We start from the raw sequence: 144,179 nt of genomic DNA on the forward strand, positions 1-144,179 counted from the left end.
TTCTGTGAATTTGGTTCTCAGCTGTTCACTACACAGCTGAGAGAAGGAGTGTCCTCTGGGTTCTCTATTTTTCTTCTTTCTTTAAAGTAACGAAATCTGTTGTGAACATCATCTTCACTCACAGCGCGTATCCGAGAGCTCACTCAACAGTCATTACAAAGCGACTGGAATTGTTAGATTGTGACTTGCTTATACACTGTGGTACCTTCTCTAAGACGGCCTCTGCTGCCAGGAAGAGGCTCCCTGTTGCAAATGCCGAGACTGGTGACTGGGCTGGACGGCCAAACCCGTGCTGGCTCTTACAGCCCAACAGCTTCAGCTGAAGGGGCGGCAGCTGGTCTTTGAAAAGTGAAGAAATATGACAGCACTCCCCGTCTTTTGTGACGGCAACGCTGCAACAAACCAAATCCAAGCAGTAACACGGGTTTTAACAAAAAGCTTCTCACTGCAAAGTCTGCCTGAACGTCTGTCTTCTCCCTGGATTGCTGACTGGCCTACGCACGATAGCACCGAAATACCAAACTGCACAAAGGCTGTACTTGTGCTGCACGCACCACGCTGGCTTCAGTTGGACTTTGGTGAAAGAACTCCGTAAATCATACATGGATTGCTGCTGCTGCCTAGAGGGAGCTGTGGAAACAACAGATCGATTCTTTTTTAGCCAGCTACAGATTTCCAGTTAAACCCAGCAATGTCAGTATCAAGCAGCAAGAATATCTTGATAAAAGCCAGTTAGGAAGGGTGGCTGACACACTGGCAGATGCATCTTCCCATAAAAAGTCCAGGGGAAAAAAAGAAGGTTTTTGTATTCCTTACATACACTTCTGACAACTGAGTATGTTTGCACTCATCTTTATGGATTTTTTAAAGGTCAGCTACCTTCTTTTATCTTTATTCTCTGTTTCCTCTTTCCAGATTCTCTTTACATCTCTCTTCTCTACTACAGAAGAAACTCCATGCTCTATTTGGTGAAGTACTTTACATTTTCCACCTATTACCTATAGTTATTTAAGCTACATGGCAACACATACACAGCAACCTCAGTGAGAAATTACAAAGCTGTTTAAGGACAGGACAATGATTTAGGACAGAAAACGGAAGCCAAAAGATATTCTGAATAAACACCAACAGTGACTTGATCTGCTAAAATTAAGAACTGCTACTCTTTCCCTCTGCCCCCTCCCAAAACCAACTTCAGTGTTATGTGCAGGAGCATCTGCTATGAGAATATATTTCTTCTTTAGCTAACCAATTTTTAACATCAGTATCATCGCATTTATCAAGCCATTTGTCAACTCTCTACACATACATGGAATTTTACTAGATGCTGCTTTAATGTTTTAAAATTAGAACTACTTACTAAAACCAGACAAATTCAGCCCACAAAAATCAGTATGTCAGAAATGCTATTCCCAGCACTAATGCTTTGCCTTCGTTAAAAGCTCGAACAAGGTTAAGCTCAGATGGAAAGAGCTTCCATCCCGCAAAAATTCAAATTTTCTGAAAAAAAAAGGCAACCCGAGACAGAACAAAACCTACAAGCCGAATTTCCACAGGGTGAATTCTGGGAGACATCCTTTTTAGAAACGCTGTACTCCCCACAACACTGTTTCCTATAATATATTACCTGTTGAATCCAGACAGCCTACCTGGAGTCAGCCAGCTGCTCCTCTGAGGGGACAGGTCTGTACAAAATCTTTGCACATTGGTACAGCAGAACGCACAAGGAGCCCCTATCTGCAGGGACCTTGCAGCAAGATTCCTAGAAGAAATGGGAATAAGGCTTTGGAAAAATCAGGAAGAAAAATCAGAAAAGACTGCCTGCCTTATTTTGCTAGTCCAAACCGTTTTCTCTGTCACCAGCTAGAAAGGGTTTTTCTTTACCTTGGCATTAAATCCTGCCAGCTCCAGAAGTTGTAAAGCAGCAGCATCCCAATTCTCTTGGGATTCAAACATGTCTTCTGTTCCAGGCATATAGAGGGCTTGTCCGCAGCGCACTTCTGCTTCACTTGGCACCTCCAGCAAAGCAGAATCATTTCTACCTTGACAGAATCGCACATCCACACGTAACACATTTTTTGTGTTACAAGAGTATTTTTTTTTTAAACAATTTAATAAGTCTTTGTTTTCGATTTGTTACTGAAATATACTTATCCGAATGAAACACTTGGTCTTTTCACTTCCAGTAACTTTTTGTTTACAAAACTGAACTGAAAATGAAAACAGAAACTAGAAAAGTGTAAACCAAATACACCTGGCTATGTATTTTTAAAAACAGTTATCACTAAAAGGCATTTTAAAACACCAGCTCACCAATACCCATCTTCAGAGAGGGGTTTTTGACCTACAGAAACAAATGGGCAACTCAGTATCATTTGTAATGCAAAGTGCTATTTTCAATTATTTATTCTCTCTGCACACGGCCTCATTATTTCGGATAACCCTCTTTCTGTTCACGCAAGGACATGCGCATTTACACTATGTAAAAAGATGTAGTTGTGCTGGCGTTTCACACTAAAATAATTGGGAAAGAAAAAAGTCATAAAAACAATTTTCTGAATGTTATATATCCACGTGGAAGGTCAAAAGTAGTTCAGCTGCAGTTCATCTGACCGTACTAGAGATGTCATTACATCTAAAAGGATTAGAACGGTTTTGGCATAATCTCATTAGTGGTGAAAAAAATAGTTCAAAAAAAGAGTGGCAAGTGTCTACTCTGAAAACAAGCAGCAAGACCTTCAGTCTTTTAACAGAGTATTTACAAATAAAAGTCTGGGTTAGAAAAATAAACAAAAAAACCCAAACCAAAACACAAACTCCAAAGCTGATACGGTTTAAAGACAAGCTGTAAGGAACAATGTGTAGTTGAAACTAAACAGAGATATACTGAAAGCTGCGCGAATGTCTCAAGATTCTTACCCTCTCATACTTCTGCAATTAAAGCAATAAAGCCATAAAGAAATCAAACTGATAGGAAGAAAATCCAGTATTTTTAAATATACTTGACTTTACATAAAAAAATCCTTGAAATACTTTGCACGCACGCAGCTGGGAGAGCACAATTAACATTCACAATTATAATGTTCTTATCTTTCCTTACAGGGATGAAATCCAGCTGCTTTTGTGTTTTAACTTGAGTTTGCTACTAATTTGTCAGCATTTTGCTTTCCCTCCTCTTTTCAGGAGTCATTTTGAGAATATTTTGGCTAGAACAACAGGCGATTTTTCCAAGTTGTTTTTTCCTTACATAGTATTCAAGCTCAGACAGCAATGATCTTTCACAATTTCTGATAGATAGTTAGTCACACTGAATTATCTCCAAATCCTTTTCAAGATGACGAGCAAGGCAAATTTTATGGGAAAAGCCGTACTGTTTTTTTAGATTTGCTCAGGTGTTGAGGGCTTGAGGGCAAGAAAAAAACCCTTGATTACTACCAAAAAAAATACTACTCCTTATGATTCTTTGTTTGCTATACCTTTACAACACTACAGCTAAAATATTACTTCAAAATCACTGCATTCCGAAGTACGACCCCACACACAGGCAATACAACCTATAGCTTACATTCTTTCTAATTATATTTAGAATTTCAGGTTCAAAATTTAGGTTTAAAAATAAAGCAGAATCATGTCTCAAGACACTGCATTTAGCCAGGAACTAAAAAGATGTCACCTGCTTACACCAGAAAGCAATTCTGTCTAACCAGTTTCACTGATGAACACAAAACCTTTATGATCAGCCAGCTACCACCCGAGAACTCTGTATTTTACTTCTCCATACTGTCTTGCATTTCCATTTGCAGGACTAAGATCCAGATGGCACACCAAGTCATTCAACCACTCTTGTCCCGAGACCTAAGTCTCAAGTTACCATAGGGAGAAAAGTCTTAAATAAATATGCAAGTTTGGCCTCAAAATTCAAATGTGAATTTTTTTATACCACTGCGATGACATTAAATGGAAACTCTGCGAGGCAAACTCAACAAGCAGGTGAGAGTGAAGCTACCCGCACGTGATGAAAAGAAATTCACAATCTTCAGTGCCATAATAGTCATTAAGCCTCATACATTAAACAAACGCACATGCAAGATAGTAAATGAAGTGACAAACGTTTTTAAATAACATCTTTAATTAAAGTTTTTGCAAAGGCAAAATATTAAACTTAAAATAGGTCTTAGTACATCAAAATACTAAGTTCTCTAATCGTATTCCAAGCATGGCCTTTGAAACATAATATCCTGTATATCACAGAGGAGCAACCTTGATCTGCAATTGTACAGAATGAATTTTACAAACATAATAAATATATTTACCCCCTTACACATAACAGTATATGTACAACAGCAGTTGACAATAGTAGCTCAGAACAGCAAAAAAGGATATTCCCCCACTCCTTAATCTATTGGTACCCTGTGCACTCTGGAACATGTCTCATTGGATGACTGTACATATAGCTAACCCAAGGTAGTTCTTCCTGTTATAAAAAGCTCCTTTTGTTCCACAATGTCTAATCCAACAAATAATAATTAAAAGACACACTGCATGAACTGCCTGAAAAAAGTAGACAACAGGGAAACCAATGGACTGGATTTTACACATTTCCCAACCAATCACAGCAACGGGAAAAGAAGACTTTAAATGCCAGACACCATTACGTGACAATATGCAAGTTTCTTCATCTTGTATAGTCACTAATCTCCAAGTCTGAAAGAACTCTAATTCCAGCTGGGGGTGTGTGGTTGGGGTGGCGCACAGCAGACCCACGATGCTGTGTAAGGCAGCCCAGAATCAATCCAGTGTGCGTTACCCCAAAACCACTGTTCACTCCCTGGACATCTTATTGCATTCTGTTAGGAAGCTTTTGCTTTGGGGGAAATTTGGGGGGGGCTTCATTGTTTTTAAAGGAGCTTTTACAAATCGAAGAGATTGAATCAAAATGAACTTTCGTTAACAAGGTCTCTAACTCCACTGGAATGATGAAATTTTACTCTGGTAGCGTTACGTGGTGACATAATTACTGCTAACTCAAGCGATGGAATTATTTTCACAGATTCAATGAAGTTTACTTTAACACTACTAATTGTGCAGCAGAAATAGAAAAAACATTTATAAAAAAATCTGTTACATGACACAAGATGTTCTTTGCTCTTTTCTAGGAACTGTGCTTCAGGATCACGTATCATATTCTTGGAAATAAACTCGGACCACAATTATCACTTTAAATCATGTTTAGGAAACTGAATGGTGTTCAAATGCAACTTGTAAGTACAATGCAGGAACAAGGAGTATGAAGCCTCAAAGAAATCTTGTTGCTAACCACCAGCTGAGGGGGAATAAAAACGTATTTTATTTAAATAGTCCAATATAAAGTTCATTATGTGACTAAATTCTCTATTATCTCCTTAACAGAAAACATATTTCAATTTGTTTTCAACTTAGATGTTTTAAAATGATTGCACGCACTAAAACCCAACAGAATTAGAGCAAAAAGGTTGCTTTTCTGATTGAAGCACTGCAGGAAATTTACTATCTCAGGAATCAAAAAAAAATTATTGTCATACTGGCAAAACAGGTATTCTGCAAACTGAAAAGGCACAAGATTCCCAATTTTGCCCAGTTCCTCTACAAGTTTCCATCAGCCATCATGGCTATAATTATGAAGTTATCTTTCTCCACTTTCTCCATTTTTTCCATCATAAAAAGGTGCTCCATTATCTGTGCAAATTTTAACATAAGCCCTCTTGAAATCATTAATTGTTTCCATAATACTGAACTATTTAAATGGGGGGGGAGGAGGGAGGGGACCAAAACAAACCACCACGAAAATCTATTTCCAAGGGGCGGAAAAAAAAAAATCATTTATGAACTATGAACATGGGAATCCCTTGCCTTCTGAAAGGAATGGTTTCTTTGGAACCTAATGAAATGGTCTGTTTAGTTACATTTGTTAAAACCATGATTAAAAATTCAAGTACAATAATAAAATTAAGCAAACTACATTCTTACAGCAAGCTGCTACAATAAAATGAAATTAAAACATGCTTTTTGATTTAAAAAAAAGGAACACTTGATGTAGCAATAAGAGCACAGCTTGGTATGTTCATGTTTGACTGGCTTTCTGAAAACTTCACAGGTATTTGTATTTGAAGACAAAACTTCTTAACTGAAAAGCATACCATACAATTAGCTTGCAAAAGACCGTGCACGTTCAGAAAGCTTCTAACATCCTTCAGAACAGGCTAAGCTTAAGTTACCTTTAAAGTTCTGCTATCCCTTAAAAATAAATAAAAAGGCTATGCAGCTTCTAGTATATGTATGTGGGTGAAAAGAAAAAAAAAATCACTAAGATGTATGAAAATAAAAGTGTCGTACAAGTAATCTGGGTTCCAGTAGTACAAACAGGAATCTACAGCTAAAGGGATTTTTCTCCTTTTATTGGTTTGGTTGTGCAGCGTTACGGGAATTTTTCTGAAGTCCACTAAGGATTCACTGGTAACATATGGAAAAGGTGAGGGAAGGAATCGGTTAGTACATGACTGATTTCATTGCAGTTGTACATAGAAGTGTCAACAGCGGTAAAAAAATAAAAACATCTGCTTTGTTCAGAAGAAAGCAAACACCAATCAGTTTGAGACGCCCTGAAGTCCCAAGCCAAAAATGCACTCTACATGACGATTCCATCACTTAAGAATGAATTAGAAGAAACATCAATTAACTTTTCATAAAGCTTATGCATGTAGATGGCTTACTAACAACCATATGGCTCTAGACGTAGCCTACAGGCAGTTTTAGTCTGTACCAGTGAGAGCACAGGTGCACAGAATCACAGCAAAGAAAAAACTCCTCTTTACAACATGTTTTGAGTTTGCTATCTGCTACTGAGAATATGAATGCACTTGGTTGAGGCAAGTAAATCAGAGAGAATGAAAATTAGAGCAGCCGTTACATACTGCTAAAATACACTTGTGACTTTGTTAAATAACATTTTAGAAGTTTCATTCTCAAGCAAAAAAAGGTCAGAAATCATGGTTCAAATGTCTGCTTCTGAAAGTCTACCCCAATTTAGTTACAATTATTTTCGCTGTGTCCTTTTTTCATCATCTTTCCAAGCACCCAATGAATCCTACAATTTTTTTGATACAGTGAGCCACATGAACATTCCTTCCTCAACAGTTTCTGAAGTATAATGCCCATTTCCTCTCCTCGTTCAAAAGTAACGGCATTTCCAAAAGCAAGGTTTGCAAGAATAACCTATGCATGAAGAAAATGTGTTCACGTCTCAGGAGAGGAACGGAAGGAGGGGGGAGCAACCTTGTTGCTTTTCACAAAAAAAAAACAAAGAAAACAAAAAACCACCACAAAACCACACCTCTGGAAAAGGCAAGTGAAAAAGTGACTACACAAGGTTTAGTGCACCCGACTGCTTGATTTTCTGGCACCAAGACAGTCTAAAGATACTCTGACAAAATTTGCGTTCTTAAAGCTGTGCAGCTCTCTTCATGAAATTACACGCCACCTGGAAACTTTAGAGAGATTAACTGCTGCAGGTTAACTTATGGCTATACTTTTTAGTTAAGCAGATCTTTGATTAACAGAGTTGCAGCCAGGATGTTAGAATTTTTATGTGATTTTTCTGTATTAAAAATTTAGTCATTCTTATGGTCTGTTGAATTATTTGTGGATGTCTGGACTACATACGTAGTAAGCAGATGAAGGAATGCATCTATTATGCCATTACCTACACATGAGGTTCAAAAGGTCTCCAAAGCCTTTTTTTAAAAAAAAAAAAAAACAAACAAACAAAACAATGGAAACTATATTATTCGTTTCAGTTCAGTGATGCTGAGCCACCACCAAATAGCAAGAATATAATAAACAAGTTAAGCAATCTGACTTTTGTGGGGTGAGCTACAGGTGCTTAGTATTTAAAAAATACAGCCCTAATTAAAAGGTATCACATGAAATTAAAATAATTTTGAAATATAAAGGATCATTTTACCATTTTGTAACTGCTAGGAACAACAACCTGCTTATGGGGAACTGAATTGAAAACAACAAATAGATATAATAATTAATGAGCATATCAGAATTAAAAATATTTTCCTTATACAAGTTATTTAAAATTTAACACCTTAATTCTTACCCTTCTGTACAAAGCTTGCACGCAGTTTAAGTAACATTCTGACCATCCTCACTACCAAATGGAAGTGTTCAAAGCAAAGATTTGTACACACAATAAGCATTTTCAGATTAATAATCTATCAAAGGGAAGAATTCCTTCAATCAGTGGAAGAAGTATTTTAAAATCTTAAATCAAGGGGGGTGGGGAGGGAACAAAGCCTTACATGCTAAATACCAGCTGTAGGTACCTGTATGTAGAATTGATAATTAAGGTATTCCTAACACACAAAACCAGCTCCCAGACAATGCTATAGCTGCTACAGTCCATGGCTTGCTCGTCTGAAGTAGTGTCTTTGTTGCCACATTTTACCTTTGTTCCAATACTTTTGTTTATTGTTTATTTCTGATGTGCAGATACACACTTTGATTGGAGTATACGTCCAAGTCTCAACCTTTCCTGCTTTTGATTTCATTTTTCCTTTTACAGGGAGTTTTTTTGTTTTGTTTTGTCTTTTAAAACTTCACCATTCTGCATCCCCAATGGCTTTGGAAAATACATAATCTCTTCCGTTAAGATTCATGATGCCATCTTTGAGATGAAATTTCCATTTGTTTTTACTTCTGTGAATCTAAAACCAGGGAAAAATGTTGAACTGTTACTCTGCATCAGAAATAGGTAATAATGCATAAAGTAAATTATAACAGTAAGAAAAATGAAAATAACTATTAGATATACATTACTAAATTACTACAAATATCTCAAAAATCAATTCTGCGTTTAGCTAAGGAAGAAAACTAATTATGCATATAGCAGTATTTTCTGTTTTCATTTTTCAAACCAGGGACAGCAACTGATACAAGGACGAGGAATAAGTGTAGTATTGTAAGACTCCATTATTTTATGCCTCCTGAGTAAACACCTATGTGCAGCACTGAGGCTCTTTTAGATACTACACAGTCAAGTCCTACTTCATGAAAAAGCTAAGTCAAGAACTCATAAAACACACAACCCTTTTCTTGGTTCAAGACAGTGTGCAGAGCTTAAGTTAGAAAATATCACCAGAATTAACAGCAACTACATAAGACAAACGTTTTTCCAGGGGTAGTAAGGAGTCAATATACCCACTAGAAGAGTGTTTAATTAAATTTATGTTCTTATGTTTAATACTACACTAAAGGAAACCGAACAAAATTCAGTCTAAATGTAGAAGGGTATATTTTATTTTAAAAAAATTAACAAAACAAAAAACATATACTGCTAGCACAGAGCAGATAAATACCTGCCACCTATCAAAAAGGACATCAGAAAGACAAAAAGACCATCAGTACAATTAAGCGGCAGGTCAACAAGACAGTCAAAGAAAGCAAAGGTCTTTCAGACCACTGAAGTGCTGTCCAAAAGATAAAAGATTTTCATAAACTTTTGCAGATAAAACATAAAAATGTAATTAAGCTCTCTAAAAAAAGTGAAGAAAATTTTACAAAAGGTATAAAAACAAGGAAACCCCATTGCAATTTTTCAATTTCCATTAAAGACAGGAAGTCTCATCATCTACTGTTTGTGCTGTAGAAACAAGCAGTAAAGTAACACCAGAACAGACATGACCATAGCACTCAATCAATTATTAATACTGTTGTTTTGTCTGTGCTCGCTTCAAGCTAAAAAGTCAGTGGCAACAGCAAATAAGTGAACAAGGAAAGGTCTGACTTATATATATTCTACTTGTCCTTTCAAATAGCATTCAATGAAAATCCCTCATCGGAAGCATATGAGCTGCCATGAGGTAAGGAGGAAGGTTCTCAGATGAATAAATAACAGAATAAAGATGGGAAAACAAGGGTAAGAACACTGGTTTTACAGTGAGATCATTCCAGAGAGATTTGTGCTGGCTGGAGTCTGCATGGTTTAAGAATTCACTAATCATCTGGAAAATGACAAAACGTCACTGATGATACAAAAGAACAGTTACTGAAGAGCTGCAGAACGACGTTACTGCCCTAACTCATTGTGTAATAAAACAATGATGGCATTTAACATATATGAAGGCAGTAACAATGGAAAAAACAATTCCAACTTACGTGGATAGAAAAAATGATGGGTTTGAGTTGACAATTACAAGTCAGGAATGAGCTCCCAATGCTCTAAGACTTTTCCATGAGAACATCAGCTCTGTGTTCAGGGGGGTCAAAAGCACACACAAGTACTGCTGAACACTGCTAAACAATAAAATGAAGATTCACCTGTGCCATAAATAGCTCTGATCCTCCCTCAACCTTATCTACCTGTATCAAATAAGATACAGAAGAATAAAACAGATACGGAGAATGAAAGTAAGAATAATCAAATGTTTGGACAGTTGTACAAATAACAACCAAGCAAAGCATAGCTCTGACTTCCAAGAGATGACTGAGAAGGGTTATGACAGTCTGCAATATCATAAAAGGCACCAGGAAAGCAAAGAGGAAACACTCTTCTAAACAAAGAACTAGGAGGGTATCATATGAAACTAATGGGTTAAAAACTAAGTAATTCTCTACACATCACATAATCCATTTATGAAACCTCTTGTCATAAGAAAAAGTTTACAAGGATTCAAAAAATTATCAAATTAATTTCTGACGAATTAAGGAAAAAATCCTGTGCTGCCCATTTGACACAAAGCCAGCATGCCTCTCAAGAATCAGCTCACAGAAGGACAGTAGAACGCTCTGTATGAGTAATGCTACCTGCTTGCCCTTGTGTCTCCTTGTTCCAGAGGCACCCACCATCAGCTGATGTAAGACACTGTGCAAGAGGGAACTCTGCTCAGAACAACTGAGCTGATCCTGTGTGTTTTATAGAGACAAACTGAAACAATGGCTGCTTGGTAAGTGAAGCCCTTTCAGAGCACATGGCATTAGAGGTTAACAACGGACGCAGCTCCCTACTGGGTTCACATTCTTAACTCTGAATTGGGTGAGGATTTCAGAGTAGTTCCTGTTGCCTGGCTTTAGCAGCTCCCAAAAAGCTTTTCTGACTGCTATTTGGAGGCCCCTCACTATCCTCACAAACTGCCTCGAAACTAGCAGTTTTGGATTACAGACTAAAGGAGAGGGATGGCTGGGATGTAGATACTGATACCACTTTATCTTAAATTCTCTGTTGAATCTGACGACAAGTCTAAGCAGAGTCTAGGCATAACTGAAGATTTTCTAACCAAGCCATTCTTTGCAATGTAGGAGTTTTTATTCAACAAGCTTACAGCTTTTTTCTGCTTTAAAAAGGATCCTTATTCATTGTAGTCCAATTAATCTAGCATAGGAAAAGAAAGAATCCACATTGAATAATCTTTCTGCATACCACCTCAGTAAAAAGGTGTCTGATACCCTCTAGACACATCTGAAACAATTCCAGACATGGGCGAATCCTTGCATATTCCAAGGCAAATATGCAAGAAATGAGTTATTATAGTGGAGGCAAGAAAGTTCAGCGGAATTTAAAGCAAAATAAGCGAAAACAATCCACATTGCTATTTCAGTAAAGAATGCATAGCACAGAAAGAACCTCCTCCACTGATAACTATTCTATCACGAAAAGGAGATGTTTTTAGTGATCAAGGAACAGTTTTCCACAAGTCTAAATCGCAACAACTACTTCTTCCATTCACAGTCACAGCAAATGTATGAATTACTTAACAACAGCTCACTTCCTGAGCCCAGAAGACTGACCTTTTGTTAAAGGTCACAAAAAGAAATGATGAAGAAAAAGAAAATGCAGCTGAATTTTTCTAAGCTTTACTCATTATCAAGTTTAGTACAAACATGTTACACAAGCCTGCTTTACAAACAAACAATAGTTAATTTCTGTATTACCATTCATGTTAGCATCTTTACAGATCTACCTGTACTTAAAAGTCATAAAGACATTACTTAAAAATTATGACTTGATAGGAAGAAGAAAAAGTAGAATTCTTGGATTCTGTTCTGCAGAGATTACCTTATCATACTGGCACACAACAACATTTTCCGTATCAAACAGTTCTTGTCCTTCCTCATCACTCACATCATCTTCACTGTTAAGAGGCTCCTGGAAGAAACACATGCAAAAAGTTATGCTGTTTAGTAAGATCAGGCCTGTTGCTTTGATTGCTCACGAGGCTACAGTCTTGTCTATGAATTACATGACCTAAAATGCATTTGAGGTGGGGAATATAATGTTTCCCAGTGCAGGGCTGATGTACATATGCTTCCTCCCTTCCCTCCATCCTAAGGAGATGTCCTTATCAATTTTAGCTTGGAACTGCAGTGTTCAGGTACTGCAGCCTTTTGTCGCCACAACCATTCTTGCTCCTTTACTGTACAAATTTATCATTATGCAGATTTTCATTTTTCTAAAGCATCTAAGGAGTGGAAAGGTGGTATTAGTCTCACCACTCCCTACGGGCCATTAAAAATAGAAACTGTGACTTTCAGAGGGTTTTTTTTCATCTCATGTAAATAACAAACATTTCCAAAGCTAAAACAACGTCCAATAAACGCAAAACAACTTTTCTAGAGTTTTCTGTATAATCCTCATCTTCCCATCTACTCCCAAATACATCAGCTAAACAGGGGAGATGCTAGTGAGATAAGGGGAGATGCTAGTGAGATAAGGTCCCAGACCTACTAGAGGTCCCAGTTCCTCCCAAAGTAATGCTATAGTTAAGCGACTGCAGAGAACTGTGGAAGTGATCCGGCAGTTCTAAATGCATATTAGGAAGAGATTTATGGAGTACGAAGTTTCCTGTCAGAGACAGAAACAACAGTACTTTTAGCTTAGTAGTAGCCTTTCCCCTCTTTTTTTTTTTTTAATTTCTTATTCTTGTGGGGCTTTGTGGTGCAATACACCAAAACCTAATAAGAACCACTGGCTCAAGTCCGAAACCAAGCAAATTCAAGGTCTAAATTAAGCACATGTTTTTAAGATTGCAACAAGTTACAAAGAATATTTACTCCTGGTCCTATCTCCTGATTTCCTTAAACTGAGGTCAGATGTGTTTCTAGAAGGTGATTTATAATCAAATTTAAGTTCTCAGCTTTTTTCCAGTGTAACAGAAAGCAACAGAATATTAAGTGAGATACAGGTCAGACCACACCTATTGGTCTCCTGAGCGAACTAAACACATGCTCTCCTTTTTGTCAATCTTCTTAACGCCTCGCTTTTGCATGCACTCAGTCCCAAGTGGAGTTGACTATTTCTGTTTGAATATGAAGGTTTCAAAATTTCCATGGCTGACCTCTCCATAACATCAAAAATACTATTGCTGAAGTTTTTAAAAGGGCATTCATGACAACTAACAGTTTTTGCTGTCACACACCTTCCCCAGTTGCATTTCAAGGTGCTTTGCTAATACAGACAGTTTCCACAACTTCAGCATGGGAAATAAATAACTTGGAGCACAAGGATAAAAGCTATATTCTCAAAATTACTGGAATATAGTATTATTTGAAGCGTATAGTTTTCTTTCAAATATTGCAAAAAAAATAAAATTAAACATAAGCGTGCTCCAGTCTTCTGAAATATATGTAAAGTTTACCTCTTCAACTTGGCCATCTTCACCCCCATCTTTTTCTTTGTCTTCCTCTTCATCATCATCATAGTCTTCTTCCTCATCTTCTTCTTCTTCAGACGATGTGTCCCCTGCTCCATCAACTTGGAGAACAAGTGGTGCTTGTGGTTGTGCCTGTTGTTGCTGTGGTTGCTGCTGACCAGCTGCAGGAATCTGTGCTTGAGCTGGTGTAGGGGCAGCCACTGTTGTAGGTATGACTTGTGTCTTATTTCCTGTAAACAGGATCTGCTGAGGCTGAATAATCACTCCTGTCTGCTGAGGAATCCCTCCAGGGATAGGAGCCAAAACCTGATGGAATATCATTTCAAGTACTGTGGCTGCTGACATAACAGACTACCGCAGCACTTACAGAAAACAATTAAAGCATATCAATCTGACTTACACTAATTAGAGAAACAAAAGTTACAAATATTCCACCTATATCAGATACATAATTTAATCTTCAATAACATACCTTCTTTCACTACGCGGTGTTCATTTCCTGCATTTTGCATTGCTGAATCTAAGAAAACCTATTGTCTTTCCATTCTAAAACACTAGCACTATTGCCACACCTGAGCTCCAAGCACAGCAGAGGAGGACTGTTTAAATTCAAGTAAAAGATTATTTTATAACCTTCCCTATAAAACATCTAATTTTAAACTCTCTACAAGTTGTTATTCATGCTTGAACTGCAGAACTACGACACAATGCTAAACCCAATGCTTACGCAGTCTGGACACACAGGTGACTTTGTAGCTGAACAAAAATCCTCATAAACCGTACCGTATTCTCTACTAACATAACGAAGGCGGGGGGGTGGGGTGGCGTTTGTTTCAGATATTTTCTTCTATATGTTATGTGACAAAGAATCATTTTAACCAATAAACACCTTTTTAAAAGGACACAGACTAGGATTATGCACATAATATAATTGACATCAGGGGATGCACGAAAGAAATTTTAGACTGCAGTCAGAATTTGGCAACAATAAATGTGACACTGAAAACATTTCAAAATTGTTCATTTTTAAAAAACACATTTAACACAATTCTCTCTTCTTTTCAAAATACACCATTTCTGACTTTGTGTTCTGTTTCAATTTGCCCGCAAAAACGCAAGCCTCTTTAGTAATTGCTACACTGTTTTTTCTTTCAAGGGTACCTATTCAAAAATTTTTCTTTACCTGCTGTATAACAGGTGCTTGTACTCCACCGGGCTGCATTTGTGGTATGACCTGCTGCTGTAGAACAACTGACTGCTGTGGTTGAATGATATACTGAGCTCCATTTGCAGTTCTAACTACTTGGAGGATCTGGCCTGTAATAAAATAAATGTCAAATTAATAAAATTTAGAAATTCACTTTTAAAATTATCTCAGTTTAGAATCTTGTTTCCTAGAAGAATACCAATGACAATTAAAGAAGAGTACGTTTCACTTTCACCAGTGAAAAGATACTATGCTATAACAGCTGTATCAGAAACAAAGAACTAATGGGGTTGGTTACCATCTAAATACCATCCTGAGGTATGCAACCCAAAAATAAATTCTAATCCTTTAACATCCAAAGTCTAATCTTTAACACAGCACAGTATTTTAAATATTAGCTCCCACTTATGAACATACCTTACGTTTCAAAAGATAGATTTTACAGATAGAAAGACAAATGATCATACACCAAAATAGGAACACAGGTATTCAAAGCACAAAAATTCTATCCACTGCTAACACTGTGGTGTTTCCAGGGTCTTGTCAGATTATGTCCTTTGCTCACATTCTTTTCCCTCTATCACATTACAAGAAATTTCTTTATGCATATCTTTCTTTTCAAGATTATTGTGCAGTTCCTTTTTTGAAAAATCTATCTTTACACTTATTATCCACCTCTCCTCTCTGTTCCCATAATGCCTGTACTCAATTTTATTTTATTATCCTATAGCTTTATAACTTTATACCTTTCCTCACTTCATAAAATACGTCTAAGACTCACACACCTTTGGAGATGGCCTCCAACTCCAAAAAGTAAGAGCTAAGATATATTCCAACATTAGTTTTTCACATTTCTAACCAGAAAGATGGAGGAGGAGAAAAAATTAAATTAGATAATCCTGAACTTCATACATTTCCCTCAAAGGCTGATTTTATTTCCTGTTCTCCCTCCACAGCAAAATGCAAAATCCTATTTAATGAAATAACTCCGTGTATGTGGAAGAAGTCACTAGCCCCTTGTTTAAGAAAACATATTATAAATATTCTTATCATGAAGAAAAAAAAAAATTAGGACCGTAACAAAAGTAACAAATCTGAATATTCCATGCTATGACAAACATAGATGTACTTCCTTAAAAATTGGAAAAACTTGAATTTCTAGAACAGTACACATTTAAATTTTATTTCAACTGTATATCCATTAAACATTCAAATATTTAAATCAGGGAGGTTAAGTCCCAGGTGATTGTGAGCAGGCTAGATGAGTTACTCTGGCAAAAGCAGCAACTGATTCTAGAAAATGAGCTTTCTCCACACAGAATAGATCCAGAATCAAGCTTATAAAAATCAGCATAATACAAAAGTACATGAAGCATCAGATATGCTGCTCATAAATGTAACATTTAATTATATTCTAAATGTAGAGAATGACAGGACTTAAAAATGATAAATCTAAAGTAAAATCAGCATTGCCAGCAAAATTAGAAATTCCACTGTGTGTGCTTAGCAGGTATGAGAAACCTTCAGACATTCCCCATCCGGAGTCACAGATGAACTGATCTTGCTCTTTTATAACCAGTGTAGTATCTGTGCTCAGCTCGTGCATCACAAAGCTCAGAAATATGCAAAGAGGACAGACAGCAACACCTGTCTTCTTGCTTCATGTGCTTCTCTAAAAAGCAGGGAAAACTTGCACAGAATCTAATGCACACCACTGTTAGGTCAGCACCACAAGGTTTGTAAGACCAGCAAAGACAGTGAGCAAAAGAGTCCAGGAGTCTAGTGAAGAGATTGTGCTACCTTGTAAGGGTAGATTCCCAGGTTCTGCTTCTTAACAGTATAGAGCAGGGAGAGAATTTCTCCCTCCCAAGCACCCTCAAAACCACTGTTCAATCTGAATTTTAACAGAGTTACCTGAATTTGTAAGTATCTGCTGAACAGGAGTAACGCCAGCAGGAAGAGCCAACGTAGCTGCAGTGGCTGCAGCACTCTGAAATACAAGAAAAACTTTTTAACCACAGATGTTATTACCAGTGTTTGATCTCACAACATACTACCTGAAAATATGCAACTTTTTATTGCTGTTTACAACGTTTGCACATAAGTTTCTGCAGCTATTGAAATGCAGGAATTAATCAACTGTACATTATACTACACACAAAAATTCTTCTCCTTTCTTCCTTCATAGGAAGTAGTCTGAAGCAATAATCACTAAGCATCACACCTTAACACAGCTCCATGTCGTCTCTTGCTTTATCTGCAAGTCCAGCAGATTTCTTTTCTTTCACTACCTTCTCTGCTGATCTACTAATAGAGTACAACATCGCATTGCTCATGTGGCAATTTTACTTACGCTTTTTCAAAGCAGCTAAAGATATAGGCCTACAAATCTGAAGAAACATAAGGTACTGAAGCAATGATCACGTTCGCTTGTCTTGTTTTCACAAGGAGTAGTAATCAGGTTTGCACTTTTCTTCATTCTGGAAATGATCTTCATTTCAAGCCCAGTATAACACAGCTCTTGAGTGAACACACCATACAGTGTACTGACTGTTAACAAAATGACTAATTTCTTCTCTCGAGACAGCTGGTTCGGAGAGAAAATCAAAGACTCTCAATGGCTCGTAATTTCAATTTACAAGGAAACTAAATTCCAAGATAATTATGGGAGCTCCAAACAAAAATCCGCATTAAGTCCTTAACTCACAGAGGGAGAGATGGACTTCTCCAGAGGCGTCTCCATTTCAAGGGTCTAACTTCAGCTGCCTATGGAAAAGCCTCCCTTTCTCCACTATAAAAGAACCATGTCCGATTACTCTTTGCTACTTAAAGGATTTAAACTTTATCACTGGGTGGAGTACATAGTTCCTGTTTATAAGAAATATGATCGCCTCATATTGGCTAGTCGATGTAGTAGTTACAACTGCCAAAATTAGAGATCACCATGAAAACTGAAAAGTGCTTGTCTGCATCCTCACGTCCCAGACAATGGCAGAAGGATAAACTTTCATTACTCTCTGCCTTCCAAGATATTTAAAGTCTGTCAGATTCATTCTTTAATACCAACTTAAATGTTTAAAGTAAACACACACAGTAATTCCAAATCAATTCTGTAACTATTTCCTGAACAGCAGTCTTCTGCAGCGTACAATGCATATACATTTTGACAGCAGAAGAATTTTAAAAGCATGGCAAACTCGTTTTTGCAATACTCATCAAGAAAATCTAACTGAATGAGACAAAAAAAAAAATAAACGTTTAACTGTTGGACTTGCGAAGTTACAAATCACATTGAAATGGCTGTAAAACATGTAACAAGAAGGTAGATGTTAATGTGCTCTCGGCCTCTTGGTAAATCACGCTATTTGAGTAATGAAGTTCGTGTTCCTTCCTCTAATAAGGTCAGCAGATAATGGAGAAGTGAAGGCTAAGCAAGCCGCTGCGCTTTGACTAATCATGAAACTTTGTTTCATTTGCCTTTACCCTAGAAGTGGTAAGACTGTAATGAATTCTGGTCTTAATACACATATTTAACTTGTATTGACTGTTGCTTTCATTGCTTTGCAAGCCTTTTTTTTTTTTTTTTTTTTTAATTAGGCCAGGGTGTTTAAAGCAAGATAAGACCACCAAAACTAACCTATAGAGATAAAAACTGCAAGAAAAGGGTAAATGACCACACTCAGTTTTATATGCTATTATAAAATTAGTGAATCAAATTAATGTGACCAGAAAAAGATTGCTGTGAATTGCTAAATAATATCTCATTATTAAGTTTCAGAGTGGTTGATGTTTTTTCCTGCATCTAGCAAATACAGTATGCTTGCATCAGTTAATAATGCTGTGTTGGTATATAACAAGCACATCGTCATGCAGATTCGTACCAACAGGACTCCAATTTCAGATTAAAAAACGGTTTTGGTTAAACACATTTAGAGCAGAGGATCAAGGTAAGTCCTAGATTTGTTATCAAAACTGAAGTCCTAGATCACTGTTCCTAGACTGTCAGTGCGCAGCAACAAAACTCAGAAAGATGGCAGACAGCTTTACTACTGTGTCCTAAATTACTTTTAAGCATCTGATGACTAATACCAGATTTGTGTTTACAAACAAATCAAAACAACTTACACAATGACAGTGTACGCATGTATAAACTTCTGCATTTCTTACCATGCCCGACGCATTCATGTGCGGTATCAGCTTGGAATCTGGCACAATAACCTGCTGCTGAGGTGCTAGAAACAAAACAATAGCATTTCATGAAAACTATGCAGTCTGCTCAAAATAACATCCAAGCCAGAACAGCTTAGAAAGAACATCACCCAAACGTCAGCTGAGCTTCAAAACAAAACCATACAGTGAGCAGTCTCTGATCTTACTAAGCTGTTCTCTCTGTACGATGTACCAACAGCAGCTCTGTGAGGTGATACGGCTATTTGGGCTTCACGGATCTTATCTCAAGGGCTTCAGTTACCTGTTCTGACCCTAGGTAAAGCAAGATTTAAAATACATTTCTGAAACTAAAGGTATTAGTAAAGTGTTGATAAACTTAATGTCCAGTATCAGAGTTTTCCAAAACCATCAACTGACAGCAGTTAACTCTTAAAACAGATTTAAGCAAGGATTGTTGCAAGATGACAAGTATGTTAATGGAATGCAGCAGTTCGCTTCAGTTACGTCTAGTCAGCATGGCTGTTAGCATAAGCTCATGATCTTCACTGTCTTTCTAATGTAGCAAAAGCAAATGAAATACGATCAATCACCTGTCCCAAACAACAACATAGTTTTGGTGTGCTAAAGGAAATAGATGGCTAAACTACACAAACAACCTGTTGATCATCTAGAAGTGCAGAAGTGTCCAAGTCTATGGAACACACAGGTTGCCAGCGCTAATATTGGTGACAGTATATCGGAAAACGACAAAGCAAACTGAACAAACTAATAATCAACAAAGTACTCTCCATCCAATCCTACAACCAAGGACACTTAAGAATACTGGGGATAACTGAGAGTTTCTGGAAAAGATTCTGGGGAGGAAAGCCCCACAACCTTGCACAAAGATCTCAGGCTATCACTCCAACTTTCAGGGAACCCAGGGAGGGCAAAAGAGCTCAAAAAATCTTGTGACCCTGTGCCACAACCACAAACAGAACAGCAGGAATCACCATGCTGATCGTCCTGATCGCTCTCTGGGGCTGTACCAGGTTGTGCAAGGAACTACTACCTCATCTCCCCCACAGAACAGGGAAATAAAGTACTTCATAAAACTGCATGTCTGTGATTTAAGTGCTTTCATATCCTAATTTCATTTAGCCTCCACACTGTCATTTGGACATAAGCCACAACATTAGGCAACAATAAATCAGTTTTAAGTGTATTACTATAGGCAGGATCTTATTGTACCCTAAGACGCAAACGGGAGGAGAGGGACTTCCATATTAGTGGAAGGAAACCTGGTCAGCAGAGTCACAGCTATTCAGCTAAGAAGCCACTAGAGGTCTTGGTGAGTAGACATTCCAGGTTCTGCTGACTGTAGCTTAAGCTGAGACACCCGGATCATTTGAAGCCATGTGTATTTAGAGGTCTTAATCTCAAAATGAATTTTATCCCAACAGTTGAAACTGACTTATGTCCAGCCAAAATACAAAGTACTATAAGAAGGAAAAAAAAAAAAAAAGAAATAATACCACCAAAAAATGAAATACAACCCCACAGCAAGGAAAAAAAGCCCCAGCAACAGGTTGTCACACTAGTTCTCTTCTGTTTTGAATATATGGTGGTTGCACCTCAACAACAGGTTCTTGTCACACTAGTTCTCTCCTGGTTTGAGCATATGGTGGTTGAGTTTGGGTTTTTTTTTGGGGGGGGGAGGGGATGTGGTGGAAATCAACTCACAGCTATCTTTCGTGCCTATGACAACATAGGTTCTGATCTATGAAATCTGATAAAAAGACTGAAGTCTGTGACTAACTACCACAGATAAATATTTTATGTCACAACTTTAACAGAACACTGAAAACTCAACTCAAGCATTTCACAGGCGACAGATTTCTTTACATAGCATATATGCAGTAAAATCCAGTAGTATTTATCTTAGTTTTCAAATGAAATTGTAATTGGTGAAAATATTTCCCTGAAGTTATTAATGGAGAACACACAAGACAACAATTACAAGAAACAAAACTGTATGGCTAGCTAAAATATACCTTGAACATCCATACCTATACAAATTCTTTTAAGACCACAAAAATACCCGGCCATTATGCTTTTCACTTGAAACTTGTTCTAACATGAAAACCCATTTCCTACATAGACTGTTATACAAGTATTTTTCATGTCCTAGAATCCACCTAAGCTAAACAATACTATATCTTTAAATTAATTTGCTCCTAATGACATTACTACCTCATGACTACTGTATATTTATATTGGCTTGAAATTACAGAGCTGCTGATGGATTTTTGACAGACTCTGAAAGTCAGGTTTCTTTTTTCTATTCTGAAAACATAAGTTACGTAGTCCAAGACCAAGAGAATAATTCAGCTTTTCCAAAATCTTCTGAAAAATATGACTAACACAAATACCAAGATATTTTTTTGCTAAGACAGCTCTCTTGAACCATTACAGAGAGGCAAGTAGACACAAAGTGTAACAGAAAGACAAAAAGTTATCCATCAGATAAACATCCTGCCCTAGATTTAGAATATGCTGAGGAGTTGGTCTAACTTGAGTCTTCTGCCAGAGAGATTAGAGACTAAGTCTGACCTTGCTGAGACGCTGGAATAAGGACCTGTTGTGGCTGAGACTGCTGCTGCACAGTCTGCTGCGGCTGTGGTTGTGTGTGATGGTGATGGTGGTGATGCTGCTGTTGCTGCTGCTGCTGTTGCTGCTGTTGCACCTGCAACAAAAGTTGCTGCTCTTCTGAATGGAAGCCATCTACAGCCTTGGACTGCATCAGCTTGTTCTCCCACAGCTAGTTTGAAAAAGGAAAGAGAAATCTCTGTGTACGATTTTTACTCAACAGGATTTATAACAATATAAAGACAGTACTCCAAAATGGTATTTATTTTCACTGTTTATCTTACAGAGTCTACTTAGCCAAAAAGCCCTTAGGCAAATACAAACTGAAGAGATAACTCCACAGAGGTAATGTTTTAAGAAGAGTAATTAAATATCCCTTAAGAATTGTCAGTCTAAGCTTAAGCTTTAATAATTTTCTTTCTTCCAAGTGTGGAAGATTCGTAACAACCCTAATAGAAGCATAAATAGAGATAAACTGATAACTTTAAACTAGCCTTCAAGTTTTCACTTCTCTACTTTCTTTCCTTCTTACCTCTTTAATCACAAAATAATTCTTTATTATAGCTTTTCTCAAGTCATTTCTTCTTGGAACTCCTCAACAAGAGTTGCTTGAAGACTCCTGCCTCATAACACTTCAACAGAAACTATCAGTATACCTAAGATAATGCCTCTGTACAAGCATTTAAACAGTTTCTACCACAATATCATATTCAGCTTCTCCAGCCCTTCAGTTCTTGATGTCAGCCTGACATGTCTCTCAAGAAAAGTCACAAATGCAAAACAAGAAGCTCTTGCAAAACAACAGCAGCACAAGTATTCTGTAATACATCAGAGTCAAAAAGACTACAGGCACCCAGGACTCTTGATTTCAAACCCTGCTTAGGGCTCACTAAGCCTTCCTCTTCAATGCTTCATTTTCCCTCTTGTATCTCCCCTCATTCAATCTTTTCTGATATCATTTGCAGAACACATCTGTGACACAAACACCAAGGTGCTTTTCTTACAGTGCTCAGTCTAATGGTTTCACGGAAAAGTCTTCACCTGTTTCTGTCTAGCCAAACTCAAAATTCCTTTCCCACTCCACCCATTTTTTAATACTTCGAAATTATTGAGTGTGGGACACCTTGCTTTCTGAAGAAGTCCTTATTCAACAGTTAAGGTAAACAGGCACCTACTTTCCCAGTTTCCTTTTACTTTATTTCTTCCCCACCTCTTCTTTTTTCTTTGCTTTTAAAGGGCTGCTTTTACTCAGGAAGAATTCAAATAAAGCCATAGGAGACCCATTAGAGCTCGGGTCAATATCCTGCCTTTCCTTCAGACGGTTGGTAACAGTTCAAACCCACTGTATGTAAAACAACTCTGAATCTGAGAGCCTCAGAAAAGGGTGATGCACAGTGTAATTTCTTACTTAACACTCCCCCAAAACAATACTTCTGCAAACCACAACCATGCATATAAAAATCTGACAATGTATCCAACAATGCAACCTCCCTTCTTCAGAAGGACACAAGCATTAAGCAGAGCAAACGTCTTATTTTTCCTGCAGAGAAACCTTAAAAATTGTCTGCCTCAAACAAATACATTCTCGCTCTTTTTTAAAAAGAGAAAATGTTTTGGGGACTGAAATAACACTGTGAATTTGGATGCCTGCTGTTAGTTTATGGCAAGTTTGACGTGAGATTAGGGAAATTAAACAAGGTGAGCAGATCTCTCTATACAGCAGTGTAATTCAAATGATATGGGGCTACAGATGTGCAGATTAATGTGATGTTTAGCTAATTAAATATTAGTACTTTCCTGTGTACAACAGTAAGCAGATCCAAAACTCAACTGCTGTTATCGATCTACCAAAAAAAAAAATTTTAAAAGTTGCAACTTACTGTTTTGAGTTCCATAAGCACTTGTTCATCCACTCCTTCATCCAGAAAAACTTCTCTGACATCATTGATGACATCTTCAATTACAGACCTGTACAATTTAGGCTTTAAAAAAAAAAACAACTAGTCAGCGTTGTTCTGAAATAAATTTATCACTTCAACATCAAAATAAGATGTCCCCCACAAAAAACCTCTGAAAACTGCATTATAGAATACACTGCATGTTTCCAAGTGACTAAAATAGCCAAGGAGGTACAAATCAGCAAGAACAGCTCAAAAGAGGTGGAAAAGGAACCGTTCACTACCTTTTGTGACTTAACTAAGGCACAAGAGCTTTCAAGTCATGAGGAGTGTAAATCAAAACAGAGAAAAGGAGATTGTTCATTCAGTAAATTTGTCTCCTGCTTGCCAACGTACATATTGAATATGCAAAATTATTTGCATGTGTGCAAATATTCATGTCAAAGAACACTAAAAGTTCAAAAGGACATTAGATAAATACGGAGAAACTTCTTAGTGCTTGCTAGTTCAACAGGAACCAAATATGGCTCAGAGTGACCTCGAGCTGAAAAACACTGAGGGCTCAGAAAACTGGATGCATTCATGTGAATGTCCTGTTCTTCCTTATACATCTGTTTACAGAAACTTTTGAAGACAGGATATCAGGCTAGACAGACTTCTGTTTTCAATCAGTACTTATGTTTTTACATTATAAATATTTCAAGGGGAAATACTACAAATACATTATTATTCTATTATGCTGATTTCATGCCTAAACTGTCACTGATAAAGTGAATTGACAATTCACTTTAGGTTGCCAAAAGAAGTTGTGGAGTTTCCATCCCTGGAGATACTCAAAAGCCATCTGGACGTGGTCCTGGGCAACCAGCCCTAGGTGGCCCTGCTTGTGCAGGGGGGTTGCAAGATGACCTCCCAGAGGCCCCTTCCAACCTCAACCATTTTGTGAATTTTAAAATGCAAGTACAATTTTAAAATGAGAATATAAATACTTAACCTTATCAATTAAGGCACAAAATTTAATTCATAGGACCACAGGATAATCGTACTATGCACGTGCTATGCCTTTTAAACAGTACAGCTTGGACCTCTCTACATACGTGTGAACTCAGTGGTGTTTTGGTTGGGTTTAGATATCTGCTATCTAATTGCAAGATAGCACTACGAGCGCTAAATTAGGATTGATCAATCTGCAGCCTGTGAACTGTATCCACGTCATTGATGATGGCTGTTCCTTGCGCTGAGGGTAGATCATTTTTAAACTGATCTGAAAGTAGCTACAACTTTCTGTAAGCTGACATCTTCCTCTACCTGGTTCTGCAACTTCCTTAAGCAACAAATCCCAAATGACGCTACACACATCAGATATGTTGCATATATGCAAAATAATCATTCTGTGCTCGTGCAGTGGGTTTGGCACCCCAGGAGGACTGTGCCTCCACTACAAATGCAGAAAACCTGCACCAAGCACATGCAGCTAGTCCAGCAGTGCTGGAACTACACAAATTTACTGCATGCACTTGAAATAGTTATTTTATGCATATGCAGTTGCTTAATGCATCTCAGAAGTGCTGAATTTGTTACAGATATGCTAAAGATTATATTGCACATGTGTTATGGAATTGTTATGCCTATGTTATGGAAAAATGGAGGAGGAATAGTAGCACATGATTTACTAGCCCAGGAAAAAGCTGAGTGGCCAATAAGCACAAAAAGAACTTGAATATCTTTGGTTTTAAATGTTTAGAAAAACAAAACCAAACCAAACCAAACCCACAACAAACCTTACAGAAATGCATTGCTGTTAAAAGGTGGGAAAAGAACCTATTTGGAAGCCTGGAACTAAGAACTAAGCTGTCTGATGACTGCTTAGTGCATTGCATCCTTAGTGTTTAAAAAAAGCTCCGCATTGGGGCATATTCAATTAATTTTGCTTCATTGTTTTCTTGGTAAGAAAACAACAACAACAAAAAGGGGAAAAAAGAAGAAAAAAAAAAGCAAGAAAAACCCCAACAAAAACCAACATACCAATCTGTGTTATTGACCACACGTCAATATTTTGGCAAATGGCATGCTATCTGCACCCTATTTTTAATTCATTTTACATTTCATCAATTTGCCACTTTTCAGCTTTAAAACATGCTGCTGTAAATCAAGTAGCTGAAATGTTAAGATTCATCCTCTTGTTACTCGTGTCTCAATAAAAAATAATTTCTAGCCTCAAGTATCAGGATAAGTTTGCCGTCCTTGAAAACTACGGGTTTATAGCACCTATTGTCCAAAACTTAACTTCTCCAAAAGAATCAAAACAGTCCAGACTACTTGCAGATTTTTTTCTTTCAAAACAATACTGCATGCTCACATATCCAAGATTCAAGCAGAGCATTAATTGTGCTTATAGAGACATCCAAAACAGGCTTTCAGAGCCACACTACTCTTGAGCACTAGTATTTTAAATCTGCGTAGCGAGTTACTTAGAAATACCAAGCATCATTAATAGGATTGCTCTTCCACTTAGATTTAATTCATAGCAGATGCGACAAGACATTCTACTTAATAACATTAAGTCCTAATATTTCCATAATTAAACAAATTGCATAAAGCTTATACGATTCAACTAGCACAGAAATGCTACTTAACCTATTCCGTATATTGTTCCTTATTGTATTAAAAGCATCTGGGTTTTAACGCCAAAACCACATTCTGCAAATAAACATACTTAACCTCAGGCATGTGAGTTACTTTACTTAGAGAACTACCTGTATGTCTGAAATTGAAATCAAAATTCCTGCAGGAAGGAGACTGCATTTTCTCCTTAAACTCTCCTCCTCTTAAATCATCTATTAGGTCCACTTTTCTAATAAAACAGATTTTACACAAACAGGCCCTAATATTTTCCACCACCAGTTAACTCCTTCTATCTCCAGTCAGGCATTTTTGCCTTCTCAGTCTATAAAGTCCTGAGAAAAAATATCAACATTCAGGTACAACAAACTGACCCTACAGCCCAACAGTCTGCTTGGAAATGTTTCATTTTTTCCTCTGTGTAGTACGGGAAAAAATTTCCAAGAGCAGGATACTGGTTTCCAGTGTCCAGCATTAGCTTAGCAAGAGAGCAGGAAGGCAGGTTAAAAGCACAGACATTCACTCTGCCATTGACACAGCATCCTTCTGCACAACATTCCACAGCCCAAGCAAGCAGGCTAAGCCCCCCAAAAGCCAAGAGCACCACAGGGGTGCAGTGAGCCTAGTGCAATGCAGGTTAACAAACCCACGAGCAGTTTGTACGTTTGCATCTATCCCTCTGCATAAGCCGCACAGTGCACTCGATCTAGAGATACGTCAGAATTTTTGGACGCTGTTCTAATCGTGCGGTATCACAATGTACGATACCCTGATGGCTGTATGATTGGAAGAGAAGAAACAGAAAGTATTTGCACGCTTATACTGAAAGAGTGTCTGATTTCACCCATGTTTACATATACTCAGAAAAATTCTGTCCGGTTCAAAACATTCTCTTGTGTTCACTCCTACTGAACATGCAGCCCAAGCAGATGCTACGCCTTCCACTGAGGGAGCAACAATGCCTTCAAGAGTGACCCATAGTGGAATTTTGAAGAATATCATAGAACACTTTTCCTACCCCAACAGAGGCAAATCCAGCAAGTAAAATTACAAAGTAGCCTTCAGCCTTAGTCTTTAAAAGGAAGTACACTGCATTGTTTTAGATATACACTAAGTGTTGGCTTTAAGTGTTATTTATATGATGCTCAAGTTGTTTATACAAACTACCTAAGACCCTGGAGTTGAATGACAAAATTATTTTCATACACTGCTTACTCAGAAAATAAACATGAGAATACAATTACTGAACAAGTCTAAAGATGGGATAGCAGGTGAGTTAAGCTTTCCAATAAATTTCCGCATTCAGTCAGAGAAAGCAATGAGAACATAATGGAAGCTTTAAAGATTGCTATTAAAATAATCATGCTTTCATCTGGTTTATATTAAAGTGCTTCCCTCATAAAGAGTACATTGCTATAAACTTCAAGTTCTTTTAAGAGCAAAATACTCAAATCACTCTTCAATAAACACTATTTCAAACACTTACTATAGATTAAAGACAACAATTAAAATTCCTGATTTATTAGATACAACCACAAACACATAGAAAAGATTTGGAATCTAGTACTTCCCCCTCTGGGAACATAAGGAAACTATTATATTTCACTTTCTCTGTGCATCTTGTAAAGAAAACTCCGAGTATGGTGAGACTGCTACACACACATGCAAACACACTTCAAATCTAAGGAGCAACCAGCAAGCTATTTTAAGAAACACCACATGCCTTTGGGGGCTTACACTTCTTACATTCCTTCAGTTTCAAGGACACAAAAACTGCACCTCTTTGTAATTATTATCACAACCAACACTTGGAATTTCAGCAGTTTGGGTTTCCAATAACCAACACATTATGGAGAGATATACCCCGACACACTTTGCGCATTTGACAGAAGTTTATTCCTGGTTGTTTTCACAGTTATCCCTGAAATGTTGCTAATCTCTCTCCTGTCTGTGCAGTTACAGCTGGAAGCTAGCTATACGACAGCTAGAGAGCACACTGGGAAGATAGCTAGTTTCAGTCACAATTGCATCAAAGGTGTGTTAAAAGAAGTAACATATAATCTACATTGTAAGCACTAAAATTTGAGTTTTTGTCATGGACTTTTACAGATAAATTACCTTTGTCACCCACAAAAATCTTATACAGCATATAACTAAAGTCTTACATTTGTCCTTTATTAGGAAGAACACATTTGTAGCGATTCAGATTTGATCAGATGCTGACGTGATACTATTGACACATTAGGCTCAAAGTCTAACTTCCTGAAGTTATCACCTGGTTGCAGCTATTCCAAAATGCTCCCATTCCTCTTTGGTAACCCTAGGGTAAGCATCACAATCCTTGCTACTGAACGGGACCTGACTGACAAAGTTGACCATACGCTATTGCAAGGTTTTACTTCACTGAAAATTAGCCTAAAGCATACCTATTTGAAACAGGCTCATTTTAAGTTTGGCTTGTTATTCTAAACACAATATTCAAACACAAACACCTTCCAAAAGAACTTTACAGAAGTCACGCTGGTACAGAAACACAGCCAAGTGAAAGCAAGTCTTAGTAAACTGTTGAATCAAAGACATTTGCAAGTACTCTGGAGATTATTCTCTCTATATACATATTTTGCTCTTCAGTACTAACTTAGTTGAAAAAGAGAAGTAAAACCTCTAATTTACTATACAGAAATAGATCCTTCTCTTGCAATCAAAATATAAAGCCAGAAGTTCATAAACTGAAAGACAACTAATGGATTCAGATCACACACATTCGATACGCATCCTACATACCCTGCATATAATGGCTGACTACTTTCGTAAAATTTTCTGATACAAAACCTGACAAAACATCAAAGCAAAGACCAGGCGGGTCTGAAAAATTTCAGATTTGGGAAGGAAAGTTTGGACACTTTACATTCGCTTTTGCGTACTGCTTTGCAGTATACCAATACGGTAATTAAACCAAATATTAGTGAAAATTCAGAAACCTTTGCTCCGCCTGGACGGTAGTAAAATATTTGTATATTTTAGTGACCAGAAACGCACAAAAATCATTGAGTAGTATCTGCGGCCCATTACTCGTAGACAAAGCTTTAATATTAACTTTTAGAGCAACAGCTGTAGTAAGACCTTGGCAAAGCGCCGTGAAGTAAGTACATCTCTTCTTGATGTACCGGGTAAGAACCATTCAAACTCTGCTTTCCCCACCCAGCAGAAAAACTACTCCGAAGAGCTTATGGGAACACAGGAACACGCGTTTGCTGCATGCGATGGGCAAAAAAAAAAAAAAAAAAAAAAAAAAAAAAAAAAAAAAAAAAGAGGGGGGGGCAAAAAAAAAGGAAGAAAAAGGTAAACCGTTTCAAAGGCAGGAAAGGATGAAAACCGTCTTTGTGCAATGCGTAAAAGCAAGGGAAAGCGCATTTACCCCGGCGAGGAGACACCCCCCCGCCCCCGCCGGCGGAAAGCACCACCGCTCCGCAGGCCGGTGGCGACGGGGACGGGCGGCGCGGAGGGCCGGGAAAGCCGGCGAAAGCCCCGTTACGATCCGAGGGACAAGCCGCCCTTCTCCCCGCCGCGGCCGCACGCACCTCCCAGCCCGCGCTCCGCGGCTCGCTCCCTATTTAAAGGCTGATGTGGTGTTTAAATGGAGAGGCGGTGACGTGGGGCTGGAAAGCACCTTCCCATCCTCGCAGAGTCTATATTAGAGAGCGGCAATAGCTCTATATAAACAGGGCAGCCACAGGGAGGAGGAACACAAGGAGCAGGGAGGCAGAAAGGCAGGGGAAGCCATGATGGATCTGAGAACCACAAACAAGGGGGCCGAGCCCGCCGCCGGGACGCCGGGTTTGTCTCCGCCAGCGTTTCGGGGCGGGGGTCGCGGCCGGGGGGCGCGCCAGGGGGAGCGGAGCGGAGAGCGGCGGCCGGGGGGGCTCGGTGGCTGCGCAGATTTGTGTGACTGCTTGTGGCAAACCTCCGTGAGTACAAGTGCAGCAGCGAACCACCCGCCACGGTGCAGAAAGCGCGAGAAGGGGACAGCGGGGAGACGCTGGGGGGTTTTTTGTGGGTTTTTTTTTTTTTTTCCGCTCTCTCTTTTTAAAATAAATACTGCCTTGCTCGCCGGAGAGAAGTTGAGGGCTTTGGCCCGGCGGGGCTGGGATAAGTGCTTTTCAACCATCGTCTCCTTCGTATAAAGCAACATAAAATGGCTCCAGCAGAGCCCGGGCGGGCTTCGCCGCCACCGACACCACAAACCGAAACCTGGCTCGGGCGCCGCTTCCCCTCGCCCCGGGACAGCAGCGGCGGGGCGGGCGGCAGCGCCCGCGCTCCCCCGCCGCTCGCTCCGGCTCTCGCCCCTTCCCCGGGCGGCTCCCTCCGGCGGCGCCCCCCGCCCGCCAGCCCTTCCCTTCCCCTCCCCGCCAGACCCCTAGCCCGCGGGCGGCTGCGCGGCCCCGGCCTCCCCCGCCGGGCTCCGCCGCCCGCCGGGCAGACCCGCCGCCCCCGGGCCGCCGCCCCGCGCCCCCGCCGCCCCGCTCCCGCCGCCCCGGCTCCGCTCTCTTCCCCGCCGCCGAGGAGGCCAGCGCCGGGCGCCACAAGTTGGCTCCCCGCCGCGGGGGCGAGGCTGCCCCGCGCCCCCCGCCGCCCCTTCCCGCCGGCGGGAGGGGGCCGGGGCCGGGACCGCTCGAGGCGGGCGGCGGGAGGGAAGGGAGTGCGGGGGAGGGGGCGGCGGGCCCCGCCGGCCCCCTCCGCCCGCGCTGCCCCCGGGGCCCCCCTCGCCCCCCGACCCGGTCCTTACCACGGGGTTTGTGTTAGTCGAGCTCGCCATGTCCCGAGCCCCCCGGGACGCCCCCAACCGCGGGGGCGGGGGGAGTCGCCCCTAAAACAATAAACCTGCCCGGCTGCGTCCCCCCAGAGCCCGCGCGTCCCGCCCCGGCTCACGGGCAGCCCCGCGGCCTGGCCCGGCCTGGTTCGGCGGCCCTGGGGCTGCAGCCGCCGCCGCCAGCCGCCCGCTCTGCCCGCTTCGCCCCTTTATATAGCGAGAGCCGAGCAGCTGCGCGAGCGGCCAGGGCGCGAGGGGGACGCGGGCGGGGGGGGAGGAGGGAGGAAGGGGCGGCGCGGCACCGCGAGAGCTGCGCGCGAGACCGCGCCTCGTCACGTGAGGCGCCCGCCCCGCCGCCATGACACCTACCGAGGCGGAAGTAGCTGCGCAAGGTTGGGCTCTACCTCCCTCGCGGCCGGGCCTACCGAGGCGGAAGTCTCTGCGTAGCCGCGGGCGGCGGCGCCGGAGCCCCGCCCCTCTCGGCGCGTGACGCCATGGCGCTCGCGACGCGGGTGGCGGCGAGGCGGTGTCGCCTCAGGCCGTCGGCGCCGAGGGGACGGGCCCCGGCGGCCGGGCGAGGGCCGAGCGCGGGCTCGCAGGGATGAGACGGCTGGGGCCGAGCGGCCCCGTGCTGCCGAGCGCGGGCGGCGCTAGGCTGTGGGGCGTTAGCTCACCTCAGCCCCTGGGAGCTGCTTGCTCCTCAGCAATGGAGAACCGCCCGCAGCTGCCTCCTTCAGGGCAGGAATGGCTCTTCCCGGCCCACAAGAGGGGGTCTGCAGCCCCGTCCGGCCCGGGGAGCGCCAGCGCCTCCCCTCAGCGGTGGTTAGACAAAGGCCCGGAGGCTGAGGGGGCCACTGCTGTGGGCTACAGGCCCCGCAGCGCTCCGGGCTCCGTGCCGCCACCGGGGGTGGTAACGGCCCGGAACTGCACAGAAATTACTGACAGCCTCCGTCAGGGACTTGCTATGGCCTACAGGCGCTCTCCAGTTTGCAAAATTGCTGCTTTTAGCAGTTCCTCACGGAATCGGTGGCAATAGGATTTCCCAGCTGTGTGAGTTGTCAGAACCCTTCCAGCTGGCTCAACTTCCATTTTCCCCCACTTTGTTGCCTTCTCATCCTTTCCCGTTCTCTCTCTTAATCCCCTTTCTCTATGGCAACCTGTGGGACACACATAATATAAGAAAATCTCAACCATGGGTATTGTTACATCACACCACTGCCACCTTTGCTCAGTCCTTCTTGGCACAGCTTCTGAACTCTGCTCATCCCTTAAGTCTTCACCAGTAAGCTGCCTGTGTAAGTGCTGCTCAAGCATAAGTGAAATATAACGCTGAATTCCGACTCTGCGTACACAAGGCATAGCAGGTTACATCTCAACCAATACTGTGATGCTGTGCTACTGACTACTTTTGTTATATTATCTTCAGCCTGAAGTTCCAGGTATTAAGCAGCCCAAGCAACAAAGGAACACATCTGATATCTTTTGACAGGAGGGAGTTTGTTAGTGGGTAGAGAAGACCTTCCCATCTCATTCCTCTAGATCCTTCATTTCTGCAGTACTGAACACCTCCTTACCTTCCAGAGTGCAAACTTTGTATGGGGACATGACTGCTTTACAGTGGGCCAGCTGATGAAGTCACTGTTCACTGTGCATACTGCTGGAGCACTGGCCAAAAAACCAGCATAGTTTACAAAGTTTTACCATTCTCAGCTATCAAACTCCACCTTTTTGCTGGAGTTTTCCACCTGCATAGCACAGCTCACAGAACTGAAGAGGGTCTGCCCCCTCAGAAGCCATAATTCATAATTGCCACCTCCCTGGAGGTGTTCAAGGCCAGGTTGGACGGAGCCTTGAGTAGCCTGGTCTAGTTGAGAGGCGTCCCTGCCCATGACAGGGAGGTTGGATTAGGTGATCTCTAAGGTCCCTTCCAGCCTATGCCATTCTATGATTCATGGTTCGATGACTGAACTATGGGGATTGTTTGAGGTGCCAGTGCTAAACTTGACTTCTGCTGCCTCTGGTAAGAAGGGAGTAATCTCTTGCAGAGAGTTTGTACTTCTCTGTGAAGTGAAACTGCAAAAGCAGCTGGCATGCCACCAGGAGGGAATCAGATTGCCATTCATACTCTTCCTCTTTTCAACACAAGACGCTGGCTAGCTACAGGTTCCTTCCCTGGAACCCCCTCCCTGTTTCTCAGAGTGACTTACTGCATAATTAAAAAATCTAACACATGGGCATGGTAGCAGTAGTGGCTCATTCTGGTATCACAATTCTTTCCACAGTTCAGCAGGCTGCCTTCTAGAAGTTAAGACCAGTGTGTGCACAGCCCTGTCACAGTTTCTCAGGCACCAGTACCAAGTTGTGGTGCAGCACTGCAAACCTACTGAGCACCTCCGAAGAATATTGTTGTGAACAAAATGAAGCCCTCGTGAGAAATGCCCCATTGAGTCAGACTAATGGTCCATCTAATTCATGGCAGTTCAGCTGCTGCCTGGGGAGAGCGAGTTAGCCGCTTGCTGAATTCTGTCCACCTTGCTTTTCCCCAACATCACAGCTGCCTGCCGTATCGGTGTTAGGGGGTTCAACTTCCTTGAGCGTTTTGTCAAGACTGTAATAATGTACGTGTTTATGTGTAGTGCGGTAGCAGCACTGATCATCTGGATAGCATCATGGAATGGTTAGGGTTGGAAGGGACCTCAAAGATCATTTAGTTCCAACCCCCCTGCCATGGGCAGGGAAACCCTCCACTACACCAGGTTGCCCAAAGCCTCATCCAACGTGGCCTCGAACACTTCCAGGGATGGGGCATCTACAGCTTCTCTGGGCAACCTGTTCCACTGCCTCACCACCCTCAACGTAAAAAATTTCTTCCTTATATCCAATCTAAATCTGCCCTCTTTCAATTTAAAGCCTTTGCCCCCATTAAAGGGCACTACATGCCCTTGTAAAAAGTCCCTCTCCAGCTTTCCTGTAGGCCCCCTTTAGGTACTGGAAGGCTGCAATCAGATCACCCCAGAGCCTTCTCTTCTCCAGGCTGAACAGCCCGAACTCTCTCAGCCTGTCTTCATAGTAGAGGTGTTCCAGCCCTGGGATCATCTTCAGATCATCATATCAGAAGGCATAAGCTACACAACAGCATTACTTTTATAGTCAACTGCATTTATCCGCCAGCATTCTCTTTTGCTTGCCAGTCAGGCATGAATCATAGTAAGTTTGTGTGTTATCCTGTCTGTCTTCTTTCTCCCTAAGGTTTCTACCTGTGACAACTCAGGGTGGTTTCGCCAGGTTTAGCAATAATGTCAGCTTTACTGTTGAGTAGACACTTTAATTGAGCCATTGTACTCTCTAAACTTGAACTCTTCGGTGATGACGAGCTTTATACCGAGAGCAAAGACATTTGGGTGTACTTTCTCCTTCACTGCAAAAGTCATGCCAAAGAGGAGGGAGTGTGGGGAAAAGCACATTTGTGCACAAGATCAAAAGCTGATCCTTGGTGTGCTAGAGGAGAAAATAAAACAAAAGTTCCCACTCCACTGTAGGCACGGTCATCTCTCTTTTTCTACCAAACGTTTGAGACAAGGACAAACAAATTGTCTTTTGCAGCCAGCGCTTTGCACTCAGAGGCACACAGTCGACATCGAGTGCCCTGAATGACTCTGTCCTGTTAGTGCCAGAAGCAGCTCTTGCTTCTCCTCAGCACAGCAAGTGACTTAGTACTGCAACAGTAGCTTGCTAAGTTAGTATAAAGGGTCTAGGATATGGAGATGTTTTTAGTTCATCTCCTTTGTGGTCCATCAGAGAACCACGTCTTTCAGAAGAGAAATTTTTGAACTTGTGAGTAGGAAGCAGGGGGACAGGGAATAGAAATTCTTCAGTATGATTTTTGGGTAGATCGCACTTCCATTCTAAAGTTTTTGGCAAGTACTAATGAGTTGTTCTTCACAGCATATCTTTCAAGAAGGTATTTTGCAAAGAGGTAACTGATGTATAAGTATTTCCTAATGGGAGGAGGGATGGGACACACCTGATTCTAAACACTCAAAGGTGCTAAGTACCTGTGATTGCCACTGAAAGCCATCAGCTAGCAGTTCAGCTGAAAATAAGAACCACAAAATCTTGATGCTTAAATTTGTAATCTTCAGTTTTTATTTGTTTGTGGGGTTTTTTAGATGGAGGTTTTTTGGTTCATCTGAAAATGGTAAAAAACCCACAATAATCTGAAGCTACTCTTCTGCCTCCCAAGAACAGACCATGAGGGCTTCTGATCTCCTACACCTGGAGAAATCAGTACCCCATTATGGCACCAATCATTCTTATCCAGCTGGACTGAGTTGAGATAATGAACTATTAATTAACTACTCAACTCAAGGTACCAACCCTGCCCACAAGAGGCAGGCCATTTCCTCCTGGCTGCAGAAGATGCAACAGTGTCCCTGGTGCTGCAGCCCAGGCTGGTGAGCAACAACTGGTGACCCCGACGTGATACATCGATGAGACCCTGGGAAGCCCCGACTCCCTCGCCGAGCCGAGAGCCCTGGCTGCAAAGGAGCCAGAGCCGGAGCCGGGAGCTCGAGCGAGAGTCCTTCGGAGAAGAAGGTAAAGCCGCAAGCCCTGACGTGGTATTCGCGGGAGGGAAGCGTGCTGGAGTTGGATGAATGGGCCGGGTCTCTGCTCACCTTAAAGCCTTTGTGAAAACAGAAAAAATGGTAAAACAAAAAGGGGGAATTATGGCACTAATCATTCTTATCCAGCTGGACTGAGTTGAGATAATGAACTACTAATTAACTACTCAACTCAAGGTACCGACCTTGCCTACAAGAGGCAGGCCATTTCCTCCTGGCTGCGGAAGATGCAACAGTGTCCCTGGTGCTGCAGCCCAGGCTGGTGAGCAACACCCCATCAGTATCAGTGTGCCCTGTCTGTCTTTGAAAGATTTCTGATGGTACAGCAAAGCACAGTGTGCCCAGTGTGAGGTGTTGCTGACGCAGTGGCTTATAATTTCTTAGTTCTGGAAACAACAGAAAAAGCTTGTTCAGTGTGATCTTGTCGACTGGTTTCCCACCCCCCAGGGGGCGGTTAAACAAGGAAAACAAAAATTGGTCTTGACTATGTTACAGGAGCGCAAATCTTGACGTAGATGACAGAATGAGGCTTACCTTACCATCAGCCCGCCTTCCAGGTTTGTCCTCGTAAGTATTCTTCACGTTACCAATCTGCTATTGCAGTTGGTGCTGGCAAAGTCTCCCACTGAGGGCATGAAGACAACATACAATTTTCACCCAGTATGTTACATTCCTTCCTCAAAAACAAGCTAAACCTTTGAACACTGTTCAGAAGGCTTTAGTGACATAGTATTATTATTAGTCAAGGACGTAAACTTTCTGCTTCAATCTCTGAAATTACACTCTTCTGGAAAAACAAGGAGGTACATATTTAACTATAAATTGCACAAGCATGTTAAAAGGATAAAACAGGAGCACACACAGAAGCAAGATGTTAACAGGAGAAGAAGCTACTTGAAGTTAGCTCACATATTGCGAGTTGAGAGCTTATGTTCACCTCAATGTTTAACTCACCCTTGCTGCTTCCATTCACTGTACCAAAAAAAGAATATAACCTTAAATAAAATTTGAGAAAATGTTTTCTGTTTGTTTGGGTTGTGGTGGTGTTGTTTTTTTTTCTCAAGTGTCTCCACAGAGCTCAAAAAAACCAAAGTGGCCCAAGCCACAATCCAAAACTTTGGACGCAGGCAGAAGTTAACAACAGACACATCATACCAAAGCTTTTCTGGATACGACCAGCCCTCAGGAATCAGAAGAGATGCTGTCACATAATGGAGCTTGTGTGATACCAGCTTCAGACAGCGTTCAGGTATTGTATAAACATTCTTTAATTAAAAGGTATAAAAAATTGTATATATATCAAGTGACATTTTCCTTCATAACAGCCTGCTCACCATGATCTAGTAGGTGGAAACAAAAGCCAGTAAACATATCCCTGTTGCCTTCAGCACTAGATTTCCCACTCAAAAACTTTTAAGTAAGGCAGAAATGGAATGAAATAGTTCCCATCACCCTTCTTCCAAGGCATCTCTGTTTTTCTAGATGGGTTTACTCTCACATCTAGAATTTGAAGCACCGCAATACGCTTTACCAAAGCACATGAACAGCAGCTTGAAGGGTCTAACATACGCACAATTCAACTGCCCTCCTCACAGCCCACTGAGAACCAACCCCTGTCATCGCAGAGCAGCGTGGTTTGTCTCTAGTGACCTTTAGGAGGGCAGGAGAAACCTTTTGTTTCAGCAAATTCTCAGCTTGACATGCTAAAGCAGGCAAGGCCTTCAGAGGAGCTTGCTGCACACGAAGCCTTCATTTCGTGATTAGACTTCCAGGGTCTCAGGCTTGCTCTGCTCTTACCTAGTGCTTACTCTAGCAAGGTAGGAAGCACAAAGAGTTTTTCTTTGATGTAGACTAAGACCATTTACTATTACAATACATATAATTGTTTGAAAACAACTTATACATACACACCTTTCTCATTAGGGCGTGTCTAAACAGGACAATAAAACTATGTGCTTCATTATACAGTCAAAGCCACATAGCTACTGATGTTGGAAAGCCAACTTCCCTCCTCCAAACGAAAAACATAAATTGCACCTTCACAGAAGACTATGTTAGCAGGTGACCAGCTACTACAGTTGTTTCTGTACTGTAACTGCTTCTGTCCCATATATCTCCAACAGACCTCTCAGGCCTTCAAAGATCGAGGAGCAATATCACAAAACCCAGAGACCTGTATACCCATCAAGAAAACTTTCTTCTAAAGCTGCCACTGTTAGACCCTATCAACACTATGACTCCTCCTCTAGCAGAATCACACTTTCCTCTCTATTTTATACGCAAACTCCATGACAGATTTTGCAAAACTATTCCTTTCCTAGAACCGCTTGTGCCTCCTCTGCTTAGGGAACTGGCTTTCCTCAGCCCATCCCTCAGAGAAAATCACTTCACACAGCTGCACCATGGTCTTTGTAACAGCTGTTGCTAGTGAATTGTCAGTTACAGCTGGAGGAGGCAACAAGCTCTTTTCTAGGCTGTTGCCATGTGCTGCATTTATTTACACCTTAGCACAGGTTTCTGCTGTCATAGATTTGTGGAGCAGTGACTGTTTCTTTCATGGCTCTGGCTGACAAAACTACGCTCCGTTCGTAAAGGCAAAACTTAATTGAGACACTGACCCCGTCGTTCCCACGACCCCCACACATTCAGTGATAATGAGGATTTCAGGCATTCCTACTTCCTTCCCATACCGCTGTGTGCTCGTTCCGTCCCTGTGCCACCACACTCTGCTTTTGCAGTGGTGCCAGTTCCTTGCTGTGCCATTTTTATTTTTTTTCCCTATGCTGGCTAATTTTTAACCTGGATCAGTTTCCTGATCTAGTTCATAGGGCAGCCCCACAAAAGACGTGTTAGTGCGACTGAAAGAGCTGACAGGAGTAGAAATAAGTGACCAGAGGAGGAAATGCTTCAAAACAACATTGTTGCCAAATGCTTTGTTGTGTAGAAAAGTCTCCAGGCTTCCTTTTATTGAAGAAGAATTGGCCATTACTAAAATGCACACCCCACTTGCTGTAAGCAAGCTCTGATGCTTGTAGTAGGAAGATTACTGGTCTTAGAGCAGAGACCAGCCCCACACTTTTTGCGTGTGTATACATGTCTGGCCTAATGCTTCGCTCTCTGCAGACTGAATGAATCATCATCTGAATGCAGAGTACTGATTCTTAAATAGCTAAAAAAGCCCCTAAAATTCCGAAGGCTAGAGCTTCTCTGCAAGGGCGAGACCTAACTGAGTACCTTCAAGTTCCGCGTGCTGTCAGTACTACCTTGCTCAAGTGCTTTTTAAGTAGTAACATTAATCACTGGGACTGCAACTGTTACGAATCACAGCTACTCAGCTGTGATGAGTTTCTGACAACGGCCAAAGTACTGCTGGCCGAGCAATGAAGCCAAGCAACAAAGAAATCAGGTAACAAAAAATCTGCGTTTAAAATACCAATTAGATTCTCTCTACGTGCCACATCCGACATCACGGATCTAAAGCAAAGCTCTACCTAGCATGCTGATAAATGTTTTTACTGATTACTGCCATATATTCCAGCCAGCAGCTATGATGTGCAGAGGTCCACAGCAAAACTGAATTCACTTCAGCAACATTATTCCTGAATTATACAGGCATTGGGAAATGAAATATTCATGGAGAAAAATTTGCACAGAGCGATCTATAGTGTGTCCTCGCAAGCCTTACATATCTCAGGCTCCACGTGGTGACTTAGGGTAAAGTAATCACCCTGGAGTGTGCCAGAATACCAATATGCAGCATGTAACTATGGCGTGGTGCTGGTCTGTGAGCGTGATAACCCTGTGATTCCTTTGGGAGCGTGTGTGTGTTTGTGTAGCCTCAGCTTGTCTCACACTGCTGGCAGGGTGGGAGACTGCACACAGGCAGCCACCACCAAGCAGGGATGCGGTGTGGTGTATTTAGTGAGTTTTTATAGCAAGTACTGTGTTCGGATTTGGGGCCTCCAACATAAGAAGGACATGGAGCTGTTGGAGCGGGTCCAGAGGAGGGCTATGAAGATGATCTGAAGGCTGGAGCACCTCTCCTGTAAAGACAGGCTGAGAGAGTTGGGATTGTTCAGCCTGGAGAAGAGAAGGCTCCGGGCAGACCTTCTAGCAGTCTTCCAGTACTTAAAGGAGGCTGGAGAGGGACTTTTTACAAGGGTACATAGTGATAAGACAAGGGGCAATGGCTTTAAACTGAAAGAGGGGAGATTTCAATGAGATCCAAGGAAGAAATTCTTCCCTCTGAGGGTGCTGAGGCACTGGAACAGGTTGCCCAGAGAAGCTGTCCCTGGATATGTTCAAGACCAGGCTGGATGAGGCTCTGAGCAACCTGATCTAGTGGAAGGTGTCCCTGCCCATGGCAGGGGGGGCGGAACTAGATGATCTTTAAGGTCCCTTCTAACCCAGACCATCCTATGATTCTATGATTTTACCCAGTAGTTTGTCTCATGGCCACACATTCACATGCCCATAAACTAAAAATGCTTTTGTGTAAGGCAGGTTTGCTCTGCTTCGGATGCTCACTGCCTCCCACTTCGTATGTCCATTCCTCTGTGCCCAAGTGAGCAGCCTTGCAAGCCATGCAAGCTTCTGACTTGCTGAGGATCATGTAGAGCTGCTTTAAGGGCAAAGAGGCTACAGCTTTCGTGGAAAAACCATGAGTGTGCCCTACACTTTACAGCCTATTCAGAGGTGATCATACGTCCCTTCTGGGACCCAGCATGAAAGGCCTCAGGCAGATAAGATGAATCTTTGGGTTTTTTTTGTTGTTGTTGGTGGTGGTTTTCCCCCTAGATGAGTCATAGGGTTGTTTTTTCACAGGACTTCGTGGAATTCACAGGAAACAATTCCAGTTCAGTTTTGGCTGTGTTCAGCCTTCCCAACGAGGAACAGTGAACATAAACTCAGTTGTGGCCAACCTATGGCTTATGAGCTGTTAATGTACAGTTCTCACGCTGAGGCTAATTATCTTATTGGCAAAGCTGCGCTAGTGTGAGGGCTGCTGGGCAGTCCAAGTCCCTGGCTTTGAGAGAAAGGAAAACAGCAGGAATGAGCCAGCCCAACTCATCCCATAATAGAGCTATAGGACCCTAGGCATTTATTGCCTCTTCTAACCTGTGACCCATTTCCAGAGCTCCTCTCCGCTCGAGTCTTCATGCTAAATGATGTGTAACCTGGGAGTCTTGGGCATACCAACATTCTGACAGCTGCAAACATGTAAAAAAAGAGCGAAGCTGCGCTTATAGACCGGAGCTCACATTTTCCCTCAGCTGCTTGTTCCTACTCCCTGCCTTGCTGCTTTGGATGAAAGATTGTTTTCCATCTTAAGCATCATCTTCCACTACAAATCTTCCTAGGTTTGCAGTATGACCTACTGTCATCAGCCATCTCGTTTCTCCCACAGACTGACTCTAGGCAGATTAGTAGTCAGCACGTCTGTGTCTCTATTGAAAGAAAACATTTCTAGTGAGGCATCCCATCGCGCCCGCTACACCTGCAATATTCCTTGCACCCTCTTTTACGGTATGAGCAGAGCAGCTGATGAGCAGAAAACAGCACTTCCAGTTTATAGAGTTTTCAGCCAGCTGCGTTTGTGCTGGAAGGACTGATACATGCACTGGCCCACCTGGCCAGGTGCAGATGCAGTATCGATGGTTACAGGGCAAGGGCCCAACACCGCCTTTATTGGATGTGGTCTGTAGGCACCAGGGATGATTTTTCCCAAGAAGTTGTAGCTGTCACTGCAGCCAGCCCCCTGGCAGAGTCTGCACAAGGATGGGCTCAGCTCCCGTGAATGTTTTTACTGGCCAGCTGCCAGGGAGGGGCTGATGGGTATCATCTAACATGAAGCAGATGAGAGTACCTTCAAAGGCAAAGTGATAATGTTTCTATCCACATCACCCGGACAGTTGCATAAACATATGAGTGGACAAAGCAAGTCCCTTGCCCTGCTGTCAAAGTCAGCTAAAATTGGAGATGAAGCTGGAGGATGTGACGGAGTAACAGTGGTGCAGAACTATAGAGTCACTTTCTTTTAGACCTAACAAAGCAAGAAGACCAGCAGTAGTGTTTAAGCTGTGCGGCTTATTCTCTTTCCATTACTGTAGACCTCTGCTACAAATCTCCAGGCCCCTCCTGCCCAGTTTCCAGCTATGGCTTTCAAGAAGCAGTTCGCGTGTCTTTCTGAGTGTTGCGGCAGGCAATGTGCTATATTGACATCAGTGTAAATTGCTAAGGAATGAAGAACACAAGGACACAGAGCCGGGACACCCAAGGTACATCATGCTACAAATGCTCTAAGTCTGCTAAGGACCTTGAAAGGAGAAGATGTTCTTCTGGGTTAGGAACATTAGATCTTCATTCATCTGGGGTTCTGTCATTCCAAGGCAGTGATTTAATGCTATCTTAGCTTTCTTATCATCTGAGGGGTATAGTCTTTTATTTCAGTTAACTCTTCAGATATAGCTTAATTTCTTAATGTTTGAAAAAGACTATGTGATATCTAAATGGAAGGTGATAGGAAAGGACAAAGTGATATGCTAAAATGTATAGGCCATGAGTTTTTGTACTACTCAAAAATATTGCATCACCTGGAATATACCTTAATAACTCCTAGGTGGAGCTCGTACGTTTGGCTGACTTGCATCTGAACATTCATAATCAATTACAAAATGTAACCAGCATGAATTACCGCTGATTTTGTCAAACATGTTCCGTTGTTCCCACATCAAAGTGAAAAAGAATCTCTCCCTTAGGCAGAAAATTTTTGTATGGGAGATTCCCAATACAATGGGGCTTTTCTAGCAAACCTGAGGAGGAGACTTATCTCAGGGAGGTAACTTTCACGAACTCTGATTGTGGCTGCGCTGTGTTTCTTTTCCACGTCGAAAGTAAAAGACGCCACAAGAGGGAGGCAGAACTCTTGTGCCAGTATAGCAACCCCAGGAGACAACAAATCAGAGAAGTATGTTTTCAAAATTTCCCACTTGGCGCTAAAATTGTCCAGTAGCACTCGCATTGACAGCAACGACTGTTGGCAGTAACTTCTGTGAAAGTCCGTTCGTAATGCGTAGTAAAGGTTAAACGATTAATGTACGCTGAAAATTAGTAACTCGTACATCTGTATCTTAAACCCAAAAACTAGGTAAGAAATTACTTCAGGACAGATTGAAACTGATTTTTGTATGCTTTTTGTGGGTGCTGAGAAGGAAAACTGTCTGTCCCCATGTAGTGAGAGATTTATTTCAAAGGCACATAGTTTCATTCTTGCCAGGCTCTAATACAGAAGGATCATTTTGTTTCTGGAAGGAGACTTTTTGTAACAAATTACTTCTTAGAAAATACAGCACAAGGATGTATTTAAACACTTCTGTTTCCATAGCACTTCAGCAAACAGACAAGGCACTACCCTCAACTGGTGCTATTACTTATCCTATACAGTCCTTTCTTTCACTGGGCTGCAGGCCTCTGCAGTTCAGTGAGCGCAGCAGAGAAAGAAATTTCTCTGGAGGGAGAGGACAGGTCTGGTGTCTAGTTCCTGCTCCAAGGACTATTTCCATAATTTAATCAACAGCATTTCAGAAACTGCATTGCAGGATTGACAAACCTGGTCAGTACTCTAAACCCTGGACATCTTCAATCCCTCTTTTCAGTCTTGAACTGTTTCCACCTCTGTCCCAGCCTTCTAGGTAGCCTCAAACAGGAAGGAGAAAGGAAGCCAAACCCCAGCTTGCTTACCTGCAGTGCAGTGCTCTGAGTGCTCTGGTTGCTGAACAACAGCACACAGTGCTCGTTCTGAGCACAGCAACAGGTTAGAATCCTCGAGAGAGGGAAGGAGGGACAACGCTTGGCTTGAAAACCCAAGCTGGTCTTGACTATATAACCTTCTAGGATGGTGGTAGTTTGAGGCATGAACAGGAACCGCAGGTGTGTGGACATCTTCCATGAAAATTTATGAGGGCTCCTGGGAATTTTGGTACTTCCAGAACGAGGCAGCAGCTGCATGGGGGTTTACCGGAGGGGAGTAGGGGGCTTGGCTGCCCGGACTTGGACTTAGCCCCAGTCATGTACCTTGGGGCAGTAGGGAGGGGTCTGTCTTTTAAAAGACTGGCCAGAAAATCAAAAGGCAAACTACTGTTTTTTCCATCATACAATGCATAACTGTATAGGCCTATGCAACATACGTGTCTGCTTTTGGCTTTTAATAGACAGTGGTTAAAAGTTCTCCTTTTCCAGCATTTTCTGTTGGAGGTATTTAAAGTGCTTTATGGGCTCAAATTTAAGCCGATGCTGTGCACGACTGTGCAGACAGGTAAGGACTACTTGGGTGAAAAGAACAGTCAACACCACTGGAAAACTAATTTGTCTGTTGGCCTTTTCTCAGCTGAACATGGACTCAGTTGAGATAGTCAACTCTTACACCCAGTTTTGAGATCTAACTGGTTTCCAGAGTGTCAACAACAGACCAAATTCTGCACGGGGTTCACAGTCCTGCAGACCAGTGAGACTTGTATTTCATTGAGTCTGCCTGATGCAGTGGGTCAGTAGTCCAGGCAAAAACCTGGCAGATTGCAACGACGGCTAGAGAGCAACAGTCCCTTAGCTCCAGCCAACCTGGGGAGCGTGGACATGCAGCTAACCGCCTTATCGTTCCACTCTGCTGTTCACTTGCCCAGGTACGACCTGTACCACAAACCACAACTTACCACACGGAAACGTCACCGTCAACTCACACTTCCGTCATCTTGTGTCTTTTAGGTCCTCTGGCCCTCTACAATTTGAGAGCTGATTTTGACAATGTCGTTCAGTTCCAAATCCAATTCTACTTGTTCACATAATATTCATACCAATTTTTTTTGTGTGTACACTGGGACTCCCCAAGTCACATTTTTTGCAGAGTTCCTGACTTTTCACGGGACTTTGTGAGGTACTAGCACAAATATTTCTCTGTTGAGATTGCAACTTCAGCATATCCTATTTTGCCACCCGCACTCCCTGGTTGTTCCTCTTGCACCAACTGTCACTTCCTGACTGCCAACCTGGGCAACGGGTACTTATAGCAGCTGGGGCGGAGGGGGGTGTGTGGGAAGCCTGACCGATGCCGATGCCGTGCAACGTAGACAAGGGAGGTGGGTACAGAGGATGTTATCTCTTAAGGTGAAAACTGTCTGCAATTTTGCTTTTGTTTCTCTTGACCAGAAGCCCGTGTTCTGTTGCAGTTCTGCCTGCATCTGTGCACTCACAGGAGGTTTTCCCATATCATTCCTTTTTAATCTGAGTACTCTCTGTATTAGTACAATTGCTGAACTGACCATGCCCTAATTGCTGAACTGACCTTCCACACAGAGCAGCACAGGATCTCCTTTTCTGTTCTGCATAGGGAAAGCTCTACCAAACAGGCTCCCACCTTAGGAAATTACTTTCAGCTATACTTGCCCTGTATTCCTCCTGTCCCTTCAGAAGCTCTTTAGGCCAAGCTGACTGCTCCCAGTTTACCTACAGCCTCTGGGGCAGTAATAACTGCAGAAGGTCCCTGGTTGGGGAAGGACCACCTTGCCCTGAAACTCTCTATGTGTCTGCCACATGCTGTGGCACCCCAGTGCAGCTGCAGGCCGTGGTGTGGTCACTCCTCTCCATCAAACTTTGTGGTCCTCTTATTCAGGGTTGGGAAAGACACCTTTCATAGCTGGTGTTTAAAATCCTATTCCAACCACTTTTTTATGTAGAGTAGTTGCTATTATGCTTCTAAAGCTGTGAGCAAAAGGATGGGAGTTTTTTCTGGGCCTGGTGTGCTTCATGTTTCAGACACACCTGCTGTGACACAGACCTGCACCTAAGCGGAAACAATGGGCTGCTTCTTTCTCTGGTGCTTCCCCTCAGCTGACCTTCAGCAGCTTTTGGCTGACTCGTTGAATCTGGCTCAGATGGTAAGGGCGATTATGGCAACAACGAGCACTCTCCAAATTGTGCTATCTCACTCTAGTGATGTCTTTTGTTTGGGTATGCATTGTGCTGGCTCTCTGACCTCTCCATCTTTTGTAGGGTGTTATTTTGGCTTGTCTTGAAGGACTGCGCTATTGCCAAGGATCTGCGAGCTCCCTGGTTTCAAACCTTCAGCTTTTTCTGTAACTCTCTCTTTTTAAAAACATTTATGCATATTATCAAGCTATTATGGTTAATGTAGTCCTACCCTCTCAATTTGGTAGTATCGTTTTCAAATGTCACTGAATATCAGAATTATAGTAAATAAACTGCTATTACTAAGAGCCCCTGTATCTATTTAACTTTCCTTCTTTCTCCTAGCTGACCTGATTTACTCCTGAATAATGAACATGAGTCATCCCTCCCTGTGTACCTCTATCTTCTTATACTGTAAAATGATTCAGGTACTGTCAGTTGTACTGAGGTACACTATGGAGAATGTGCTGAGCTCAGAGCAATAATCTGAGCAGCCCTTACAATGGGTATCTGATTTTCTTTGGTCAATGAGACTGCCCAGCTCTTCAGTCTGACTGAAGGAATGCTTTTGAGAAAAACAGCAGACTGCAAATGATCTCAGTGACTATGAGAGAAGGGGGGAGATGAATTAAATGATACATGGCTTACTCAAGCTTGAAAGAATACCAAGAATCACAGCAGAGGACTCTGTAAATAGTTTAGACCTTATCCTTACGCCTGCTTTGCAAACAGATGTCCTGATCACAAGAAGACAATGCCCTCTCATGTACTCCTGGCTTTATTGGTCAGAGAACAGCAGAAGAGACCCACTGAGCAGAAGCTTCAGTTCTCAAGTACTTTGTTTCAGGATGGCTTAATTCAAGTGTTGGATCCTCTTCTGTATTATGTCAGCACTGCTCCACATGTCTGTTATGGCTCAAGCTCTAGGCCTGCTCCATTTCCTCTGCAGTTTATCGTTCAGTCTGGATGATCAAATGAAATAATCTCTTTTCTGTATGTAGTCCTATTACTTCTAATTTACATCCTTCTTCATGCCATTGAAAACACTCCCTTCTCCTCTGAATTCAAGACCTCTGACTTATCAGAATATACAGCACATACAACTTCAATTTCACAGTGAAAATGTGGATATGCTGTTTCATCTTAACATTTATTTAAGGTTTTTCCATAGTTCAAACAAAACATGACAAATGACATCCCATTTCAACTGATAAAATAAAAAGAAAAAAAAAATAAACCATTTCTACAAAGTTAGCCAGTGTATAGACTTTCTTATTTTACAAAACAAAAAGGTAGGAACATGTTACAAAATAATCATCAAACCAATAAATGTCAATAGTGCAAAGAACGAATTGCAAGTATAGGAGAGCGAGGGAGGGAGAGTAGGGTGGGTGGGTGGGTGGCTGAACAAACAGGAAGGCTGGGAACAGCTGTGCCTGTTACCACACAAAATCTCATATCTCAGACAACTCATAACGTAGATTTAGCTTTAGTGGCAGAAGAGGGTACGTACTTCATCCATAAGGGATCTCTGCGTGCTTCAAATTCTTGTGCTGGCCAGTTCCGGAGATGAATACAGCTATAAACACGAGCTGCTAAGAGTCACTGAAATGAATTTTTCACCCTCTGGAACACAGGTGACCTATCAAGGGCTTGATAGTTTGTGTGCATTCAAGGGCCAAGGAAATACCTGAGAATTTCATGCAACAGAGTTAAGTACCTTCAGGCTGAACTTTGCACACCTTTTCCTCTTGCTTTCATGCTCTTTTACACGCAATTGCTCTCTATCCTGGGAGGTGAATGATCAAGAGGGAGTTTTAGCAGCTATTAAGTTATGTGGACAGATAAACCAACAGGTCTTGGATGTCCTGTCAAGTAAATATGTCAGCCAGCAACCCACCACACAGGTAAACTATTTCTGCAATGTTTCTGAGGATACTGCTACAATGGAGAACCTAAAATCTGTCTCCTTCATAGGATGACTAAATTTGAGTCTAAGTAAAATAAAGGACAAAAATATCATCAGTCAGTTACAGCATTTCTCAGCTGAATTTGCCCATTTTCCTTTGCTAGCACAGTGTCTAGAGTTAATAAATGTTAAGAGGCATCACAAAAATAAGCTCAGCTGCCTGGAGATGTTGTTCATCTTTACCCCTTGTGATCAAAGACTGTTTAAGTTTATCTTTCTAGGCAAAATTCCCTGCAATACCTCCAGTCTTAACCACAGTACAAAAATGAAACTAAAACATAAAAAGAAATAGAAAGAAGGCTGGAAGTGGGAATAGCTTCAGGGAATACATGTATGCTTACCTTGAAGGCACACTTCCTGCACGGAGTGTTTGAGTACTACAAAGCTTTCAAATAAACCAAAGGACAATGATTATATCTTCCTCAAAAGGAGTGTTAAACTGAAACTATTCAAAGATATTTTTCCCCAAGATAAAAAAAAAAAAAATCATCTCCACTACAGACATAGCTTGTATCTAAATCATTTCTACTACTCTAAAACTGACAAACCTCTAATCTCTTTTCCCCTCCCTCCCATCAACAGTCTGTCCAAACTACTACTGTACCCCTATGGATAAAGAGTATATGGTTCACGTACATAAAACTCATACATGACAGTACCTAACAGTGAAAAATTGGCACTGTTCAATCAGGCAAGAACAGTGGTAGCCTCAAAAAGGGCACTTAGTATCCCAGTGTTCAAATGCTCAGCGCTCATAATGGTGCTGGACTGACAAAAGAATTCAGTGGTGACACCTGGTGATACCAACACTACATTTTCTAAAGATTTTGGTTGTTAGTGCTCTTTTGAAAAATCAAACTACTTACTCTAGTGCTTCAGTAGGAAACAAGACCTTTTGAAACTCTGGCCGAGGTATTCATCCTAAACTACTGAAAATTCAGTTGCAGGTACATCAGAAAAATATTCTCCAGAGATCAGAATGGATTAAAATAGCTTTTTTTTACAAACCAGAACACTTTTCCAGTTTTGCTTGCATAACTGCATGAGGATTGGAAGAGATACTTCTGTTGTACAACTAACTACATAACAGAGATCAGAGTCAGGCCCATACGCTTTCATTCATTAACTTTGAATTAAAAAAAAAAGAATCAGATGAGGAGGTAGAGAAATTAAGTAAATCCAGAAACTTCCAATATGTTAATCTTTCAGTTTTTAGGACATGAAATATTCTGTGGCTGGAGGATGATAGCGACTGAATAGTTTAAGATTCCAACAGAGACAGAAAACGATATTCATAGAATCATAGAATAGTTTGGGTTGGAAAGGACTTTAAAGACCATCTAGTTCCAACCCCCCTGCCATGTCCAGGGACACTTTCCTCTAGATCAGGTTGCTCAAAGCCTCATCCAACTTGGTCTTGAACACTTCCAGGGAGGGGGCATTCCTTTGATTTTCTCCCCTCTTTAAGGAGCACAACACAATTTTGTTTATTTGCTATTACTTATATGTGTTTTAAAGGGCTACGGAGCAACAGGCAAAAATTTGGACACTGCCTGCAAATCAAAGAAGGAAATCTCCTGTTTGTTTCACAAAACATCCTTACACTTTCTCAGCAACATCTCAGCACTCCTTCAGCTTGGTTTTGTTGGATTTCTTGCTGGTCCTTTTCAGAAACTGTACACTAGGAACTGCGGTGAAAAACAGGAAAAACACCCAGAAGTTGTTTGAATGCCTTTGAAAAGCAGAGTGAATTTTGAAGAGGGGAGCTGCCATACAACTCATCACAGCCAGCCTGTAACAGAACTGAGAATCAGTCACGAATCGAGCCCCATGCTCTCAGAGATTTCACAACCTCTACAAGTTAGCATTTAATAAATACTAATTATTTGCACTTTGTCAGTCATTTTAATCCACTGATCTTAAAATGCTTCATAAAAGTTAATAACATTCTTCCATTTACAAAGAGATGTTGCAAATCTGACCTTTGAAGGTCCCTTCCAGCCCTAACGATTCTATGATTCTATGATTCTATGATTCTATGAAATGCTTAGTAGTAACTGGTGTGCTCCGAGGAGCTCCCTGGACTTCAGTAGGACTACCTGCTTATCAAGAAGTCCTAGAAGGACTGAGGCTTTACGTATTCACAGCGGTGTAGCTGTGTAAATATGTATCACTACGTTGACATAGGCCTGAGATTCAGAAGCATACAAAAAAGCATTTATAAGTTCCTTATAATTCGTTTTAAATTCTACCACTACCAGCTTTAGACTCAATGTCTCACGTTTTGCTTGGGATTTTAACATTGTAGTGATTTTTACAGGAGTCACAGTGAAAGCAATAAATCGTGAGTGTATTAATTTTGTCATTATATGAAATGTAAAATAAATTTATAAATTTATAAAAAAGCTTTCATTTTAATTCATTATGATTTTAAATTACATTGCCAAGGCTTTCCAAATGTGTGATTTTAAAGTCAGCAGGAACCTTTCAAAAGATAAATCATTTAATAAATTACTTTTTTTACATTTAAAATTACCTCAAGACAAAATATTACTCAAGCCGTGGAAACAACTACAAAAAATGGGTACTTTGAACACTGTTTTCTCTTAAAATATACATGAATGAGCTATTGCCTCCTGCATTTTTATTTAGAAAGAAGTTTTAAGACTTGCTGTTACTTTCAGCTAAGTGGAGATAAAAAAATCTCCATGATTGTTAATTTCTGAAGAGAGATTTTGGGTCCCAGTTAGTGGGGGTTTTATAAAGATACAAGTTACTTTAATCGTAAGTTCAAGCTAGAACATGAAAGTAATATTGTGGTGGACAGACTTCCAAGGATTTTCAGGAAGGCCAACAACATTGTCTGTTAAAGTAATTGTGTTCTGACATTTTCAATAACCACCCACCTTACCCATCCAAGAAAACATATGAAAAAACAAACCCAAACCCCAATGTTTTTCCCTTAAATATTTTTCTAGGCAGGAATGATCTAATCTTAGCAAAGTCCCTCCTGTATCACCTCTATTATAACACACATTCCCTGTTACTAGCAGCCATCACCGTGTTCAGTCAAGATAAAAGAACAGCCCAGACTAACAAATAAAAATTTTAAGAAATTGCAGAGACATTCCTGTAACTTGCGCAGACCCCATGAAAATGTGCACAATGACATGTCGTTCAGGGGATGAGACAGGGAGGGGTGAAGAGAAGAACGGCTACATGATTAGCTGTCCTGTCTGTAGTTCATCTGCTTGACCATTTACTGTGTTTAAGATGAAGAGTTTGTGGACTCTCCAGAATGGTTCTCGGGGTTTTATCTACGTTGACTGCTTCAGAAATGAGATTTTATATCATTTTTCACTTGATGCTCCCCAGGTTTTATTTGGCAGTTCAGAAGGCAGTGAATCTGCCAATGACCAAACCAACACGCATACAAAAAATTTTGCTTAATGTAGGAGGGCAAGATTGTAAGTGAGATAAAGGCTGCTTTCTGGTTTGGCTGTGATGGTGGCCAGACCATACTTCAGTGTAGAACCTCGATGGTGAAGAGGCAGAAAAGGCAAACTCGACTGTAGTACAGTCATTCTGTCTATACCCCAACTGTACTTAAATCGTTCCAGCAAAAGCCCACGGGTCCACTCCAAACAAACCACTGATGAGCTTCTTCTCAAAGTATGGGTCATCACAAGGAAAAATAATACTCTTCAGAGCATTATTTTAAAAGTAGTACTCCATACTTTCTTAAAGAAAAATTCCAAAACTCTCCAAGTCCTTTCTTCCAGGTCTATTAATTTGGCCACCCCTCTTGGGACTTGCAGACTGATATTCCTCACTGCGTAGCACATTCATTGACATTTGCAGTATCTTCTCCCTTCAGATCCTCATTCAAGCTTTTTTTCTGCTCTATTTCAACCTGGCAGACGAAAAAGAGGGATAACATTTGTAATGAGAAAGGTGAACAAAAGATTCAAAAATCTCCCTTAGTGGCAGTTTGTGTCCTGCTCAGGTGAAGAAACTCTTGGTAAACTGAAAGGGTTGTGAAGAGAAATAGACTGAGGAGAGAAAGCTGGATTTTGTTTACTATAAGTGTTTTCAGTCTAATCCAAACGGTTTTATGATTCAATAGTGTCATGATGTCATTTCCAGAAGAGATAATGTCATGCAGAGAATCAGTCTCACATGATTTTATATTCATTACTATCCTCATCTGTACTTTGAATCCAAACCCAGAACTAAATCTGCAGAGGACAGGTGGTTTCCTAAGTGAAGGCAGAAGACCAGCCTCGACTTTAAACTCTGCAAAGACTGATGAATAAGGCAAAGAGATTAATTTTCAAAATGCATACTACATTTGTGTTCTAAATTTCAACACCTCTGAAAACTCAGGGAAAATCCAATGTTTAATTCTCAAAAGGGATACCTAGGAAGATTAAATACCATCTCCAGGGAATTTAAGAGACTACTAAAAATGTAACTACAATTACCATTAAAAATATTTGCCAGGAGAATCTTTTCAGTATCTCTCATCATTGCTCTTAAAGAAGGCAGGTAGGATGCCAATTTCTCTGCTGAGGGTTCAGTAACATGCAAATTTTGGCATACTGAGATTCTTGGCAGGTATACACGTAGTGCATTTTCCCATCTGCTCCTCTCCTTCGGGCAGGCAGGAAGCAGAAATATTTAAGCAGAGAAATAATGCGATCCTTTTGTCTGCTGTAGCACTCCCACTGCAGCTGCTACGAAGAGCAGCAAAACTCCCTGTTCACACTCTTACCGTATCAGCTAATCCCCAGGAGTTGGCTGCCTGTACACTCTTCCACAAAGCAACAACAGGCAAGTTTATTCCATCTTTGCTGAGGGATAATCCACCGCTTGTTTGCCATGAATCAATAGGCTGCACACGGTTACCTACTGCACAGAGCCTGGCATGTGCCAAATTCCCACCTCATCTGCCCATGGTATTGCATTTGTCTGCCCACACTTTTCAAGATAATGAAGTACGCAAAGTAACCATGGTGACTGCCACATGCTCAGTTTTACCTTGTAACTGTAGTGTGCTGAATAGTTGACCCACTTCCTCACGTCGGTCTTGTCCTCAACAGAGATGGACCGAACAGTGGCTTTGGACGCAGAAGTGGTGGGCATGTCAAATTCCACATCTACATAGCGGACAAAACTGGAAGGCACTTCCCGGTCAGAGCCAAGCTCTAGGTGACAGAAGAAGCAGTGAGGATGGCCAGAAGCTGGAAAAGAGAGCAGACAGACATGAAAGTTGTGATGGATGGATCAAAACACATAACATCTAGGAGGAAGCAAGAAACAGAATCTGCCTGGGTGAACTAGTTCGTAGCAAGTGACAGTATCTTACCTGTTTTGATGCTGTTGGAGTTTCCAGAGGAATGAAAAAAGGACTGCCAATCACTCTAGTTTGCTTTTAGCAGGTGAAAATACAAGATGTAAATTGAGCACAGTAGGGTAAAGGTATTTCCCCTCTTCTGATTCCTCCAGTGTATGTAACATGCTAAGTACACTGTGGCACATCCTTCTGAAATGTCAGGTGTTGATAGTAAGGAAAGGTGTGATTTGGCAGATATTTCATGATTATTTGAAATTGTTATCCCCATTTTTAACAAAAGAAAATATACTGGATAAGGTTAAATAACTCTCTGGGTTCAAAAAGCAAATTTGTGCACAGCTTGGAAATAGCTGTTTATTACTTACTATAACCTGTCAAAAGGTGGCTAGTCATTAAAGATGGCAAGGTGAGGAGGTAATCATGTTTAGCTCTGTCATCTGTAAATGATAACCTGTGTTATTATTTTTTCCCCTTTGCTTTTCTGGACAGCAGTGATGTAAAAATTAAAGTAGGGACTGCTGGTGAAGCTAGGTTGGTTTTATTTTTGACTGCTGCCAACTCCCTAAGCTCTTCAGTAAGTCTTTTAAGGTCTGCACATCAGTTTCTCTGTCTGCAAAATGAGGATGAGAGCTTTCGAAGCCATCTTGGGCTTTCTGATTGAAGGCATCCTATTATCTAAATATGTGTATATGAAATTAATGTATAAATAAATGAACGGAATTCTTGTCTGCCACTATTATAGGCTTTAGGATTTCTGACTACTTGTTCATTGGGAAAGTTCTACATACAGCTCAGCTAGGTGTACAGGACAGAGACAAGGAAGGCAGGCAGAGCAAAAAGAGCTGGGTGGGGAAAGCCTAGAAGGTTCCCCTGGGAAAAGGAGGAAAACACCGCCTGCGAAGGACTTGCAAGCCTGGGCCCTGAAAAGGAAGTCAGCTCCTCACTCTGAGCTTAGCCTAAAAGTCAGCCTTGTTGAACTGAAGCATGAAAAGCAAGATGTGGGATTTTGAGATATGACTTGTCCTGACAGGATGAAACTGAGGAGTCTTTAGAGGGCTTAGGGATTGCAACATCCCATTTAACCTCTGAAACAGAGTTGGAAAAAAATTTCAAGTCAGTGTAAGTCTGGGTAAAAATTTCATCTAGAATCAGCCTTGTATTTCCAAACAGTCTAGCCTGAGTTTCCTCACAACTGGAAGGTTTACAAACTTATGCCTGTGCAGCAAATCCAGCAAGAGGCTATGCAGTTCAGCAGAGACCGCAGAGATACGCAGCACCGCAGCTGGAGCCAAGTTACGAATGAGTGGGTGCAGCATCAAGCAGATATAAAAGCTCAAGTGCTGCAAGCACTAAAATACATCACCTGCTTTTCATCAGGATTAATTATCTCAAGCAGAGCCCAGGTTCTACAGCGAGCTAGGATCTCTCTCTGATAGCGCTTCCCTGTGTTTCATACTGGAGCACACCTTTTTCTGTATAAAAATCAGTGGCGCACAGCAGACCTTCAAGGTCACCCACCATGGGCTAGCAGCCCCACGTGCTCTCATGGAGATCGTTGTGTCCCCCAGCACCACAGGCCTTTTGCTTCTGGCCAGTTCTTGAGGTTGGCTGTAGTGGGCACACCAGCTCCCAGTCTCAGGCTCCCCATCCGTCTGTCTCTTTCCTCACCCTGTACCAGTCTCAGCAGACTCCTCATTGTAATCCCTCCTGCTCATCTGCTTGGCTATGCTGCTTTTCCTCTCCTCTCGTTTGCCAGGGGCTGCTCCCTCCTTCAGACTGCCTGGGTTGCAGCTCTGGCACAAGCCACATCCACAGCTACAAAATGTTCAGCTTGTGCGGCTACGCACCTGAGCTGGCACGTGCTCAGGTGCTTTCGGGATGGACGGATGTGAAGGTGATGCTGGGAAGTGTTTAACTGGGCTTGAGCACTCTGCGTGACCAGTGCTTTGGAGATTTGAGCTTTTAAACTCTTAATAATTTCAACTGGACACATGGAGCCAGCAACTGCTCTTCTAACACACCTGAATGTTGGTGGATATTCACAGGCTCAAACAAAAAAAAAAAAAAAAAAAAGAGGAGTGAGGAATAAGTAAAAAAAAAAAAAAGTGATGCAATTAACAAAGCAATTTTCCAATAATTTAATTTCTTCGTAGGAGTACCCACTAACAGAAAAGACCACGCACAACACTCAAAAAAATATGGAAGTCATTAATATAAACCAGCTCAGTGTGGTAGGCAACCAGATGAACTGATTTAGAAAGCAACTACTTCACTGAAGCTACTGCAAAAATACCAAGCACGTCAGGGTTCACTGGTGTCCCAACTGTGAGGCACACAAGGCACAACTTCTACAGGCTTTCTGTTTGTTTAACAGCTCATTCAGAGCTCTTTCTCTAATGGACGGGTACACCTTTTAGTGAAACCAGGAGGAAATCCATAGCCTGCTTTTGTTTTGCGCTTCTTGCTTCCTCAAGCTTCTAACATTTCATTCTGACAATCAAGGATCTGATAATATAATTCACATATATGCCTGGGTTACTGTGATTGGAGGGAATCTGTTCCAAACGACTCTGATGTCTCAACATGTTTAGATTAAAGGATTTAATTTACTTCAGAGAGTATACCAGGCAGCGTGCCTGAGATCCACAGCCAAACTAGAGCAAAGTTCAAATATCCAGATCCGAGGCTCTGCATAGAGGCTACAGCCCTGCTTTGCTGGAAGAGCGTTTTCCCACGATCGAAGACCGGGTGGATGTTTTCCTAATACTCTGCTGGTGGCTTAAAAAACCCCAAACGTGGAGCCCAGCCAGCTGCAACTGAAGCTCTGCAGAGCCTGCACATACGCTTTATCAACTACTTTGATCATATTAATTGTGAATATGAGAAGGGCAATAAAGTTCAACAAGCTATTTTGGAAAGGATTTCAGCAATGTGCTCAGTAGAATCCAGTCCATAGTTTTTTCTTAGGTCAAATCATAGTGAGAGTACACACAGTCCTTCATTTGTCATATGCTTTGCAATGTCCAGTCACAAGCAGACGCTTTGGCTACAAAATAATACAGACAGTGCCGATAACAAGTTCCTACAGTGAGAGTGCAAAGGGCCCCAGCCCATTAGAAAGCACGAAGAGAAAACATTTGGATAAGACAGCGAAGCTGCTGAAATAATTCTTAACAACTTGAGTGCTAGGATACCACAACCTGAGTGCAAGGAGCAGGCTTCGGGAAGGACTGGCTCTCCTCTCTCCTCTCTTCTCTCTCCTCTCTCCTCTCTGCCCTGTGGGGTTGCGGTAGTGGCCGTCAGGGAAGACCACAGGCAGGGCTGATGGTGTCACACACCTCACCTCTACACAGAGCCCGCACCAGCCTGCGTCCCGGGAATGAAGTGAAGAACAAGAGGTCCAAGTGGCCCTGGAGACCTCTGGAGTTCCTGAGATCACACTTGCAAGGGTCTGATGTGTGAGAGCACACAACGTGGATGAACAAAGGGTCCCACAGTAAGCCTGGTCTTACGTATGTACTTCTTTGACAGGCACATGGGGCTGGCACATAGGCACCTGTGCCAGAGGGACTCATGCAGTGCCTATATCCCAGGCCGTTCGTACAGGTTGTGTGGCCTTGAGCTGGAGATGGTGGCTACCTGCAGCATTTCTCACCAGCTGCCGTGTGATGCCACCACCTCTCTCCTGCTCTGGAGTCCCAGGCACTGGAGCAGTTCCTGAGCAGACCAGACATTTACAGAGGACCCAGAGCGCTGTTACGGGTGAGCTGCAGGTGCCACAGTAAGAGAGCATGAAGTGCAAGTTAGGGGAACATTTTTACACTTAGTGCTTGAGAACTGCATCGTTTATAGGGACTTCTGCAAATAGGTGGAGGTGAGTTATTATATGACTTGTGGGTAGGACTGCATACAGCCAAGCATGCACAAGGTTGGGAGTAGACCACACATCAGTGTCAGGTGGTCAGAAGTGTATGTGGTCCATCAGGCAAATTCAAGAAGGAGTGGGAATCAATACCTTTGAGTACCATTTATATCCCTCTTTGTTTGCCATAAACTTTGAGTAAGGAAAACCATGGGACAAGTACTGTTAAGAAATATAAATAGTCCCTGAGAGGTAAGGTCAGATTTAAACCACATTTGGCCTGCCCTGTCATCACTTTGGGATTCCCTCTCTCTCATGTACCTCATGTGTCCCGGCCAAGACAGTGCTTACAAGGCCCTTCCTTTCTCTGAAATTACATCTGAGCTGACCAGAGGGGTGAGGACACTCTCTTCCTCTCAGGATGTAAACAAATACCGACAGCCCTGCGCTCTGCACGGTGACGCTGATGGATAGATGCTCTGTGGCAGGGCTCCAACACAGCAGTGCCAAGTCTGTGATGCATTTCCCCCTGACACAAGGTACATATAATAAAGCCTCACACTGGGAGAGACGAATCAAGGAAACAGGAGACATAGATCAACATCTCCCTCAAAGTTGCAATGAGTAAGGGAGCAACACCTCGCAGGAGGCAGTAGAGCCAGGAGTTGTGCCTCTTCTGGTTTGTTACTGGCACGTTCTGTGACTGTGTTAAAGTTTGGCGGCTTTTGTTTCCCCAGCTGTAATGTCTATATGGTATACAGAGATCTTTGGAGAGGAGATGCCACAGAAGGCCCAATTTCACAGCATCGTGTTCCCAGAGCTCATGCAGATGGCATAGTGAGATTTTCCTCACAACCATGTTATTGCTCATCAACAGCCTGAGGTTAATTTTTCATTGCGATATTCCTCTTGAGTTCCCAAGCTCTCAATTCCTACACCCCGCACTACAGAAAACACAGAGCCTTCACTTTTGTCAGTGATATCCCTCCACATTTGTAACCTATGGTATAAGCTGGCATCCTTGGGCTGAAATGTGATCCAGAAGACTAGAAGACTTGGATCATTGTTTTGCTGACACCATAGCTCAAACTCAGGAAAAACGTATGTCTTTAGAAAGCACCAAATCTGGTACAAGACTGAACTTTCAGGGAACACCGAATATGAAAGTCACCCAGCTGCATTACTACAGCATTACTACTAAAAAGTGCATCCCATTTGTAAAAAGCTAGTCTAGATCACAGAAATTTAGAAGTAGAATTCACTATAAATAAACCCAAGTTGTCTAGCTTTATCACGCACTATGGATGAAAGGCAAGAAGTGGGATGACTGGCAGTGATGGCCGAAGGGAGCAGTGGCTTGCTCATATTATTTGAATGTTTAATTATGAACATGTTACTAGAAATGCAAAGACTTGTGGGTTTTATGTTGGTATTCTCTCTTCAGGTTTAAGCTGTATTTACCTGTCTGCACTGATTACAGAAAGATAGCCACAAACTGGTGTTTGGATATTTTTTTTTTTAACGGTCGCACAATATCTTCTGTCCTCTCACAATCTCCATTCCAGATACTTTGTAGGCATTAGTTGTGGTATATGTGTTGAAATATGTAGCACAGGCCCAGTATGCTTGGCAACACATGGAAAAGTAATCACATCTGCTGGAACTACAGCAATTTATCTGGTCCTGTCATTCAGCCCCGTAGCACAGTATCTTGCCTTTGCAAGTTACCTGAAAAAGCCACGCTTCCAATAACAGTGGTAAGCACACAGGGATGTTCGATGCCTAAGTCCCATAGCATATTCACAAAAGCAGAGACAGAAGGCATATTTTTGCATCTGGAAAAAACAAACCTGTTTTTGTCACTAGCAATGTTTGTAGGACATGTAAAACTATTGGAATGAAGGGTCAGAGAAATGCTTCATGCAACTAACTGATGTCCTTTGGTATACTACAGAGGATGATTTGTCCCTCACCATGTAAACCCAGTATTCCCTATCTTCCAAAATACATAACTCCTTTTAGTTTACTCCTGCAGAGATGGTACGCACCACTCACCTGAGTTTTTGTCAGGCAGCCGATTTATCCTCCATACGATGGAATTAAAGGCATGCTCGTATTTGGCAGTTCCCAAAGTTACTCTCATTACTGGCTCAGAACCAGACAGACTGGTTGATCCAAAAGTGGCCCCCTTGTTCACCTTGGCTTTCAAAGATTTCTCCCCCAGGACGCTCTCCCTGCGGAAGTTCTTCACCCACTCATTTGGCACTGGGTAGCGGATCATCACATTTTCACAAGGGACCTGAGTTAAAGGGTCGCGGTTGGAAGAGAACCCAGTGGACATCATCAGCCAGCTCTGCACCTCCACCTCAGCACCATTGATGCTGGCAGCTGTCCTCAGGGTAAAAGGCAAAGTCTTCTCAGCAAAGACCGTTCTGAATCGCATCAGTTCAAACCGGCAGGCATCCAAGGGGTTGAAGAGGATAATACGGGAGTTATTAAACACATCCTCATCCACACATGAATGGAAACGACAGCTGTATAATTTAATCCACTTACTGGTAGTAGTGGGCATAATATCCTGCCTTGCAACTATCTCATTCCCTTTGATCAGGATATCATTAAGGCCCAGTCTGCATTCTGCCAGGCCAGAAAGGAAGCTAAGAACATAGATATGGGTCAAAACACTGTGCTGGAGAATCACACCATCTCCTTTGGCCAAGATGCCATGAAACTCATCCCTGACGTCAACCGTGATTTCTTCTTCTTGATAGTTTAGTCCCACTGTGCTCAGATCTGTTGATGAGGCTGGCAAGTTCATCAGCGTGTCTTGCACAGCACTGATGAAGCTCAGGAAGTCTTCATAATCTGTAGTCCCAAGCTTGATAATTTGCTCTCTCTCTGCTGTGTGAGCAATGGCTGGCTTAGGCTGATACTTCTTTTTCTCCTTGTAGGTTGTGCGGTCCAACCGCACACTGTGTATCCTTCCATTCTCATCATAGTTCTGGAGTTTGCGTTCTGAAATCTCATGATTGATTTCAAGTCTGAATTCCCGGAAAGGCTTCTCCAGTCCTTTCTCATAAAAAAGCTGTATACATCCACTGTCAGTCAGCTTGACGTATATTGGTCCCCAGTGCCTGGATGACATAATATTCTTCTTCTCTGGGATCCTGAGCATCATTGGCCATCCATCCTTTGGCTGAGCTGGAGTCAGGTTAAATAAGGCTGCATCCAGATCATATGGCATCATGGGATCATCATCAGGCAAGGTAGGGCTGCTCACACGATCTGGGTCTCCAATCTGGAGTTGTTTGAGCTGCTCTACAGCATCTGTGTGGGTTACAGTTTTGTTTGCCTCATGGAAACTGATGGTATCAGGCTCTTGATGGAGAATAATGAGAGAGTCTCTTTGGCTTTTGCCTGGAGCACTGGAGACAGAAGAACTTTTGGAACGCCTGTCTCGCTCCTCAAAGAATGAGCTGAATGGATTGATGGGTGAGGGTTGGACATCTCGCAGAGATTCATCTAGGAAGGGATTAGTAGCACTCCATGGTGGTGTTTCAACAGAAGGCAACTTGGTTAAGGAGGAGAGATCTAGTTTTTGAATTTTGGAGAGGTCACCCAATGTGCTTTTAGGACGTTCTCTTTTCTTAAAGGATGTAGTGAGGTTAAAGTTAACGTCTGGAGTCTGTGTATCTGCAGGTGGGGTGTCTGTTTTCAAGGGAGAAAGGTTCTGCGGTGAAAAACCAACGTCGTTGTCATCAAAAGTCACCCAGCTGGGAAAGCGAACTGTAGTTGGGGTAGACGAATGCCCATTCATGGAGGTGTTGTTCAGCTGCCAGTTGACAGCCTCCATATCTACCTCTTCATCTTCCTGGAGAGACGAGGAATTGTCTTTAAAAAAAGAGGGGAGGGGAGGAAATTTCAGCTAATTATTCTGAAGTTACCTAGTTCTCTCCACTAGAAAAAAAAAAACACAGTCTGCACAATAGTTTGCATGCTCAGGAAAGGTCTATTCATACGCTGGGAAAGAAAGATAATCAAAAGACTTGGATAAACTGCTGAAGAGTCTGGCAAGACTTGATGAAGAAATAGATTCAGCCAGTTTTAAATGGACAGTTTAACACAGAAAAGGAATGCAGGAAGAAATACAAAAGGAGTCACAGCAGTGATTGCATTGCTCTCATTCAAACATAATGACCTAAAAAAGAAACTTAGCTCACATGTTGCAGTGATTTTTTTAAGCTTCCCTCTCTCAACTTTCAGGCTGCATTTCTTCTCTCCACTTATCTTCTGTCATTTGCCTGTTTTGTTCCCTCTCTCTCTCGTTATCATTTTTTCCCCTTCTGTCCCCATATCCTTTACTCTACAGGAGAATCCCGTGGGGAGAGGGAATGAATACTGAGGAAGAGCACTTCCCCACTCTGTCCCCACACACTTGCTGTTATCACAAAAATACATGGGGATACGGTGAAGACATCATAAAAAGTGCCTAGGTGGCATTTTTGCCCAGGATGTGTTCTGCAAAGAGACTCTTTGGCTTACCCAGTGGGAAAGAGTCTGCCAGTCCTTGGATGTCTCTGAAAAATCTCTTGGAGAAACTGTGATCTAGGGATGTATGTTAGGATAAGGAAAAACATTTTTTTGACTTGTATTGTGGAAGCTGCCCTCATCCTCTGTCAGGATATGGCACCTTTGACCACCGTTTTCCTAGTCTTGGGCTCTGCCAGGATGCCTCCCAGAAGCCTGCATCATACTGTGCTGTTTCAATCCTAGCTCTACCTGGAGGAGATAGCAGCAGTGTTAATAAGGTGTTTTCCGAAATGAGCATAAATCCTCAGAGTTCAGAAATTAAAGGGTTTTCTTCCCATTTTCTTCCCACTGAGCTAATGAATCAGAGTATTCCCAAAATGAGCAGCCACATATTCTGCATCTGCACTATGGGTTTGTCCTACATATGATACAGCAGTGCCTAGCGTTTGTGCCTTTTATTCCCAATAAATCTATAGATCCCATGTTTTACACAAGTCGCTGTTCTTCAGCACAAGCAGAAAACGGTGTAAAATGTAGCACTTCGGTATGGCTATACACCTGTGATGTGAGCATAATTTACAACAACAAACTACTGGAGTCATTATTTAAATTGCTACCAGTTCCCCAAAAAGGTAAGCTTCATTTCCATTCTGCCTCAACCATAACAGACAATTTGAATGTTTATTCCAGTTACCATTTAGAATATGAAATAGGGGATATTCATGTTAGCCAAAATCCTGCCATTAGCTCATTATAATGTCTTGGGTAACTTGATTTTCTGGGCCCCGCAGCCCAGCTGTATGGAAGTTCACCCAATTTTTTGGTCTAAGGACAAAAAGCATCGTGCAAATTCTAAGGGTTATTATAATTGAGAATTATATATGAAGCAGAATTTGTTTTTCAGGGCATAATAATAACAAAGCAAAACCAAGAACAGATAGCTTTCACAGACTATCCATGCTTTTCAAAGTGTATTTAAAAAGAAGTGGCACTATCTTAATGTCTCAGATTTTCTTCTCTACCCTGCCCTTTCACTCCCAGCTTTGCACAATGCCTCTCTGTAATCCCTGCTACTGGTTGCACCACTGGGTGCAGTTGTGGGTCCTTTATCTGTTAAGTTTTGCCACAAGACTATAAATAGATTTATGGGGGAAAAAAACCATCAAGCCAACTGATGATCATCCACAACTACACCTAAGTGAGAAAGTAATAAAAAACCCAACAAGAACAAGTTGACATTGTTCTGATCCTGAGTTTCACACCGATACCTTCTATGTTGTCTCATGTCTTTCCAGCACTTTGGTTAGCAAGCTTGTAATGCTCTGAAGCAAAGCAAAGGCAACGGAAAGATGTAGTAAGAGTCTCTGTTTTTATGGTATTTCTGACAAAACATTCCCCATTTCTTTTAGGACTCCTAAAACTCCTGTGTTGATAAGATCAGGGTTTCTTAAGAGCACCTCTTCACCACCTGCAATTACAATTTCCCCCTTTCCCATAACTTAGCTTTTGAATTGCAGAAACCAAATATGATTCCACAAATAAAGTATTAACACATCTGGTAAGTTTTAGAGAGGCAGATGAGATGACCTCCTTGACAGTTCATGTGAAAAACACACAGAAATCACCTGACAAAATTTCTTTCTAAACTGAGGAAGTTTTATAAAATAAATTGCTTATTTGATCCAGATGCCCAGAAATACAGAAGAAACATTGAAGAGAAGATTCCTTTAAAAATGTGAGCATTTGTGTAATTTTATGTTCTAGAAAAATCAAGAAACTGTTACTTGATTTGATATGTGGAAGTGTCAGATCTGAGAAGTGAAATAATCTTTCCTAAATTAAAATCAAAAGTATGTTCTGCTGCTGCCAAATAACCATATGGTCAGGTTTACAAATACTTGAAGAATACAGAGGTGGTTAGAAAAGACAGGTTTTAGCTTTGTCTGTAAGAGAATGACTAATAGCAGGGAGGATAAAACCAGCAATATGCTAATGCAGCTCAGCATCCAAAGAAAGTTCCTGAGAACTGCATGAAATAGTGTGTATATCCCAAGAGAAATATTGACACGTCTGCTGCAAAGGCAAATACAGCATGGTGAAAAATCCTGACATTACTAGAGGATGGCTTAGACAATGACTTGAGATTTTTCTCTTCTTGAATTCCTGAACACCCGTGACAATGCTTAAAATGCGAATGTCCTTCAATTTGGCAGCACCTCAGTAGGTCTGGGAGAGGACACTTTAGAAAGTGATTCAGTAGATGAACGTTAAGTTCATTATTTTACTTCTTGCTTTCATAACTGTTTTCAAAATTCCTTCCTACAAGATAAATCAAGACACTAGCTTGCTGATGGGGTGCAGACAGTCTTCAACCCAGAGTTACTCCTGACTGAGAAAGACTAGATCTGCATAAAAAAAGGAAGTAGCGATCTAAACAAAGCACTGCTATTTTCTTTCTTGACCGACTGACTTTTCTTTCCTAAGCAAATGACTTTGATAGGTGTTTACTTTGCAAAATTAACATGTATGTTAATTGTCTGGCCTTGCCAGATTCCCACCTGACAGGTTGCTCTAGCCAGCTACAAAACACAGGAGCAGATTGACCAGACCAAGCAGGTGAAGATGACAGTAGTAGCTCTGTCTCCTTTCCCAGTGACACCAGCAGCACGTGAGCCGTGGGGCAGGCAGCCTCAGGCTGCCCACACAACTAGGCATCTCTGCATTCATTCCCCCACATAAGTGATGCCTGCCACCAGCACCGGCTGTACCTTACTACATACATGCCTCAGCCTCATTACCAAGCCATTAAATAATTGGGAAGCTTAAGTCCCTGGTCAACAATAAAATGTCAAGTTTGCTGTTTTGTTTCCATCCACCATTGAAAGTTCATTGTTGTGTTTTGGTTTTTTTCCATCCATAGGCTTCTTAATGTTTTGTTGGCTTTAGAAGTGTTCAGTAGTAAAAGAGTTAATAATTTCAGTATGATAAACTAGTAAACTGTGTCATGTTATAATGGGTGTAGAACATCTCACTATGATCAGCCTCGTGAGTCACTGCAAGGAAAGAAGGCTTTGGTTCTCTTTATTGTTTCATATTTTCATTTTTCTGTTTAAACCACTTTGGCCAAAACCACCAGGTAATATCACGTTAGCAATGCCTGGGGCAAAGGCAGCCATCCAGCTGCGAAAGGACATCGATATTGCAAACTGTTCATGACCAAAACTGTGCCACAGAAGTAGGAAGATCTAAGAGTGTTATACACCTTTCAAAAAGAAAGGCAGGCAATGACTTTAAGAAATGGATCTGAGCAAAAGCCTGGATTTTGAAATTTCTGAGTTCTCGTTTATTTTACATCTTGACAGAAAGCAGCTCAGAGCCTCGTGGCATGACTGTTTCTGGAATATCTTAATTTACATTTAATTCTGATAGCTTTACACTTCAGTCTGTAGTACAGGCATATCCTTAACATGGTCACACCTTCCAGTGTACTCGCTTCCAGGGTACTCGCTTCCTTAATGTCACCAACGCCAGTCCCTCAAAGTAAGCATTGTTAAGTTTTCCATTGGCATAGCCGGATCTATTCTAGGACACTTGCTGGAAAAGTAATCTGCGTAAAGTCCACCAGACACCGATACACAGGCAGGTAGTACTTCAGACTTGGCCTTTAAAGACCAGCCAGGTCAAGAGGATGCCAGTCACAGAATTTGTAGCGTCTCTGTATTCATAAGCAAAGACAGAGAAGCAGAAAGCGCAGATAGACAGAATTTGGGAGAAATCATGGACTAGGTTGTTGTGCAGTTAGTTATCTCTTCATGACAAAGGTTACACTTTCACATACTTTCTGTGACGTCCATATCTGGTCATTTCCTTGCATTTCTTTTCCATATTCAAGTCACAGCAACTGTGTCTGTACACGTTTTTTTTGGTGGTCCGTCCTGTTTCTGATCCTCCCGAGACAGATAGTGTAGTTTAAAGCGAGTGGGCTTCGTTCTGAAGTGATACAACCAGACTCCAATTCCCAGCCTGGCCGCTGACCTCCTATGAGGCTCTGAGGAAAACGCCTCATCGCTTTCACTCTCGCACCTTCTGCTTCTCTTCCCACTTTTTGTAGTTTTTGATTATAAGACTGTTAAATGTGGAACAAAGATTGTTCCTCTGTACTACAGTATCCAGCGCGTTTCTAGGACTCTCCCAGAACACCGTGTAAGTGTGTAAACATCACAGAGTTGGATATAAACCTATAAACTGATTCAATGAATATTTCTGTTATATCTACGTACACCTGCAAAGAGTTTCAAGTTTGGTACAAGCCATGAAGCCTGGCCTGTTTTTGTAAGCTTTCCTGTTTATCACTGCTCTGTTAACGGTGGAAGGTCAAACGCCTTACTGCTGCGGACATCAGTGTAACTTTCTCTAGTTAAACAAAGCTACAGTAGAAAAGTGCCATGGAGATCAGTTGCAAGAATCGGCAACTCAAAGCACAGAAAGCTTCTTGCCTATGGGAAGTTACTACCTGCTTATTTTGCACAGAGCATAACCCTGTGAGGATAACAGTTATTACTTCCACATGCTCCCCAGGCACCTATGCTATCAATCAGCATATGGTAACATTAAGGGAATACCTAGAAACGTCCTCTCCCAGCGTGCGAGACACTTTTTTCCCATGAGCTTCAGAATAGACTTTAGCTACAGAAGAAGAGGCATTACATTGCCTTCTTGCAAGAGGATTATGGGAAGGGGCTGGAAAGCCCCAAAACCCTGGAGCACCAACATCCAACAGGCTGGAAGGTACGCTTGTAAGCATTCCTGCAACTTTTGACTGTCTTTGCAAGATCTGACATGTGGGAGAGATGACTGCTCACGCAGTCCTTGTTCTCTACTCCTGCTGCTGAACACACCACATACAAAAATTTAACAGCAATCTAGTTCTCCAGCGTGTTGAATTGTTAATACAAAAGTTATGATTTTAACTGCCTACTTTATGGCACAGCTAAGAGACATTTCAAAATCATCACAGACGAAGTAACCAGCAGGAGAAGGTGCAAGATGAAAGACTGAAGTCACAGACCTGATCTCTACCTTCCCTTTCTTATTCCTTCTCCTCCCGCCTGACAGGCTTCTCAGATCATGTTGAATGGATTCATCCTTAGATAACTTTTGAGTTCATTATACTCTGTCATACTCTACACTACACCCCTTTGAACTTGGGTATCTAAATTTAGGCCATGTAAATCAGTGGCCTTATTAAACCTACCGTAGTTTTATCCCAAATCTGCAGTAGTTCTAATCTGAAGTACTAAACAGTCTGTGCCCAGCAGTGGGTTAATGACTGCTTAAATATGATTCCTGTTGCTTGGTTAACTATTGCAAATTCATCAAAGGTCCCAAAAGAAGTTTAATTGTCAAAAGAAGCTAAATCATCTGAAGTTACAAAGAAGTTTTATCACAGAGCTTCCAGCTCTATTTAAAACACAATGAATTTCATCTACATTCAATTAATTTATCCCCATGAGTCTGTAATCTTTATAAGAACTGCTGTATCTCATTTTAAATGGAAGCCATCATGCAGATGTTAAACTGAAGATGAAATACAAGCAAATTATGACTCAGCCTCTCACAGCTAGATTGCAGCAGCCCTCATGCTCCAGTAAAACTGTTGAAAAGGACTGTACTCTCTGTACTACCCTAAAGAACCCTAGAAGTTTTTGTGGACTTCATTTGCCGGTGTTTTGACATTTCCCTATCATTCTACAGCTACACAAACTTATGTATTTATGAGAAGGTAGGACTATTGCATTTCAGGCATTGGTGCTCACCGTGCTTCATTGCCCTAAATTATTTGCCTTGTGCCTCCTTCACTGACATTGCCTCTTGCTGCTTGGAGAGAGAAGAGAACACCTTCCCAACAACCAAGCCTGACCTAACCATTAAGAAACCAGTATCAGAGTACCAAAAGAGCAGTGGTAGTTGCAGCTGGAAGTTTCATTGCAACCAGCTATGTATGATGCTACCTGAGTGCATTTTTTTGTCCCACCTGTTTTCGGCTCCTCTGTTTATCTTTATTCAATTGGAGAAACTAATTAAATGAAGACTGAAATTCAATCAGAGCCCTGTCATTATTCCTTGAGTAAAGAAAATGTTCAACATAACAAAATCAGTTTGCAACTTAGAACTTTCCTGCATGATTTGATTTAAAAATACTCAATATTTTTACTTTGTTATGTTTATTGAGTAGTTAAAACTCTGGCTTACGGAAATAAAAACATTTCAGATGTGATATGGAATAACTGAAACAATATTTCAGCTACTCATAATCGATGTACAGTTAACTTTCCTCTTCTTTGTACAGATCTCAGCCGTGCTATCTCGTCTGGGCTATAACTATAGTTTTGTAAAAGTTTCTTACATGCTCTGCAGTCTGTACTGTGGAGTAGGTTAGGCAATCAGAATGGATCTGGCCACTCTTAAAACAAAACCAAGCATCTGTAACACACCTTGTGCACAAAACTGGTAAATTAGATTCTTACAGCAGATGTCTGTATTCAGAAAATGTGCTTTCCAAATATATTGCTTAGGTTTTAGTCTGTAAACACTTAAAAATCAGTGTATTAACACTCTTAATGCAAAATTACAGTCAAGAACAAACACACAACCTATCCAGAAATTACCTAAACATTGCAGCAAAGATAGGTATATAGCTTTTAAACACAAATGTCTTTATGTCTGTGTCTCCAGTTATTACCAATTTATTATTTGAACAGCAGATTCCAAATCAGACATAGTTCATGCAAGTCATAGACAAAGTTGTTAGTGTTTTGAAGAAACTGTTAAGATTGTCATGTCAGGTAGGAATTACGTGGCAATAAGTTAGAAGCAATAAAGAACTTTAAAAGGGAATAAAACTCTCCTAGCTATAGTAGAAGACGTATGGTACACAAAGAAAAAGCATTATTTTGGTTTAAAGCCAGCTTTCTTTGAGTTTTTTTTCAGTATCGAAGGCCACTTTAAAAAAAAACTGAAGTAAATACATATTGTTCTTGCAACATACTTACAAAAAGTGGTGTTCTTCTCTTAGGTGTTAAAGGACGGTAGCAAATGGTTCCCAAAACTATTACAGAGAAGAAGGCCTTTTGATTTAAACCCATTTAACAGTCGCAGATCTAGAAAGCACGGGTTTTTCCTGAAGATCAGTTCATGTCCTTCCATTAGCTGGCCAGAAGGTGGTACATTAAGACTGATATAATCAGAGGAAGTCTTCAAGATTTTTACAAGATTTAGACAAGACTATGTCTATTCAAAGAATTCACAATATATATGTAACGTACACTATTGTTTTATAATTAGGAATCATTTGAGCCAAGTTGTGAACAGGTCTCACGTGAGTGGTGGAGAAAGCATTAAAATATGCTTGTTTTTCCTTAGAACTTAATTCTACTAAACAAACATAATATACTCATAAAGTAAACATCTTAGCAACTCAGCATGCCTATGTGGTTCATTACAAAGCAACTGCATTTCCATTCCTGAAGACATAGCACAGATAACGACCGGCATATTTCTACCACCATTTCATCTAACTGTTCTCAGCAAGGTGTGCTCAGTCCAGAGGTTACCAGGGCTACGACTACACCCCAGCCTTAGTCATTAAGACTACCAGTGGAGTACTTACGCATCCAGTTTGGCTAAGCTAGACAAAGTCTGTGTGTAAGGGGACATAGCAGAGCTGGGAAATACAAAACTGAACCTGTTCCAGCAGAGGGATCAATAAGAGAGTGACAGGTTCTCTGGAGAAGAACGAATCCCTCTGCTTCATCTTTTATCCAGATGGAGAACGAGGAGCAAATGAGAACAATGGAAGACACGCTCACAACATTTTTCAAAAGCAGCTCCTTTCAAAGTACGTTGGCTAAGATAAACGGAGTTGGTTTGCTTCTGAATGTACTTTGGACTTTGCTTCTACCCACAGAGGTCTGCCTCCCTCTGATTGTAATCAGCAGTACATAGAGCATATCCTTCAATAGTGGAACTGCCACTGAGATGAGGCCTCAGAGCTCGTGAAGAAATATTCTGAGAGTAAATAAGGAAAGAGAAACATTCCTTCTAGCCCAGGATGTATCAGGAAGTTCATGATATTTGGCAAGCAGAATAAATCTGTAGCCAGTCCTACAAATGCAAAGACAATCCCACGCCATCTTGGAGGAACTGATACCAGCACGTGTTGAACAAGCACTCTTTCGCAAAGAGCAGTTACATAGATCTCTCATACACAGACAATACAGTACTTCATTATGTCATAATTTTACAATCAATACGTAATGGACTGGTAGCAAAATACAGAGGTTTGCAGACCTCTTAAGTTTTGTCGTAAGTGCTTGAGACAGTACCATGTGGAATAAACCTGACATTTGCAGTGCCAGATTGCAACTGGAAATGTGCCAGTTAGTGGGTCCTCTCAGAGTTTGGGGTCCCATTAAGCAGCATAAGCTTTGACTGGAAAGCAACACACTATAGCCTCATGCATCAAGTTATGGATCCAAAAGGCAGCTGCAGTATTGCATAAGCATGGGGGTCTGGCTCTGTCGAACAAATGTGAGAGATGTTCCCATAGCCATAGGAAAATTGAAGGCAGGAGACCATCACGTGTGTTACGTGTCTGAAACAGTCCATCAATTCAGAAACTGTAATGTTAGTGACCACAAATGGTAACACCAGCTGATGACAACTTGGCATTCAGTGCAAAATAATTAGTCAATCTCTGATTCCTAGGTGGGCAGTTCCTGCATGACTGAAGCCAACATCACCCCAACTATCTGCTCAGTCTTGTGCTGATTCTGTAGCAAAAAAAGACAAGTCAGTACACAGGGATGTCAAATAAGCCTGTACCAGTGCTCAATGCACTGCTTATAAAAATAAACAGTGATGTCCATGCCTGCACATCATTTAGGAGGAGGCAGGACAAGGTATATCAGGGAAAGAAGGAACGTGTTTTGCTTGATGACTGACATAAAAAGGTAAAAAATGAAAATTTATATTGACAGAAAAAGATTTAAACCTCTATACTGCAGAGAAAAACATGATGGGAGGAAGAGGAGAAAAAACAGATATGTGTTATTTGACATCTTCAAAAAGCACTGTTGCCTAATGCTTCTGGCTCCCCACAACATTTTAAAATAGTAGCACTAACTTCCTGATTCCTGCACCCAAGGCATTTCCCAGGATCAAGTTTTATATCATACCGAGTCAGCAGCTCACATCCTGTCTGCCAGATTTATCTGTATATCTCAGGTTATCCGGGCAAGAGGTAATGTCATATTTATACTACCTTTACCCTGAGCAATATCAAAATGATTTGTAAGTTATGCTACTGCTGTTATTTAAAAAAGACCCCAAAGACTGATTTCCCAATTTCTAATGTAAGGCTCTGTGGAAACATCAACTCCAGCTACGTATTTTAAGAATTTAGTTACCTGATTAACTGTAAAGACAGATTTGTTACATAGACAACACAGATGATACACACTTATAAATTATGGAAGTTAACAGTGCTCCTCTTCGGCCTGAAGCTTATGCTAATATTTTTCCCCCTGCGGCTTGCCATGCAAACATTTTCTGTTAAAGTGCAGAGAAGACCATGTAACTATGTGAAGGCAGCCAGTTTGGCCAGCTCTTGACTCAATGCATGTGGGAGCTCCAGGCAACAGTGAAGTTTTATGAATTAACAAGCGAGGTGCTCAATGCAAAGGTGAGAGGAACTACAGTAAAGCCTTGTGTAGGTAAAGTTCTTGGTTGTTTTTTTTTTTATTCCTGGAGAGACTTTTGACACATAACACAAAGGATTGAAGGAGACTAGCTGGAAATAGTGTGAGCAAACAGAAAGGACAGCTTGATCTATGTGTAATGCCTAACCCGTGTAGATGTCACTGAGGATGCACCTGCCAAAGCAACACCCTCATCCTCAACAAATAATGATAATTACAGGTGCCTGAGGAGCAGCATGATGCAAAGGATATGACACAGGAATGGGCTGCAAAAGGCCTAGGTGCTAACCTGAACTATGGGATCGTCCGAGTGACATTCAGCTAGCAATTCATACCCTCTGTTCCACAAGTTTTCTCTCTGTAGCGAAGCAAAAATACTGATGTAATGGAAAGTGTTAATGGTTGTTGCCAAGTGTGTTTGATGAATAGGCTATCATACATCACGTGAAAGCTTGCAGGCTTTCTAGGGACCACGCAGGATAAATGGAATAAGCAAAGAAGCTCCTCTAGGGAATAAAATAATTGGAGACGGTACAAGCAGTGGCCTTTGGCTGAGCAAAGCTTAACTCATGCGTGCCAAGGAATTTCCTTGTGTACTAGCTGCTTGCAAGTAGGTAAATCTGGATGAGAACAAATAAAAAGTTGGAGGAGCTGCAGTAAACAGCTAAGACTGGATGCTTCAATACAGGACTGGCTGTGAACTGCAAGGAGAAACGCTGGGCATTTGCTTCTTATTGTTTGTTCCTCCCATACGCTGAGAAACAGAGCACTGTTCACACTATTTACAAGCAAGGTTTCCACCAAAAATACTGGAGGCAAGCCAAAGAAGCCTCTAGTACCAGTCAGCAATTCTCTCTCCTGAGATCTAAGTATGACAAATCCTGTTTTTTCCAAAGAGAGCGCGTGTATGGCACAGCTCCCTCTGCCAAGACTGACCTGATACTAATTGGCAGAAAAACTGATGATGGATAGAAAGAATATCTCTTACCAGCTCTCAATGGAAACTATCATATGAATTAATAGTTTAAAATACAGTTATTTTTAATGCATTTGCCTTGCACAATGTTGGAACATTAAAAATTATGATCTGGCAGACATGTTTGTATACAAAAACAAAATACAGAAAATATCCCTATTATTTTGTTAGAAAAAACAAAAGTCTTTCATGCTTGATTTTGCTTCAGGTAGGCAGCAAGGACTGGAGAAAGAAAGGCCTAAGACACTGCAATCAAGTGGCAAGGTGAGCTGGAGAATATTTATAAAATGAAAAGAGATTTGGGAATTTTTCCAGGAGTCTAAGGTGAGCATGGGGCTGCTCCTCACCCTGTGACTGTAAGAGCATGAGGACTACTCGTATCCGCTCTTTTAAACTGTGCACCTGAAAGACCTAAATATTTTCTCAGGTAGAAATCGGGATGACAAAAGTAGGGCCTATGGGGTTGCTCAGAAACCCCAAACAAGAAAAGCTTCGCCTTGAGTGAAAACACTGAGAAAAACCCTGGAGTTTCCAGTTACTGAGACCTTGGAATGCAGACTCCTGCTGCAATAGATACTGAAACATGCTTGTTACAGTCAGATAGGCACCACTTTATTCTGGAAATAAACTTAAACTTTGTCTTCAAAATCCGTATTACGCTCTTGCTAAAGCAGCTGCAGGGTTGAGTCAGGCTGCTGCACTGCTGTTTGTCACCTCTTGACGCCTTTGAAGATGCAGTTTGGATATATGCTGAGCAAGATGGTTTAGGGAGACAGGACAGAGTAAGAAAAAATATTCCCACTGATGGTAACATAACTTTAGCCTCCTTTATGGTGACGCTTAAAGGCTGTTCTCAGTTTTTGTCTGTCCAGGAAAACTATAATAATGTTACAAGGGCTGTCTTGGAGAGTGTTTCCAACAGCACAGCTGTATCAGCGGAGCGTGCCTGCCCTTCCAGTATGACTAGCACAACCATACTAATGACAACTTCAGCCAGCTTCGGGAACTGACGGAGCTGACCCAGCCCACCCTTCGTATGCTCATAACGGAAGGACTCCCAGGGATGGCGCGAGACAGAAAACTTGTCAGCATGTTCATCAAACTATGTTTTAGTTAACTGCTCCTCCTATAAAGCCCTCTGACTCTGTCTTAGAGTCTTGTTATCATCCCATGGTGCTATCAGCACCTCATCTCCAACCTCGAGGCAGCTGTCGACCAGCCCGGGAGGCTGTTATGAGGGAATGGCTTGTTTTACGACATACTGCTCTGATTGATGAGGCTGTTCCCCGCTTTCCACACTCCTGCGTTCCAGGTCTGGGACTCTCCTAGCGCAGCCTTTTCCTTCAGCCCAGCTGTCGTGCAGCTATCACAATTGCAGGAAATCAACAGAACCAAATACCGGGCTGTTACCTTTTTTATGTCATTTGGAGTTTTGTTTTTCCTTTTTGTATATGTGTGTGGAGCCACTGCAGTACACGGGATTATTCAGGGTCACTCCACAGAAGCTGCCAAACAGCAATGATCCAACGAGCTGTTTCTTCCTCTCTCCCTTGGGCCATTCTGGTGTGATTATGGCGAACAGAAAGGCGTGGGCCTGCTAAATGTGAGAGTCTGACCAAAAGAGGCTCACACGTGAAGAATGGAAAGAAGTAACTCACGATGTTGTCACAGCACTCTGTGGTGAGAAGTGAAGAGGAAACCCATGCTTCCTTCCTCTCTGCACAAATTGTAACTTCCCATCTTCCCATCTCTAGCAGGCATCTTCCCTCCAACCTACGATTCTACCTCAGGGCAAAACCCAGGGTATACAGGGTCCAAATTCCCTTATGCTAGTCCTGCATAACTTCTCAGCCACCCTGATTTCTTTTCTTACTGTTAAGTTTTACCTAATCCCATCACCACCTGGTCTTAGCTGCGTGTCCTCCCTATTCCCCAAATGATGCTCCCCATTCTTTTGATGGGGGTGCAGAGGGGGAAGCTTTGCCAAGTAATTTCTTTTTCTTTGTAAGATAGAGACAAAGAGTGGAACACATTAAAATAATCCTGTGTAGAAGTAAGTAAGAGTCTTTAAATGTCATCCATATCAGTGAGCCCCTTGCCATATACATGAGAGAATAAGTTGCCAGCTTTAAAGGTGATGAACAAGGAATCCCGGAAATTTCTGTCCTGGGGTAGCAGTTACTATGAATCAGGCAGGGTACACGGGCCAGATGGGACAGGGCTCTGATAGTGTCAGAGCAATCCTTGTATGAAATACATCAAAGAAAGTTAAGTGGAAATAAACTTCTGCATTCTTGAAACGTGGAAGACACCTGCCAGATCTTCAGGGTAAAGGATAAGATTAGGGGGAAAAAAAAAGGTGGACAACGTGATAGGAAACCTTACTGCCTGTATCACCAAACTGCGTAGCTGGTTTGGTGGCGGCTGAGAGACAAGAGCCGAGCACAGAATGTGACAGAAAACAACAGGGCCCCCACAGCTGCTGTGCCCTGTAAACAAAGCATGTCTTTCTGAAGGGCCATGTGAGATTTTGCAGGAGAGCTCTGAAAGAACCGAGGTCTGCCCGAAGGAAACAACAGGCATTAGAGAAAAAAGCAACACGGGATAATAAGATGAGGACTTTATTGAGCTTGAAAAGAAAGGTGCCCAGACTATAAAATGAAAAAATAATTATTAATGTATTCTTATAAACTGATCAAATGGACATTCGAGAAATGAATGGGCAACAAACACTTAACAGGTAAATAAAGTCCTTAAAGCAATATCTTATTATACAGTGGCACTGACTGGTGGAGGAGATTTGACAGGAGTTGTCTAAGAAGAACACCCCTGCTATGGACAAGAACGACTGCTTCACTTCACTACTGTGTATTATATTCTAATGTTTCAAGAACTAAGCTGATCACTCCCTAGGAAAAGATATTTTTTTCTTCATCAGATAATGTTGCAGAATTGTTTCAGTACATTACGGAAATGGAGCGTGGGGTGAATTTTTTTTTGCCCACTGGCTTACTTGGGTACGGTGGGTAGAGTATTTCAAGATAAAGTGTCTGAAATAGATGTCAGATGAAAATGTACGATCAGTGGACTTCTACTAGGTTAACAAGTCTAGATGAAATATCCAAAGTGGCTTAGGAACATGAAGTAATCTGATCTTTTGTGCTGCATCTCCCCAGTTTGTATGTTCGTACTACTCATCTAGGTCATACCGAGGTCAAATGGTGGAAACAAAAAGGCCCGTTGTGTGGACAAGGATGTGCACCTTATGGAAGGCTTTAAGTTTAACATCTCACGTAAAATGGTGTTTCTTGTAGGATTTGCTAAGGAACACTCATATAAGTGCTTGAAGTCACAAAGGAGAATTCTGCCCTTGCTCTGACTTAACGAAAACGTGTTTCTGCTTAGGACAAGGAAAGAGATTGTAGTGGAAGGGAGTGTGTTTATTTGAACCAGAATTTTAATGTTCTAGAAAAGCTGACAGCTTGGAAGATTAAATCCTGTATTCACTAACTCAGCAGCATCCTCCCTCCTCCCCTCTAAACTCCCCCATCATCTGTGCTCCACAACATAAGGAGGCAACCCTAGAAAACAAGATACCTACTTGACACATGGTGAAATCTGTGCTTGAGCTCTCTGAGCTGGGTCTGAACAAAAGCGGGGTCAACTCTGCTGATGATTTTGAACACGAAAATTGGTTCACCCATAAAGCAAATTGAAACCCAACTCTTTTATTACAGGGACTGAGTAGTTGTCAGACAGCAGCAGCCTGACTATGCTGGGGTAAAAACTGTGCCAGGCAGCACCGTGGGCGAGCCGCTCTTCTTGCAAAGAGTTTCATGAGGCATCGGGAAGCAATTACTGAATCCCAGCAAAACCTAATTATGCCCCCTCTCCTCCTTCACAAACTATCATTTAGGAGAAGTCAAAATTATTTTTCTCCTCTCTCCCCTACAGTTAAAACATAAATTAAGGGGTTTGGGGTTTTTTTTCTCCCCTTTAAACTTTTAGCCTCGTTTAGTCTCTTCTTTGTGCCGGGTCTTTTGTCTTCGGGAAGAGGCTGCTTCGCTGGAAGCTGATGGAAAGACAACTGTCCGGCAGACAATAAAGCCGTCTGCAAAGCAGACATTTCTGAATGGAGGCAGCGATGGCCGAGACAGAGGCATTCCCCACCGGTTGCTATAGCAGCGGGGGGAAGGGGCAGGACGGGCGGGCCGGGGGCTGCCCCCCGCCCTGGGGGCTGCCCCACCGGCCGTCAAAGAATAGGAAGAAACGTTAACCCCTGCTTGCCCTCTACCAGCAAGGGGAAGGAGGGAGGATGGCGATGCTGGGGAGGAACGGTGTCTCCTCGAGGCGGGGAAGGTGGCGGGAGGTGCGGGTTTGAGGTGCGGTGTTGGCTCAGCGGGGTGCAGAGCTGCTTTCCTGAGAGGAAGGAGTATCTGCTCTGGAGTAGTTGCTTGTACAGACAAGCCTGGGCGCTAATTATGGAATTTGAAACAGATCGAAATAAGAAGCACCAACCAGGTTAAAAACGCGGCATGCCCGGTACTGACATCCTTCTGGGTCCACCAGAAAGAACAACGTAAGTGGAGAAACGCGCCATGTTCTGGGTTCCAGTCATTTCCCAGGAAGCTTGGGCTGATCGGGGATGCTGGGGGGTGATTTCGCAACTTTAACATACAGCAAGAACTAATCCTGCATATTTTATCTCCTTCTCCGGCACAGCATGCTACAGTGTGAACCATTAGCAAGTCATTTGATGGAAGTGGCAAACACTTCCCGGGCACAAAGAATAAACACAGGTAACATTGGTAGCATTAGCCTCTGTAAATTCAGGGCAGAATTTAACAGGACAGCAGTTACTGGAATCCTGTATGCTTTAACTAACTTTTGGCTCTCGGCATCAGAGTGCACGTAGAGCAGCTCTAGAGCATGCAGATTTACATAGTCTACACCTAAGACTCACTGTCCAAACTGAAAATTTCGGGTTGCTTTTTTGATAGGCAAGACATTTCTCCAATGATATTTCATGGGAAAAAAAAAAAAAGAAAACAAAAAAGATCACTTGTTATCGTCTTGTTTCCCTTCTTACTGACTCTAAGGCCCAAGTACAGAAATGGAGGGAATAATGTCCAGCAGACAAAGTAATTCCCTTTTCAGCCAACAGCAGCCTTACTTTTGATCTGGTTGGAGGAATAAGGGTCCTGCCTGCAGCAGGTGTCTACTCCAACAGTTTGTAAACTACGTTCATGTAAGTACACCGAAGTTTGAGTGTCTCTTCATTGTCTTTTTGGCCTGCAAAGCAGACTGAAAATCTCTTGAGAACAGGAGCTCTCATGAGAGTATCTGAACTTCAGGTCAGGACAAAAAGTCTCCTAGATCAGCATTCCTGACAACATTTCAGTGATTCTCTGTCAGTCCCAGCTGGAACCTGTACATGCTGAGGCAGCTGCAAAACAGACAATAAGCAAAACTCAACCAAACAGCTTCCAGGTTTGGAAAAGCTCTGGAGTTTGGCTTAAGTTTGGGAAGGAGAAAGTTCAGGTTGATTCTTTTCATCTACGTTGCTTCATTCATTTCCTAGTAAGGGATCACCTGGAAAGGGGATCGTCCTGTCTGCCCGTGGATGGCCAGGTGTCAAGAAGATTTCTCTACACAGTGAAGATGCTTCTTGGCTGGTTAGGCTGTCAGCACTCTGCATGATGCAGCAGATAAGAGATGTAAAGCAGAACTTCTGCATTCTGTGAGCAGCAATTTTGCTAAAGAGACATAAGGGAGCCTCTCTTGCTACACTGAGCCAGTAGGAGCCACTTTTAGATGAAAATAATTTTGAACATTTCATTTACTGTCATCTACAAATGTATTTTACTGTGAATGGTGTGTTCAATAGTATGTACTTAGGGATAATGTGAATGGATTTCACTCAGGTAAGGAAGGTCGGAGAGAAGAAGGGCAACCTTAAGGAATGGAGGGCACCTTTAGACGCAGTGATTTTGGAAAAGATTTGGATGATTATCACCTCTGGTGCAATCCTGAGGCTAAAAGAACTGATATAATATTAAGATTTGGGAAGAGAGAAACGTAAAGTGGAAGGGAAGTCATTTCACTTGCATATGTAGCATGGCCTGGTTCCTGTGGACCACTATGACCCGATCTTTTGTTCCGAATTCAGGGATGTAAAAAAACTGAGGAGGGTTTAGAAAAGATCCACAAATACTATAAAGGGATAAAAACCCTACCACACAGCAAAAGACAAAAGCTCAATCTATTTAATTTGCTCTGCAGGAGATTCAGGAACAATCAGGCTGTAAGCACCTCCACAGAAAATTATAAAAGAAAAATTGCTGTGATTTAATAAGTGATATGTGATAGTTGGAAGGCAACATGGAGCAATTGAGATTAGAAATCATGCAGAGTTTTAACAGCAAGAGCAATTAACCATTGAACTGATTTACCAAAAACTCTGCACAGTGATGCCCTACGTCATGGGAGTGCTTTAGGCAGGTAGGATTATTCTAGTTCTCACAGGAACTAAGTCAGGCATGTGCTATGGTTTGTGATACACAGAAGCTCCAGCTACATGATCGCTTTAAAGCTTTTTGACCTTTAAATCTGCATGGGAAAAAATACAGCAATGGTTATTTAGGTAGCTCCATCTCATTCTCCTGTTGTGTGATGAATTTAGAAATAGCAGAATGAATTTTAGTGCTGCTCTGTCACAGAAAAACATTAATGTACTAGTATGGAGACCTGATGTCTAATTGAGCATTTTGCAATTGGCTGTAAGGAATGGAAAGTAAAAGTTACAAAGAAAGCCAGGCCAGTATTCAGGAGGCCAAATATATTCATATCTGAGAGGATGTCCTCACACAATCTCATCTCGAAGTGCTCAGACATACATGCTCCTACATATAATAACTGCAGTACAAACTGATGTTTAAAAATAACAGAGGAAGAAAAAAAGGAGTTGCATCAAATTATCCTTTCTTCTAGATCACAACATAGTTCACTGAATTTTGCTTTTTGCACTTCAGAACTCGCTTCCAAACGTACGTCTATGTGTAAATCCAGCTGCTTATTCCTGTGTACACGACGGCAACACATTTCTTGTGTTTTCAACAAATGCCGAAGCACTGAAGTCCCCTAACAATGCCGCGCTTGACGAATCTGAATTGCTCACTCACCCACTGAAATTCTATGCAGAGCAGCACAGAGCTGTTAATCTCGCAGCAAAACCTCCTCCCAAACCTTCCCTTTCTTGAACACCTCAGCAGCCAAAGACACAGACTTCCATTATCCCTCCAGCAATATTTTGAGAAAATTAATATAGCTCTTTTTGTATGTTTCAGTTTATCTTCTTATACCACAGAGAAGCTTTTATCAAGAAGGAAACAGCCTACTTTTCCTCCATCTGATGAGAAAAGAAATAACCTCACACAAAAGTTCATGAACCAAACTGCCCTCCTCCCCCACATCCTCCTCGGCTTTAAAACACGGTGTGTTTGTACCAGTGCAGTCGGCACTATGAATAAGGCACAGGAGGACATTACATGCTGATTTAGTTGTATACATACAACTTACAATCCCCTTTTTCATCACTTGTTCCCGGAGGACCAGAAGTCAACCCTCTGCCTCATCCTACCAGTGTTCACAGCATCAAACCCTTCCTGTAAATAAAACTTTCCCAAGTCAGTGATCTCGTGTTAGAGGTTCCCTTGGACTTCTTGGGCTGAGACGTTTCTTCCAGCCGTCTTTCTCTGTAGTTCATCCATCAGCCATCCTTCCGTCTGCCCACCCGCCTATCCAGGCACTATTGGCTCCTGCTCCTATCGTACTTTTCTTCTAAATGAAGTTTATACGCTCCTCCTCCCACCGATAGAAAAAAACCTAAACCCAGACCGCTCAGATGCACAGATTCTGTTCTTGCTGCACTTACCCGGAGCTCAGATAACTTTAGTTTCGCGGTGCCAGCCGCTGGCGTGTCAGTCCGTCCATGGCTGCCTGCTGTGGGAGCTGAGTGGGGAGGTATGCACCCTGCGTGCCGGAGCAGGAGCCGTGGCTCGCCGCCTGCCAATCAGCCCCTCTCTGCCGCCTGGGCAGGGCGGAGAGATGAAAAAATGTGCAGGTTTCGTTCAGATCTGGCACACCCAGAAAAGCAGGAGGTGAGAGACGGACAGAAAAGCAGGAGGTGAGAGACGGACAGAAAGGCTGGGAGCAGCAGGCTGAATGGGTGCGAAACTTCATGATAAACAACATACTTAAGTTTCGGTTTTCCTCTTTCATACAAAAGCTACCTTTTTGGGGGCAAGACTAAACCAAACCAAACCCCAAAAACATTTCAACTGATCACCTTGCAAGAAATGCAGCAGGCTGCTCCCTGTGTCAGCAGCTGAATCACCGTATCCAGTTAACTCTTCAGGCACCAGCGGGTTTTACGACTGGGATTTTCTTTTGCGCGCGCTCGTGTGGACTGTTTTGGATTTACTCCAGCTTGGGTAAATACAGAGATAACTTTTAAATACAAAGTACTTACCACATTTTAAAGAAGTCAATCAGTCAGTCAGTCATTTTTAATCTCTATTTTTGCAGCTCCTTGGAAATATTATCCTATGTCTCAAACTAAGGACAGAAATTAGAAAGTGGTTTCTGATCATTAGAAGCATATGAGATTCTAGTGCAGTCTTGCAGAAGGAAAATGAAGGGCATGAAAATCCTATTTTTAAGGACCAAACAAGACAAATTTAGGACAGGGATAACAGGATATGTCAATTTGTAATAGCAGGGTATTAGACTTTATGATCCAAGAAGTTTTTGCCAGTTCTTCCCATGAAAGCCAAATAAAAGAAGGAAACCTACCCTATACACCAAACAGTCAGGTCCATCAACACAGAGCGCTCCACCTGCTGGATACACAACTAGGTCTTCCGAAATCTCTCACTTCAGGCTACACTGTCTCTGTCCTTGCCCTCACCTCTGCCCCAAGCAGTGCAGATGCAAGACTGAAAACCACAGGAAGAATCTGTCAGTGCCTCCGAAGAACAGCCAGCATCCTTCTGCTCTGTCGTGACATTCATAAGGTCACTCGGGCTTTTCTCATTTCCCCTTAGTGGTTACTATGGAGGAACAAAATGTATTTGGGATTTTGACACACAAAGGAAAACAAGCAGATTGTCTGAAGGCAAGGTTACCTGGATAATTTGGAAATCACGCCAGAAAGTATCTGGCTTACAAACAAAATACTGAATTTACATTTAGCCATTGAAATAAATCAATATAGAAATTATATTAATCACACTGAAATAACTGCAGAAGGTAAATGGCTTTATGGTTTGAATAGTGGAGCACGACAGCGTGCAGAATCAACAAGGAAAGACCAAGCTAAGACTTTTGGGTTTTGGTCTAATGGTGAGTGTGAATTAAACGATGAAGGGGGAATAGATGATGGATGAATGACTAGATGATCGTATCATAGGGACAAGTGTGTTGCACAGGAATCTTTCAGGTGGGAAAGGCACAGAACAGCATGCAGCAAAGCTGGTGCCTGCCAGCCTGCAGGAGAGACATGGCTGCTTTAATAATGGGGTACATCTGTGCTGGCAGGTGAGGGCAGAACCAGTGGTTATTAGATAACTCTCCTCAGGAAAAAACCCAAATTAAGAGTAGCCACATACTGTAGCCCCTTGTGCCAGCCTCTCCATCTAGCCTTTTGCAAATTTGACCCTATGCAACTCGTCTGAAATTAGATGATTAACAGCAGAGCTGGAACATTTGTTTTCTAGTACTCCCAGGTTTGCCAACCATGAAGCTGTCCCTTATGCAACGCTGTCACTGCTCACTTCCCTCCTGCACCTTGTTATAACAGCTTTAACAGACCAGATATGGCTTTCCCTATCAGTGTATGAAAAAGCACTTTTTGTTTCACAGAAGCTAAAAATTCCCAGGCTTGTAGCAAGTTGAGGCTAAGGCAGAATGAGATGGAGAAATTAGCCCAAGGACAAACTGCTTGAACAAAAACTTTTAAAGATGCAGGGCTTAAACAAACATGCTGGCTGGAAAGATGAAAACTCAGACCTGCTCTTGTGACTTTCCAGATGAACAATGATCCTTTTCTCATTTTATCCTTTCTCTCCTCTCCTCAGCCAAGGGAAACCTTTATGTAGATAATTTTGTCTGCTGTTCCGTCTGTTGCCTCGATCTTCTTGTGTGAAATAGCAATGTAAGATGAGCAGGGAGATGAAGTCATCTTCCCCTAGACTCCCTCTTTTGTTTCTTGTTCCCAATTAAAGTCCATAATTAATCTGGCCACCATGACAGAGCGCTGCATGGGGTGCTGGGATGTCGCAGACATACTGAAGCAAACTTGTTTCTCAGGAAACAAAATTTTTTTTCCTCACGTGGTATTAGTCCCTTGACCCTTTGTCTGATAAAAAAAATTTTAAAACATGCACAGCAATTAACTCAAATTAGGAGAAGAATTAGATTTGTGGATAAAAAAAATCTGCTTTCCAAAAAATACAAGCACTGAAGTGCTGCTGTTATCTCTAAGCTGAACACCTCAAAGACTCTCAACAGCCTTTGTGAAAAATCAGAAGGATAAACTCACTCCAAAATGCCTGTTAGGCTGGTGACTCAGGCTTTCTGCTTGGCTGTGGGAAACCTAGGTTCAACTCTATTCTTGATTACACAAGAGCTCAACTTGAGCTTCATGTCCTTCATCCTAGAGGAGGACCCTTCCCACTCTGCTATTGCCAGTTTGGGTCAAGTCTGTCAAAACTCCACCTTGGACCTTGATGGAAGTTTAGTCAAAACCAGTATGGTCACAAAACTTTTCCAACAACTCCTCCAGGAAAAACTAAAAACAGCTGATCAATATAAGGTGTCTAGTTCCTTCCAAGATTGTCCTTTTGATGTCTGACACTTCTTTGGCAGATGTTGTAGACAGCTAACCAGTGGAGCTTTTCCTCTTACTGCTGGGGCCTGTTTGACTGCCTAATGGATCTCATTGCAGAACACATCGCTGAAGAGTCCCTAAGCTCTCCCAGCTACCCATGGCCAGGTCTATTTTTCATCACACCTCACCAGGCTTTATTCATATTCATCCTTCCAAAATACGAAACCTGGACAAAGTCTGTTTCAGTTCCGTTTCCTGAGGCATTTGAAGCATAGATAACAGATGATGACTTGCTCTTAAGCAGTATCTTGTCACTGCTGGCCTGTGTTCCTCCTGTGCCAGTTGAGAAAGAGACAAGACACGAACCAGGCCCAGCCTGTACAATTCAGCTGGACACAATCCTGTCAGCTGCATTTGGCTTGTATTTAAGATTTATCTTGCAAGCAGCAACTTCTGAACAGGAGCCATCCCAGGATCCTTTTCTCGGGAGGAAAAGATGGCAAAATTAAAACTCAGAGCAGGTTTCTGGAGTACCATCCTGGCAGGACAAGATAGTTTAGGCCAGGATATATTCCAAGCAAAAAAAGATCACAAGGAATGAAAGGCATCAAGATACATTAGGAGGAAGGATTAACTGAAAGTCAGATAATCCTCAGCTATATAATGCATCCAGGCTCTAGTCAGAGCTAAATACAGCTTCTCGTGACTGAAAATATGAATAGCCAAACCCAGTAATATCCGGGAGCTCTGTGAGACATGGTCTCAGATGGGTTTCTGCTTGTTACATGTTTCCACATGGCTGAAGCAGTGTTTTGCCAGTAAGCGTTTAAGGTCTGTGAGAAGAGTGGGTAGAGAAGTTCACAGGCCACAGACCAGTGCCCAGCTGGTCCAGTTCTCATGCTGGGAACTCTCAGAGATGCCTCCTTCACCCCCAAAGGTGTCCTAACCATGCCTGCCATTCAAATTCATGCCAACCTTGCTGTGGTTAGAAACGGATCCCTTCGGATGCATCTCCTATCACACATAACCAAGCATTTCTCCCACTCTGAGTTGCAGACAGGAGCTCTGTCCTCCTCAAAGACAAGTCTGGTTCAGAAGAGTCTGAGAATGTTATTTTCCTCATATGTTGGTTGGACGCCACCTGACAGAAAACAGTTCTCCTGGTGCTGTGAAGCAATCTGTGCTGTGGGCTGAGGAGACCTCCAGCTATGTGTGTAGAGAGGGACAGAGGTTGGCCAGAAAGCCAGGGGTGGGACAGAGGTATTATTTGTTGCACTGTTAAAACCCGATTCAACTGCCACTCGGTTGGGTTTGTCTGATGCTTGCCCACTCCTTCCAACAAAAAACAAGACTCTTTTTTTTTAAATGTCCTGCAGTAATCTACAAATAAGAGCATATACACATATATATACAGAAACATATATAATTATATGCACAGACACACAGAAAGAAGGAGCGCCCTGGCTCACCTGCTGCATGCTTCCACGGCATTGTGACTTTAAGGCACAGAAAAGGGAAAGGCTTCAACCAGTGCCTGGGGGAACAAACCTGAAATTTTAACTCCTGACCATAATGAATGGAAATCATACCACTCCCTGCAATGCAGTAACACGGAGGGGAACAGAGACCTAATTTGAAGAAGCAACAAAACCAGTGCCAAAGTAAATGCGTCATCCTCAGGATTTATGATGAAGAAACACAATTAAAAATCTGGCTTTTCATTCTTCTGGAGCAAAGCAAACTCCGACATGCTCAAGGAATTACATATTTGTGAAATATCCTAAGGCTTTAATGACTATTAAAAAAGCTGTCTGCTTTATTTGGAATTATCTGCAATACCTTTATCTTCAAGTGGAAGGTGATTTTTAATCAGACTCGAGTGTAGTCTGCCACAATACACAGAAGTCACCCCTATTGTAACTTCTGGTTGAAAAAAGAGATGGTGAACATCTGGACCACAGTGCTTGGAAGTGGAGAAAAGCCTCAGTCACCCTAATGACAGACATACTGCATAACCGAGTTTCTTTACACCAATTTAGAGGAAATTTTGGCCTATGACTTTTCCTAGCAGGCTGCCAGCACAGATAGAATCACAGAATCATAGAATGGTTAGGGTTGGAAGGGACCTCAAAGATCATCTAGTTCCAACCCCCCTGCCATGGGCAGGGAAATCCTCCACTACACCAAGTTGCCCAAAGCCTCATCCAACCTGGCCTTGAACACCTCCAGCGAATAGTACAGAGAGGCTATGGTAACTGGGTGTAACGAGCTTTATCCTCATTTGCCACTCATTTCCATGGGATTGGGAGTTACATGGCTAAAATCACACACTATAGAGCATCCCTCAAGTGATTCTAAGTGACTTACCTTGAGAGCAGTAGTTACACCAAGAGACGGCGTGACCCTACCTTGCCCACGGAGACAAGCTGCAGAGCTACTAATTGCGTTAAAAATGCAAGAAGCCAAACAAAGGCTTTTCACATCTGAGGCATCACGGTTGATTTGTCCAGGTCATGGTCTGAACGGATGATGAGGCCAAATAAATTCTCCAGCCCAGCAACATGAAGTTTAATGAAGACTTGTTCAGTCAGCCTTATTAGCAAAGAACTCCGCAGTGCCTAAGGAGGGGCTGCTCTGCTTTCAATAGCACACAAAGGGTGCTAATTTCTAATCTCTGCTCCATTTGATGCTCTTTAAAATTCATAGCCAAATTATAAAGTATGAGAAGCTGAGGAAAATAAACATGCAGTTGATAAAGGCAGCCTTTGTATTCAAAGTTCTGTGGGAGAAACCACAGAGTAGAAAATTATGTTGGAGGATCTTCACTGTTCCCACCATCTTACCTCATCGCAGGAATTAAAAATGACTTTATTCTTATAGTGATAATAATAAAGAGAATTATCAACAGTCCTGCCATTCATCACAAAGGACAGTGAGATAGCAAAGAACATGCTGTGGCCGTAGTTCATCACCTTAGTGATTCTAGCAATTCTTTTTCAACAGAATTCACACTGTCACCATTTGTTCACCATTTTGTACAGGTGTTAAATTGAAATTCACTTTAAAATAAAGTATACTGGCAGATTCAGCATACAGCTGGGAGACCTTAAACATTTCTGTATATTCACCATCGTGTTTTCCTCTCTTTAAACGTCTTCCCTTTTGGTTGCACATGGTCAATGTGGAAACTGACTTTTTAAAACACACTGCAAATCCAAATCCATTTCTATGAAAAAATACAGAATATATCATTTTCTAAACAGAGTTGTGATTTTCTGAGTAGAAGGCTTTTAAAACAAAAAACTGAAGGAGTATAAAGGGGGCATTCAATTCTTTTAAACTGAAAGAGAGGAGATTTCAATTAGATCTAAGGAATAAACTCTTCCCTCTGAGTGTGGTGAGGCACTGGAACAGGTTGCCCAGAGAAGCTGTAGATGCCCCATCCCTGGAAGTGTTCAAGGCCAGGTTGGATGAGGCTTTGACCAACCTAGTGTAGTGAAGGGTGGCCCTGCCCATGGCAGGGGGGCTGAAACTAGATGATCATTAAGGTCCCTTCCAACTCAAACCATTCTATGATTCTACAATTTTTGAAGAAAAATAGTGAGGAATATTTACCTCCTGATGATTACTGTGCAATTAGATTAAAAATAGCAGAGGAAATTATTTTACAGTTTCATTTTGGTTATACAACAGGTTTGGAGCGACTCTAGCAGATTTGCTTGTATTATATGGCGCTCTAGCATGTTGCATGGGGCACTGTAGGTGATTACACCGTTGGGTGTTGTGATCAGTTGCCTCCAAAACTTGTTCACTGACTTGAGTGGTATTTTCCCAACTTATGCTAATTCAAGTGGGATTAGAGTCATGGTGTTAGAGTATAGGAAATACAGATTTTTATTTGGGCTGGGGGAACGATTTAATGGCTTTTGAAAAAAAATGAAAAAAATCCATAAAATTTTCATCCAGAAAATTGAATTTTAAAGATAATTTACTTTTTTTATGCAACAGTAGAAACCCAGATACAAGAGTCAAAGTCCTAGAGCACAATATAGAAAGAGAAAATGGCTAGAAAAACATTGCAGTCTCAGATTCCTGTAAGGTACAGAAATTATCATCACTGATGAAATTTAAATGACACTGCAGGGCACTTCAGTATAGCACCAGCTACTGCTGGAATTGTTATGTATTTTCTCAAAGAGTACCATTACTTCATTACCTTGCAACAGTGCTATTGTCATTATCCAGTCAATGAACAGCAATTTATGAATTGCAGAATATGCAAGAATATGCAAGCAGAACATGAAGAAATTCTTCTGCACGAAGAGGGGTCTTCTGCCAAGTAAAGGAGGAATGATACTCCCTTTACCCTTTTTACCTTCACTGCCAGAAGGCAAGATGCAGCAGGTTCACCCACTAGGAACCAGTTGAAGCCTCCTGCATCACACTTCTTAAGCATTTAAATTATTTTTAATTAGAAAGGAAGGAATAAAAGTAACACAGCACCCAGAAGAGGAAAAATGGACAGGAAGAGAGATAATTCTGAAGCGGAGGAAGCGAAAAGGGACCTTGTGGGTAAAAGAGCATTTCTTAAGAGCTAGGTGATAGATTTTAGAGATTTTGGCAACTGAAGGCAAAATTTTATCTCTGCCCAGAATCTCTCTACATCATAGGTGTATAAAAGTCATGTAACGTAGCAAAAGAAATCTTGGACAACACTAGAAATTTGGATGAAGCCCGCAAAGGTATAAGTTCTACTTGGCTTTGTTAAGATGGTGTTTCAGTGCAGTCTGTACAACAGAGGGTGTTGGGCTGTTCAGAAAATGTATTAAGAGTGCTTTACTAAAATCTAGCAAATGCGTAAGGCTGGCAATTCTGGAGGAAAAGAATGACCTCACGGTTTTATCTATGTACAATACGGCAGTTTCCAACCAAAATGATCCCAGAGCACTGCATGGACTTCACTGACTGAAGTATAAACTTTGTATTGTGAAATAACAGTCACCTCTGAGAAAGAATACAAAGTCTTTCTAGAAGTGTACAAAGATCAGCAAGTGAAAACCAGCTTTTTCTCCTTAAAACTGCAAGGACATGTAAGGAGGCAGTATCATTTACCATCATTGTACCTGAAACAGAGCTGCCTTTCACCAGGAAAGCTCTACTGGCTCCCTCTTCTCTTCAGAAAGTACTGGCAGCCAGGAGGCTCAAGAGTCACTTTGCAACTTTTCCATAAAGCAGGGGACAGGCTGGAGCATGTGCATAAAAGCTGTTCTCTACTTAACACAGTAAAAAAGAATTTGAATGCACAAGAGATATAGCCTAGTCATCCATCCTCACATGTCCTTCCTCCTCACCTCTTCTCTGGAAAAGAAATCAAGAGGCATTTGAGCTGGGCTTCCAGGTCCAGGAGGAGAAGCCTGCTGGGACCCGGTCCTGTGCTAAGTTGATTTGAGATCTCCTCGGAAGTAAGCCCCAGGAATTAATGGGTTAATGGCAAGTGCCTTTGCTCGCTGAAGAGCGACTCCTCTCCCTGCCATCTGATGAGGGATGAGTTGATTCCTACTGACCTGCTTTGCCTTTTATCCAGCAGACAAGGAGCTACTGGCTCAGGCAAAACCCCTCTCCCTCCACACCTGTTTGCTCCATTAGTTCGGGTTTGGGTTGTTCAGACACAGGAGACAAACTGGTTTTGTTCTGTGGCCGCAGCTGGACTGTCAATCTCAGCAGAGCGCAGCTAACCCTTTCGCCCCAGCAGCACCCAGTCCCCTGCCAGGCCGGGAGCAGCTTGGCAGGGGGACGGAGGGCAGAGCTGAAGCCTCAGCGTCAGGCAGCAGCCAGCTCCGCACAGGTCCAGGGCAGCCCTGCAGGGCCGGGGACACGGCCGTGAGCGCGCCCACAGCTCTGCATTACGGCCTCTAGAAACCGGCTGCGCCCGGCGTCCTTCACTGCCAAGCTCCTGTGCAACGCGAGCAGCCTTAACGTGAGCGCACGGAAGGAACGGCACGGCTCTTCAGCATCGAAGTCTCTTGCTAACTGAACCATCCAGTCAAAGTAGATCACACTCAAGACACCTTCTCTGTATCTCCTCAACCCCCTCACCCTTCCAATAGCTTCCCTTTACCACCATCACTCTCATACAATCATAAAGGTTGGAAAGGACCTCTAAGACCATCAAGCCCAACCGTCAACCCAATACCACCACGCCTACTAAACCATGTCCTGAAGTGCTACATCTACATGTTTTTTGCAGGCACAGTGACTCCACCACTTCCCTGGGCAACCTGTTCTGATGTTTGACCACTCTTTCAGTAAAGAAGTTTTTCCTAATATCTAATCTAAACCTCCCCTGGTGCAACTTGAGGCCATTTCCTCTCATCCTGTCACTAGTTACCTGGGAGAAGAGACCAACACCGACCTTGTTACAACCTCCTTTCAGGTAGGTGTAGAGAGCGATAAGGTCTCCCCTGAGCCTCCTTTTCTCCAGGCTACACAACCTCAGTTCCCTCAGCCACTCCTCGTAAGGCTTGTGCTCCAGACCCTTCACCAGCTTCGTAGCCCTTCTCTGGACACGCTCCAGCCCTTCAATATCTTTCTTGTCATGAGGGGCCCAAAACCGAACACAATATTTGAGGTGCAGCATCACCAGTGCCAAGTACAGGCAGACGATGACTTCTCTGGTCCTGCTGGTCAGTGCTCCTGACTCTGCTTGGTTATTGAGATGTCACCTGGTGTTGATTCCTTAACTACTGGCACACTGACCTCTCTTAGCTAACCTGCCTTGACCTTCATGGGGGATCAGTTCCTCTGACACTGCCAACCTCTGGACACACATGTGACTAATCAGGAGATCAAGTGTTTTTCAGGATGTTTTAACTACTCTGTGACAAACAGGCTGGTCTCTGTGAGCCCGGGAGGGACCTGCAAACAGCCAAAGGAGCTGGAGCAGATTTCTGAGGAAAATCATCGAGTCCTGTAATTTTAAACTGAGCAGAGATGGAAAGTGTTACCTACTGGGTTTGACCACATCATGGGGAGGCTCTCGTAACCCTTGTTTATATCTAAAAAATTTGCAGTGGCACAGGTTTTAGCAGAGACGTACGACCTTAGCGGAGCCTCAAGTACACACTCATGTTGTTACTCTATGTCACTGTGTCTTCACTGCTGTTGTAGCCGTGCTAAATCAAGCAGAAAGCTGCTCATAAATGACGCAATCAGTATTTACCATAAGGCCAGACATACCCAGAAAACCTGAAATCTACCATCAGCAAGGACTGACCTGTGTGTACCGAGATAACAAGTGCACAGCCCTGCTGAAACATTCTCAGCTAAGCATAGCAGACTGCCTGGTTTCAAATACAGCCTTTAAAGCAGTGCAGCTTCGTGACTTTACCAAGAAAAGTATATACACTACTGACTGAGATGAAGAAGCAAAATGAAGACCGTGGAGTCCAGTTACAGCATTTGCTGAAGAGACACACCAGCATTCAAAGGGGAACAATGTACATGCAACTGCGTCAACCGAGTGAAACGCCTCTGAGTCTCTCCCTCCTTGGAGACGAAGAACTCAAAAGGTTTGCAAGGAATCCTGCAGGTCTCCCAGGATACACCATAGTTCATGCTAATAATGTGTTGCTGGAGGCAACCAAGCCTGAACAAACAAATCAATCCAGGGGAGGAGGAGTGATGGGTTCATAAAAGCAAAGCCTCCAGTAAAGCCCCCTACTTCTTTTGTGTAGCCTTTCCCACCCAGATCCCAGTTCTGGCTGGCTGGTGAAGGGCCTGCTACAGAGAAGGCACAGGGAAACTCCCTGGGACAACCTCGTGTCCCACTTTCAGAGCCAGTTCGCTGTGCTGGAGACAGCGCTCTGCTGCCCTACGTGCAGCGAAGCAGTGAAGCTGCCGTGTCAAATACGCTGACACCCTCCAGTTGTCTGCTCTGCCGGATGGACGACATGCCCCTCTGCACCCTGCGCACTGGCACGTGCTCCCTTTCCACCCTGAAGACTCATGCATACCATGCAGCATACAAATGTACAATTAGCTGGAAGCAGAACATAAAAGGCACAAACATAAAGAAATCCTTCTGCTTTTTGCACTGAACCAACATTTAAGTTGTGTGTCTCAGGAGGAGGACCAGGCTATACTTTTTGATGAACAGAATCAAGAATATTCTTGGTGCTTGTGCAAGAACCTGAATTTCTTTCACTTCATTCAAATCTGATGCTCTTCTTACCACATATTTCTTGTAAGAACACGTATATCTCAGCACCACACTCACCATCACGCAACTGCATAAAAATTTCTGAAAAAGAGGATTTATTCCAAATTCCATACTTAAAGCATATGGAAAATGGCCTGAAGCTTGGCATATGCCTGTGCTAGGTTTTTATTCTTTCTGTAGAGAAAGAGTTGTATAGAGAGTTGTATAGGTTATTTAAACTACTGTCAGGTGTCTGCAGTTAATGACAGTACGGCATATACCTCATCCTTTCCAAAGACTCACAGATCTATCAGATCAGTATCAATCCAGTCTCAGAGCTATTCTGCTCCCTCTGGCAATGTCAGCGTTGCTGCGGAGAGCCGTCCTCCTCATGTTGCCAGAAAACCAAGACTTTTAAAGGTCCATTTTAACATAACCTGAAACTTGGGAAAGTGGCAAGTCTAAGCTTACACATTATCTGCATTTCAGATAATAATCGAAACAGCTACTTGCTGAAACACCTGCTTCAACATGCCTGTTTTATACTATGAGTTACCCTTTGTTAGTAACCACTGATCTCCTCTTGTCCCACACTTCTCACTTTTGGTATGGTGCATCGAAGACACCCAAGTCTTAATTTATCTGTGTTTACGCTGCTCATACATGAAATTATTCCACTGCTCCAAAATCTGCCTTAGGACATTTCAGGAAACAGTGCACTTTGTAATTACCGTGTTTATGAAAACAATCAACAAACCCTAGCAGCCAAAGGGTGTCTATTACAGGCACCTACCTTCTCAAATACTATCCACACCGAGATTTCAAACAGCAAGGAGATTCCTGCAGGCAGCTGCACCCACAGAGGTCACAATCTCACAGTCTGTGCTCAGCAAATTTATGCCTCTTCCGAGTGCCAGTGCACATGTTTGTGTCTGCATATGCAAAGCTGGTGTCATGGTTTAGGCCCAAATGGCAACTAAACACCATACGGCTGCTCGCTCACTCCTCCCCCCGCCTGGCTGGGATGGGGAGGAGAAAACACAATGAAAGGCTTGTGGGTTGAGAGGAGAGGACAGGGAGGGATCACTCACCAATTACAGTCATGGGCAAAAAAGATTTGACTTGGGGAAAAAAATAAATTTAAATTGTTACCAATCAAATCAGAGTGGGATAAAGAGAAATAAAACCAAACCTTAAAAACACCTACCCCTCCCTTCTCCCCGGCTCTACCTCCTCCCCTATAGCAGCAGAGAGGAATGAGGAATGAGCGTTGGAGTCAGTTTGTCACACATTGTTTCTCTTGCTCCTTCCTCCACAGGGGAGGACTCCTCACACTCTTCCCCTGCTCTGGCATGGGCTTCCCACAGAGTCATGGCTGGCTTCGGGCGCAGCCACCTGCTTCGGTGTGGGGTCCTCCACAGGTTGCAGGTAATCTTGGCTCTAGTGCACCTCCTCCCCCTCCTTCTTCACTGACCTTGGTGTCTGCAAAGCTGTTTCTCTCACATTTCACTCCTCTCTCCACTGCAGCCATGCTGGGCTGACGAACCCTGGTGGCCCCAGTGAGACGAGCTCCGCCCAGAGGGGGCCCCAGGAGCGGGGAGCTTTGGAGCACTTCCCAAGCCTCAATTTAGGAGGACAAAGGCCCTTGGCCAACACTGGGCAGTGGGGAACTGCTCCCTGGCCTGGGGCTGCGCATGGAGCTGCGCAGCACTGCATCCGTGTTGCTGCAGCCACCACCCTGCCCTCTGCCACCAGGCAAGGGGCTGCAGCGCAGCGCAGACACCCGCCCGTCCAGGAGGCCAGGGCCAAGGTCTGCACTTTCCTCCTCTCCACACTGCAGGTTCCCCTGCAGCTTTTTCCTCCTTCTTCAATATGTTATCAGAGATGTGCTACCACCACTGCCAGTTGGCTTGGCCCAGGTCAGAGGTGGGTCCAACTTGGAGCTGGGGAAGCTTCTTGCAGCCTCTCACAGGAGCCACCCTTGTAGCCCCTATCCCACTACTGAAACCCCACCACATAAGCCCACCACAGCCAGCTAAAAGCATGGCAGACTGCTGGCTGCCCTGTGCCAGAGACGGAGACTGTTCGCTCTGCCCCCAGCAGCTGATTCCCACCCGCCGCAGCTCGCTGGGCCTGCCCTGGTCCTGCCAAGGGTGTGGGAGGTTCTGCGAGCAGCCGTTCCCACATCCTTAACAGGAGGCCGACCAGAAAGACTCTGGCTCCTGTTCCCCTCATCCTTCTTTGGCCTGGCTTCTCTCCTTTCTGCAGTGGCAACAGACTTCCCTTGTGCTCTGTGAGGGGCCAAGCATGGGATGCTGTGGAGACAGGTCCTGTATCCTCAGGCATGGCAAAGCAGAAGGCAGTAAGGAGGGGAAGAGAAGCAGAGGAAGAGTGAAGAGGGCCTCTTGACCACTTCCCACAGCTCCCTGGCATGCCAGGCCTCTCATCCGTGCGCAGCCCCTCTCCCCACCACCGGCCGCCTCCTGCCCACCTCCAGCTCCTCTCTCAGTGTTCCTCACCTGACCATGGTGCACAGTATGCAGTAACACAGTTGTGCCCCTGCGCCAATATAAGTGCTGAAGATGTGTTTCTTTCCTTCGCTCCCAAATATTAATTTAGTTATGCATGCGCTAATCAGCCAGTAAACCTGACAGAAAGGGATCCTGCCCTAATCTTTTGATTTTCAAAGCAGGTTTAGCTTCATCCCTGGTCTAATGTTTAAGCCACCAAAATGAGGGAAGTTTTTGTTTCTCACAGAGATGACTTTTGTCAGTCTTGCCATTTAATTCTCCCCTACTAGAACTCTTATTGAAGATAAAATAAAGCCAACACAGGACTAGTCGACCTGGAAAGCTGGGTTTCAATGGGCCCTGCCTTTCCCAGAAATAATCTTTGGTGGTAATGTTACATACTGGAGCTAAAGCAAACCACATATATGCATACATAAGAGCAAGGAAGTGGGTCTGTGGTGACAATTAAACACATCTAGACATTGTGCCAAAACTAATGAATACTTTGCCACTGCTCTTTAATAAGAACGATGATGCAGAACACAGTGATAAGGGCACAGGAGGCAGACTAGATAACCAAAAGGAGGGAGTGGAAATGGAAATTAACATTAATGAGGCAAGGAGACATTTTGGAGAGGTTACTGTGCTCAGATCAGGAGGTCTGATAGGGTCCATTCTTAAACTCTGAAAGAAATGACATTTGTTAAGTACAGCTTTCATCACTAGGATTTTAAAAGAATTGGTTCAGATGAGGATGGTACCCTACGACTAGAATAGAGTAACTGTATCTATAAGGGGTAAAAATGACTACAGAAAACACAAGCTGAAACTCTGACCACAGTAGTTTACAATACTTTGGAAGGAAACAGCGAAAAGCAGAAGATAAGGGGATGGAAGCTAGCTTTAAAAGAGGTAGTTTGTTCCAGCCAAAACCTAACACATTTCCTTGACAACTGATTTTCTAAAGAAAAAAATACATCTGTCTGTATTAGAAAAACTGTTTAATGTGGTGCCACCTGGGAAGGAGTCAAAACGGAGACTGATATCAGTATTGAGATAGAAGTAAAAATCAAGCTAAAAGGAAGATAGCCATTGAGTGTTAAGAGAAATATTTGATAAGAGCAGCTACAAGTAGAATTTCTTGTTTAAGACTACATGATTAAGACTATGTTTATCCATATTTTAAAATTATGATCACGGCACAGAAACAAACACGCTAATGGTATTTGCTGAATGCACACAATTAGGAGGAACTGGGCATATAAAAGGAAGTTCTGAACATTATACAGAAAGGAATGGTTCATCTTGAAGACTGAGGTACTAGAAATGAGATGAAATGTAATAAACAATATGAAGTTTACAATCAGGCATTTAAGGACAGATACATTTGTTGTAATGAACGCACTCATCAATAACGTATGAGAGAACGTGATCTAGGACATAGTTAATCTGAATATAGTGAAAGGGTACTCGCCTGATGCACTGGTACAAAAGGAAATAAGATCCTGTGATGTATCCAGGAGATAATTTCAGAAGATGGGGAAACAGTAATATCTTCATATCATGCTATGGTGAGACCTCAGTCTGTGCACAGTTTTGGTCACCACATCCAAGAAATATTAATTCAAAACAGGAACACGAGCCAAGAAGAGCTTGCTAGGATGAGGAGGAGAATGGAGAACCAGAAATGAAAGACCTCCTCTCATTCTGTTTAGCAAATGAAAACAGAGAAGGATATAATTACACTGTATAAATATATTAAAGGGCTTAAACTGGAGAGGGGAAAAAGCTATTTGAAATACAATATTGGCACAGGAACACGTGGACAGGAAATGGTCATGAATACATTTACACTAGTGTCCTGGGAAATAGCTACCATTCCTATGATCTTAAGTGAATCATGTTTAAAGCTCTCCGAAATGTCTGTATGTGAAAATACACCAGCTTCAATAAACTGGTGACTAAAGTCTGCACTTAAATGGCATAATTTCTACAAAGTCAGTAATGTGCATAAGGACACAGAGCTACAGAACCTACGTTGAAAGGATCTCTACTCTCCTTCTAAGCACTAAACTAAATGGCTAGATTTGGAGACAAGCACACAGAGCTGCATCTATTTGAAAATGCTGCTGTGCCACAACAGGAATAGCTGGGACCTGAGTATTCTGGAAGCAGTTTTAGGGCCAAACCCAGATCTGAACTCCTTCATGATAGCTGCTAAGCACTTGAAAGAGTTTTTATAAAAATCACATCCTAAGAGATTGGTTCAAATCAGCTTCTATGAGATTTAGTGCAATATCGTTAGAAGTTTATGACAAGAACATTGGTCTGGCATCCAAGTCACAAAATCCAGGATCACTCCTAGTAAGCAAGATCAGAATGAAGAAAGTAGCATGAAGTCTCCTCTTCCTCTTGTGTAATGAGCACAGTCATAATGCAAGTTATCATTTTATATCGGTTCTAAGATTAGGCAGAGGATTTTGGTCTCATCTGTCAAACATAAGGACAATTAAGACCAAATTACTTTTAATAAACTGATGAACAATCTCATCATGCAAGATTCATGTTGTATCTGTGTTCCAGCATTACTTGGTTTGATCAAGGGTAGATCACATAGAAAAATGGAGATGTTGAAGTAAAGGCACATATCCGCAATCTCCCTACAGTACTCTCATTCATTTCTGTCCTGAAAGAGCAGAAAGCATTACATCTTTTCCCTAACCTTGAGATCAAATGAATGAATAAAGGAGGCTAAAGTTCCAATAAAAATAGACATTAAACATAATCACAAAAAGTTTCTAAGTGTGTACAAAGAATATATCACCACCATAGAAGCTAGAGGTTTTGCTTTAATGGTTCCTACATTATTCTTGTTTTTAACAAACCTGTTTCTCATTTTATCCCACACTGTTAGAATCATAGAATCATAGAATGGTTAGGGCTGGAAGGGACCTTCAAAGGTCATCTAGTCCAACCCCCCTGCAAGAAACAGGGATATCTCCAACTAGATCAGGTTGCTCAGGGCCTTGTCCAACCTGGCCTTGAACGTCTCCAGGGATGGAGCATCCACCACCTCTCTGGGCAACCTGTTCCAGTGTTCTACCACTCTCATAGTAAAAAATTTTTTCCTAATATCCAACCTGAACCTACCTCCCTCTATTTTAAAACCATTACCCCTTGTCCTATCATAACTGGCCCTCCTGAACAGCCTCTCTCCATCTTTCCTGTAGGCCCCCTTGAGGTACTGGAAGACCGCTATAAGGTCACCCCAGAGCCTCCTCCTCTCCAGGCTGAACAGCCCCAACTCTTTCAGCCTGTCCTCATAGGAAAGGTGCTCCAGCCCTCTTATCATCTTCGTGGCCCTCCTCTGGACCCTCTCCAACTGGTCCATGTCCTTCTTATGTTGGGGACTCCAGAACTGGACGCAGTACTCCAAGTGAGGTCTCACGAGGGCAGAGTAGAGGGGGAGAATCACCTCCCTCGACCTGCTGGCCACGCTCCTCTTGATGCAGCCCAGGACACGGTTGGCCTTCTGGGCCGCAAGAGCACATTGCCGGCTCATATTGAGCTTCTCGTCCACCAGTACTCCCAAGTCCTTCTCCTCAGGGCTGCTCTCGATCCAATCACTACCCAGTCTGTATTTATGCCTGGGATTGCCACGACCCAGATATAGGACCTTGCATTTGGCGTGGTTGAACTTCATGAGGTTGGTACGGGCCCACCTCTCCAGCCTGTCAAGGTCCCTCTGGATGGCATCCCTCCCTTCCAGCGTGTCGACGGCACCACACAGCTTGGTGTCATCGGCGAACTTGCTGAGGGTGCACTCCATGCCACTGTCCACGTCACCAACAAAGATGTTGAAGAGGGCCGGGCCCAACACGGACCCCTGAGGGACGCCACTCGTGACCGGTCTCCACTTGGACATCGAGCCGTTGACCACTACTCTCTGAGTGCGGCCATTGAGCCAATTCCTTATCCACCGAGTGGTCCATCCATCAAACCCATGACTCTCTAATTTAGAGAGAAGAATGTCGTGCGGGACAGTGTCAAAAGCTTTGCACAAGTCCAGGTAGATGACATCCATTGGTCGACCCTTGTCCACCGATGCTGTCACCCCATCGTAAAAGGCCACCAAGTTGGTCAGGCACGATCTGCCTTTGGTGAAGCCATGTTGGCTGTCACCCACCACCTCCTTGCTCTCCATGTGCCTTAGCATGGTTCCCAGGAGAATCTGCTCCATGACCTTGCCAGGCACAGAGGTGAGGCTGACCGGCCTGTAGTTGCCCGGGTCCTCCTTGTTCCCCTTTTTAAAAATGGGGGTTATGTTCCCTCTCTTCCAGTCATCGGGGACCTCGCCAGACCGCCACGACTTCTCGAATACAATAGCCAGTGGCTTGGCAACTTCATCCACCAGTTCCTTCAGGACCCGCGGATGGATCTCATCAGGTCCCATGGACTTGTGCACCTTCAAGTTCCTCAGATGTTCTCGAACCTGCTCTTCAAGTACAGTGGGCGGTGGTTCATCCTCACAGTCCCTGCTAGTTCTTTCCACAGCTTGGGTGGTAAGACAAGAGGCTTTACCATTGAAGACTGAGGCAAAAAATTCATTGAGTACCTCAGCCTTCTCTATGTCCCGGGTAACCAGAGCACCAGTATCCTTCCGGAGGGGGCCTACATTCTCTTTGGACTTCCTTTTGTCCCCTACATACCTATAGAAGCATTTCTTGTTGCTTTTTATATCCCTTGCCAAATTCAATTCCTTCAGGGCTTTAGCCTTCCTCAAGGTGTTCTTTGAGAAGGTGACTCTATAGCTGATCCCCTAAAGGCATTTATCAGCACTTCTCCAATTCCTGTGCTGTGTAGTCCAGTGATCTCCTGAGTCTTCCTTAGGTTTCAGATGATATCACAGTAAGGGAGAAACAGGCAAATCCATGGATTTGGTCATAATGAAATTTCTCATTCTCACCTGCTGTCTGCTCCTTCCAGCCTCTTCATCGGCTGTTTCACAATGCCACTTCTCTTCAGCCCCTTCATATTCAGACAGGAAATTTCACACAGAACTAGGATCTCCAATTAAGGGCACATGATATGATTTACAGCTCCTGTTAATTAGTACTACTGCTGAGATCTTGCTTACTTCTCTGCCACGTAGAATTAACGGTGGGAAATGCAAGTTCTCAGTTGAGTAATTTCTCTACACAGTGAACCCTGCTGCTGTCTGAGAGCTGCAGAATTGGGTCCCCTGGGGTGCAGCCAGCTCTGCAGGGGACCAGCTACGTTACTGTGCAGCACGAAGCTGGGCAGTGCTGCACCACTGCTATACCCCCATAGTGCCGTTTTTGCCTCCTGTCAGTGGTACAGTACCGTGCTGCCAGAAACTGAATGGAAAAGGCAAGATAATGCCACTGACGCCTGTCACTGATGTTTTCCACTTCCAAAGAGCCAGATGTGGGGAGATGCCTTGATGCTTTTCCCTCCCAGAGGCTTTAAGTTCAGAAGCTATTTAGCATCCTGCAGAATTGCTCCAAACAAGCCTAGTCTTTCCTCTTTCAACACAGCAATCACATATAGCCACTGCACTTAAGTCTTCCATCCCCAATTAAGCTTCAAATTGAAATGTCCTGCCCAGCTGCAAAATCTACTGAACTCCTCTGGCTTATCACGTAGGCATGTGGCTTTCTGCACCGCATTAGAGAGCAACTGGAGCCAACATAAACACCGTGGCTGAGGAATCACAGCCTTACGTACACAAATAGAGGGCTTCGTACCACCTAGTCTGCCTCACTGGCATGAGATAAACTACAAAGCATCAACCCACATTCATTCTCTTGGGGATATTGCCTACATAAAAGGAGATCAGCAGGTCAGTCCCATGACTGGGGCTGGAATTCTGTCCACTTTCCTTTCAGCTGATCTCACAATATAAAACCACCAGGTGTGGAAAGAGTGAAATTTACCAAAAGCACCACATAGGCTCAGCACTTAACTCTTGAATAACAAAGTATAACCCTGCTACAAATCCACGGTTACTGTAGCCTACACCAGAGCAGCCATGAGGTGAAAACTCAGCACCTGATCTAAGAAATGCTCCTTTAGCTGTTTGCAGCACAAGGCCAATGGCATAGATGAGATCAGAACTGATTCTATGCCAGCATGCAGGCAAGAAAATATTCCATTAAACAGCAAAATTACTATATATTTTTATATATTATTTTAAATAAAAGTGTTTTAAATTAAAAGACTTCTAAGCAATAATGAAAATCAGCCCCAGTTCTTTCATGTTGCCACTTTCTTCTCTCACGCTTTGCCTCTTCCCTGTCTTAGACCTGGTGTTCTGAGAATGTAGAGGAGCAAGGGAGGCCTAATTAATTCACAGGAGTAAGCAGCGTGAGACTCAGCCTGGTAGGAATTAGTAGGAGCAGACCTTTTTGAACTTCCTTCTTTCTTGCTATGAGAGTAATGTTACATCATCTCCTGCATCCTGAAATTCTTCATTGTTCCTGAAGAAACAGCAAAAGTCTGATAGTCTTGCAGCAGCTTCAACCACTCTTCTTTGGGAGACAGGGTAATAGAGAAGATAATTAAGCAGTGTTATTTTCTAGGGCATAGATGAGGCAGACATTGAACCTTCTGAGGTTAGGAGACTATGTTTAGCCCCAGCTGAGGACACAAGAGCTAGCACAGCTGAGCTCAGTAACATCTCAATTCTGCTTTTAGTATTACAATAGGACAGTCTTTTTTAAAATTGACACTTTGAAGGGTTGGAGACGGCTGAACAGGGGCAAACTTTCCTGCAGTTGATGTTAATCAGAAAAATATTAGGGAGATATTTGCTCAGGATATGCTATATCTCAAACTGAAGTTATGGGTTTGGTGCAGAAATGACTGGGTGAGGTTCTTTGGCCTGAGACATGACAGAGGCCAGATTAGATGATGCTAATGATATCATAGTCCTCCCTTCTGACCTTAAAGTCTATGAATCAGATGATTGCAGACCAAGCTTATTTTGTAATTCTCTCTATTGAATAGATAGAACTAAACTTTTGCTTATTGTTATTACCTGTTCTTTCCTCATTCCAACATTTCCCCCTTCCTCCTGATAAATTTTCTATGCCTTTCCTTCCTGCCACAAGGAGGGAGTGAGACAGTGACTCTGGTCCACTCCTTGTACCTGCAATCTTCAGCTGCTTCAGAGAGCAAGACTGTCAGACCATATGGCAAAGACCGTTTCTACTTCACCTAGGTCCAGCCTGCGCAACTGAGCTGCAGGCTTCCCCACTGCAAAACAGGGTTGAAGATTCAACAGTGCCGCAGAGGTCACTGGGATACTGTAGGTTCCTTAAAGTGGCCATGAAGTGTTGAAAAGGAGCTGATTTCCAGTACACAGGTCCTATTTGGGATCAAAACATTTCTACTGCTATGAATTATCTAGACCTAGCTTCCCAGTTCTGCTCTACCAATGCAGTACTCTTAAAGAAGTTAGAAACGCCTTGAGAAAAAACATAGGACGACAACTAGGATATAAAACTCCTGAATTGCTAGCTGGTGGCAGGTACAGGACATGAGGAAGAAAAAAATCCCTGCCTCTAGTGCTGAATTCAGCCCTTACAGGTTGGAGTTGTGCAAGAACACATTTTAGGTGCTATTTGCTCGTGGTATTGGGGCTGTTGGGGAGAGTTGGGGCTGTTCAGCCTGGAGAAGAGAAGGCTCCGGAGTGATCTTATAGCAGCTTTCCAGTACCTAAAGGGGGCCTACAGGAAAGCTGGAGAGGGACTTTTTACAAGGGCGTGTAGTGATAGGACAAGGGGCAATGGCTTTAAACTGAAAGAGGGGTGATTTAGATTAGATATAAGGAAGAAATTTTTTACATTGAGGGTGGTGAGGCAGTGGAACAGGTTGCCCAGAGAAGTTGTGGATGCCCCATCCCTGGAAGTGTTCAAGGCCGGGTTGGATGAGGCTTTGGGCAACCTGGTGTAGTGGAGGATTTCTCTGCCCATGGCAGGGGAGTTGGAACTAGATGATCTTTAAGGTTCCTTCCAACTCTAACCATTCTATGATTCTATGATTCTATTCTCAAGTCCTCTCCTCCTTGAAGCAAGGGTTTGATGTTCCTCTCTGCAGTCTCTCCAGCTGGCTTTGTCAGGCTCCCACATACAAATTTTTTCATGTGTCTGGGACTGGGACACCAGAACAAGTTGGTTAATAGTTGCACAGCATAACTGAAGTGCAGTTCTGGGTGGAAGGTGGTAACTATCAGTATAAGCTATTTTCCCCCCTTGCTCTGGTAATTAATATGGAATATCTTCAGAGGTTGTAGCCTGTTTCTGGCATTCAGTAAAAACACATTACACAGCTGTATAATATGTTCAAAGTCACTTGTTTGAAAGCTACAGAACACCATTCTTGTAATCATTGTATCAGGACTCAGCATCTACCTGGCTACAATAACAGAAAAAATATCTGTAAGAGTACTACTGCAAAAAAGCATTGGGAAAGGGTTTGAAAAGTTAGTACTTGCCCTCCATTACCTTCAAGAAATAGCTGGAGCTGAGCTTGCCAGAATTGTCATCTCCAAGTTTTAAAACAGAAGCAGCAGAACCCCCTTAAACCATGCAATTTACTTTGAAAAAAACAACATCATCAGAATTAATTCCTTATGCTATTTATTAACTTTTTGGATTTTGAGCAGTTAGGGGTCACATATGCAACCTTCTATCTCCAAACATGCAGATGTTCTCAGAAAATAATAAAATAGCAATTTCCTCAGTATCCCAATAGTCCCAGAGCTTCAGGAGAATGCCAGACAGAACAACTGGTCAGCAAATTGAACTGTCAACAATCAAACATGGTGTAGCTGCAGCTCCAAGATACAAGTTACAACAGAAACAACAAAAGAACTAGCAACAACACACTGTAAAGAGCTATCAGGGAATTTTTGACTATAAGGCTAATCAGGTTTTTATATATATACACACACACACAGAGCATTATTATATATATGTTTGCAGATGACACCAAGTTGTGTGGTGTTGTGGACACGCTGGAGGGAAGGGATGCCATCCAGAGTGACCTTGACAGGCTGGAGAGGTGGGCTTGTGAGAACCTCATGAAGTTCAACAAGGCCAAGTGCAAGGTCCTGCACATGGGTCGGGGCAATCCCAAGCACAAGTACAGGCTGGGTGGGGAATGGATTGAGGGCAGCCCTGAGGAAAAGGATTTGGGAGTGCTGGTGGATGAGAAGCTCAACATGAGCCGGCAATGTGCGCTGGCAGCCCAGAAAGCAAATCGTATCCTGGGCTGTATCAAAAGAAGTGTGGCCAGCAGGTTGAGGGAAGTGATTCTGCCCCTCTACTCTGCTCTTGTGAGACCCCGCCTGGAATACTGTGTTCAGCTCTAGAGTCTCCAACACAAGAAGGACATGGAGCTACTGGAGCGAGTCCAGAGGAGGGTCACGAAGATGATCCGAGGGCTGGAGCACCTCTGCTATGAAGACAGGCTGAGAGAGTTGAGGCTGTTCAGCCTGGAGAAGAGAAGGCTCCGGGGTGATCTTATAGCAGCTTTCCAGTACCTAAAGGGGGCCTACAGGAAAGCTGGAGAGGGACTTTTTACAAGGGCGTGTAGAGATAAGACAAGGGGCAATGGATTTAAATTGAAGGAGGGGAGATTTAGATTAGATATAAGGAAGAAATTTTTTTCATTGAGGGTGGTGAGGCAGTGGAACAGGTTGCCCAGAGAAGTGGTGGATGCCCCATCCCTGGAAGTGTTCAAGGCCAGGTTGGATGAGGCTTTGGGCAACCTGGTGTAGTGGAGGGTTTCCCTGCCCATGGCAGGGGGGTTGGAACTAGATGATCTTTGGGGTCCCTTCCAACCCTAATCATTCTATGATTTTATATAAAGGATTTTATTATCTATTCTATTAATTTTTAGTAGAATATATAGTTTATGACCTATGAAAATATATATCTTAATATTTTATTATGTATGTATTGATAAATTATTTTTATTTAGTATACAACTCAATTTTTAATTTTAATTTATATAAATGAAATTATTTTAGAGATGAATGGCAAAATGCAGAAATCCAAATCAAGCTGTGAGGTATTTGTGCAGCACCTCAGAAAAGCTCCCAGTGCTTCCAGATCTATAATCACAGCTACAAGAAGGCCTCTCCCTTGCTCCTCTGACATGTAGATATTTGGCCTTTTTTGAAAGCTGAGACAGGCATCTGCTTCAGAATGAATAAATACTTGTATTGTATCAGTAACAGAGATGTTCTGTGTTACTTATCTTGAAGAGTACAGCACAAATACCAAAAGTTCCCGCTTTTTTCCCTGCTCATTGATCCAAGCTGAGCAACACGGCGACACATGGTAGGAAGCTCTGACCCAACGGGCCGCTTCACCAGCACCACATACAGCTCCACATGCACTGTGAAACCCCAGCTGTCGAAAAGCGCTTGCTACAACCACATAAACACACCCACGTTAAATGGGCAGTCTGCTATCACTTGACCTAAATTTATGGGCTAGCTGCTGCAGACTAAAATAGCCCCCCATGCTGACAAAGCTGAGGATAACATAAAAGGCGTCTTGGTGCCAGACTTCGAACTAGCACAGGCAACAAAGTGCAGCATCTTCTAGCTGCACTTTGACTGTCTTTTTAAGCTCTGCTCGTGCAATATTTACCTTTACCACCGCGAACTCCGCTGCCTTTACAGGATGTCACTGAGCTTATCCTGGCTCCATCAGTCAGGAGGCTTTCTGCAGTCCCCCTGTAGCGAGGGTAAACTCTCAAGTTGGGGTCATTCAGGTCTCTGCCATCCTTCTCAGATATCTTCCTAGGTCATTATCTTACATAAACATACACGCTAGATAAAGCTCAAGCCCATGGAATTGTTTTACACTCAAATCTACTGTGAGAATCAAATCGGTTGTGAGAAAATTGATTCCTGGCCAATTTCACCTGCTTGGAGCCTGCTAGCCCTGGACACCAAAACGTGCATTCTCACTGCTGGGACTTGGCTCTGTGTACGCCTGCAGTCAGATCTACCTCAAGCTTTTATCTGTGCCCACACAAAACTCTGTGCCCTGAACTGTGACAGGGAGTTGATGCTTAAGCATTTTGTGTGCAGGATAAATGCCAGACAAGTGGCAAAATTACAGAACAGAGTATCCTGGATTCTCTTCTGTGCTGTTCAGGCAATAAAAATTCACCATAGCTAAAATAGTTACTTTACTCAGCGTTGGACCACTGAGTAGAATTTTTCATGCTTTTCTCACCAATAGGTTTTTCTTGCTTGAAACAACATTAAACCAGAGCTACTCTTACAGACCCGATTCTTTACCATCACTAAGAAGATCAAAAATTGATTTCTTGTTTTTATTGGTTTTTTTAGCAGTGGGCTAATTTTAGCAGAATCTGAATTTTTTTCCCCTCCATCAAGCTTGACCTTGAAGTCAACATACTGGCTAACAGCCCATGTGACTTCACCACCACACAAAGCATGAAGATTCGCCTCTTTGCTTTCACGGAAAAAATAAATGTTATTTCATTGCCTGGATGGGGCTTTCAAACTCCACACTACAGATTGAGGCAGACAGTCTTTTGAGAAGAGAAATGCAAATCAAATGCTTGAATCAAGTGAGGTTTAAATAACAATTTCTGGAGTGGGACAGAGGACAGAAGAAAGCAATCATGCATTTTTGTCCACTTATGCACTGTGAGGATGGGATGAAGGCAGAGTGAAAAACAGAAGATCAGCCAGAACTATACAACAGTTGCACAGCCACCAGATCCTCAGCTCCCTCACCTCCACAAACCTTGCCTGATGCCAGCAGGCACCTCAGGGGGTGGGCTGTGAGCCATACCATGAACAGGAACAAACAGATAAGCTTTCTTCATGCTGCCCTTTTGCAAACTCCATACCTAGTGGTAGGAAGACTCAATGTATTTCTTACCTCAAGTTCCAGTACCACTGAGGCAGTGTATCTTGTGTTTTAGCTAATGACACAGCCTTCCCTCTATAACCTACTATTTTACTTTTAAAAATTTGTGGGTGATTGGAATGGTTTTTTTTGTACCTGTTCTGCTAATAAATACGTCAGTTTGTGATTGACTGCAAAAGAGAGTAAGAAGGTTGCATACAAAGCTTTTACTGAAGTATCAACTTCTCTTTTGGCCATATATAGCAAATAATTCCATACATATGCAAGTGACATACAGCAGTGCTTTGCATCATATACAGAAATGAAAGGCAAAAGTTACCTATGAAGTGGGCGTCTCTCATTTCCCTTGCTCAGGTGGAAACAGTCCCGGTGATCACAGCCACCCTTTGGGAACCCGTACCAAATCAACAAAATAGCAACATCCAGCACATACTCTAGATGAAAACTCTTACACTTCACCCTAATAGACATGAGCTCATCAGAACAGCACTGATGCCCACGATGGCACACAATGCCAGCTTGCCTATTCTACCTTTCTACCAGTGGTTTCCAAACTTGGAGGTACAGACAAGCAGAGGTATTCTAAAATAAAAACAGTCAGATGGACTTGTGGTAACTGTATTATTTGAAGAAGGAAAGGTCTCTACTTATCCAAAGTAAATACTACTTCTCCACAAATCCTTTGTCATAAGCACCCAGCCAGTACCTACCATGCTGCTGTTTATGAACCTGCCTTGATGTCCAACCCAGTTTCACTGAACCATCAAATACTAGTCTTTTCAGGTGATGTATGTATATGTTTCTTATGGAAGGGCCACATGACCTCAGTGGGGCCCAGGAAGTTCATTCTCCCAAAACAAATCTTATTTCACACGTATCGTTACATTCACCACCTGAGAGAAAACACATGAAATACTTCACATGTCCGAGCTATCATGACACCAGTGAATCAATTTTCATAACCAAACTGGGTAGCTACTGACCTTCCTCAGCTTGGGGTGAACAGCGTCCACAATACTGCAGATGCTTCCTCCCAGAGCTGTGTATTTTTTCCCTTTTTGTGTCCTGACCTGCCACCTGTCTTTATGCTCTGTGAAAGTCTGCTTTGTCATTCCGGAGTTCTCATCATCCCAACTCTGCTTAACACAAGGGGCACCACTCTGCGTTATTTCTCCTGCTTCAGAGATTGGATCTAGAGTGCAACTGAGGAGCAATGAGCTACAATGCCATACAGCACATTTTTCCACAGTCAGGACACCATCTGAATAGATCCCCACAAGGTCAGATGAAGGAGCCTTAAATGATCAAAATCTGCTACTGAACCACCCTCTGATATCTCCTACATTCTCTCTGCATTAACTCTACAGTCATTAACTTTACAGTAACAGTGCAAAACATGCATCCAGCAGCCTGGATCTGTGTCTTGGCACTTACTGAAATAGAGACACGCACAGCTGGACCTGCCTCAGCTGAATACACTGTCGAGTTAAGAAAATTTCTGCGTGGAAGTTCAGGAAGGGCACCCAGCTTCTCCCACAATATACTGAGAACTAGCTCCTAGATCAGCTTAAGCTGCTGTGGTATGTGAAAACCAGAAATGCTCCAACATTTCACTCAGACAAGTCCATCAACAGGTCTATAGTTGCATTTGGTTCTTACTTTGGGTGCTTGTACATACCAGGGGCGTGTCAAATCCAGGTGTGATTTTTTGGGAATTGGACTAGAACAAATTAGTTACTCTGCCTAATCCTTGAGTTTGTTCTGCTTTGGGTCCAATCCCTGTAGCTCACTTCTGAGCAGTGAGTCTGAGTAGCATCAAAACGATCGAGACGGAAGCTTGAAGGCTTCCCTCTTACCAGCTGAGTCTGCTGCAGACGTTCCACCACTGGTCAAGTCCTCAGTATTAATTGACTGCAGATCTGTGTAGGAGGGAGCAATGCTTGGGCTGCTAGTGTCCTCTGAGTTGGTTGTCCAGCTGCTCTCCGAGGCATGGGCTCGCCTCTCAGAAGAGTTGGAGGAGGGGGAAGTCCAGCTGGGTGCTTTTGATGGAGACACTGGACGCAAAAAACAAACAGGTATCTGTTAGAAACTTACAGGGCAATCTTCCAGGAGATCATGACTATTCTAAAGACATGCTATATCAGCATAATGAGACTCTTTTTAGATAAATTCCAACATCCACAGCAACACAGTTATTTTATAATAAACACACAGCAACTTAACTAGTGCCTGGCACTGTTACCCTCCAGCACTACTCATCTGTCTGCCTTAGATCCCACACTTCTGGCAGCTGTACGTTTTCCTGTTCTTCACGTATTGCAGAAGCTGTGACTTTTCAGAACAGGAAGATTTCATGTTTCTGCCACTGCTGACAAGATCTGAATATCTTGTGTTGTACAACACAGTGGAGTTTTTATAGTACCACAGAATTCTATAAAGTGGTTTTATTATATTTAATTAAGCATTCCCTATCTGTGACACTCACTCAAATGTAGTTGTCATCTCAGGAATGCAGGAGGAGGAGCATAAAAATAACTGAAATTGACCTACTGATGTGCACTACAAATGGCTTTTGTTTCTGAATATGCAGGATGGAGTGTCCCAACTGGAATAAACTGCTCTTAATTTATTTAATTTCTGCTTAGTGTAGACCAAAAGCCCTGTTCTACTCATTTGTCAGATCCATCATTCAGAGTTCAGAACAGAATCTTACACATGCACTGCTATGAATTTGTATTGTATACTCTTTGCCCACAGCATCACTCAAATGTTAGGAATAACAGGTGACTCTGGTGAGGAAATTTAAAAAAAAAAACAACAAAAAACACAACAGTAAAAAATATCTTCCTGAACTAAGAAAAGGTGTACTGGTAGAGACTAATTCTAATTTAAAGTCAGCATAATAACTGTTTTCTATTATCTATGTTTATCTTTTGAGCCAACAAAGATTTCAACGCACCCCAAATCTTGCAGTTACAGAACAACTACTGGCACAGAGGTTTGCTTCTCAGCATGTAACGCATAAACAACCCTTATTAGGTTGACCGATAAACGGCAAATTACTGTTAAAGAGGATTTATCTCTCTACTCCATCTAAGTGGTGTGATGAGACACCACCTCATTATGGAAGCCTTGCTGTGTGCATAGAGGGAATATCAAAACAGTGCTCCCTGCCTTGTCAGCTGAGAAGTGCAAATTCATTTTATATAGCTGACCTGTTACCCTCAGGAAAGCAGGCACTAATATATTTAAATGTACACAGCTGTGAGCCTATGTACCGAGCTGCTTCTCAGTAGAGTCATCCCTAAGGATGAGGAGCTGAAAGTCAGGAGATCTATCTCCTTATCGCACACGTTGACCATTGTTATGTCAGAGTGACACGACCAAAACCTCCCCACTTCTGCCTCCAGCAATTCTCCACTGTGTTGTGCTCGATGGCTGTAGAGAAAGGATGACAAGTGTATGACTATAATCTGTCAGTCGCTCTTCTCGGCCCTTTTGTTACACATGGTGTGAAAAGCCACTCTTAAAACTTCACCTGAAATTGCTTTGACAGACAAAGTGCTTTATTTGGACGCAGAGGACAAGTTGGAAAGCTGAGCTCCATATGTTAACCAGTAGCAGCAGTCAAGTTTTTTTAAGCATGTTTTACATCTGGAGCTCTAGAAATTGTGGAATTATTTTATAAAAAAAGATCTTAGATTTGCAGTGTTTCTTTTTTTGTTGAAAGTCAGTCACAGCAATATGAAAAACATAAGCTATTTTAGAAACACATAAGATTTAATAACTCATGTAGTGTCAGCTTGTTTTGTTCTTTCCAAAACCGGTTTTTGTCTAAGAGGGAGACTGACTGGAATAGTGTTGCAGAATACTTCTGTATAAGGGCAAATTAATTTTATTCCAGATAAGTTGTGCCACTTTAGAAAAAACAATTAGTTATATTCTTCCAAAGAAAGAGACTTGTACTTTGGAAAACCATAACCATAGAGAGCTTTTTCTGCAAAAGATGTTCTTTAAAACCTTACTACAGTCAACTTCCACCTATGACTGTTCCAGGTTCCCGAGCACCAACCCTTGGAACTAGCGAAAGTGCATTTTCCCCTGTGCTGAGCCAAACAACTATCTATCAATCTCAAAAAGCAAAAGTAAACGTCTACACATGTTTAGGTCCCTCTTCAGATGCTCCTGCTGCTCACCAGATTACTGCAAGTGCTGAAATCAAATTTTTAAACGAGGTAGGGTTTTTTCCCTAGAAATTTGCAATTTGGTCTCTTAGGTCTATAGATGCAGAGTCACAGCCTTTCAGCTGCAGGAATTTCTCAGAAATCTCTTTATGTTGAAAGACCAGTGCCAGAACTGTCCCTAACATGCAATCCTGTAGCATGCGTAGGATACTGAAAATCAGCTCATTGTTTCCCAAACTGAAAAACATTTCCTTCCACACGCATTTTACTTTTCTTGATGTGTTTGTTCCTAATACAATAGATTGACTTATAATATGCAGATTTACCTGTAAGCATTCATTCCTCTTTGGTGTTTTGAGGACCCCTTCCTTGATCCCTACACTGTATTACAATCAAACTTGTTAGCATAATTTCCTTTCCTACCACATAGAATCTCAGATTTTTCTGATTTTAGGACAGCATCACAGTTGGGTCTAGTTTTCAGCTGCTGATCCTGTGTTGCATGTGCTTCCTATTTTCAGGCAGAACAGCACAAAATGGTTAAATTGAGATTTGCCTTACTGTGGGACAGCCTCTCAAGGGACATGGTAGGAGTCCAAGTTACTCGAGCTATTTAAAACCAGACAAAGCTCTCGGGAAGAAGCAGGGGTGGGGGGTGTATGGATGTGGGGGGGAGTGGTGGAACAGATTATGTAACAGATCTCGCCTTGCACTAATTTTGGTGTTTTGCTGAATACCTCATTGAATTCAAGAGTGTAGCTAACACCGATAGAATATGAGATTGTGAGCTGGAGGCCCATTTTGTAACAAATGCAAATGTTGTGTCACCGGCTGGCTGTGATCATTTACAGATTACGTAATGTTTGTGACAGGAACATTTGGGTGAGCCTAAAAATCTCATTTTTCACTTTTGCAGTATCAGTTTGATGAGTTTGACTGGCCTGATAGTAACTATGAGAAAAATCAAATTTCTTCTTTTCCCAGCAAAAGGAAAATAGGGAAGAGAGCACCACAATGCATCATTTCTATGACTAAATACTTCTGTGACTTCGCCCAAGAGTTACTGCTTCCCAGGGAGAAATCCACATGACTTGGCAGCTGCCAGTTATCTATGCATAAACCTGAAAAGCAGAAATATTTTGAAAGAAAGATTTTGCCTACCATTTACTCTGCCTGAACCTGGTAGAATGAAGGGTTTAAAAGAATGTCCTAAATAAAGACAACTTCTGCTATGAGGCTCACAATGAGTGCTTTTCATTTCTATCCCTCAGGTTTTGACCTTTCTTCTCACCTTCCAAATTCTTTGCTTGTGTTTTCAGCTCTGTTCCTTGCTATCATTCCCCTAATTTCTGCTCCCCCAATGATGTCTTCACTTTTCCCAGGACAAGGGTCCGGCATCAGCCTTTGGTTTTCTTTAAACGTATTTCCTGTAGGATAACTACTACATGGCAGCTGTCTTTAAAGTACTATTTTTTTCAGACTGTGAGCACTTTGGGATGAAGATTTGCTTTTGAAGGAACCTGTGCCAAAATACTGTAGCCCTAAGGTCAGAGTAAGACAGCATCTCTCACTCCCAGGGCCCATCCGCTTCGCTCTCACAGCACTCTGGAAATGCCACTTTGCCAGCCCTTTTCAAAATGTGTTTCCAGGCAGCCTGGCCATCAGTCTGGGTAATTATCTAGTCAGCCGCGCAGCTGCTTCAGTGTGGACAGACAGACAGGAGATTTCCTAACAGTGCTGGAGCCCTGACAGGAATGCGGTCGGGGGTGCTGAGCCTTTGAGCCTTCAGGACATTGCTCTTCACAGCTGCCTGCGCAGGAAACAGATTTCAAACATCTCCATCCTTCTCACACTGATCCCTCTGTCCATACTTGGCCATTATACTCTTTCCCCCCCATCTGGCCATTGCTATTGTTCTTATGAGGGCTGTTTGCTACTGGAAATGAATAATTGCTCTCACTCCAGGCTTTCTACTGAGCGTGTCAGCGTATCACTGTTATAACACAAAGTCTTCAGCTTTGCTGCCGTCTACAGAAAAAAAGACGTGACCTGCAGATTAATTGAGAACAACAAGGCTGAAGTTTATCCTACCTCTTGCTGTCAAACGCCCCTCAGAGCAGAGGGCCAAAGACAAAAAGCTGTCATCTCATCTGCCCACGACCTTCCCTTAAAGGCTGTCAGCTGCACTGGTCTGGCCATTCATAATACAGGGTCCAAAATAGGAGTGGGACTAGCTCATAAATAAGGAGTTTAAAATATCCATATCATTTCCTTAGGGTTCCTATATAGTTAAACAATAACAGTCTCCCACAAAAGGAGTACATGGAGTAGATCCTGATCTGACTGCCAGGGGAACCATCCTCCTCCATAAGTCTCAGATGCTAAAAAATTAGTGTGTAAATACTCGCCAGTGACATGGATCACTTAGGATGAGCTTTTACAGGGGCACAAATGGGTCGCTTCTTCAAAACCACAATGCTTTCAGAACGTCTTCTCTGATCACCTCTTTTGGATATCCTAGACCTCTGCCTTCAGCCTAGTGTCCCTTGTGACTGAAAACACAAACCAAGAGGCAGTGTTTTTATTAAGCACATCCCTTAAGACTGGGCCAAATCTCTTTAAGGATGTGAAATCAAGTAACACACCATGAAATTAGTTTTATGGAAGTCTCTTTCTTATGGCTAGCTTTATTTAAGCTGAGCAAAGAAATTTTTTTTCATTTAATAAGAAAGTGCACTTTAGAGCTTTACAGTCAACAAGGACATCATATCATTAGGAAGAAAATACAGTGTCAGAGCAATCAACAGCTCCGTTTGAAAAAGTATGTGGCTGTATAAGTAAGAGTAAGTATCATCTAACCATGAAATTCGATAATAGATAGAGTACCTCAGTTTTACAGATTAGCAGTTATGGGTGCTCTCCCTTCTCTCCTCATCACCAGAATCAGTAAGTATTTACAACTAATAAGAACAACCAACAAATATAAAGATAAAGTGGTCTTAAGCAGGGCTTAAGAGAAACTTCTTTTTGCTTGAAGATTCACCCACTTCTCCTGCATGAAGGCCTAACCACTGCCTCAAACAGACTAGTCTGTAGCAAACATAAAAAGAGCAGATGGAAAACTGTTGGGTTTTACCCAAAATCCAACCCAAAGTTGCCAATCCAAATTTCTGACAGAAGTATTATTTATGTCACAGGGAGTATTTGATGGACTCAGCAAGCGGAGAAAAGCTGTAACTCTTCAAACTGCTTTCATAACTAGCAGTAACAAAGTAGAATTAAGAGAAAATCTCAATTTAAACATGAAAAAGTAAACTACAGTTTTCTTGAGCAATTACTCCACAGCCTCCTGCAAGGAGGGACAGAAGTCTGTTCACACAGAAAAGCTAGAATCTCATATAGCGATATCAGTTAGCATAAGCTGAGCAGGTAAGCCAGAGGCTTTGCATGCACATTTAAAGTATGTCCAGAAGAACTTTCAACATTTGAAGAAAAGTGCAGGCAGTCCTAGAATTAGAGTCAGCTTTGGTTGTCTTTGTAAATCTCCAGCTGCTAAATCATAGCATCAAAAGACAGCAGAAAGCACTGATGGGCACTGGCACGCTAGTTGCTGCTCTCACTAAGCTTCTCTCAACAACCATATGGGGACTATGAGCAGATAAAGACTATGACCACAGAGGACAGTGATCACCATTTTTCAGTTCCAGATTACAGAAGTAAACACAGCTCAGACTTTTTACATGGCTGTTCATACCCGTACGTAAGAAATGTCACTACTGAAAACACCACTATGCTGTTCCTCTGTGAATGCATTTTGGCAGCTTCCAGGGTCAAGACCTAGGTGGAGTGAATCATAGAAGCCTTTTGTTTTCTTTACAAAAAGAAAATATTGCTAGTTCAACCCAGAATGAAATTATGAGCCCTTTCTGAAACTCTGATAACATTAATTGTGTTAAAGTATAGTACAAACTAGCCAAAGTTCAAACTCTGAGGAATCAAAGAGCAAGGAAAAAATCCTGTAAGCTCTCACTGTATTCTGCTACATTACTGGAATGGACCTTTTAATGCATTTGCCTCACCTGCTTGTGGGTGAGTTGATGGAGCACTGGTCCATGGTGCATCATCTTCAAACTGAACCCAAGCACTGATGGATGACGACAGATCAGCACTGGGACACACATGGTTCTCAAGCACAGCAGAATCCACCTTGAGTTGGTCAGCTGCATCTCCCACCTCTGTGTGGAAGAGGTCTTGAAATTCTCCATCTGCATGGTGGTTGTCTTCTGAGGAGGTGTCTGAAGAAGAAAAACATTTCTCCAGAGGCTCCTCAGTGCTACCTAAAATAGAGACAAAATAGAAAGATCGGTAGGACTCACCATTACTTCATTGGTTTTTATTGAAATATCTAAAATTTGTCATTAAATGTAGGTAGAAAATTTTCCTTCATCTAATGTAGTTTTCAGAATAACACTGGGCATAGTTTTGTACTAGATTATAATAGGTAAGATTTCCTCCATGGTCAGTTGGGATACTGCCTTGAATCTCAAAGGACAGATTGAAACCCTGTAACAGATCTATGCTAAGGAAATCTCACATCAGGAGAGTATTTTAGTATTTTACAGTTTTTGCCCAAATTCTCCTATTACAGAGGGGTATCAGGAGACAACTCAACCTCTGCACATACTGCTTCCACTTAGAAGGCAAGCTCTGTGATGCTAGATATATGACAGCGGTTTGTCTAATTCACACAAAGCAAGCCTCACAAGGTTCAAAGAAAATCAGAGACAGCTTACCTCGTGGGTTAACAGGGAGGAGCAGCTCATCAGTGAAGGACACCCACTCAGACTGGTGGGAGGCAATGACACCAGTCAGAGACGTCATACTCGAAGCAGGCTACTCATCTTCACTTAGCGATTATAAGGAGCAAGCAGAATGGGAGAGAGGTACGGTGAAGATGAGCCAATAGAGGGGAACACCTTTGTGCTTTCTTTTCAAGTGCTGTTAAGATAAGAAAGGAGTAAATTATGTCTTTTAGAAAACTAAATGGGAAAAATGAGTGCCAGCACTTAATAATACTGAACGTTACACCAATTTATGTACCACAGGCACAGCACAGTCAAAGTGCTGTCACCTTTGAGACAGGAATGTCACCTGTGTCTAAAAGAAGGCTACACTTGAGCAACTCTTTGATTAAAGCATCTGAGGGTCTTCAAATATCCTCATGTTAAAACTGTAAATCACCAAAAACTGTTTTATTCCTTACTCAGGGAGCTATGCCTCTCATAACACCAGCAAGAGAGGTGATGAGGGGAGTCTCCCAGGTTTAAGTAAATTTTGTTTATGATGTAACTTAATCCCAATTCCAAGATGTCAACATACCCTTGCTCATCTTGCTACTTAAAATGTCTGATCCCTCTCAAGAGCAAGCAATAAGCTGCATGTCTCATTATCCCTAACATTTATGTAGCTGGTTCTGGGATTGGGATGGGTTGCCCATGGTTCTCATCACAGTCTGGGTAGGAAGAGATGCTCTCTCAGCTAGCTGCACTTTCAACTCCGCTGTTTGACTGGAACGTCACGTTTTAATTTCAAAAACCAACATCTTAAATATTCTCTGGAGTTAAGAGCGATTTTGCTGTAGCCCAGCATATGTTTTCACAGACGCGGCAACTTTAATTAGGATAAACTCCAACAGGATGTACCCCACACAGATCTGGGAATTTGCTAGAGGGAACAGGGCACTGCAAAGGGCTCTAGTTGCTGGCTAGTAACTGGGAAGGTCAGGTCTGGGGAGAGAAATTCTTTTTGATGAGCACTGCCTCAGATTGCAGGCCACTTTAAAAGTCTCAGAGGACTATCACCTCCTCCTGGGGAATCGCATGAATTCTGTCCCCAATTATCTCAAGCATTGAAGCTCTTGTTGCTATGGTATTCAAGCACTTGAAAATACTAAAACTCAGACTTGCCTGTTTTAAAGAGCTTTAAGTAGCATCTCTTGGCCTGCTGTCTCTCACCTAACAGAAGTTTTTCTTGGAGTGAAGCTTCATGTTGGTGTACAAGAACAGATACTTTACTAACACCTCTCTTCACCCTACATTAACAACATTTAAGGCCAAAGAGCAGACTGATAATTAAATGCATTCACTCTTCAAGCATTTTCTGCCGGAAGTAGATCGTTAAACAGTTTAAATATGATTATTCTCTTCAGGGCCACAAAGCTATTAGTCTGCCGAAGGCAGGTCAGCAACTAAGAGCTGCGTGAAAGAGCTGAAATGTTCAGAAGTTTTCAAGTCATAAACCAGCCTGACATCCAGAGACAACTCATAGGTCCATGTTCATTGTCCGAAGATGAACCTTTTCAAGCAGAATTGAACACAAAATGTACAGTTTCCTGCAAACACAAAAAAAGGATTCTGGGAGACAATCCTGATTCTTAAGTGCAACCTGCCAGAAGATGGATCTCCTCGCTGTAGACTTTCCAGAGTTTGTGGCCACTCCACAGCCAGTCACCCCACAGATCTTTTCCTTGTCACACAACCAATTCCCTAATGCTGGAGAAACAGCTGCACTTGAGCCCCAACCCCTTTTCCTCCGCTCCCGTGGCAGGACGTCTGCCTCCATGCAGTGCAGGCAGATACCTTCGCCTGCCTGGCACAGCATCTATTTTGGGTGCTATTAATAGAAACTACAAAGTTAAACATAGAAGCAGGCTAAGAGAAAAAAGAATAATCAAATGTTTAGGGTCACAGGGACACCATAAGAGGGAACAAGAGGATGACCTTGGTCTCTTGCTTTCCTCATGTGACCAATTAAGCTGTTTGTTTTGGGCTTGTTTAAGTATCTGTAACCGAGTCTTCTTTTCCTAAACAACTGAATACTGACCTCTCCTTTCTCCTGGACAAGTCCTGACAGAAGCATGAAATGGCAGGAAATGAAAAAAGAAAACAGTTTATCTTGCCCTTAATGCACAGAGGCTCTACTAGAGTTCTCTTTTCTGTTGCTTTTTTTTTTTTTTTTAAATGTCAAGGGAAAAAAGCCATGAAAGAAGGCAAAAAATGGACTGTTTCAGCTGTGCAGAATGTGGGAGAATTATACCATTATTTTAGGATGGATTTACCTTACTGCCCCATGACAAGCATACTTTTCTAAATCCACTCAGTAGCAGACAGCAAAACATAAAACACTTTAAAATGGATAGTAAGCACTACAAGCCCAGAAAAGCATCAGAGTACCGTGCAGTGCAGCATGAAGCTCATGCTCCAGCTATACAAGTCCCTCACGGCTAGAATTTTCTATAAGAGTTCCCAGTTTGGTAAATAAAGGAAATTGTGTTGACTTATCAGGGTTATCACAACTTTTAGACAGGCAGCCTGAAAGAGAGGAAGATCAGCCTGAGTAGATCATAATGCCTCAGAATAGAGGCACTCTGAGGATGCATGCATTAGGCTGAAAAAAAAAAAAAAAGACAACAGTTTTCACAAGAAAGCATCAATCCCACACCTAAATGTCTGCACAGAATTTTGAATCATGTAGAGCTAACTCCTGTGCAGACTACGTAGAAAAGACACAACTTTATCCTCAAATAATTTTTCACCTCTCTCCACTTTTCAAACACCTCCCTAGGAAAAACCTTAAGCCAGCCCCACTTCGACCCAAGGAGCCTCAGCCAGCACAATACCAATGCCATTGTGCACTCCGATAACACAACAACGCTGCCATGTGCAGAACTACAACAGAGGAACATGTCTCCAGAGGAACCATTTGACACTGGAAAAACCTGAATTCTCTCCATAGCAAAGCCATCAGCACCCACTATGTAAACACTGCAGTGAATACTCTGCAAGCAAATTTTGGATTTTTTCTCACTGTCCTTCAGACTTCTTAAGCATCCATGGCTATAGCTAGAGAAATGGATTTTGAAGCCTATGAGGACACTAAGGCAACAAATAGACCCTCTACACTCCAAGTGAGCTACAGCTGAAGCCAAGGTTTATGCTGTCCGGCCCAAGCAAAAGGAGGCGGAAACACATTTCTCGGAACAAGTTATTCCCAGGCTAGGTCATCATCGCACCTCTCTACATGAATGGGATTTGTATCAGTTTAGATTTTGTCACTTCTGGATTTGTGTTATTATGTGCATTAAGCTTTTGATGCTGAACTGGTTTAAAAAAAAAGTGAATTAATTTATTGGATTTTCGGTAAAAAAAATTGCGAATCAAAAGTCTGTTAGTTACCATTACACAGTAAATACAAGGTAAAACAGACATTGTACACACTGACCACAATGATCCTTACCACCAATTCCAGTGCAGTGATTTGACCATGAGGCAACAAAACCTTAAGAAATTTCTGCTTCAGGTGTCTGTTTTTCACATTAGTTTTACAGTGGGACAGGCAAATATGAGTGACAAATGGGTGACAGTTATTTCTCATTCTCCATTCTCCAAATGCTTTGATCAACCACATTACATAATCCCATTTTAAAACTGAGGAAGGTTCATTCTAAAATGATAGCACTGCTTTGATAACCAGAAACCTTCTCTCATTTCAAATCTATGTAAATTCACAGTTCACAGCCATTTCTTCTTGTGACATGCTTACCTATCTGTCCCTTTGTACATCTCCACTCTGGCAACAGATGAAAAGAAATATCATCCTCCTTCTCCCTTTATTTTGCTAAGCCAAAACCGTGTACTTCAGCAAGTGACATCATTATCTCGGGCCAAAAGTCTCACACCCAGCACCTTGTACAACGAGCCCTCACTTTAGGTGAGACTTTTACACATTATGTGAGTACAAACACCACCAGCAGTAATGCTTCATAGCACTATCCAGACACTTTGGAAGTATCTGTAATGGAATGGTGTTTTTGTAAACATACCATTCGAAGTATTTAATTAGTCATGTGTTTGGACAGCAAACTCGAACATTGTTTTTCAGCACATTTCAACTCTGCTCAAAAGAAAAAGCTTAGCAGCGTTAATCATGCTAAGCACTAAGGGTCATTTCTCCAATTGCTTCAAGTTACATCCGCATGATGCATGCTGCAGCAGGCTTTATCACCACTACTCAGAGTTACTAGATTACAGTTCGATGGAAAAACAGAATGAGGAAAAAAAATAGAATAAAAATTGAGAGGATTAAATTCAGATTTGTTTTGCAAATGTAGTATAAACAACAGGTTTGTGCCGCATTTACAGACTCTCTAAGTATATTGCCTTACATGGCAGCACTACTGAAAAAATCCCATAATCTGTACGGTGATACTGTTTTTTCTTGCTTATATGTTCCCTTATGATCCCAGGGACCTAAACATGAATTGGTTTCTGTACTTTGCATTTGGTTATTGTAGGAGACCATGGAAGGGAAAACAACTAGACAAGCTGTTAAGTCCCACATAGCAGAAAAATAAACTAAGCCAAAGGGACAGTAAAAAAGGAAAGACACTGAACACAGTTTTTGTTGTAATAATCAAGTTTCACTAACACCAGGAAAGTCTCAAGGAAAAATATGTAATTTTAGCTTGACCACATGTTTGACAAAACAATTCTAGTAGCTTGAACTTAGAAACGATTGCTGCCATGGGCAAGCTTCCAAGTGAGAGAAAGCTCATGGCTCTTCCTCTCAACTTGGCCTGAAACAAGCACTGACCATCAGCACATCATGACCAGAATAATAAACAAACTCCAAACTGAAAATCTGTTCTCAAGCATCAAAAGAAAGTCCCAAGTACTTCAGGGTGCCACAGCAACAACAAAACCCAGTGACAGGATTTCCAACGACAGGAAAAAAAGCCGAAACTTGAGAAACTTGATGAAATAAAAGAACTGGATTTGGATTTTATTATTATTACTGAAAAAATCATTGCACCAGACTCTGCCTAAATGGCTGCTGTAAGATTACCTTATGAATGACCTAGATGATGACAGGAATAAAGTCATATTTGGTTATTGAATATTGCGTTCTTAATATTCACAATCCTATTTTCTCTGTGTATACAGCTCCCCCAGTTTATAAATTGCTCCGAGAAAATCTCTGGTAACACTAGGTTCTAGAACTCACACCAGTTTTACTTGCTCTGATTCACATGTGCTATTACATTAACTTCCTTGACTTCAGCTGGAGCTCAACAAGCTCAGTCACTACCTGGCGCATGTAACACTCACTTATATGAAAGCTCTTACTACGTAAGGAAGAATTAGAGCTCTAAGGGAGCCAAACGGACACCACTTGTGAAACTCCTGCAGGCTCTCTGGAAGCAAGGATGGCTTTGCCCAGTACAGATGACACCTAAGAGAATGGTAACAAGAGCTTGAGAGTGGTCTGTCCTCAGAGCCTGGTCAAATGCACTTTGTGTCATTGCAAGGTGGGTCATTACTACCGTCCCCTGGTAATTTTAGACAGAGATGGAGTGAGGCAGAGTGTGGTACTGAAGATGACTAGAGCCATCTGGCACACTGGATGACAGAAAAGCAGTGGGGGTCTCCCTGAGCAGAGGACTCAGTGCAGCAACACTAATTAATGGCCATACCCAATTATTCCCAATATAGATATTAAGTGATCTGCCTAAATCCACGCTGCAAGTCAGTGGCATAAGCAGTGTTAAAGCTGAGGTGACCTGGAACGCCCTTATTTTCCCTAGGCCACCATAACTCAACGACCACTCATAAAACCATGTGCCACAGACATACACTTCAGCTTTACTGGAAGCTCATATTTCCTGACAGTAAGAGGAGAGAGCCTGCAGGAGACGTGGTGTAAGAAAGTCATAAGTATCTCCCTTGGGAATATTTGCGTCAAGGCTAATATCCAAAAGGTCAACAGCTGCTGTTTTCTCTATACCACAATTTATCTGCTACAGAAGCTCTGCTGTTTTCCGGAGAAAGAAAGAGAAGATACCTAAGATGGTCTCCTGCAGGCAATACCAGGATATTTAGGCAGTTCAGAAGGCAGTGAACTCTATCCTTCTGCCAAAGCCATGCCTTAGAAATACTTAATGCATTCTGGATGTTTGTCTACGTTTAGCCTGTATCTGGGGCTCAACACTAGCCAGCTGTTCTATTACCCAATGACCTCTCCCCACTCCAGGAGGGGAAGCAGGAAAAGGAAGGGAAACCCATAGGCTGAAATAAGAACTATTTAATCATTCAAATAAAGTAAAATGAAAAATAATAAAGATAACAATAATAATATATACAGAAAAGAGATGTACGGTGCAAGTCCTCACCACTCCTTGACCGATGTTCAGCCCATTCCTCGCTAGTGATCCCAGAGCAGAAAAACCCAAAATGGCAATCCCGGAAGAGAGAACGAGAGTAGGCTTCTAGAGTAGAACAACGGGGAGACCCTCCAGGGGTGGGAATCACTGAGGAAAAGAGAGAGATCGTCTCCAACAAACTTTTCGATTTATAGTGAGCATGACATTACGTGGTATTGAACACTCATTTGCCAATTTAGGTGTCAATCGTCCTGGCCACACTCCCCCCAGGTTCTTGGATGTCTGGGTCCTTAACAAAACCAAGCTGAAAAAGTCCTTGATCACTATGGATACCTGCATACCACAGCTGGCTACACACTAAACCAAAGTGTCTTATCAAGTTTGTTCTCACCGAATTGAGTGCTGCAGTCTTCTTAAAAACGCAGCTTACTTTAAAAATGTAGCTTTTTTGAACAGAAAACTGATTCTATGATTCTATCCCAGCGAAATCAGGACAATGCCTCATAAATGAGAGCCAGTCAGACAAGATACTGTTTAGAGGGATTCAAAACCTGATACTGGAGGAAAACTGTACAACCTCTTCCTTTATTCCTTGTATTCCCAAGACCTTGAGAAACATAGAAAGGCACTGTAGAAGAGCAGTGATTCAGAAAAAGAACGGGAATCTATTTTTTATTAGAAGTAATGTATAACAGGCAGAAGCCAAGGGAGCACATCAGTCAAAATGTTTGGCAGTGATAGTTCACATCCCCAGTCACACTGGAAAAGAAGAAGCTCTACATGTCAGGACTTTAAACATAGCTTGCTGTGGGTCCATGATGCAATCAAAGTCTAACTGAAGCCTCCAGTCACATAACTGCATTAAAACTTGAGGGATAATTTCCCAAACCACTAGCCTTCCAACTCAAACTAGAATCTGAGGAAAAGATCAGTGAAATGCTTCTCTTACCACACAAAGCAACAGTGCTTTAAAACTAGACTGGGAAAAGATCACAGGAAAGAGGCAACACACCAACTTGTTTAGCAGATAAATAGGAGAAAAAAATAAGCAAAACACTAATTTAAGGGTTTGACTTTCCAAGGGCTAGACTAATTCAGAATCACTTTACAGACAGGTTTTTCTTTGTTCAATTAAATTCTGTTGGTAGTAACAGTAGGCAACGAGCAACCTAAATGCAGTACGGGCGGAGAAGTTGGTCACTTACCCTTCGGAGAGGGCGGGTGCAGGGTCCTTACCTCTCTTCCTTGTCTTTTCAAGGCCTCCACGAGGCAGAACTCCAAAGCAGCACCCCAATCCCAGACTTCCACACCCGACCATTACATACGTCACAGACTTTCTCTGCTTCAGGACGGTGAACTTGCAATAGTCACAACTACTGCCCAATGTAATGCTACAGTAAGTGATTTCCAACCCACAGGATGGGGAGGGACTTGGGTATAAAAACTGGTTTCTTCTCTCAAATCTGGAAAAGTGAATCATACAAAGAAGATGTTTTTCAGAAGAAAGCTCCTGCTGAGTACCCTGGTTTGCATATCTGATATCGACGCTTTCATATGCTCTTGTCTAAATTGTGCACAGACAAGCTAGTCAGATGTATTCCACTTACCAAACCCTCCAAGAGCTATTGTACTGTACTTGTGGCGATGGCTATCAAGGTGTGGGTTTTAAGTTATCTCACTGATGTAAAAAGCATAACGTCCTACAATTAACCACCCTTGAACCAACTATGTCGTTGCAGGCCGACATCGCTGAAGACAGCCGTCAAGAGGTGAATGTACATCACAAAGCTCTGCCTGTACCTATCCTTCTTCTAAACTGGCACTAACGACAAAAGAAACAGGGAAGTGAGTAAGTGATCGTAAATTTACTGGAATATTGTGCTGGATGATAAACACTCTTCTGGTAAATGCACACCCTGACTTCTAGGAAATGCCATCCTGTTCTGCCAGGTGCTAACATTCTGGCATTGTCTATCTATACGCCTGGCAACAAATTACTGCTTCACCAGTATTCACTGTACAACTCAAAAACTGATCCTGCCTCCATTAGCAAAAGCAGAGCCAGTATAATTTTTCCTACATCTCAGGGCTGGTTTCAATTGCACAAATGAAATCAGGGCTTTATCTTCTGATTACAACTAAGAACATGCTATGGTTTACACTAGAAGTTAGGTGAAAAAATGTAATTGAAAATGGTTGGTATAATTAGTTGCCATCATCAGTACCAGTTTAACTCATCTTGGACTAAGAAAGCTGGGGGGGGCAGTAGTCAAGCCCTCAAACACTCGCCACATTCAAGACAAGGCAGGAACTGGATTCTGTACACAGTGATGTTTCACTGGAGGCTGTACGCCTACAGAGAGGATGGTCGTTTATCTAGCTGCACTGTAAGTATGCCCAGAATGAGAGAACAGATTCAGAGTGAGGGAAAATCACGGGACTCAACTGCGAAAGCATCAGGGAGACAAGGACCACTGAGGAAGTGACGCAGCCCCCAGAGAAAGCAAGGAAGTTTTCCTGTGCTGAATGCTGACTGGAAAGGGAGATTAGGAACACAGAATGAGAAAGCCAGCTTCTGTTCAAGCCTTCTCTATATTTCCATATAACTAACAACTATATATATATATATATATATAAAAAATACCTTCTATATAACTGTACCTCTAAGTAACATCTTTCATAACTTCTAAACCGTATCAGCACCACCTTTCAAAGGAAGAGTTTAGAAAGGAATTTTCATTGTAAGAGAAATCCTATCTGATGGTTATATATAAAGGCAACCTTAAAATGTGAGGCTGTCTCCCAGTTTAAGAAAGTCTTGCTTGGTTCTTTAAAGCCAGATGAAAAATACTGTGGAAGAGGTATCACAGGGAACAAGCCTACCCTGGCAGAAAATTCCCTGGATGATCCAACTGGTCTTTCCTCGTTTCCAGTGTCTGGAGAGCCAACTGAGATTATGCAACTTAGCGCGATGCCAGGACACTGTAGCCCTTCAGGGCAACCCACAAATATCACATTTGTTGTCACTCTCTATTTTAGACAGCCTAAATATAGGCCCATTACACTTGATGGTGCTGTTCATTTAGCATGACCACTCCAGTTTCAAGAGAATGAAAAGCAACTCTGGAAAAAAAACATGCTTGAGCAAATACTGAACTCAAAGGGACCTAGTATTTTATATACTATTACAAAAAACATATATGAAGTAGAAACAAAGATCTTGACAAGTCAAATTCATACACAGTACAAAATAGTATGTTTGCATCCCTATTGTCTAATACATTTGTGTCTAACTATATTTGCCTAATTATCAAAACATGAAATAAGAATGCAGAGTATACTAGCATGATGTAGAACAGAAGGTATGAGAAAATCCTTCATTTTTCGTCGTTGTTTGGGTTTATTGGGGTTTTTGTTTGTTTTGTTTTTACTAACACACACTAATAAGTGGTGTTAGTAAAAATAAAACATGTTTTGGGGGAGAAAAAAAGAATCTGTTTTGTAGTATCTCTGTTAACAGGTCCATACGTAGAGAGTAGGGTTAGTAAGATGACAGTAGAGGTAACATTTACTCCTCAGTGTTGCTTACTCATCTCTTGAAGTTCACAGGGAACAGAACACAAGAGGTGGCTTTTCTCTAGTGCAAAATTCCTTTGCACTAGAGGAAAAATTTCCTCTTTGCTGAAAATGAAGTTCAGCACACTCTGCTTTCCAACTATCAATGCTTTGGCATCGTCTGGTTTCGTGAGCAGCAGCTGCTCATCTTTATGGTACTACCCCTTCAATAGCTGTGCCTGTGAGACAGCAGGCAGCCTTGTGTATTCCAGAAGAGGAGTCCAAGATATGTTGCTCTCTATCTACATGAGATTGTGTAAGTGCTGCAGGGGTACCTCGTGAGGGGTGGACCCCTGCAGCATATGGAGGCCGCAAATCAGTCATATGACATTCAGTATTTTGCTGAGGAAGCTACAAGAGGAGCCATTGCAAGGCTGAGTATTAACAGCAGGAAGACGGCCAGTTGCACCTCATGCTCAATAGCATCAAATAGTTAATACCAACATTATCACATGGCTTCCATGAGATGCTCATCTTTTAATCTGACACAAATGTTCAGTTATGAAGCATTCAGGGTATTGACAAATATGCAGTATTATACATTGAAATTCGTATGAGTCACCTCCCACAGAGTATGGCACAGTCAGTCCCTGGTATTCACAGTGCTTGGAATGGCTCAAACAGCCATCACACCAATGCGTTTTTCGGGGCTATCAACCAGCAGATTATAAACAGAATGATTAAGAGTAAAAAAAAGACATGGATAATAGCTAATCACTTAATGGTGGGGGCATTATTGTCAAAGTAAACCATCAAAACTAGAACAGCAGGGACAACTGCACATCAGTACGCTGACAAAGCTGTGCAGCCACCCTGGGGAGAAGGTTCCCCGTAGACGAAACTGTTTGCTGGGGAAGCTTCTGCGATGGCAGCTCCTTGTATGTCCAGCTTGAGACAGTGGTATGCAAGCACCGTAGGTATATGTACTTGTGCATGGCACATAGAATCTTAAACCAAAATAACTGCTATTCATAGGTGCATTTAAAAATCTCTAGTTTTACAAGGAAATAGGAACGTGAGTTGATATTTCAAAATTCCATGTTTTGAGGACACAGAATAATTTAGCTGGCTACATCAAATCAATACTCTAAAAAAAAAAAAAAAGAAAAAAAAAGAAAAAGAAAAAGCCACAGTGAGACATTTCACTATTTTTTCCTTCTCAGACAACTAAGACTTCAGTTTCAAATAGCAGACATTTGTTTTATCATTATATTGTGAAAAGTTTCACTGCATTAGGTGACCATCCAGCCATTCCATATATGTAGAAGTATGCTGTAGTTACCTACCCTCTCAAATTATGCGTGTGGAAACTATGAGAGTAAGATGAAAATCACACAGTAAGACAAGTGAAGTCATGAACACACTCAGCTCTCAACTGGACTTGGGTAATGCAATATCTTGCCTCCCAAATTTTTAGACAAGAATTGCATTCACGTTACATTTCTGGGTGCTGTCAGACATTGTGTAACACAAAGGTAATTTTCTTTAGAGGGAGGCATCAGGTCTAGGTTTATGCATGGCCTGTTTTGTGTTATCTATGTGCTTTAGTAGAGCAACACTATAAAAAAAAACACTATAAAAAAAAAACAACAACAAAACACAAAACCAAAAACCACCAAAAAAAAACCCAACACCCTCTTTCCACCCAAGCCCCTGAAAGTTTAAGACAGGGTTACTGTTGGCTTGAAGACTCTGGAGTCTAGTCAGGAAAAGAAAGCAGAAAGAACTTTATGAAGACTTCACTCACTTCATTGAAAATCAGTATAAAGCACAGCAGACACAGAGATGGATACTGGACACTTGGATAATACCAGCAAGGCCTCCTTTCATTAAAAGGTTTGGAATCTGAATATCCTCCTCTATGCAAGCCCTCTTAGGTAACACTACCAGCAGCGCTGCGTCTTTGACAGCACGGTTGCTTGCTGAGCCTGCTCTGGAAATGGAAGTCACCCCACCTCCCCACCCAACCTCACGTAGCCGTGAGCGCCCATGGTTCTTCTGCTCCTCAGCCCACGACACCTCTCAGTTGCACAGCAGTATGACATGTGGAAATACCAGTTCAAGGCAACGTTAATGCAGCATCACAGCTCTCTTGCCAGCTCTGGGGAAGCTAAGTCCAGCTTGCCTTTGGCAAAGAATGCCTCACCCAGCGGAGAAGTTCTGGAAACAAGATGCGGACAAGCAGATTTTTAAATATTTGAGATGTTTACCTCCCTCCTTCATAAAGGCACAGACCCCCAAAGGGACTGGGACTTTCTGTTACCAAGACTGGCAGTGATTCACTGTGGCAGTGCCGCAAATTTGACACCAGCATAATTCACACAGACACAAACAAAAGCCTGTTACAAAATAGTGAAAATGAGCAGAATTAGAAGAATTTCAGGGTTTTTTTCCAGATAAACTTCCTGAAAAAAAGGGATTATCATTTGAAAGTTACTGTCTGTTTCAGTGTCACCAAAGAGCTTAATGTTGCTGTTTGGAGCTGAAGCTCCCAAAGGTCCGTGGCCGCCCTCAATCAGTCTTAGCTCCAAGCATACTTGTATCAATAGCCTGGATTGAACACAGGAAGAATTTGCAATCTTTTCTGGAAAAAAAGAGAATGCTGGTGCCAAACTCTGAGCACACATGTAATGTGGTAAACGAATACAGCTGCCTCCATTCAGAGACACTTGGACAACTAAATTGCAGAGGTCAGAGATGAGCTATTTAGGAGGGGAAATCCCAGATCTGCCCAATCTATTCTACCTCGGTTTTATCCCCTTCAGTGACACTTGAGATTCTGGCAGTGAATATCCCCATAAAACCCATGCACCTATCAGCTGAGATCTTACTCCTCATGCTGAACTCACATACCTTATAATTTGGAACGGTATTTAGGAACATGCACCTGATGCTTCCACCACATATAATTTTTATATATGAGATATAATTTTTAGCCAGGTAAATATTTGAACTCCAGTGAATTGGAAACAACATAGCAAGGATCAGAGAGACAGCAACATTTCTGGTGGCCAGTTTCTGTTCTCAGGAGCAGCTAGCAATTAAACAGTAACTAATCATTAAACTTCATAGGCTAAATTCTTCCCTACAGCTGTTCCACTGAAACTATTTTATTAGAAAATAAACTGGCCTTGTGCTGTGGAGCTTGACCAGCTCCAGTTTCAGTTATGCAGCTAGTAATAACTTTTTCTCTTCAAAAATGCTTAGTAGCACTTTTTCCACGCGTTTCCATCTCCCACAAAACCACCACGCAGTTTTGCAAAATGGTACCTTCTGTTCACAAGAGGCCCCTGGTTCAGACAGCAAGAGAACAAAATTACTGTATCGTATCCCCACTCCCATTTTCAAAAGTAAATTAAAGATAATTCTTTCATTTCATTTCACAGCTGGCAAACGCAAGAGCCCACAGAGAGAATTAGCTTCTATAAATATTCACGTCTATAAATGCCAACTAAAACTTGGCCTAAAAGAGCATAATGAAACAAGCAACATAGCTCAGCAAAAAGACATCCTTTCTCTCCAGCTCACCAGGCAGGTCCTGCTGCCCTTGGACCAGGAGCTCCGCAGCAAATCCCAGCTCCGGAGCACGCTGCCTGCTCTTTGAATAGTAGGAGAGTTTTGTACTGCTAGAGCACCTTCATAGGATCCTGAAGCAGACAGGTCAGTTCTGTCCTCTGCTTCAAGCCGAAGGAATTGTGCTGAGACATTTAGTTCAGTTTCCTTAAAAAACCGAGATGAATCACATCTCAGATATCTATCTCTGGATGCCCAGTTAGACATCAGAGATTGTCATCTGATGCTCTGTTTATAGTCAATAGAAGGAACACTACACCTCCAGAGGATCCTTCCCTCTGATCTATTTTTGAAGGAGGTGAATCCCCCTCCAGAAAGGCTATGGCAACTAACTTAGGCTTGCATGTCTTTTTCACACCTAAATTAAGGCATCTGAATCGCAGCCAACAATAACGTTGTGCCAATTCTCTATTTCCCCTTTCACTGATACGCTGTGTTAGTGTAGATCCTGTCCTCTTCCAGGGAGTCTAACTAATTCCCCAAACTCTTCAGCGTGCACTCCTGATCACACAGGGCTTCCATGCAGGTATTTATAATAACTACATAACCTACACACACATCTACATTTTCAGGTTATTTTCCCACACTGCTTTTTGGCTCTCTCTTTCAATACTTCTAGGGCGGCTATTTGTTTCTTTCAAGACTCTTTCCCAGGAGTTTCACTTAGTTCTGTCTTCCCAGAGGGAAACATCTGCAACAAAGCTTAAAAACCACATTCAATATTCAAGATATATGACTTTATACAATAAAACACATCAACAGGATCGCAACCTAGCCCATCTTCCCTACCAGTATCACACAGAGAACAACTGCCTTACCTTGTAAAGAACAAACTAGAGGCATTTCAGCAGCGGTTTGTTACTCATAGACCTATTTCTCATTTCATATGAATGCCCCTGAGCGACAGGAGATGAAATCAAGTGCTGATTTGGCACAAGTAATCAAGACGTTCCTACAGCATGACCTCTTGCAATAAATAAAAACGTAAACTCCAAGAAAGTCTTATGCATATTTCTACACATGTCACTGCAGTAGACTGATAAAACATTAACATATCACTGCAGAGACAGTATTTTCAACATCTTTGTATTTTAGGAAATATTTACTGTCAGAAAAGTACCTACTGAAGAATTTGCAGGATGAGTGAGGGCAAAAGCTCTTTAATTTTATGGCTCCTTTTCACCAACAGTATCTCTATAAAACTGATGCTCAAGACACCTATATATTTCAGTAACCTACTTCCTTTAAGAGTATTTTCTATTAATAAAGTACTATTTGTTTCTATAGTTATCTAAGGGACACATGCATTGATGTCATCTCAATGTTTTTAATGTTATGCTATGATATTTGTATTTTTCCTTGTATTTTTTTCTGTAAATGTATACTGAGGATTATGTTACATTTAAAAAATTGGTAACAAGTTGGTCAAGATACTATATCCCAAGTTTACACTAGCAAGCAGCGCAAAACTTTATCAACAGGAGCAGAGTTGTAGGGTGAAATATCCAGCATTAAGGGCATAGTTTTCACACTACTGTTTTGCAGCTTTTACTTCCAATTATCTCCACTCTGATCCTGTAGACTGAACTTGCATTAGCACTTGGAGTACATTAAATGAGCTCCTGGAGTTCTTCTGACTCAGTTTTATCCCCAAATGAAATCAGTCTATGTGCTCTGAGATGCAAACTGAAATGCAGTAAGTGCAGATGATCAGGACATTGATCTCAAAAGTGTGTCCTGCTCTAACCCACAAATCATAGAATGGTTTGTGTTGGAAAGGACCCTAAAGATCATCTAGTTCCAACTCCCCTGCCACAGGCAGGGGAACCTTCCACTAGATCAGGTCGCTCAAAGCCTCATCCAACCTGGCCTTGAACAATTCCTGGGATGGGGCATCCACAGCTTCTCTGGGCAACCTGGTCCAGTGCCTCAGCACCCTCAGAGTGAAGAATTTCTTCCTTAGATCTAACCTAAATCTCCTCTCTTTCAGTGTAAAGCCATTACCCCTTCTTCTGTCACGACATGCCCTTGTAAAGAGACTCTCTCCAGCTTTCTTAGTAGGCTCCCCTTAAGTACTGGAAGTACGTATCTGCATCCATAGTTTTTCAGAAAAGAAAGGAATCCTGGAACACTGATGCTTATCCCCTGGCATCTCCAGAGGACTGCATTTTCTCATTTTTTTCAATCTCAATCTCTGAAATTTTACACCCTTAAGTTTTGAAAAAAAAAATAGAACCTTCCACACCATTCACCTTATTTTCCCATTTAAAAGACAGTGAAAATTGATCGCAAAAGTCAATAATGCATTCATAACACCGACTTGGGAAGCAATCTTACCCATATAGACACCTTCAGATGGATTTCTGACCCTGTTTAAGGTCCTGACAAAACTTTGACCATCTACAAGGTGCAAAGATTTAACCCCTAATGTTTCCAGATGTATGAGCTGAACTGTAAAAGGCTTCTAGTTGTGTTTCCTAGGACTCAAATTAATCTGGTCACAATTACAGCCATAGTCCTGAAGACAACACATGCTCACACCCAACACATACAAAGACAAGCATTACTTCCTTGAGGTTAACCACTTATGAAGTTATTACATCCATTAGCAGAACTCACAATCCTTTAAGAAACCATCCAGCATGGTTAGACTTCAAAGAAAATGTATTAAGAAATCAGAGGACAAAAAAAAAAAAATTGATTTTGCCATCGAGTACTTTATGGATTTATTTATTTTTTTATAATGCAACTGACAATTTAGACAAATCGCCCAAGAATTGCCTCTGAAGGCTCTCCTTCCCCAGCTGGCTGCAGAGTGAGCTTAAGCGATTAGCTTAGATATGTCAGAGAATCATAGAATCGTCTGGTTGGAAGAGACCTTCAAGATCATCAAGTCCAACCATGCACCCTGCACTGTCACGGTCCCTAAACCATGTTGCTCAACACCAAATCTACACGGCTTTTAAACACCTCCAGGGATTGGGACTCCACCACCACCATGGGCAGCCTGTTCCAATACATCACAACCCTCTCTGTAAAGAAATTCTTCCTGATATCTAACCTAAATTTCCCCTGGCACAACTTGAGGCCATTCCCTCTCGTCCTGTCATTCATAACATAGGAGAAGAGACCGACCTCCACCTCCCTACAACTTCCTTTCAGGTAACTGTAGAGAGCGATAAGGTCCCCCCTGAGCCTCCTCTTCTCCAGACTAAACAGTCCCAGCTCCCTCAGCCGCTCCTCACAGGACAAGTTCTCTAAACCCTTCACTAGTTTTGTTGCCCTTCTCTGAACCCGCTCCAGCATCTCAACGTCCTTCTTGAAGTGAGGGGCCCAAAACTGGACACAGTACTCCAGGTGTGGCCTCACCAGTGCTGAGTACAGGGGGACAATCACTTCCCTGCTCCTGCTGGCCACACTGTTTCTGATACATGCCAGGATTCCGTTGGCTTTCTTGGCTGCTTGGGCACACTGCTGGCTCATGTTCAATCGGCTGTTGACCAGCACCCCCAGGTCCTTCTCTGCTGTGCAGCTCTCCAGCCACACTTCCCCAAGCCTGTAACGCTGCAGGGGGTTGTTGTGGCCCAAGTGCAGGACCCGGTACTGTCCAATTTAGATGGCCAAGATCACGTTAGAAGATTGCCACTACTATATATGAATCCTTATAGTTCTATAGCTTATTTCCCAATGATTGTTGTGTTTGTTTGGTTTTTTTTTTTGTTTTAGTTTTCCACTTTCAAAGAGAAAGCTAGCAATGTTGCAAAGCTTCTGAGGCTAAACCCTTTACTTTCAGCCTGCCTTTCAGAATAGGGCTTTTCAACAAAACTCACTATTTCTGTTAGTTTATTGGCAAAGATCATGACAGGTGCTTTGCACAAAGCCTCAGCACAATACTTGAGTTAAAAGCTGCACGAAGAAAGGGTCTTCAGCAAACTGTCAGAGGAGGAGAATGCATGAGCTATGATCTTCTAGCTGATGCCACCGTGGCAACTGACTCACCAACTGGAAGCACCTCCACTGCAACAGGGGCAACAAAAGCCTTGCAGAGCAGAACATCTTGAGAGATTTGTAACACACAGAGATACCATTTCTCATCTTCATTTGCTGATGCCAAACTCGAGATAGCTGAAAATTAAGGACTCTACAAACATGATGTATGTAGCCCACTCACAATATGGTTTTAACCCCCACACAGTCTGGGTTTCTCAACCAGGGAACTGTACCAGCTGCCAGTTCCTAACAAGATAGCTGGCAAGGCAGCACAAACAAGGACTCGAGGTGGGGAGTCAGCCACTACTGAGATTTAGCTGTTGCTTTTTCACCTTCCATCCCTAGGACTGTTATCTAAACCAACCATACATCAGAGTATTAATTATGCCACTGATGTAACGAGGGATCCAAGGAACTCGTGTAAAGGAGAGATCTGCAGTTAAAGACGAAGGTATGCTGTTACGTCCTTAGTTGTAACTAAGGACACAAATCATAAAAGAGTACAGCTAGTGAGAATGGAGATACAGAACATGTGAGAGAAAAGAAATCTGACCTTTTCTCTTATTGGAAAGTTTAACGGCCATGGTCTTGATGGCATTCATATTTTAAAATAATTTAAAAGCTACAACTATAAAAGAAGAACAATCACTAAAGTTGGCAGCTGTATTCCTACATCTAAGGAAAACAATATGTTATACCTGCTTGGGAGTTACCGCTACTTGCTTTGTACTTGAGATTTCCATATGAATATCATGGAAAGCCTCTAATGTTATACAGACAAAGTCAAAGATGTACCTGACAAAAGTATGGTATAACAGATTAAGTGTAATTCATAGCAAATACTGTTTCATGTCATAATCAATCAAATCTGAAAATTCTTGGAGAAGAGAGAACCTAGCCATTTGGAAACTAAGCATTTAGGAAAGTCACATACGTTGCATAACCCGATGTAATACATCTCACTGGAGGTGGGGGAAACTGCTCTTGAAGCTTCTTTGTGATAACACAAACTTCATTTACTAACATAAATCTGTTTAACTGGAAAATATTAAGGCAAAGCCCAGAGCTCACTTGTCTGTGTAACACAAGAAAGGTTTCAGTCATCTCAGCAGAGAAAACAAAATAAATGTCACATGCCACAATTAGTGAATGCCAGCATTTTGCAATCAACCTGTAGTTTGAAATTTACTTGCCCAAACTAGTAGGTTTACAAAATGCACATTTCACAGACGAAAAGAACGATTCATTGCTGATTCACAAGTCAAGAAATCCCAATGTTTGCCAAATTTTTGCCTTGACTATACAAAAAATGCCCTCAAACCAATAGTGTGAAGTTATTCTAAGGATAATTTCCAGCGAAAGGTGCAACTAAGTATAGGAAGACTTGAGCTGTAAAGCATCGCCTGATCTTATCAAGCAGTCGAGCATTGTCGTTTTTTTTTAAACTCGTATCTCTCTGAAAATCTGAAATCTCAAAAAGGATTAAACCATGGGAAGAAAAAAAAATAAAAGAAGTTGAGTCTGATTACAGCCAATTAGTCAACAAAACAACTAGCAAAAATCAGTACAGAAAGGATATTTAACACACGAACCGGGCAAATGTGCAAGGAAGGGGCAGTCTGGTCGTATATCAACATAAAAATCTACTTTGCATAGAAATACATAATTTGAGCTTTTCTAACCTATAATTTGCATAGTGTATCCAAACGAGACGACAGGCAGATGAGCGGCGATTTTGCCTTGCCTTGCAATATCTTAACCGCAGAAAAACATTTCAAAAGCAGCACAATTCAGTCGACTCGAGAAAGGCAAAATCCAAAACATGAGTAATTGCACAGAGCAGCTGAGGGGTAGGTGGATACAAGGAGCTTCCACACGCTGCTGCTAACGACTCATTAACCCTTCCGCAGACGCAGGGCAATAAACTGCTAGTACTGGCACAGGAACACAGCGTGCGTTATTACAAAGGACGGAGCAGAGCGCTCATTCGCGAGAAGATGCCTGGGGGGCTGCCAGGCTGCCCGTCAGAAACAGTCTGATCGCAAACAGCCGCCAAGGAGGGTGTCAGGGAACAGGCTGAAACACGGTCCAGACGGTCACGGCTGGGAGCGGTGCCGTCAGCGCCGGCCGGGGAACGGGGCTGGAGCGCGGAGGGGAAACTTCGGCTCCACCAGGGCGGGCAGCTGAGGACGCCGCCCGCTCCGAGCCGCCGAGAGCATGAAGCAGCACCGCGGGGAAGGCGGCAGCCCCAACCCGCCAGCAGGGCCACCTGCCCGCGGTTCGGGTTTCCTCAGCTCCGGTTTCTGGATGTCCTCCTCCCGCCTCTGCGCTAGCGCTGCCCGCGAACCCGGAGCCGCGGTACCCCGGTACCCCTTCCTCGGCTGTCAGGAAGGGCGAGAGGGGGGCGCGCACCCTCCTCCCCCGCGGCGGCCGCTGCCGCTCCCTCGAGCCCCCCGCCTCAGCACCCCGCGGACCTACCTGCTGGCGGCGGCCGGGCGCTCTGCGGGGCAACGGTGCCGCCGCCCGCGTCGGCGGACAGCGCGCTGAGCGGAGGGGCCGGCGGCGGCGGCGCAGCCCCCTGCCCGCCCCCGCCCCGGGGCAGCGGCCGCGCGGGGCCGCCGCCATTGGGCGCTCCCCGGCGGCGCGCGGGGGGCCGTGGCGCCCCATTGGCCGAGGGCGCCCCGCCCCGCCCCGCCCGGCGGCGGCCCGCGGGGCCGGCGCGCTCCCCGTGCGAGCGGCGGCTGCCGGGGGCTGCGGGCGGGGCGGCTCGGCTCGGCTCGGCTCGGCTCGCGGAACGGGCGCGGTGCGAGGGCTGGAACCGGCGTTTGTTTCCCTGTTCGCGGCGTTCACGCACCGCCGTCCGTTCATGGCCTGTTTCTAAACGCGGTTCGAAGTCAACGCACTTTCCTGCCTCTTACAGGAGCGCAAAAATAAATGTGTAGGTAAAACACGCATTACCAAAAAAATAATTCTGCTCGGGGTCATTCAACTGGCATTCTATGACAACATTTGTTTGTGACTGATGATTTTGCGTACCCACTTCTAAGACAATTTAATAGGTGTCTCAATTATTTTGTTAGACCCTGATGAATTTCACAGGATCAGCAGATAGCCCCGTGTTATTTATTAGCCAGGACTAATAAAATTAACTGCAATGCCTACGAACCAAATCGTTTTTAAGCGGTTAAGCTGTAGTAGTATTACAGACCTAATAATATCTAAAATACTCATTTCTGCCTGTAAAGATTTCAGATCGCAATTTGCATATGCAAATGTCTTTTTATGGAGGTTTTAATTTCTAACCCTACTACAACTTCCAGGCTTCTAATGAAAGGCAAGTTATGGAAAACACACACGTGCCACCACACATACCGAGGCGAGCGCAGATGCGCACGTACACACCCATTAGCAGATTCAGACCCTGGAGAGCTGAGGAAGCATCGAGTCACCAAAAAGCTTCCTAGGAAATGGAACCTTGCAAGCTGAGAAATGTTAATAACCTTGACATTTGCATTAAACACTGCCATAACAGCCTTAATTAGTAGTGGGGACTGACTGTAAAAAAATAAATAAATAAATAAAATCACACAGGTTTAACTCTTCTCCAGGTGAACTGACAAGTTTTCAAAGCGCTCTTGTAAAACACTGGGAAAACCTCAAACGAAAAGCGCGAGGTAACCACGCAATTATGACAACCGATGTTACGCTTGGCAGTTTAGCATGTCTGGTTTACCCGATTTTGTCTTGAAGCAGCTTTCAAAGCGCTTCGAAGGCTTTTCGCTGGTACGTAGCAGTCTGGGGGCACGCACTGAAAAGCACATCGCCGCTCCAAAGGGAACCCCAAGCACTGGGACGGAAGGGGGGGGGGTGAAGCGCGGGGGGGGGCGGAAATATCCTCTGGCACAAAACGTTGACACGAGTGCCAGCTAGAGGTGGTTGGGAGAAAAATCACACACAACCGTTTCCAAACAGCAGTTGCGATCACGCACGCATCGTCTCATTCGGCAGTACAAAACGTTGATTTCCCAAACAAAACTGGTCATTAAAAAATATGTTTAGTAACATATACTGCCCATGGGCCAAGACGGATTTAGGCTGGTAGCCATACTAAGTTATACGTGCAAAGGTGAACTGCAGCAAGGACACAGGGTAGTTCTACTCCAGAAACAGAGACACCAGTTGTGTCTCTCACAATTATTTTATGAGCAAAAAGAACTACAGATTAGTTTCCAATTGTTTCCCTCTATATTCCCCATCTTTAATAAATCCAGCCAGAATAACATCATTGACCTCTGATGTACTGGCCTGGGAAAGATCCTGACTAGAAAAAGACTCCAAGACCATCAATCCTTTCCTGGTTTTGGTCAAGTCCTGAACGATATTTCTTCTTTTTCTTTTTTCCTCGATTGGTTTCTGAATAACAGCACCAGGATCAGTCATTAGAGAGTAACTTTTCACAACGGTACTACCAGCGTGTAGTCACAAAGGCAGCTACAAACACTGTCACGAACTGTCCAACAGTGGCAGCGGTTGCCGTATCTGGCGCTGCTAAAGCACACAGCATGAAATTTCACCTATCAGGTTGTAGTTAAGACTCAGCACCAGAAGTACGTTTTCCAATTTTTGCTGTCCTTTTCACTCCCAAGCGTGTTTACTGATAGCCTTTACACGATTTAAAGGCTGAGGAAAGGGATGTTTCTTCATTTAAAAAAAAAAAAATCACTAAAGGAAAAAGGCTTGCATGTAATGTACTGTTTGTTTAGCACTTTACTCTCTTTTATGTAGATTGATTAACAGGCTTAAGCTGGCTCTAGGACCGGTTACTTTTTCTAATATTATGTAAATTAAAGTTTCTGTATTTAACATCTTTTTAAAATATGGAGGGAAGAAGAAGATGATTTAGAACAGTTGATTCTCTTAAACTATTTATTCCATCAGAGTTATTACACCATTACCACAGCATCAGACAGCTCTGTTTAATACTATTATTCTATTTAGACTTGTAAGAAATTTTTACTGTTCTGTTTCCAAAATACTTTTGCTAGTAAGATCTAGAACGGAAGAACTAGCAAGTAACATACCTGTTACAGGTTCTTATGTTTTCCCGAGTCTTCTCAGAATTAAAACCACTTTTGGTCAGCCCTGAAGTGGTCAGGCAGTTGGACTAGATGGTCATTGTAGGTCCACTGTAACACTCTATTACATGGGAGAATCAGAAACAAAATTACTCCAGTTGAATAATTATACATTAAGTTTCTGGTTGAAAACTGCTATTTACACAATTGAAAGGGAAGTTAGAAAATGCTTGAACTTCTTCCCCCTCCAAAGTAAGAAGGAGAAAAAAACCCAACAACAAAACAAACACACTCCAGAGAGTCTGTTTTGCCTGCTTCAAATTAGTTTGCGTTTGAAGAAGGAAGATTATGTCCTTTCATTTTCTAGAACATGTCATAATGTTGCATATTAACCATAAAAATACAGTGTTCCGTTGCTGGTATTCTGACCCATGTTGAAAATGTGTTTATGATGAGACTCTACAGGGTTAGAGCATGTGACATCATAACTATAAACACATGTACCAAATAACTAATGGCTAGAATCACCCTGATTCTAGTTGATTTGGAATATACACATCACCTGACTTTTTGTTCTTCCAACTTGACAGATAATTAGGGGTTTTAATGTTAATATCTCATTATAAAGTCAATATTAATAATTCATTACATCTTGGGAAACAATGATGCTATTTTATTCCAACATAAACCAACAATGATTCTCATGCAAGCTTTGCTGCAGATTTAACTGAATTCATCAGTTAACAGAATTAAATAGATTTCATTGTATTAAATGAAGTGAGGACATGTGATCTAACCCTTAGTGGTATCCCAATAGAGACCCAATTCAGAAGTGCACAGAAGCACCACCAGAATTTTTCACTCATCTGGACCTGCTTCCGTGATTAAGCCTGTACTTCACATACTTCCTTCTACCGTATCACAAAGTACAGCCCCACAGGAGCGCTTGTTCATGCATGCTCCTCAGCCCATGGGTTGATACTAACAGGATACAAAGAGCAGTAACAGACAATAGATGTGTTGTGCCAGGAGGTTGTTTGCTTAGCTTCCTTACCTTGTACACGCGTGGATCCGTGTGAACAGTCTTTGCTTCAGCTGACCCAGGCAAACCTGAAAGATCACGCTTCAGGAGAGATTTGTGTAACTGCATGTCTCAGTTACGGCAAGAATAGTTTAAAACCAATAGTTCTGGGACAAAGGCACCGTTTCCAGCATAGTAGGCCACCACCATCATTTCCCATTCATAGACACAGCATTTTTTCCAAGGAAAGAAATTGCTCAGGTGTCCAGGCACCTTTTTCTTGCCAGGTAACAGCCAACCAAAGTTAGCAGTAGCTGCAGAGCATGCTCTGCCCACGATTCAAGCAAGACAAGAGTTTGTAGAATAGTAGTGCTAGGAGTGTTATGGCTAGTGGAGGAATTTGGAAGCATCAAATGCTTCATATAAGTCTTTAACTCTCCCTGTGCTGCTTATCAAACATGTTCATTTGTGTAATTTAAAAACTTCCTTTTCTGCAGCTGCAAAGAAGTCTTTATGATTTAGCACCTAGAAATCCTGAGGAGACAGTGGAAATGAGTATTTCATTTTTTGGTATTCAGCCAAAGGTTTATTTGCAAACTGTTTACTCTAAATATGAGGGCTGTTCTTTATGATGCTGATTTCTTATGAACTGGTATCACCAGAAACATTTAGAAGTATTTCCTATCAATCTATCTTTTGGAGCTGAACTAAGAATGACAAATGAAGTGAAGAGCAAACTTTTGGGGGCTTGTAAACTCAAACATAACAATTAGGCCCCACAACAAAACAGTAACAGAAAGAAATTTTACATGTGCAAAAACAGTTTAGTGCATTTTGTATCTCCATGGAGCTTTTCACTGAATATGCAAGATATCAGAGCAGACAGAGTAGTTTTCTAAGAAGAAAACTCTGTCCCAGCCGAAATCAGGACACATAGTTAATATACAGCATTTGCTAAAATGTTTGTTAGTTGAGAGAGAGTCTACTAATGAAGAAACCTTTCTTTCTTGCTCTGATTTGAGACGTTTCTACCTACTGGCACCCTTTGCCTTCCACGGAGTAAAAGATCAGACTCCTAGCAGGAAACTCGGTAAGGCTGTTTGTTTAGCAAAGGAGCAGAAAAAGCCAACACAGCTGTGTGTAGTGAGATCACCACGTTTGTCTCACTGGGTCTGAATTCTCTTACTATAGTCACCTCCCTTCTGTGCAATGCTTCCCAGATTTCAACAATCAAGTCAGACTCAAAATTATTTGAGAGATATGAAATCCTTTCGTTATCCAATTACGGATGAATATTTAACATTACACTCTGGATTCGACAATAAAAAGCATACATATTTTGGTGTGGCTATTCTTCCTAATGGACTGTCCAGTCCTACAATCAATGTGATGAGAACCAGAGATGAAACTAAATACAGTCTGAAAAGAATTAACTCAAGTCCTCTTGATCTCACAGCATCAGTAACAAAGGTAATCAGCTACTGGAAATCTCACCAAACACATAGATTTTCAAGCCTGTAGTCTTTGAGTTGAAAGCTGGATGATTCTCAAAGAAGTATCCCTTTTATAATCTAAAGTTACAAGAACATGCCACATATTTATTTGGTAGTTTTAACATCAGCTATAATAATGACTTTAAAGTCTATGAATTGTATTTGATTTCCACCCCCCTCACATATCCATTTTTAATACTAGTAATGCAAGCAAGCTTTTTCTTTAAAATTGTTGTTAAAAAGATCAGAGGAAACTTTCCAAATAAAAAAAAAAAACTTACTTAGAAGCACCTAAAATGCCATTAATTAGTGGAATTTCTGTATATAGCACAGTCCAGAGCCTACCAAACTTCAAAGGAAGATTGGACATAAACAAATACTGAAAATATTGTAAAATACAGATTTCAAGTTATTTGGATAGCTCAAATATTTCACCAGATTGTATCAGTAAAAAAATGATTTTAAAAGAAATCTTCACGACCTGTTGCTAAACATTTTCACTTGCTTTAGTGGGAAAGAATTTGTACTCTAAGAAAATCTGAATTTAACTTTGCTGAAGTAGCCACTGTCCTGGAAGCTGTGACCAACTAGTCCACGTTTTATCTGTACACAATATTCCAAAAGATGTTGCAAGATAGACTAGCCTGAATAACAATGAAAACCTTGCTCTACAGGAAGCAGTTCAACTGATTTGTTTTCTTTTTTGTGAATGAGTTTATACATGGTCCAGTTTCTTCAGCCTCTGTCTGGCTTTTTGTTTTCCTGATTTTTCTGAAATCAGCAGGAGCATTACAAATAAACTGTCCGGCATAGTGTGATGCAAATACATACTATCCAGAATATTTAGTAAAACACTACCTTCCACATTAGTGTTCTCGTAACAGTGCTTACACGAAACTGCAATGACAAGCACAAGTTCTAACTGATAGCAAGAAAAGGAGAGGAAAGATTAGAGGAAGTATTTACTAGAAAAAGAGGAAACAGAAACTCAGTCAGTACACAAGCTAACTTAAAGTGCAAAAAACGAAGCTTAGAAATATTTCATTTAGATTAATTTTGAGTAGAGGAACATCAGACTCAAAGCTGTTTAATTTTAAATATGAGTAAAGATTTGCATAGGGATACCTGTTCTAGGGCACTCTGCTCTTTTGCAAGTTTACTTTTTTTTTTTTTAATAAGAACACGGAAAGATTTTATATGAAAGAACCACATTAAAAAAAATAATTAGAGGACACAGTATGGTTACAGATTATCCATAGTTTCCTCCTTTCTCCTCTACCGCCAAGACCATCAAGTGCATTTTTAACACTAAAAAGAGGGATCCAAGAGCTGAAAGAACACTTATCAGACAGAACACTTATCTGCTCACAGGTGCCTCATCTGTGAGCAGAATCAACTCCTAAAATTGTTACAGTCTGACCTTCATGTGGGTACATAAAGGCATCAGAGTATTTGGATTTTTAGTGGAGTTGCTAGCAGAAAGTCAAGCTATACTCCAGTCACAAAATCACGAGGCTCAACAGGCAAATGAGAGGAGGGCAATGGTGGGAGAACCAACTGAAGTAAGATTTTTGTACAAAAGTCTAAGGAAGAAAAAATTAGATCAAGATGAGATAGAGAAGAGCAGTAAGAGACAATTGTTGGCTCATCTCTGGATGAGAAGAAGAAGAATTTTCTAGAGTTAGAACAGTTACACTTTTAATAGACTTAAGAAGCAAAAAAAGGTTTGACTAAATTCTAAATCTATCCAGACAAATCCTGGACAGTGCTTTTGAAGAGCTTCTGCATTTATTTTTGTTTTTAATAGGTACTTTTTCATTAAGACAGGCAACTAGAAAGATATTTTGAGGGTTTTTTCCCCTCCCGCTTCAAGCACAACACGAAAACATGTTCTGATTTAATCCTGTAGGAAAGTGATGTAGCAGAGTTAGATGGATCCAAGTGTTTGCCCCTTGCAAATAGTCCAGATGGTACCAAGTGGTACCAGCAGATTGATGGAGATATAAATATATATATTCATGTATATATTTATATATGTCCTGGTTTTAGCTGGAACAGAGTTAGCTCTTCTTTTTAGCAGCTAGAAGAGCTCCATGTTTTGGTTTTACTCAGAGACTCGCTCTGAGAAGAATGTTGATAGCACACTGATGTTTATAGTTGGCACTGAGGTCTCAAGGACTTTTCAGCTGCCGTGTTCTTGCCAGTGTGCAGGAGCACAACAGGATAGGGGGGAGCATAGCCAGGACAAGGGGTCCACAACTCTCCTTACAATTTGTACTTGAACTTAAGATTGAGGGCCAAACTGGCCAATTAGTATTCCATATCATGCAGCGTCATGCCCAGTATAAGAGTGAGGGACAGCAGAAAGAAGGGCTTTTGCCCTTCTGGTACTCTCACTTTCAGACTCTCGGGGTGTTCTCTCTCTCTCGCTCTCTGTCTCGGGGCCTCCCGTTCATCCGGGATCGCGGTGTGGGGTTTTATCTGTTTCGGGATTGCAGCTTTGGAATGAGACGGGCCTCGGTCAAGGGGTGGTCAGCAATTACACTGTACATCACTCGTTTGTATATGTTTATCCTTGTGTATATCTGTATATATATATTGGTAGCGGTAGTAGTAAATTGTTCTTATCTCAACCCACGGGTCTCTTTTCTTTTTCCTCTTTGATTCTCTCCCTCATCCCTGGGGGTGGGGGAGGGTGAGAGAGGGACTGTGTAGGGTTTAGTTGCCGGAGCAGCCTAACCCACGACAGTCTTAATTGGTGCCCAACGTGGGGCCCGAGAGGTTGAGATAATGAAAGTAAATTGCTGTGATTTGCCATTGTTTTTTCCGGGATGTTGCTGGCCGGAATGTTGTTTGTAATGCTCTCATACGTGTTACCAGAAATCGGTTATTTAGTGCCTTATCTGCCTTATATGATATTAGGTGGAAGGTTTACTTGGTTTTCTAGCTCTGAGTGCTGGACTGTTATAAAAAGCAGGTTTTCGTTAATTAAGGGTTTTGCTATAATTACGGTGTAACGCTGATAAGATCATGGGTGCTGGGACAGGCTCAGTTTCTGTACTCGGCGGTGCAGAGGCGGATGGTGACGTGGAGCTCGTTTATTATCTCTGAGCGCCACCTGGCTGATGTCATTGCCAATTACACCGGTAACTTCTAATTAACAAAAACTTGTGTTGATTTTGATAACGCTGAACATTATTGGAATATTTCAACGGTTTTGATTTTGCTACAAGGTCTCCTGAATATATGTTTTATTATATATATTCAAAGTCAATTGACCATTTAGGGGTGTATACCCATTTATTTCTCGTGTTATTGCGCTTGCCGTTCCGACCCCCATGACAAGCACTATAGCTACTCAGACTAGAACGGTATCATTTGCCCCTGTAAGAAAGAAGAAATGTGTAGAAAAGTTAAAACATGGAGGAGATGATGATAAAGGAGAGCCAGGGCCATCAAAACAACCAGATGAGGAAGAGCAACCGAGGAAATGTGTACAAAAGTCAGAACGCAGAGGAGAGGATGATGATGGTGAGCAACCAGGGCCATCATGACAACAAGAGATGAAGCGGGAACGTTCCGTTTCGCCCCAGAGAAGTGACACCATAGATGAGACAATAACCACCCAATCTTTTAAAATGAGTGAACTGCGAGATATTCGAAAAGATTACGGCCATCTTAGAGGTGAGTCCATTGTCACTTGGTTGCTCAGATGCTGGGACATGGGGGCCAATAGTCTGCAGTTAGATGGTAAAGAAGCCAGGCAGCTAGGAGCCCTTGCTATGGATGGAGGCATTGATAAAGCGATTGAAAGACAGACACAAGTTTGCAGCCTCTGGAGATAGCTCCTGGCAGCTATAAAGGAAAGGTATCCCTACAAGGACGAGGTGCCATGTAATTTTGGCAAGTGGACCAACATAGAGAGAGCTATTCAGTATCTGAGAGAACTAGCTGTGCAAGAGTTGATTTATTTTGACTCGAGAGGTGGACCAAGATGTGAGGATCCAGATGACGTCTGGTGCACACGACCAATGTGGCAGAAGATTCTACAGAGCGCGCCATCAGCATATTCCACCTCACTGGCAATAATGGTCTTCAGAGACAATGTTATACTACCAACCGTAGGTAATCTGGTCACTTACCTCCGACGATATGGTGATAATACTTCTATAGAAGCCTGTGTTGCGGCTGTGGAAAAGCTGTCTGAGGAGGTCCGAGAATTAAGAGAAAAAGTAGACTCCTCACCACCTGAGCATTCTAGAATTTCAGCTGTTAGAACCAGGCGTAACCCTTCTTAAGGGAGACGGTACAGATCACAGGGTGAGCTGTGGCCCTACCTGCGTGATCATGGAGAAGACATGAGAAGGTGGCGTGAAAAACCCACCTCAGCCTTAGAGGCAAGAGTACGCCA

The 144,179-nt window shown here is 42.3% G+C and overlaps 2 protein-coding genes across 3 annotated transcripts; both read right to left on the reverse strand.

The window, feature by feature from the left end:
• Positions 1–7,781: 7,781 nt before the first annotated feature.
• Positions 7,782–31,420, reverse strand: GTF2A1 (general transcription factor IIA subunit 1). 2 transcript variants are annotated; one of them, XM_086612645.1, is made up of 9 exons: positions 31,396–31,420; positions 23,577–23,678; positions 21,661–21,868; positions 19,066–19,130; positions 16,813–16,888; positions 14,875–15,008; positions 13,677–13,997; positions 12,098–12,187; positions 7,782–8,750 (listed from the first exon to the last, which is right to left on the reverse strand). In XM_086612645.1, exons 2-9 carry the CDS (start codon positions 23,589–23,591, stop codon positions 8,643–8,645), a joined length of 1,017 nt encoding a protein of 338 aa, XP_086468771.1. In that variant the 5' UTR covers positions 23,592–23,678; positions 31,396–31,420; the 3' UTR covers positions 7,782–8,642. The 2 variants fall into 2 exon arrangements, with proteins under 2 accessions (XP_086468771.1, XP_086468770.1); XM_086612644.1 differs by lacking the exon at positions 31,396–31,420 and adding an exon at positions 31,003–31,109.
• Positions 31,421–51,406: 19,986 nt separating this feature from the next.
• On the reverse strand, positions 51,407–114,664 carry STON2 (stonin 2). The gene is made up of 6 exons (XM_086612640.1): positions 114,577–114,664; positions 113,863–114,120; positions 107,456–107,653; positions 58,851–60,686; positions 52,618–52,820; positions 51,407–51,490 (listed from the first exon to the last, which is right to left on the reverse strand). Exons 1-6 carry the CDS (start codon positions 114,662–114,664, stop codon positions 51,407–51,409), a joined length of 2,667 nt encoding a protein of 888 aa, XP_086468766.1.
• Positions 114,665–144,179: the final 29,515 nt, after the last annotated feature.

The sequence above is a fragment of the Tauraco erythrolophus genome, chromosome 6 (genome assembly GCF_009769465.1).
Source record: "Tauraco erythrolophus isolate bTauEry1 chromosome 6, bTauEry1.pri, whole genome shotgun sequence".
Classification (NCBI taxonomy): domain Eukaryota; kingdom Metazoa; phylum Chordata; class Aves; order Musophagiformes; family Musophagidae; genus Tauraco; species Tauraco erythrolophus.

What these genes read in the sequence shown, in the direction of transcription:
- GTF2A1 (XM_086612644.1), bottom strand. Translation starts at nt 31,032, where the DNA reads ATGGCGAGCTCGACTAACACAAACCCCGTG. An exon ending in TATTCCAGCGTCTCAGCAAG is followed by an intron (nt 19,131 to 21,660) that starts GTCAGACTTAGT and finishes TTTTGTTTCTAG; the next exon opens with CACCTCAGCAGCAGGTTATT. An exon ending in GCAGATACTTACAAATTCAG is followed by an intron (nt 15,009 to 16,812) that starts GTAACTCTGTTA and finishes ATTTTATTACAG; the next exon opens with GCCAGATCCTCCAAGTAGTT.
- STON2 (XM_086612640.1), bottom strand. Translation starts at nt 114,664, where the DNA reads ATGACGTCTCTGACTGGTGTCATTGCCTCCCACCAGTCTGAGTGGGTG. An exon ending in ATCAACTCACCCACAAGCAG is followed by an intron (nt 107,654 to 113,862) that starts GTGAGGCAAATG and finishes TTTTGCGTCCAG; the next exon opens with TGTCTCCATCAAAAGCACCC. An exon ending in CAGCACACTACAGTTACAAG is followed by an intron (nt 51,491 to 52,617) that starts GTAAAACTGAGC and finishes TTCGTCTGCCAG; the next exon opens with GTTGAAATAGAGCAGAAAAA.